Source organism: Amphiura filiformis, chromosome 16 (genome assembly GCF_039555335.1).
Source record: "Amphiura filiformis chromosome 16, Afil_fr2py, whole genome shotgun sequence".
NCBI classification, from domain to species: Eukaryota; Metazoa; Echinodermata; class Ophiuroidea; order Amphilepidida; family Amphiuridae; genus Amphiura; species Amphiura filiformis.
Genome location: NC_092643.1, coordinates 6488476 through 6595240, shown reverse-complemented (window position 1 = coordinate 6595240; position 106765 = coordinate 6488476). Strand labels below are relative to the sequence as shown.

At 36.5% G+C, this 106765-nt stretch overlaps 4 protein-coding genes, 1 non-coding gene and 1 pseudogene across 5 annotated transcripts; 2 read left to right on the top strand and 4 right to left on the bottom strand.

Annotated features, from left to right (window-relative positions):
- Positions 1 to 8048: 8048 nt before the first annotated feature.
- Positions 8049 to 16665, bottom strand: LOC140135466 (tubulin beta chain-like; annotated as a pseudogene).
- Positions 16666 to 31884: 15219 nt separating this feature from the next.
- LOC140135465 (tubulin beta chain-like) lies at positions 31885 to 34736 on the bottom strand. The gene is made up of 2 exons (XM_072156973.1): positions 34401 to 34736; positions 31885 to 32841 (listed from the first exon to the last, which is right to left on the bottom strand). The coding sequence occupies exons 1-2, from the start codon at positions 34575 to 34577 to the stop codon at positions 31900 to 31902; spliced, it is 1119 nt and encodes a 372-aa protein (XP_072013074.1). The 5' UTR covers positions 34578 to 34736; the 3' UTR covers positions 31885 to 31899.
- Positions 34737 to 46611: 11875 nt separating this feature from the next.
- Positions 46612 to 46685, top strand: Trnat-ugu (transfer RNA threonine (anticodon UGU)). The gene has a single exon. It is a non-coding gene; the product is annotated as a tRNA-Thr (tRNA).
- Positions 46686 to 50581: 3896 nt separating this feature from the next.
- On the bottom strand, positions 50582 to 53524 carry LOC140135464 (tubulin beta chain-like). Its single transcript, XM_072156972.1, has 3 exons — positions 53410 to 53524; positions 52291 to 52626; positions 50582 to 51541 (listed from the first exon to the last, which is right to left on the bottom strand). Exons 1-3 carry the CDS (start codon positions 53464 to 53466, stop codon positions 50597 to 50599), a joined length of 1338 nt encoding a protein of 445 aa, XP_072013073.1. The 5' UTR covers positions 53467 to 53524; the 3' UTR covers positions 50582 to 50596.
- Positions 53525 to 56072: 2548 nt separating this feature from the next.
- Positions 56073 to 60008, top strand: LOC140135468 (tubulin beta chain). Its single transcript, XM_072156975.1, has 3 exons — positions 56073 to 56238; positions 57140 to 57475; positions 58435 to 60008. Exons 1-3 carry the CDS (start codon positions 56182 to 56184, stop codon positions 59380 to 59382), a joined length of 1341 nt encoding a protein of 446 aa, XP_072013076.1. The 5' UTR covers positions 56073 to 56181; the 3' UTR covers positions 59383 to 60008.
- Positions 60009 to 61935: 1927 nt separating this feature from the next.
- Positions 61936 to 85342, bottom strand: LOC140135469 (uncharacterized). Its single transcript, XM_072156976.1, has 5 exons — positions 84959 to 85342; positions 81931 to 82086; positions 78110 to 78427; positions 67251 to 67432; positions 61936 to 63990 (listed from the first exon to the last, which is right to left on the bottom strand). Exons 1-5 carry the CDS (start codon positions 85032 to 85034, stop codon positions 63763 to 63765), a joined length of 960 nt encoding a protein of 319 aa, XP_072013077.1. The 5' UTR covers positions 85035 to 85342; the 3' UTR covers positions 61936 to 63762.
- Positions 85343 to 106765: the final 21423 nt, after the last annotated feature.

Sequence of the window (106765 nt, the reverse complement as noted above, 5' to 3'; positions counted from 1 at the left end):
TGCGCGATTTGAAAAAAAAAAAAGAAATGCGGAAATTTTTTTATTAAAAAAAAAAAAAAAAAAAAATCGCATTTCGCATTTGTTTTCAAACCACTCGTGAGCTTGAGACAAACCTTTTTTGGCCTAATGTTTGAGGTCATCTGAGGTTAAAACTCAATTTCGAACTAAAAAATATCAGTTGTGCCCTTTCGTCGTGGTATACTAGAGCATAATACCTATATCTCCTCTCTCGAGTAAAAACACAGAATATGCCTAACATAGTTCCCAAATAAAAACATCGCATCTGCTATTATGGGTGGTTTTTTTTCAGTTAGAGGCTGTAGGAGCAGAATATTGGGTAAAAACCCGTTGGGTAAAACATTTTACCCAATATTGGGTTATTTTCAGTACAGCACCTAATATTTGGTAAAATGTTACCCAACATTGAGTAAAATGTTTTACCCAACCGGTTTTTACCCCGTCTCCTAACCATGCTAACAGCGAGACTGAATTAAAAACACTTGTCTCCCGAGTAAAAAGGCAGTATCATTGTTAACACTTTGCAGGCACTGCGTTTGTTACTTAGGAGGTGAGTAGACTTGATCCACCAGTCCTTCAACTGCTTACGCACGGTCATCGGGTTGTGCTTGCAGGTGAGGACTGGTAACGATTGCGTTCGAAAAGTGTCGAGCGCACGCACTCATGAATAATTAATTAGTTGTGATCACGTGGGTGTAATAACTTTTTATGAATGAATTTACTACGAAATACGATGAATGGCAAACAAATAAACAAGATATTTTAAAAAATAACAAATAAATAAAGTGTTTACTATTTTAACCGTATTTTAAATAATATTATTTCTATTTTATTGATTAAAAAATAATGTTACTTTTAAATAACAAACCAAGCAAATCATGCATTTTTGAGTTGTTACTCATCTCAGTCTCATTTTTGAGTTGTCACTCATCTCAGTCCCCATGCTCTTCGACTTGTAAAATAATAAAAATATGCATTAAACTTTTGACTCGAGATATAAGGGCTGTGCAATAATTATGAGCCATGGGAGGAGGGTAAAATTGGGGAGCAAGAAATTTTGCCACGCCAAAATGGGGGGGAAGCAATAGGGATCCCCAAAATTTGGCATGTTCAAGGGGGGGCAAAGATTTTTGGCGGGCCGAGAGGGGTGGGCAAGCGATTTTGGCGAGCCATTTGGAAATTTTACCCCAGGGGACTCATAATTATTGCACAGCCCCTAAGGGGGGGGTCGTAAAAAATTTAGCCCGCGATAGGGGGTCATAAAAAAATTCACTCCGGTCACCGACATATATGTGACCCCCCTTCCGAAGAAAATGACATCCCCCTTAGATTATACCGTTTGTAAGTCATGTATAAATGTGCAGTTGGGAGTGGGCCTAGGACTACGGTACGGGATTGGTAGTCAGTATAGTGTTACGGTACTGTAGTCACAATGTTACGCAACTTACGTCACACAACTAACGTGACGTAACTAACGTTGCGTTGCATCGTTAATTTATGCAACGTAACTTTATATGTTGCTTTGTGCAACTTACGTTGCGTAACTTACGTTGCATTAATTGTGTTAAGTTACGCAACGTAACTTACGTTTAATGCAACGTAACTTACGTTGCGTTGTTAATGTATGCAACGTAACATACGTTATGCAACGTAACTTACGTTGCGTAATTTACGTTGCATTGCGTTGTTAAGTTACCCAACGTAACTGACGTTGCGTTGCGCAATTTATGTTGCGTCATGCAACTTATGTTGCGTCGCGCAACTTACGTTGCCTAATGTAAGTTACGTCACACAATGTTACGCAACTCACAGTGTTACGCAACTTACGTCACAATGTTACGCAACTTACGTCCTAATAACAGTAGGATAACAGTAGGCCCACGGCTGTCCCGGCTGTAGACTACAGCAAGTGTAACACACTTTGGTAACACCATGCATACATAACGATACGATGTGTGTATAATAGGCCCAGTCTTAGACTAATGTGTGTATGCGTAGACTACGGCAAGTATAATGCCTGCCCCTGACAGTACGGTACGATGCATGAGGGCCCAGCCATAGACTACGGTAAGTGTAATGCCTTAATGGTGAAATGCGTGCAAGGCCCAGCCGTCTTGGAAAAGGTTAGGTAAATAGAATTACATGTACCGAACAGAGTCATGGTACTACTACTACTGCTATGCCTAGCAGGACCAGTATTTTGTCCTACATTCATGCAAAACATATCATGACAGGCTAGCTTAGGCCTATCATTCTTCTAGGCCTACTCACATTTGAATACTTTGTGGCTAAGCCTAAGCCATGAAGCCCGAGCCTAGGCATTCTAGGCCTAGTCATAATTCCGTTTGTGGATCGAGTCTTTGTCTTGTAAAATTGAGACTTGGAGATCCAACCCATGATTTGGCATGAAGACATGAACTTACCTTTTGTAACATGAAGAATACCATCCATTCGATTTCAAGTGCAGTGCAGCGTCTGATGTAGGAGACGTGCAGTTGCACAGCACAGTTCTCGGTGAGGCAAGTTACAATGTATTGACAGGTTGGCACTAAACTTTCACAGCTGGATTGACAGTCATGCAGTGACAAGCATACTCCGATTCAGACATGACAAACACTGGGACATCGTATTCATGGTAATTTAAATTTGTAAACCAGCACCATCACGATCACACTGTTCATGCTTTTCCCCGGTGCTATTCATTGTAGGCCTATTCATGGTTTGATTTAATATGACATGAAGACCTGGGCGGGTTCAAGAACATGACAACATTCTGCTCGATGCTCTTCGTGCAGCATATTTGTCAATTATGCATGTCTGAATCTGATGTACATTGATGTATGCCATACTCAGGATACTATCATGCCATGGTATGCAATCATCATGATCATTCATGCATTCATGCATTCATGATCATCACGACAATGAATTTTTTTGTCTGTCTTGAGACCGTGCATGACTGAGCTTTCTGTAGTACTTACATGCTTAGGTGCCTAGCCTGCACTGACCAATGAATAACATACAAATCACTCGGTGTGTGTACAATCCGTATAGTTGAATTTATCAGGCTGCTTGTTGACAGTGCACATCCAATTCATGAATTGCAAACTAGAAAATCATGCCGATCGCCGTTTGTTTGGCACAAAAATGCCTCCTATTTTGCTCTAAAAGAACCCATGACTTCAGATAAACGGTCTAAAAGATAACAAGCAACGTCACCTTCAACTTCTCCAGCCAAAGTTTCACCATTGACAATCAGGTTTGAAATTAAACATATTTTGTTGTTTTTTCTATGCACTTTCACACAGACAAGCTGATGGCATTTCTCTGCTCTGATTTCACAAAAAAATTCAATTTCATGAATAATTATTCATGTAATCATCTCTTTTACCAGCCCTTACTGGCCGTACAACAAGTATTGCACAGGCGTCAACGATAATACTGCTGATGAGTTTGACTAGTTTCTATTGAGCTACTGCGCATGCACCCCGGAATTCCGTCGTGAAAACAATAAAATACAAAAGAAATTTCTCGACACTTTTTTGCATGTTTCGTTCTCAGGCCCCGAACGAGAAACGGCCATTTTATTCCGCCATTTTGAATTGTTTCGAGGTCGGGGCCAAGGGACTCAGGCTAGGAGGTGAGGGAAAGACCTTTTCTGTAAATATCGTGTCTTGGCATCATATTGAAGACATAATCTTTCAAAAGACTTGTCTTCAATATATAGAAAACATGAAGACACTATCAAAGAAACATGTGCTAAATTGAATGTCTTCCAGCAAGTCACGTCTAAGCAAAAGACGCAAAATCAAGATGTAGGCCTATACTTGAAAACCGGTTTCAATTGACAATTCTTACAATTAAATGTAGCAGGGTTTACTTTAACGCACAAAACACGCGTATAATACGCATTCACGCACTTTACAGACCCCTTCAAATCCAAATTTCAAAGTCCAACGCGTACAACATCTTGAAAACGTACGCGTTCAAATGTTAATAATCTAAGGTTACAAGATTTGAAAATAGGAACACCCATCTTACTATAAATAGGGAAATGTTGTATGTATCTATCTATGTATGCTATAAAGGCTCCGTCAGTTTCGATCCAAATGTCGCCAAATTCATACGGGAGATCGATGAATATACGGGAACGTGTTTAAACTTTATTTGGTTGAAAACGGTCACGAATTGGCCTCAAAATCAGTGAAAATGTGGTACGTTGCTATGCTGGGTAAACAAAAAAGGGAGTCAGTTGTCAAGCTAGCCCATGCGAGTCGTACGGGCGTATCTAATGCCAAGCCGCTCGCGTAGCTGCAGCGATAGCGCGCAGGTAACGCATCACTACGCCATGTCGCGCGTAAACGACGCAGAGTCGCGCAATGAATGATAATACGGGTGAACGACCGACCGTAGGCGTAATAAATACGGGGAAAAGATGTGTGTTAAAAAGTACAAACAACATGAAGAGGTAGGCCTACTGTAATTAAAAAAGAAAACAAAATGAGGACAAACAGGTAGGCCTACGAGTATGTGGGTTAGCCTATAGTTATAGTCACAGTAAGAAAATGAAAACGGGAATAAAATAGGCTAAAGAAGGAAAGAATAATAAAATCTAATAAAATTATATGATTTAAATAAAAAAAGCTATTAAACTGAGGACAGAACTAAATAAATAACATGAAAACGGGAAATCACAAGCTAAGCAGCAAATAAAAAATGAAGTCAACAGGGAAATGTAAGAAAGGACAGATTTAGAAAATAATGGGAACGGGATTGAGTAAATAAAAAACATGCTAACGGAAATTTGCAAGCTTAGCAGCAAAATGTTTTTAAAAAATGGAACAAAATTGGCCCACGTAGAAGAAACTAAAAAGAAAGAAAGAAGCTAAAATGGAAACTTAGGCTTAACGAGGGTCAGACTCAGATAAATGAAATTTACCTTTTCAATGATTCTACCTGTTCAGTAATTCCTCCCGTTTTAGTGAACGCTCCCATTTACTCACCTAGCGGGGACCCGCGCGTAGCGCGGGTGTCCCGCTAGTATTGTTAAAAACGTTTTCCAAAATAACAAAATACCCCTTGGGTAATGTTTTGGACCCCTTCAGTTGAAAAATTCACAATTGAAAGGGTCCAAAAAATGTGAAAATACCCCTTCAGCAAAATGCTTAAAGAAAACCCTGCAATGTTGATTTGTCTTAGTGTGACATGTCTTGCATAGAGACATGATTTCCTCGTGTCTTGTGTCTCGTGTCTTCACGCAAGCCACATGTTTCTATTTCTCAAGTTTTCTATTGTTAAAGACATGTCTGATTTCAAGACACTGGACATGTCTATATATCACAAGACACCATTTTACAGTATACTGTCTGTCTTCAGAAGTTTCCACAACAAAGATGACATTAAAGGTGGATGACCCGATTGATAGCTTCATCCCATACTTTACACCATCAAATTTTGGTATCGGATTTAATTAGGTGTAAATCGGTATATTTCCGAAGAAATCATCAAAAAACTGTCGAATTAGTCTTGACTGTGATATACCACGTTCCAGACCAATTCGATAGTTTTTTGATGATATCTTCGGAAATACACATCATCATCATCATCATGACGATTATCATTAACAAAAACACTGTAGATCACCAGTATCACACTGTATAAATGCCAGTAATTTCATAAGGAATCAGTCACATTTGCAAGAAACATTTACGTGTTCTTTTCCTTAAATGCTTGAAAGGGATGACATTTATGTCATACATAAGTTTTAAAGAATTTTCAAAACCGGGTCACCTTCCTTTAAGTTGTTGTTAAATTATACGTTTCAAACTTTTTATTCAAATACATTCAAACATGTAAAATATCTATTGAATAGATCTATTCATCAAAAACACAATTTTATTATAATATAATGTTATGAAATGCAATAATACTGTTAATTATATAAACAATAAAGGTGGACAGATTATTGAAAATTTGTTCCTAGCTATTTTGTGTACGTAAAATTAGTCTCATCCCCAGAACCCCAGAAGTGGTATAAATTTTGGTATCAAAAGAAAGATACTATTTTTCTCATTCACCCTGTGAAATTTCAGGGCTCAAAGACATTTAGTTTGAATGTTATGAATGAAAAGTAGCGCCTTTTTGGTCGACCAATTAATTATGGGGCTAGAAAATTACATTTTTAGCTCTCATATCAAAATGAATTGAAACATCGGCGTGAAACTTCACAGATGCGAATTGGTGTTAGAGGTCATTCAATCAAGAAGAAAACTTTATATACTGTAAAATCCGGCCATGCCCCTTAAATGGGCTCATACCAAACATAAAGGTTCGTAAACAAATAACATATTACATTTCATTATAATTCTTTAGCCAATCAGTGATCGCTATTTCGAGGGCGTTGCTAGACAGGAAGAGCAAAAAACAGCTGGGACCAGCTGAAATCCTATGGAAGACACCAATTTATAATCTTCCACAGTCAGTGGTGGCGCTATGGGGGGGGGCATCCCCAAATATTTTTCTTGCCCCCCCCACTTCTGAGGCGAAACACCCAAAATTACGTAAATGTCCACGTTTTGCGGCAATTTTGCGTAAATTTGCCCCCTGGAATTCACTTATCCCCATGCCCCCCCGAAAAAAAAATTCCTGGTGCCGCCACTGTCCAAAGTGTGTGAAATTGTACTGTTTTGTACCCTCATCAGAACCATTGTAGGTTCTGCAAGGAATCATAAAAGGAGCTTAGGACACTCGGGAACATTATGGTTCTCTGAAAGTCATTTAGAACCTTTCTGGTTCTCTAAAGGGTTCAAAAATTTGAACCTTATTCAGGGTTGAATAGAGAGGCTCTGCTTAGAAATTTAAGAACCTTTTGTAGAACAAATTCTTTTTAAGAACCACCGAGGTTTCTTCTAAGGGAATCTAAGAGGACAAAAAGTTTTTCTTGGAAATTTTTTAGAGAGTAGAGAGTAGACCGATTCAAATTTACACCGGCTTCTTGATTATTTTATTCACATGTATAAGTATAAAAAGCGGCAATTAGTCATGTCTAAAAATAAACAGATTCTGTGCAAAATTTTGGAAAATAAAATCACCAAAAAGACACATCCCCCCAAATTATTGTAAACACTACCGAATGTATGAAATAAAGCAACCGGAACGGTATACCAATTGAAATGCCAGCCATGTTGGGGTTCATTTTTAAGGTGACATAGGGACAGGTCTCCAGTTCGGATCCATAACCGTCCATACCAATCACCGGTGTCATTGTATTATCATGCAAATTGCCCTGTGCTACCTTACGGAGGCCAGAATTTCATTTAACCGAGGATGACACTGTCATGATTGACTTCGAAATGCATGATACCCTCTATAGAACTAGAAAATCCAAAACGTGGCTTTAAAGGGTTTTTAAAAATCTATAAAACTACATTCCAGGAAGTTTTTCTTTTTTCTTTCATTTTTTAAGGCTATTGGCCTTTTTTTTTTTTTTTTTTAATTATTGACCAAAGGCCAATTTTGAACTAAAAACTACCTTTTAGTCAAAAATGGTAAAGTCATAATTGGTCAATTATTCAACAAATAAAGCCAGTATCCACAAAAAAAAAATTAAAAAGAAAAAGTTCCTGGAATGTCGTGATTACAAAAACATTAGCCAAATTTTGGAATTTTTTTTCTCGTGTGTTTACCAAAATTTGAGACAAAAAATGTTTTTTTGTGCGTGTGATTTTCTCCAAAAATGGGTATTTTGCACCAAATTCGTGTTTATTTACATTGCACGACTAATTTCCTATCCTATGTATAGGCATACTGTTATATAACTTACAAATCTGTAAAAATCATCCTTTAAAAAAAATGCCGACCCTGATTTTCCAGGATTTAGAGTCGGTCGGTTGAGGGCATCGCAACACAACAATTTTTTTTGCTCTATTAAGATCTGCAGCTCTTTTAATTAATGCATTTCTGAGAGTGCAAAGACATTTATATTGGGAGGGGGATGTATCTATAACACAAAATCACATTGACGAGAATAATTCATTTCAAAACGGTCTAGCTTTTAATTAATTAACATAATTACAAGACAACAGATCGAAATAAATATCTCAGCTATATATTTTCACTATACACTCTTTAGGTAAAAAACGGGTTAAAATAGAACCTAAAATGGTTCTGTCCTGCATGTGAAAATTATTTTTGGGTTCTTTTAAATTTTCAAGAATCCTTTTCCCTGAGAGTTCTACATTGAGCAGCCAAGAACCCTTTTTTCTAAGAGTGCATACTCATTTTAGCATAAAGTAAAATATTATGCATTTTTTTCATGCATACAATTAGTATTTGAAAGTTAAGCTCGAGGTTTTAAATTACTTGAATCTCTTAAATAAATCGAGTAGTCAAAACATGATCAGTATCATATCAACATGTTCATTTGGGTTTTACAGTCGCACTATCGCACCAAACAAATTATTGTAAAAAATATGGTCAATTTCTAATTGATCGATTGTGAGTAGCTGCCTGAATCAGAGAATTACTGTAACGCATTTAGCACGTGGCGGAACACAGTTTGTACAGTACTAAGAGAGTAATACTGTAATATGGTAACGGTATATGATTTTAACAGATGATATAAAGTAAAACACAATTATTGCCATTTTCAAGTGAAATGTAGAAAAGTCTTTGGGTGATTAGCACAGAAATAGTTCTTAAGCTTCTTCTTGGTCTTCTTCCTCTTCATCAAATTCTCCCTCCTCTTCTGCTGTTGCATCCTGGTATTGTTGGTACTCAGATACCAAGTCATTCATGTTGCTCTCAGCCTCGGTGAACTCCATCTCATCCATACCTTCACCAGTGTACCAATGCAAGAAAGCCTTACGACGGAACATAGCGGTGAACTGCTCAGAGATACGCTTGAACAGCTCCTGGATGGCGGTGCTGTTACCGATGAAGGTGGAAGACATCTTCAGACCACGTGGTGGGATATCACACACAGCGGTCTTCACGTTGTTGGGGATCCATTCGACGAAGTAGCTGCTGTTCTTGTTCTGTACGTTGAGCATCTGTTCGTCGACTTCCTTCATGGACATACGGCCACGGAACATAGCAGCAACGGTGAGGTAACGACCATGACGAGGATCGCATGCAGCCATCATGTTCTTGGCATCAAACATCTGCTGGGTAAGCTCTGGGACAGTCAGGGCACGGTATTGCTGGCTACCACGGCTGGTCAGAGGAGCGAAACCAGGCATGAAGAAATGAAGACGTGGGAAGGGTACCATGTTGACAGCAAGTTTGCGAAGATCAGCGTTCAGCTGACCTGGGAATCTTAAGCAGGTGGTTACACCGCTCATGGTGGCTGAAACGAGATGGTTAAGATCACCATATGTTGGTGTTGTAAGTTTGAGGGTACGGAAGCAAATGTCATACAGGGCTTCATTGTCAATACAGTAGGTTTCGTCTGTGTTTTCTACAAGCTGGTGAACAGAAAGGGTTGCGTTGTATGGTTCGACGACAGTGTCTGATACTTTGGGTGATGGGACGACGCTGAATGTGTTCATGATACGGTCTGGGTACTCTTCACGGATCTTACTGATGAGCAGTGTGCCCATACCGGAGCCGGTTCCGCCACCGAGGGAGTGTGTGAGTTGAAAGCCCTGAAAAATGAATCAATGAAGAAAACAAATGTAAATGAGTGTTCAATATTAAGAATCAGAAAAAATGTTCTGATAATTTAAAACTGGACAATTTATGTACTTTGTACACTGCAAAAAAATATTAACTCAACACTGAGTAAACAGGTCACGGTTCAACAGTTGAGTAAAAAATTATTCAACATTGAGCTCATTTAGGTCACAACTCAACAAATGAGTAAAAAATTACTCAACCTAATGAGCTCAATGACGAGTAATTTTTTACTCAACTGTTGAGGTGTGACCTTTTTACTCACTATAAAAAAAAGTGATAGTGTAAAACCTAAAATATCTCTGGCTTGTCAAAAATAGTCAAGCAAGGAGAATCACGTGAGCCTTTTGTGATTAAGGTCCAGAATCGGCTTTAATATCATATTAAACTGACCTCAACGAATAGAGCAATTTTTGGTAACAAAAATGGAACTGGCATAAAGAGTAAAGGTCATGCAGGGGTCAAATTTGAAACTTGCTCAGATCTTGTCATAAACCACACTAGTATTGCTCTGATCATCACTGATCATAACGATTCAGAAAATGTGACCTTTCATCTTTTTGCTCATAACTCGAGAACCATACGTCGCAGATGGTTTAAACTATACTTCTTATGAATCAGAGGAATAATTTGGTTTCGAACCAAATATGATCAAGTTTGACATTTGACCCGTGCATGACCTTCCAGGGACATATGTCTTTTCGAAGGAAGGTGCACTTTTGCCTGACACTTTGCAACTGGACTAAAACTACTATTTCGTTATTGTCAAACGATCTTTATAGAGCTCATTATCTCTCTTCTCCTTATACTCTCGTGTGTCTCCCTTTATGTATCATAATTTTTTACAACATACTGCAGCCATCAGCATAGCCAGCCTTTGGGAGTAAGGGGGTAAAGCCAAATTTTCGTCCCCATTTGTCAATTTTTCGACCCATATTTAGTCATTTTAATGACTACTTTACTCTTTGCCGTCCCCATTTTCATCACTGACTACTCCACTGCCTGCATCAATATCATTCAGCAGACCATCAACATGCTGAAACACAAGATTTTTCTGCACGTGCAAAAATGAAAAACAAGCTTCAGAACCTACCTGTAAGCAATCACAGCCTTCTGCCTCCTTGCGGACAACATCAAGGACAGAGTCGATGAGTTCAGCACCTTCTGTGTAGTGACCCTTGGCCCAGTTGTTACCAGCACCACTCTGTCCGAACACAAAGTTGTCTGGTCTGAAGATTTGTCCGAATGGTCCGGAACGGACGGAGTCCATGGTACCGGGCTCCAGATCAACCAGGACAGCACGGGGACGTACTTGCCACCAGTAGCTTCATTGTAGTAGACGTTGATTCTTTCTAACTGAAGATCAGAATCACCATGGTAGGTACCAGTTGGGTCGATGCCGTGCTCATCAGAGATGACTTCCCAGAACTGAAAATTTAATGTTAAAGGTGGGTGGTGAGATTTTTTCATTTTCTATTTTCTATATAATTATCGAGACCTACCATTAAAGCACTGTTTCCCAATTTGAGTTGTATTGCTTCAGTTGAATATTAGAATCAGGAATGTATAACAATGGCATATTGGATAGTACATACTTTTTACCACGTTTTTGTTTTAAGGGGTACTACACGCCTGGCCAAATTTTTGCCTATTTTTGCATTTTCTCAAAAATTATAGCACATTGGTGACAAGTAAGATATGTATATTATAGGGGCAAGGACTACAACTACTGTACTGAAAATTCAGCAACTCAAAGCAAGTAGTTATTGATTTATTGATCAAATATTGGTTTTCCCTCATTTTTGACTGTAACTCCGTATCTGTTGTCTGTGCTGAAATAAAATTTCCAGTGCAGCAGTTGTAGTCCTTGCCCCTATAATATACATATCTTACTTGTCCCCAATGCGCTATAATTTGAAAGAAAAATGCAAAAATAAGCACAAATCTGCGCAGGGGTGTAGTACCCCCTTAAACGATACATATCTGGAGCGTTAACGCTTACTGGGTTAATGAGAAAATAAATATGAGCTTTCTTCTAATGCCAACCAATATATCAAATTTTATGAGAAAAAGGAGGACAAGGTTGTATTAATTCAATACATTTAATTTATGGGTAAAAAGCCATTTTTGGTGATTTTTTGTTCAGTTTTGACCAAAAGGTATAATTATTACATTTGAAATGTTTTGAAAAATGACATTATGCATCTTGGAAAGAGTATCAATTTACTAAGATGGATGTCTATATCAAAAAAGTCAACCACAACATTTTTCTGTAGCCTATGGTACTTGACCCATGAACTCTTGGAATTCATAGTTAAGCCTTAAAATGCACGTTGATTTTGGTCATTTGGGCCAAAAATTGACCCTTTCGCCATTTATAGCAATTTCTTGCGTTACAAAAGTTAATTACACTTAAGGTTTTACCGTCGTTACTAAACCTATCGACCAAATTTTTTTAAATTGACATATTTTGTACATTAATATGTGTAGATAATAAATCACGAAAAAAAACAGGGGGTGCCGGACCTCACTTTTGAGCTACAGCCGTTTTAAAAGAGGTGTACATTTCCAAAAATCTCTGTACACTTCAATGGCAAAATCAGCAATTTGCCCAAAATATACCACCTTTTGCGTTGTATAAAAAAATTGTCGAGACAAAATTTTTTAATTTTATATATGTTATGAAAAAGAAAAAGCTCTGTAAAATCGCGCAAAAAAATTGGGGGTACCGGACCTTGTTTTCGCGTAAATTGACCAAAATAGGTCAAAAAAGCATTTTTTCTGCGACACCATGCGTAGTTAATTGCGTACATGGATATTTTGGTGCGTACCAACGCGTTGGTATATAAGCGCGATCTGATGCCGGATTAGCGTTCGTTTACGCATATGGCCACAAAAAAGGAATCGTCTGTTTACGCAGGAAAGTTTTCACTGTAAAAAAAAGTTACCTAAGATACTTCTTAGGCTAAGAAGTGTCTATATTAAATAGGAACCATTATGATGATGTCGACTAGAAAAGACTTATAAATCAAGCCTTAAAATTCTTAGCCTAATTCTAATTTGGTGTATTTTGGTCACAAACAGGTGTAAGAAAGACTGCCATTTTGCAAAGATATTGGGCCAAAGAGTTATTAAGTTACACAAAGTGAGGAATTTTCAGTTTTATGTTCACCTGACTCGAATGACCAAAAAGAGGATTATTTTATTAAACATGTTAAAGCGAAGCGTTTGACACCATGGGCGGAAGTGTTTGACTATAATAGGCCTACAATTATTATAGGCATAGGCCTACTTAGCATGCTTAGTGCATGCCGTTTACCGAGAGGAAAACTTTTTTTGGTGTAGAAAAACGTTTGGCCAATTATGATATCATAATTTAATGTATGACCCTTTTTTTAAACGGAAGTTTTGATGGTGTTGTCTGTAACGGGATCCGATACCCCTGGGTACGTTATAATAAATCACGCCCTCTTTGGGTCCTTTGAGTCTCCATCATGGCAGAATAGCAACTAAACCACGTCGTCTTTGCCTCCTGATTTATTGTAGTTTTATGAAGCGTTACACAACGCAACATGGTGTCAGAGTGGGGTTCTGACATTGTGGAGGACTCCCGCCCGTACTGAAACGAGTCCAGTCGCTGTGGACGTCGTTAAGACTGTGAAAATGCAAGATTTTATCTAGTCATCGGGGCGTAAAATATAAGCTTTCTGAACAAACTTCGTCAGTTTCCGTGAGAAGCCGATTGGCCGAAAGTTGAGGTGACGAGCTGTCGTACCTAATTGCCTACGGCTGTGTTTTGGAGAATTGATGGAAGTGCGTATCGGCGAATGCATGAATGTGAATCTGGTCCAAATTTTAAGAATGTCTACTGTATAATCGTCCTTGAGTGTGGACACCAGCTTGGAAGAACTGACGTTTGTAAATCGTCGTGTATCATAGACTGTTTGCTGAGCTAAATGTAAGCAAGATTGCAAGCATAATAAAATAAATTAAAGCAAGTGACAGTGAGCTGTACAGACTTGAACTTTTGTTGATGATGAGTCAATCTTCAACCGCCTTGAGTTGAACTGTAACCTGTATGTATATAGTTATCCAAGACCCTTAAAACCGTGAGGAAGCTATACTATTGTGGTTAAATTTTGCAATCCAAGACCCTTAAAACCGTGAGGATGCAAATGGACTTAGTTGGTCATCAAGATGCTCCAAGAGATGAGATGCACCTGGACTCGAAGAAATATCAACAGAAGCCCAGCAACACAGTGGATGTTGTTTAGCGGTGAAAGGATCTGCTTTTAATGGGACTTGACTTGCTGGTCATTGCTGCCTTCATCAAGCATGGAAAATACATCATTACATGGACAGATTACATTTATATTGTGAACATTTCAAAAATCAAAATTGAAGATCAAAGGTTTGTTGCTAAAAAAATGACAGATAGAGCAACTTTAAGTTTAAAATAACATGTGTGACATAATCTAATAACAAATCATTCAATGATTGAACTTCATCAACGCTTTTAATGGACAATTTGAACAATGAGACTTCAGCAACGATGAACAAACTTTCTGGGAATTACACAGCATACCAAACTTTGTCGCCAATCATCTGTTTAAAAAAAGAGACAATTTTTCAAGTATGAACTGGTACCATCAGAACAGAGCTTTTGGCATATTGTTTATTTGTCAAAGTCATTGTTTTCATTGAAGGAAAATATCCAAAAATCCTTGTTCTGGAGATACCGTACTTGTGTTACTTATAAAATGACTTTTAACAGTTAACAACCACATGGACAGTCAAATTGACAATATGGACACTTGAAGAGATTTAGTGAAAAAATTCTTTGAGCATAGAATTTTATTTCTCATTTTTTCTAAAGGAAAAGAGATGTAACGGGATCCGATACCCCTGGGTACGTTATAATAAATCACGCCCTCTTTGGGTCCTTTGAGTCTCCATCATGGCAGAATAGCAACTAAACCACGTCGTCTTTGCCTCCTGATTTATTGTAGTTTTATGAAGCGTTACATCACGCAACATTGTCTATATCGCATGCATTATGAATTCAGTGCACGTATAGTAGGTCTTTACCCAATAACACAAAATGCTTTTAACATTTAAACTTTTAAAACATTTTTAAAATAACAATCAAAAACATTGAACACTTGCTGCAAAACATATTCTAATTCTGGACAATGTTGCCAAAATAACATATGTCTACAATAACATTTTCACAACATGTTTTTAATTTTGTTGTGGTGTGTTTCATTACGAAACGTTCTACAAACGTAACCTTTAATAGGCCTATAATATAGTGCTTACCCAACATTTAGGCCAAAATATTATTAAAACGAATTAACCAATTTAACCAACACTTGTTTAGGCCTAATGTTAAAAAAATACCCTGATTCTGTGTGGGTAGTCTATAACTTCATACCATCTATCGGACCCTACTGTCGTAGGCCTACTTTGGGGTGAATTGGGGATGGGGTCCAGGTCCGTTATCAGTGGAAGCACGCTGGCATTTGGTTTGTACATGTTGTATTTAATATATTAGAAGCGGCCACCTTTTTTTTGCGCTCAGCAAACATTGTTTTGTTTATTTTGTGGCCATAGTTATCGCCGGTGCGTAAAAATAGCATTGACACGCACAACACGCATCGTTCTCTGCGATGTCTGCAACGCAACGCCGAGCACGACGCGGAGTACGCACGCGTTGAAAACAGGCGCAATAGTCAACTCAAATCGGGTGACGACGGTAAAACCTTAACCGTTATTGATAAACAACAATGCTTCTTTAATATAAGCTATTGAGAGCATTCAAAGAGAATGCAGTTTCCATGGCAACGGCCATTAATGCTCATATTTAAGCAAATATCCCCTGTGAAAGATAGAGCTAATTTCCCAGTAAAATTCACAATAAATTGTTGTAAATGGCCGTTTCCTTGGCAACTGGTTATTCTTTGAATTCTCCTAAGCTTAAAATTAAAGAAGACCTGTATATCAATAATATAAAGTGTAATTCAAACTTTTATAATGCACGAAATTGTAGTGAAAAGGGTCCAATTTTGGCCAAAATCACTAAAAGCATGCATTTTAGGCCTACTTATAAATTCCATGAGGTCATCGGTCAAACACCATAGACCACAGAACAATGTTATGATTGTCTTTTTTGTATTTAAACATCCATCTTAGTAAATTGATACACTTTCCAAGATGCATATATGTCATTTTTCAAACAAATTCCCATGTAAAATTACATTTTTTGGTCAAAACAAACATCACCAAAACAATTTTTACCCAAAATTAAATGTATTGAATTAAGCGATGATTTTGTTCGCATATCTTAAATATCCTGGTAACATGTGTTCTGCACACCAAATATGAAGTTTCTACTCCCATTTAGTTGTCAAAAAATAGCTAGTTAAAATATGCCATTTTAGGTAAAAAATAACAAAAATCCTTAAATAGCGTGACCGTTGCCATGGAAACGGAATAGAACACGCGGGTTACAAATTTGACAACATGGCAGAAAATATACTCCGGACTCTTCTGAACATTTTGAAACCGGCCCAATGAGCCGCGCCCCCATCCATATTTTTTTTGGGGGGGGGGGGGTCACCCAGGAGTAGTCACTGGGTTTTAAAAGGCCCTGTAGTAGGGCTAGTCGGTGACTTACTTGCCCTTTAAAAATGAAACTCATGCATACCACACACTGAATTAACATGCGAAAAATGCAACGTTCAAGAAATTACTCATCTTTTAAAATTACGACAAAATCATTTATCTTAAACAATTCTTACCTTTGCACCGATCTGGTTACCACACTGTCCGGCTTGGAGGTGAACAATTTCACGCATATTGAATGATTGCTTTTAAAATTTGAGTCGAACAAATAGAAAATATCGAGGAGAGAACCACGTTGGTCGTCTTGACTGTTCTATCGTTGCTAAGGCTAATGAACTTAAAAGACTTTCGATTCCACTTTATATAATAGTTATAGACCGGTTGTGATGAAGTAAAATTCATCCGCTGAAGTAGCACCAGGGATAAATGGTGGCAGCAACTATTATATTAAATTAGTGCTTTGAAAATAAAAATGTTAATATTTTTATATTGAAACAATTTAACCTTGCCGATACTTTTTTGTGTGAAATTTCCCGTCAATTGGTCATGCAAAGTGAAATATTTATGAACAATACCTGTTTGTTAATTAAAGTTTTATATTGCAGTCCCGCGGATGATTATTTCTACTGTAAGTCTTATCACATACCTCATCGGTTTGTGTACACTGCTACCATGGCTACCATGGTGAGAACCAGAGAGCATGGCCATAGTGGTAGAACCATAAACAAGGAATGTATTGATTTCAAAATTTCTCAAGAAGCACCATAGGCCTACCTAATTTTGACCATGTAAATGTTTTGGTGTTGATAAAGTCTTTCGACAAGAAGGAAACTATTTTACTAAGCGTAAGGCCCTAGAGCTTTTATCATGACTCTCTCTAAATACATCTCCAAATAATTTGGAAGTTGGTACTTCCATCTAATCATCAGTGGCGGCGGAAGCAATACAATTTAGGGGAGAGTGAGGGGGGGCGAGCATTATTTTTAGGGGGGGTGGGACGTCCAACCTTCCAAAAATTTAAGGGGGTAGATTGTCCCCGCATCCCCCCGCTTAACGCTTCCGGCCGCCTATGCTAAGCATAACAGAAAAAGACCAGAGAAGATAAGAAATCATCTTAATGATCTTCTCTGAAAAGACCAGATCAGCTCAGAAACACAGCTTTCAGAATTAAAACTTCAATATAGGCCTACGGGGGGAGCAGTCTCAAGGATTTTCTGGGAACCCATGCTAGATCCGGAGTTCAGTAGATAACCTCTATACCGAGACCAGACTATATGGGTTATACCTCTAGCGGGACCAGATTTCTATAAAAACGTAACCCTACTAGTGTTCCCCGGGAGATTCGGTGAAAGTACCCCATGCATATATGAGACGAAGTGCACAAAATAATACTACAATTGTTGTACCAGAAATGACTTTTGAAAGTCAAAAAGCCACACTTTTTTTTGTTCGATTTGGAATCAGAAAATTTTATACTAGAGATGAATTGAGATTAGAAGAGACTTTACTTTTGGAATTCGAATCGCTAAAGAGTCATTATTTGGATTTGATGCCACAGTGGGAGTCTCTCTCTTTAACATGCTAAAACGGATCGAGCGGGGTACCGTACCCAGCCAGAATCCAAAGCCCCCCCCCCCCCCATTATAAAATGCGGTATCAAAATGATACGTCTTTCTCAACTTTCCTGACCTAATTAACCGCATGGGCAGAGAAGATTTTTTCTGATATTACATAATTCTTTGATATTTATTGTTGTTGAATATTTTGGGATGAATCCAATCTTTCACTTTGTCAAATTATCTAAAAATAGGTGGGGAAAATAGGCTAAACAAAACCAAGGGAATAAAAGAAACATAAACAATAACATAAGCCAACAAATAACTTTAAAAAACTCTAAAGTTGGTTGTCAACACAAGAAGATGGTAAACAGAGCTTGACCAGAGAGTAAACACGTCACGCTAGGAATTTTACAATAGTTCTTTGCCCTACCAAAATCGATTTCATCGATATCTCTGATGAGCACAGCATCGAACCAACAGAACCTCACTGCATTGATCAAAAATCGAATATACATTATTCTATGAATGGACCCATGTACAAGTACAAGTACTAGACCGTAGATAATAAATAAATTAGAATTGGCAAACTTGTGCTAATCAATGTTAAGAACTTGCCCGAGAATTTGAGCATTTTGTAAAAAAAAAATATATTTAAAGGTTAATGTGTCTCCCTTTTTGCAATTAAAATTGGGGGGAGCAATCAATTTTTGGCCAGCCAAGAGTGGGGGGCAAGCGCCTACAGTCTTCAAAATACGGTCCTTGGAACGCTTGGTACACTCTGTCGAAATTCCGTGCAGAATTTCATATGATCATGGAAATGACGTATATATATTGTGCCTATAGGAACAAGCATGACATCTACAACAATGATTTACCCTTCTCCTCTCTCCCCATCAATCAATGTTGGAACACATTGGGAAACCACTGAAGACATTGGCATTTCTCAACATTGAACGAGGGAGAGGGGTGTAAGTTTTCCGTTATTTACACGCAAGCGTCCCAAGACTTATTTCGATGATTGTAGTTGATGCGATCTGATTGTGATGATTCAAATGGCTGCGAAATTACAGCACTTTGAATCCTATGAAAAATGCGCTATACTAGCTTATAAATCCTAAATTTATTTTAAAAATAAGTAAATAAATAAATAAATAAATAAATAGATAAATAAATAGATAAATAAATAAATAAATAAATAAATAATTAAATAAATGAATAATTAATCAGCAAATTCGAATGAAGTCATTCATGATATCTTTAATAGACAGTGCTAAAGAAGTTGTGATGATGAGTAGTGCTATCTTCAGTAGACAGCAAGAAGTTTTGATGAATAATCATTTGTGCTATGAGTAGACAGCAAAAAGTTTTAATGAATAATCTTTTGTGATATCTTCAGCAGACAAAAATTACATTAATTATAATAAATTAATTAATTATAATTAATTATAATTAATTAATTAATTATAATTTAATTAATTAATTAATTAATATATAGCTTATTCAAAGAATACTTTGGTTTATTGTTTTGGGTATTAGAATGTGCGGCAAAAATTGGGTTTAGACATGGTTAAGGGGTGAGGTATGAACGTTTGGACAGTATTTATTATGGGACATTAGAGCACATCAGACATATCGAATTGCATTCTGAATACGAAGAATGTCCTTCTGATATCAAATAATTTTGAATTTTTGAAATTCGCAATGTAATAGGCCTACACATTTTATGGCAAATGATTAAAAATTGATATTTTTGATATTTAACAGTACTCGAAGTAAACTTTAAATATCTGATGATTTATACTTAAAGTGTATGTAGGTGGGATGAAAAGCCGACGATCAATTGAAAATGTTGACCTTTCGTATTGTAGATATGAATTTTTTTCCCAAAACACCAAAACAATTAGGTCTTTTTTAGGAAAAAAATCCATATCTTCAATATGAAAGGTCCAAATTTTCAATTAATCGTCGGCTTTTCCTCCCAGCTACACACACTTTAAGAATATGTCATTAGATTTATAAAATTTACTTCGAGGACTGTTATATATCAAAAATGTGAAAAATATCAAATTTTAATAATTTGTCATAAAATTTGTATTATATCGTGAATTTCAAAAATGAAAATTATTTGATATCAGAAAGCCATTCTTCGTATTCAGAATGCAATTCGATATGTCTGTCCCACAAAAAATACTGTCAAAACGCTCATTCCAGATCCCTTAATGTTTCCAAAATTCAACAGGATCATAAGTTGTAACCGTACAAAACTTGACAAACCCTTCCAGAAAAAAACAAAATACCGGGTATGTATAATCAATCTTTTAAAAAGATTGATTATTTTATCAAGAAGTAGATTTAATAACCATATCATGTCAATTATTATCAATAAAGTAAACCTATATCAAAGAAAGTAAAAAGTCATATCAAATTAATTTTGGATGAAATTAAACAAAAACAGAAGGCCCGGCTAAGTAGGGCCTAATTGGTATAATAATGTTAACAAAATCGTGTCCACGGTTGGTTATAACAAAATAACAAAATGAAAAAAGGGGTCATTGGGTATAAGACTTTGAAAAAAGAAGTCTTCGGTATAAAAGTTTAAAAAAGGGTCATCGAGTCAGTAGAAACTTTTGAGAAAAAAATGGGGACAAAAATTTGTTTTTTGTTCCAAATTTACCAAATTTTCAATACAACTTGCTGAAATAAGAAAATTTGACAATTTTTGCATTATTTTATGGCATTTTCAAAGGGCTTCAAGAGGCCTAATTGACAGGCACATACCCATCACTTCTTAAGATGAGTGCCACAGAAGAACTCAGGCACATGGGACACTATGGAGTATTTGATTGTGGATTCTAATTCTTATGGCGACATTTTTGAGTGAATGTCGGCATTATCTCTGCGTGCTGACCTCTTGATTTTCTCATCAAATTTAATTTGATCATTTTGTTTACAATCATAAAGCTATTTCATGAGAGAGATGAGAGATGGGAATCCCCTTTTCAAGTAATCGTGCAAGATTTTGCGTATAAAGACATTTTTGGGGACCTCCGTTTCAGTGGCGTAGATTTCTTTTTGACATGGGGGGGGGATGAGGTTGGAAATTTTTTCCTGAAGTAATGTGAATCCATCACCTTTTGGTGACAAAGTAAGTTTATGGTAAAAATGCGCGCTTAACGTGCGAAAATATTTGTCACATTGAAGCAGAATCGGCGAAATATGGTTCAAAAGTGGAATAAATTCGCGCGATTCAGAAACCCACATACAGGTGTCAACATTGGGTGGGATGAGTGTATGGACTACCCCCGGGATCAACGCCTATGCTCCGTTTTGATCAGAACAAATTCAATCTTATCTATTTTTAGATCTTTGAAATCCCCATATGTCTCAATGTGAACATTGTGGGAAAGTCCCAGTTTCTATAATAAAGAATTAATTATAGCTGGGAACTTTCCAGTATTACCACTTTGGTATAAAAGAGAGAAGGGAAAGTTTCTCTTGGCAGATTTTATGAAGAGGGTTATTGTAGACTCTATAATGTGTTGGTCGTCTATATGTGCTTCAAAGAGAAACACCTGTGATCCAGTTATTTTGCATAGCCAATAATGTACTATTAATGCAGCAATACCGAATGAGATTTTGAGTACACGAAAGTACTCCTCCTCCCAGAGGGTTTAATATTCTTCTTTTGACTTGCTGAAGTCTGGTTTATAAAACAACATATATGTCGATAAAGTGCAAGAAAAAGCATGTTTCTTGGGGAAAGTGAGTGATTGGTGAAAGCAGCACCATGTTGGAAAGTGTCAATTGTGCGAGGATGTGTATGATTGGTGAAAACAGCACCATTTTGGGTATTGTCATCTGCGCGAGGATTTTATACGCAAAGTATATCGAGAGCTTGAAACCAGAACCATCTCGTGCGCTAGTTTGTAATGTTTAAATGTTTCTATGTCCCAGTGTATGATGCGTATACATGCCTCTTCCCTTGTTCATGTTGTTTGTATGATTATATCAGGCTGGCGGGTAAGCATCATTATTTGATCTAGTACACTGTACAGGTGTTATGTGTTGTTTGTACTGTTTACCCCGACTACTCATATCCATAAGTATCAGACTTCAGTCCTGCTTATCAGGGACAGTCGATCTGTGTAACTCAGTGATTAGGGCGCTCGCCCTGTAAGCGAGAGGTCTGGGGTAGAACTAGCCCCGTTCACGAACCGCGACACCTCTCGAACAGCGAGCACAAGTAAACAGGTCGTATATGTTTTCTAATTAGGATATTGTAGATAGCCCCCGAGAATATGTAATAATAGTACACCTTCTCTGATAGGCCTTACTGCGTTTTTGCTTGGGGTGGGCAGATACACTACCCAGCAAACACAGTTTTAAACATTTTAAACGCGTTTTGATTTTGGTCAAAATGTTTTGATGGCATTGAAATGGCTGGTTATATAAAAAAACAATTAAAACGTTTTATATGGAAAAACACCACAACGATTAACATTTAAAAAATGTTGTCAAAATGTTATTTGTAAAATATTTTAGCGAACATTTGTGCAAAACATTTTGTTAACACTAAACTAGCATAATGTTATTTAATAGAATGTTCTAAAGCAAGTTAAAAAAATGTTTTTATTAAAACGTTTGACGTGTTATATATTCTTCATAACCCGACATTAAAATGTTGTTTATAAACGTTTTGGGTTTGCTTAGTAACTGTCTTCAGGAGGTTCCACAACAAAGATGACTCATAGAAGTTTTTTGTTAAAGCCCGTTTCTAACTTTTTATTCAAATTCATCCAAACATATTTGGCTAGGTTATTCCAGTTGAAATCCCCGAGTGAAATCCATCCTTTATGTAAGACAAGACGTGACTTTAATATCCCACAGGGGGTGTAGATATCAAATGGAGTCACCCATTCAGGTAACCCCATTTGAAATTCGCTCTACCTGTGTGGAAAATTAAGGTCAGGTCTTCCGTAGGGAGAGGTGGATTTCAACTGGAATAGCATAATAATTTGACACGAATAAGTATGACCATGAGTTGGATAGTAATGCATGAAAAACATAATATAATAACATAATAATTCCACCATGTTTAAGGGCACGGATAGCAACGGTTGCACAGTATTTTTTGTGGGTCATGAGAGAACAAGGTCTTTTTAAATATGAAAAATAAAAAAGAATATAAATTTCTAATAATTTGCCATAAAATTTGTCTTATATCGCGAATTAAAAAAAATCAAAATTATTTGATATCAGAAGGACATTCCTCGTATTCAGAATGCAATTCGATATGTCTGATGTAGCTTGATGTGCTCTCATGTCCCACAAAATACTGTGCAAACGTTGCTATCCGATTCCTTAATGTACAAATACATAGCAAATAAGTTGAACTATTATATGATTTGACTGATTACTTGAAGCTATCCCAGCAAACACAAAAACGTTTTTAAAACGTTTTAAATAAGTTATATTTTGGTTTAGGTAAAAACGTTATAATAACATTAAAATGTCGGGTTATATAAAGGTCATGAAATCGTTTTAAAACGTTTTGTATGAAAACACACTACAACAATATTTTTAAAATGTTTTCGAAATGTCATTGTAAACTATTTTTGCAAACATTTTTGGCCAAATATTTTGTCAACACTTAAATAACATTATGTTAAAATATTTGCACCCAGCAAACAAAGAAATGTTCTTAAAACGTTTTTTACCAAACGTTTTAATAACATTTAAATATCGGGTTATATAAAGGTCGTGAAAACATTTTAAAAACGTTATTGTAAATATTTTGCGCAAACATTTTTTGCAAAATATTTTTTCAACCCAAAAATAACATTCTGTTTAGAATGATTTGTACCAAGTTTTCAAAAATGTTTTTTGGAATGTTATTAAAACGTTTTTATACCCTTTATATTAGCTGACATTTAAATGTTTTCTGTAACACATTTGTGTTTGCTGTGCAGTAAATTACCAACAAATGTTTTTTAATGTTATGAAAACGTTTTATACCATTAATGTACCCGACATTTAAACGTTTTCTGACAACCTTTTATAACCTTTTGCGAATCATGTCGAAAACGTTTTGTGTTTGCTGGGATATTACTTTAATATAATTAAAAATAAATACAAAATAACTTAAATAAATTTGGGGATTTATAGCTCACGATGCCAAACCACAGGACTCTCACACTTAACATATTATCGCTGCCCACTGTTTTTTAATTTTTAATTTAAATTATGATTATGTTATTTGAACTCATTTAGTAACATTTTTTGATGTTTAGGAAACATATTCTGTATACAAATTAAACTTGGTTTTATTTGCCGAAATTGGGAATAATGTTTGATTATCATCATCGAGTGCTAATAATAGTCAAGGTCATGTCTAGACTATGCCATAGTCGATTTTTGATAAATACAAATATGTTATTATTCATGATGAACGCATTCAGTTGAACTCGAAATTATACTGATATTTATTACACCAAAATACTAGTATAAAATGGTTGTGAAAAAGTTTATATAATTATATTTGTGACAGTAAAAGTAAAGTATATGTAGGCTTATATTATTGAATGCAACATATCATAATGGCATATGGTACTTCAATACTGAACAATTCTAATTTTAGAATTTGCCAGTTTATTATTCGCGAATGCCCGAGTTAAAATCACTTGGGAAGCTAACAAACAGGGGGTACGGTGACTGAAAAGATCAGCCGTGAAAATCTAGCAATTGAGCACACATTAATTAAATCAGAGTTTTAACCTTAAATACAATATCCAGCGTATGCACAATGGGCAATTGGACTATGAAGTACCGTAGTCTAGGTCATGTCAAGGTCATCTGAGTATAGATTGTTGGATCGTCATCAAACCTAATTATCCATTTCAAATAGTTCATTTCTATTTCCATAGTTTAGGCAGTGTTCAGAAATACTTTTTTTTCATGTCAAAATTTTTTTTAACCCCCTCTTCGCGAACCCAAAACTTTTTGACCCCCCTCTTAATGGACCTAAAACTTTTTGTCCCCCCCTCATATAGGTTCAAAACTATTTTGACCCCCCCCATTATAATGTACCATTCTACATCAAATAGTCAGAGGAAACATATTAATGATACTAAAATTTGTATTCATGTGCAATGAAATTGTACCTATGTCATTCAGCCCTCGAATGAAGTATCTGAAGGGGCATGGCAACTTTTTAGGGCAAGTTGCAATTATTAATTTGCCTTGGATTTTCACTGAAAAGTACGGAAGTAACTAAGGGCCATGTGGGTTCGCTTTGTAACGCAAGAAGTCAGGATCTTGTGATCACAAATCCCGACTTCTTGTGTTCCTGACTTAGCCAGTTTGAAATAAAGAGATAGTAAAGATATAAAAATAAAGAAATAGTTAAGACAACTCAGGATCTCAAGAACTCATGAAATTTGTTCAATTTTCACGGCGTTAGTATTTTAATTGTAAGCCCATCCACTTTAGTTATCTCGAGATCCTATTTTCATGACTTAAAGTCAGGAACTCGTGAACTCAAGCCACGCTTGAGTTCCTGACTTCCTGACTTCAAGTCAGGAACACAGGATCACGAGATCCTGACTTCATGACTTTAAAGTCAGGAACTCGTGAACACAAGCCGCGCTTGAGATCCTGACTTCACGACTTTAAAGTCAGGAACTTGTGAACACAAGCCGCGCTTGAGTTCACGACTTCCTGACTTTCAAGTCAGGAACACAAGAACTCAAGCGCCGCTTGAGTTCACGACTTCCTGACTTTGAACTCAGGAAGTCAAGAACACAAGAACTCAAGCACGGCTTGAGTTCGTGAGTTTGTGACTTTAGCACGTGTGCTGCTAGCGCCATCATTTGATGTTATATGTATGCATTTAGGCTCTCTCAGCTGGTAGGTGACACCGAACTAAACTCGTCATATACTCGGATATCACTTATTAATTATTTATTTAATCTATTTTTTTCATTTTAGCTTAATCTTACTATAATTCACCAGAATCTGTCCATCTGTCCATCTGTCTGTTTGTTTGTCTGTCCGCCTCTTTTCTCGGAGACTGGGGGTCGCGCGTTCCTCAAACTTGGTGGGTGGATGCAGCTTGGTATGAGGAAGAACGAGTTTATATTGGTTAGCGGGTCAAGGTCACCCAAGGTCATCCAGGGGTCAAATTAGTAAAAACTGTTTTTCTCGGAGACTGGGGGCCGCACGTTCCTCAAACTTGACGGGTGGGTGCGTCTTGACCCGGGACAGAACAAGTTTGTATTGGTTAGTGGGTCAAGGTCACCAGAGGTCATCTAGGGGTCAAATTAGTAAAACTTGTCATATGGGCATGAAACTTGGTGGGTAGGTGCATCTTGACCTAGGACAGAACAAGTTTGTATTGATTAGTGGGTCAAGGTCACCCAGGGGTCATCTGAGGTCAAATTAGTAAAAACTGTTTTCCGCCTATTTTCTCAGAGACTAGGGGTCGCACGTTCCTCAAACTTGGTGGGTGGGTGCATCTGGACCTCAGACAGAACAAGTTTGTTTCAGTTAGTGGGCCAAGATCACCGGAGGTCATCCAGGGGTCATCCGAGGTCAAATCAGTAAAAACTATCGTATGGGCATGAAACTTGGTGGGTACAGTCAACTTTTAGAGTCAAATTTCTGGAAGGTCATTTTGGGGTCATCCAAGGTCAAATTACTAAAAACTGTCATATGGGCATGAAACGTGGTGGGTACAGTCAACATTCAGAGCCAAATTTTGGAAGGTCATTTCGAGGTCACAAGGGATCATCTGAGGTCAAATTAGTAAAAACGGTCCTATGGGCATAAAACTTGGTGAGTACAGTCCCCATCAGCCAGGTAATCGCGACAGCCGAGAACCGCCAAATACGGGTAACCGCCTAGTCATTGTTAATTTAGCAGTTGTGTTTGTAATTGCAATTAGAAACGTTGTAATAAAACATGATTTTAAATATTTATAAATTAATTTTCTCTGAGGACTGGTGGTGTGTCTAATAATGGCAGGTAATGATGGTCGACGACGACGACGACGACGATAATGATGATGATGATGATGATAATCAATACACAAATGATAAAGAGAAATAAACAAGCCTGGCATATATACTACATGTTTATTTATATTCTATTTTTAAGATGGACAAATTTGACCTCTTGGCTCCTTGCTTTTAATATGCATTGTAAAAGTCGGGTTGGCCTTGGAGAAAATATGTTACATGCTGTTCGAATTATAAAGCCATAGTCGGGTTGACCTTACAATGTTTGTGCACTCATAAATTGACCTGTGAACGCATTGGATATAACACATCATACTCCACAACGTTAGGTTAACTTTCTTGTTGAATGGAGGCCTCGAGGTCACTGAACTGTGTCTTTGGAAATTATGTCTTTTTTGGCTCGTAGCAAATGATAGTATAATGTGTATGCAAAATCATAGGTGAGCATGCAGGGTAGATGACACGTGCTCTTTGTTCAAATATTACAAGTATTAAACATGATTGGCAAACATTAGCGTTTCATATTGCTTGCAACCCCCGGTCAACCCCCTCCCCCCAATTATTGTTAGAGCCAACACTATTATTGTCCGTCCCTGTCTCAGTATCAAAACAACATTGACTGGACTGTGCAGGAGGGGGAGTGAAGATTGCATAGTTAAAATTACTGAAATCCCTCATCACTGCCATCATCATCTTTTTTGATCACCACCATCATCAGTATTATCCATTATCATCATCATCATCATCATCATCATCATCATCATCATCAACATCATCATCATCATCATCATCATCATCATCATCATCATCACTGTGATCATTAACATCATCATCATCATCATCATTACCTGATAATACTAGACACACCATCACAGCAACGAATTTGGGCGATATTCGATACTGCAAACGATCATTTCTGGATCACTTTCGTTCATTTTTCGTTCATTCTTTAAATCAAAATACCGGGCAAGTATGTCGGTAAATGTGTCTATTTTATGTATTTTTTGTGCTAATTTTATTACAAAATATTTGATATCAATCCTAGTTGCACTCCCATTCGAGTATATGACAAGTTTAGTTCGGTGTCACCTACCAGCTGAGAGAGCCTAAATGCATCCATATAATATCAAATGATGGCGCCAGCAACACACGTGCTAAAGTCACAAACTCACGAACTCAAGCCGTGCTTGAGTTCTTGTGTTCGTGACTTCCTGAGTTCAAAGTCAGGAAGTCGTGAACTCAAGCGGCGCTTGAGTTCTTGTGTTCCTGACTTCAAAGTCAGGAAGTCGTGAACTCAAGCGCGGCTTGTGTTCACAAGTTCCTGACTTTAAAGTCGTGAAGTCAGGATCTCAAGCGCGGCTTGTGTTCACGAGTTCCTGACTTTAAAGTCATGAAGTCAGGATCTCGTGATCCTGTGTTCCTGACTTGAAGTCAGGAAGTCAGGAACTCAAGCGTGGCTTGAGTTCACGAGTTCCTGACTTGAAGTCAGGAAGTCAGGAACTCAAGCGTGGCTTGAGTTTACGAGTTCCTGACTTTAAGTCATGAAAATAGGATCTCGAGATAACTAAAGTGGATGGCTTACAATTAAACTACTAACGCCGTGAAAATTGAACAGATTTCATGAGTTCTTGAGATCCTGAGTTGTCTTAACTATTTCTTTATTTTTATATCTTTACTGTCTCTTTATTTCAAACTGGCTAAGTCAGGAACACAAGAAGTCGGGATTTGTGATCACAAGATCCTGACTTCTTGCGTTACAAAGCGAACCCATATGGCCCTTAGTTACTTCCGTAGAAAAGGCAAGGCAGCACAGTATTTTGTAATATATCAAGAGGGCACCATGGCGCTGTTGAAAATTTGAGAAGGGCACCAAGGCAATTTCTCAAAAGTGAAGAAAACACACACAAACATAGATAGCAACTTCATTTGAGGGGACGACGGCAAGTGACTGCTTGGGTAAAGGACATATTTTGAGGGCATTATGGCAGTGGGGTTGGGCACCCACGGCAAAATGCCATGGGTGCTGTGGGCTAATTCGAGGGCTGCCGAAATGGTGTGTTTTGCTAATTGATGGGCCAGTTCGCATGATCTCGAAGCGCAAAATTGTGCGATTTTACCCTATTTGTGCCCAATATATGGTGCTTTTCGATGTACTAAAACAAGTTGAATGTGGCAATTATTGCTTTATTTTTTCTTCTATTAGGATTTTCAGTGGTTTCAGTGGATGTCCTCCATGGAAAAATTAGGGGGGGGGGGACGTGTACCCCGGTTCTCCAAGCTTCCTCCGCCTATAATTGTAATGCAACATGATTTAGTTACTATGTATATCAGTGATAATAAATTAATAATCTGTACTAAACATTATTGTAAAAATTGTCAACAGTCATCACTAAACATGCTAAAGAAGAATTGCAGCTTTTTAGTGATTTAAAGAGCTGACCAGAAAGAACTGACACAAATCTCAAAATTAAGTTATAGACAAGACAATTTTTAACACTGGATCAAATGTACTTTTGTTATGGTTTAATACCGGAACATTTGCGCGCGCAGCGCGCGAACATTTTTACACCCCCCTCTACGTGCCGAAAAACTTTTTAACCCCCTGTTCATACACTCAAAAATTTTTAACCCCCTATTCAGAACTCCTAAAATTTTATGACCCACCTACATATTTTCCAGCCCCCCACCAGAGTATTTCTAAACACTCCCTTATTATAAAAATACAAACAAATATATACAATAGTCATGATAGTCACGCATGATTACGACACGAGCCCTCTTTGAAAGCAACTTTTCAACGACTCGATTATTACACCAATCATTTTCGCTGAAAATTTAATACAAGCTGAAGTTAGTTAATGTCTATCATTACAGAAAAGCATTTAGCCCGCGTTTGCTCACAGTCGTAGACATGCATTTTTCCACTCATTTTTAAAGCTACTTCGCGCATCATAAACATTAATTTTTTCCGCAATAATTCAACTTTTATACGTTATTGTTTGCTTTGACTCATGTTTCAATAAAAATTCCCTTTAAAAGGAAAGCCAGCCTCAATGTAGAAGAGGTCTTGTAATTAGTTTTGGTCAATGTGAAAGGCATTTTTAGGATCACGCTTACATCTACATGACAGTCCACCAAACCATCAACGATGAGAACATGCACACTGAAACAGCAGAAAACATTAATTCCTAATCTCATGTCAACTCTTTTAATTCATTACATGTACTCCAAATTGTTCTGGTCTGTTTGTTTTGTTGTTGTTGTTGTTGTCGTTGTTTTTTTTTGTCTTTTCAGATTTTTACCCACGATATCTCAATTTCCAATTTTGTAATACCAGAACTTACGAACTCAATATCTTCGCTTAGGAATGTCCGATTTCACTGCTTTCGATATATACACTGCCGGTTTGAGTTAACTTACATGTACATTTTATTTTAAAATAACTTAATTAATTCGCAATGTATAGTTTAAGCCTACTATATTATAATAGATAGTGGCCAGCACATTTATAAAGGACTGGTTACTCACTACAATCTTCACTCTTAAACTGTGTTTTTCTGAATGTGCTGATCATGTTGATTGCTAGTCGGAAACTCCTGCGAAGCTATGGACATGGCATCTTACATACTCCATTCTATAACAGTCTGCCTAGTGCCTTGTGTGTTTTCTCTTCAATCATTTTGTTGAATGTAATTTTATGAATCAAATAGTTATGTGTCATTTTATTTATAATAAAGAAGTTATTAAATTAATAAAGTAAGACAATTTATTTATCTATAAGTGCATGTAAAATGGGGTACATTGTTCAATACTATATGCATAAATTATGCCCATATTATAGCTAGGCCCTAAAAACTTTATTTTGCATCGGATTTTTCCCGTTGAAAAGACAAAACTGATGTTTATGATAGCAACCATTTCATCAATAACATTTTGAGTCATTTTTATCCATAAAACGACACAGGATATGATAGATAACTACTTTCACATCAATATGGTCCATATGATCACAGATTGTTGAGAATCTGTGATATGATCCCGGGATATGATGAAGATTTTGATTCTATAGATCTGTTATCAACATGATATCACGCTGTTCAGTGGTCAAGGAGTAAGGACCCCGGTCAAGGACACTGATATGACATCATAGGTGATGTCAGATTTTCTTCTGCTGACCATATGATGCTATATATATTAACTATTATTGTTACATTTAGGCCTTTAAACTTTTAAAGTCATAATTAATTAGTTCAAACATAACTTTGGTAATACTCACTCGTTTTCGTTCGTTGAAACGGCAAAACATACTTACTTTTCCTAACAAATCGAATTAAAATATTTAAAAAAAAATCTCACCACAAAAAATAAAAAAAAAAATCATTCCAATACCACTAAAATATAATCTCTTGAGTAAACTGACCCCAAACCTGAAACAGATCCAGCCCCGAATGGCTGGCGAAAAGTCGTATTTGCCGACTTATTTTCACCATTTTGTTACGTAACAGCAGAGGTCACGCCGGTAACAATTACCAAGTGAGCTAAGTTGCCGTCGTACTGAATAATCATTATCATATTTCTGGAATTTCGAATTATAACTGAAGACAGAATTAAAAATACTAGTTTGCATATGACGTCCTGTCAACCAGACCAAAAATGCCGTACTGCGCAGGTCAGCAACCAATCACACCGCGCCAAACTAGTCTTAATTAATTCTGTCTTTTATGAAAAACGTAATTAAGAGCGAAACAAAATCAAATTTTGTTACAATGACGAATAAGCCCAAATTATTTGGTTGCAGTCTAACTCATTGTGTCATTGATTCAGTTTATGTTTACGGCTTGATCATTTGCTTCATCTTCTTCATTTTGGCTCAAAGTTTTTTTTTTTTTATAAAGGCTTAGTGAAAAGATTGCCAAAGACACGATTTTAATGGAAATACTGAGTTAACAAGCCACGGGATAGAAAGTGAAATGTAGAAATCTTTGGTTGTAGACTAGCACAGAAAAAGGTTCTTAAGCTTCATCTCCTTCCTCTTCAGCAAATTCTCCCTCCTCTTCTGCTGTCGCATCCTGGTATTGTTGGTACTCAGATACCAAGTCATTCATGTTGCTCTCAGCCTCGGTGAACTCCATCTCATCCATACCTTCACCAGTGTACCAATGCAAGAAAGCCTTACGACGGAACATAGCGGTGAACTGCTCGGAGACACGCTTGAACAGCTCCTGAATGGCGGTGCTGTTGCCGATGAAAGTCCCCGACATCTTCAGACCACGAGGTGGGATGTCGCAGACGGCGGTCTTCACGTTGTTAGGGATCCATTCGACGAAGTAGCTGCTGTTCTTGTTCTGTACGTTGAGCATCTGTTCATCGACCTCCTTCATGGACATACGACCACGGAACATAGCGGCAACGGTGAGGTAACGACCATGGCGAGGATCGCATGCAGCCATCATGTTCTTGGCATCAAACATCTGCTGGGTAAGCTCTGGGACAGTCAGAGCACGGTATTGCTGGCTACCACGGCTGGTCAGAGGAGCAAAACCAGGTATGAAGAAATGCAGACGTGGGAAGGGTACCATGTTGACGGCAAGTTTGCGAAGATCAGCGTTCAGCTGACCTGGGAATCTTAAGCAGGTGGTTACACCGCTCATGGTGGCTGAGACAAGATGGTTAAGATCACCATAGGTTGGGGTTGTCAGTTTGAGGGTACGGAAGCAAATGTCGTACAGGGCTTCATTGTCAATACAATAGGTTTCGTCTGTGTTTTCTACAAGTTGGTGAACAGAAAGAGTTGCGTTGTATGGTTCGACGACAGTGTCTGATACTTTGGGTGATGGGACAACGCTGAATGTGTTCATGATACGGTCTGGGTACTCTTCACGGATCTTGCTGATGAGCAGTGTGCCCATACCGGAGCCGGTGCCGCCACCGAGGGAGTGTGTAAGTTGAAAGCCCTGAAAAATGAACAAATAAAAGAAGAATATAATTCAACATTTAGAACAGTACGACTGCTCAGTGCCAGAAGTGGGTAAGTGCAATAGCTGCCCTGTGAACATTTGGCAATGTACACACAGTATATTGTGTTCATCAACGCATGGCAACTACATATGGCAGCTATTGCACTTACCCACTTCTGGCACTGAGCAGTTGAGTAACAATTGTCTGATAATCAGATAATTAAATCTGGAACCAATTATACAAAGCCATAAATGTACGGTCTTATATAATATAAAATTGCTTGATTTTTTTCAAACCTGATTTTTTGGCATATTCCTCTTGTTTTCCCAAAGTACACTTAAATAAAATCGGCAAAATTCGTTGTGTTTATCAGGTAAACAGATAACATGAAGTTCTATATGGCATGGAGACTTGTAAAAATTGCTCTAGAGCAATTTTGATAAGTCTCCCATATAGAACTTCATCGGGCAAAATAAAATAGCCAGTGGGGTTTCTTTCACTTTACGTTGTTCGGCTGAAAATGGACAGAAACCTTTCCTGCCCGTTATCGCAAATATAATTTCAACATTTTGAGTAAAGAATTTCAAAATTAAAATTATGGTTTTTTAAGTACATTGTGAAGTTGAACTCGAACAACATTAATATTGAACTATAATCTAGTCAACTGGACTTACTATTTTTGAGTGGAAATTTTCACGTCCAATCCTGAACGCATCATCAGCCCTACTGATCATCTGGCGGTAAAAGTTCATTGACCTGTGAAACAGATGTTGTAGTATCACAGGTCACCACCTTTGATCTCAACCTGAGAGGTATCTTCCTGATCGTTGAACTGTTAGACTTCTCCGTAGTCCACTTGCCCATGGCGAAATACTCATAAAACTCTTATTTAATTAATTTGTGTACAATTAATAGATTTTCACATCTGATCTTTTTAGTCACCGTACTCCCTCTGTTTGTTGGCTTCCCGATTTTTAACTAAGGCTTTCGCGATTGTTAAACAGGTAGATTCTGAAATTAGAACTTTGCAGTATTGAAATGTTATTATAATATGTAGCATTCAATAACCCTACGTATTATATACTTTACTGTTAATATAATTATATAAACTTTTTCATAACCATTTACTAGTATTTTGATGTAATGAGATAATATCAGTATAATATCGAGGTCAACTGAATGCGTTCATAATGATTATATAACATATTTTTATTTATCAAAAATCGACTATGGCATAGTCTACTGAACTGTAGGCCCCGGCCAAGTTGTGACGTAGGCCGCCTCCCCCATTGAGTGAACTTTTACCGCCAGATGATTAGTAGGGCTGATGATGCGTTCAGGATTGGACGTGAAAATTTCCACTCAAAAATAGTAAGTCTAGTTGACTAGATTATAGTTCAATATTAATATTGTTTACTACCTGGATGAATGATAATCTTCACAAATGAACTTGAACAACAAAAAATCTCTCATTATCTCTTTTCTTCTTCTTCTTCTTTAAATATATTAAAATACAATTTACTTCACTTGCTGAAGTGTCACAGTACAAACTTACCTGTAAGCAATCACAGCCTTCTGCCTCCTTGCGGACAACATCGAGGACAGAGTCGACGAGTTCAGCACCTTCTGTGTAGTGACCCTTGGCCCAGTTGTTACCAGCACCACTCTGTCCGAACACAAAGTTGTCTGGTCTGAAGATTTGTCCGAATGGTCCGGAACGGACAGAGTCCATGGTACCGGGCTCCAGATCAACGAGGACAGCACGAGGGACGTACTTGCCACCAGTAGCTTCATTGTAGTAGACGTTGATTCTTTCTAACTGAAGATCAGAATCACCATGGTAGGTACCAGTTGGGTCGATGCCGTGCTCATCGGAGATAACCTCCCAGAACTGGAGATAAAATAGTAAGCATCATTAAGGGATCTAAAATGAGCGTTTATTGTGTTTCGACAGTATTTTTGTGGGACATGAGAGCACCTCAGACCTATCGAATTGCATTCTGAATACGAAGCATGTCTTTCTGATATCAAATAATTTTCATTTTTGAAAATCACAATATAATACAAATTTTATGACAAATTATAAAAATTTGATATTTTTCAAATTTTGATATAACAGTCCTCGAAGTAAATTATATAAATCTAATGATATATTCTTAAAGTGTATGTAGCAGGGAGGAAAAGCCGACGGTCAATTGAAAATTTTGACCTTTCATATTGAAGATATGGATTTTTTTCCCAAAAAGACCTAATTTGTTTTGGTGTTTTGGGAAAAAAATCCATATCTTCAATACGAAAGGTCAAAATTTTCAATTGATCGTCGGCTTTTCATCCCACCTACATACACTTTAAGTATAAATCATCAGATTTATAAAGTTTACTTCAAGTACTGTTAAATATCAAAAATATCAATTTTTAATGATTTGCCATAAAATGTGTATTAAATTGCGAATTTCAAAAATCAAAATTATTTGATATCAGAATGACATTCTTCGTATTCAGAATGCAATTCGATATGTCTGATGTGCTCTAATGTCCCACAATAAATACTGTCCAAACGTTCATACCCCAGCCCTTAAACACTGACAATCATGCTTGATACTTTGCAATATAGTCACAATACCATTCAACATTTAATGCAATTTCGGGGGTATTTTTACAGTTTATATACCGGTACCATTGCATTCAAAATACGCCGATTCAATTATTACAAAATCTGCGTCAAACATACCAGGAAAAATAGTACATGCTTGATACATTTAAACAGTCACAATGTTTTAAAACCCATTTTAGAAATGTGATTATTAAAATATTTAACATTTAATGCATTTTCGTGTTCGGGCAACCGGACACGGGGTGTACAGCCTCACCGGTATCCCCTTCACCTTTTAATACTGTAGAAATAAACATCTCAAAAAAAGGAACTAACCCCCCTTAAATAATGACCATTATTCAAAAACGGGTGATTGTATTACAAATCTGTAAAATGCGTTGGAAGCAGAATTTATTTCTGCACATTTTGACACCTCATTTGCAGCAATTGACTAAATATTGACGTCACAGCGTACATTTAAATCAATGTAACCCAATATTTGAAAGTTGCAGTAAATTATATTGATTTGTATTCAGTGTAATGCTGGTTTCATACTACCCTGCCGCTTGCAAGCGGCAGGAAAGTATGCTGGAGGCTTAATGGAAGGAAATCTGTGTAACGATATCTGAGTGTTTTTGTGTTGTAAAAATTTGCATGTAAGTGCAACTTTCAAATCTGGACCTCACTACATTCAATTGACCGGTGTTTTATTGTTTTCTGGGCTATCGTATCAAATGAGGTGCCAAAATGCGCAGAAATAAATTCTGCTTCCAACACATTTTACAGATTTGTAATATAATTGCCTCTTTTTGAATAATGGCCATTAATATTTTAGGGGGATCAGTTACTTTTTTTGAGATGTTTATTTAGTTTTTTAATACTATCAGAAACACTACATATTAAATGTTTATGTTTGACAAACACATCGTCCAATTATGATTACAACACATTGGTTTGTAAAGACTATAACAATACATGCAATTATGCTCAACTCGCGAATTCAATGTCCGAATCGACTGAACGTTTGGAAATAAGTTTGTTTGTGGATATCTATAATATTGAACCAAAAGAGGATTCTAAAATCACGAAATGCCTCCTTAAAATTCAAACCAGTAAAATTGCTTTATCGGGCTACCTGTTCAGCAAAATATCACAAAACATTCGAAAAAGTATACGCTAAACTTTGGGTTTTAGGCAAAAACATGCATTTTATATATTTAAAGTACTCGTGAAAATTGGAAAGCAGATACAATGCAATAATAACCAATAGACTTACGTTGTTTTACAATTTTTAAATTAAAATTGTTGATCAACAGTTATACATATTATACTGCGCTAAAAAAGTATCCTTACACTTGGAAAAATAATCACAATTTCAAAACTGAACCATATTGGGGTAAATTTGTTTTCTTAATAGATCTAATCCGGTACATTTGACACCTCATTAAGTCCAATGTGACTTCAAGAAGCATTTGATTAGACGAATGTCCAGTTTTAAAAGTGACAAACTGGCCTATTTAAAACTCCACGGACTAGACATCTGGTTTGAGGAGTGGTGAATGGCTAATTTGTGCGTGCCTTTAATTTAAAACAAAAGGAACAAAAGAAAACTGAAACAAAAGAGCTGACAAATAAAATGAAAGTTATGAAAAGCACAGAGAAGTGAAAACTGAAATAAAAACTGCTTTAAATAAAGCTTCATTGAAGAAACTGTGTTGTCTCTTTGTTGCGCTTGTTGGAATCTTTTTGCGCCTTATATAGGCCAGTTTGTCACTTTTAAAACGGGACCTTCGTCAATTCAATTGCTTGTAACTTTACTTCTTGAGGTCACATTGGATTCGATGTGGTTTCATAATGTGCAGGATTAAATGTATTATTTATTTATTTATTAAAACTTCTTTTGCCTGGGTAACAAAACTCAGTGTAAACACTGTTTTTCAGTTTGGCCCAGGGGTCAATCTTAAAACATCAAAAAATAACCAATGCATATTAAAATTAAAGTATATATCAGATTGCACAATTAACAAAATTAGGAATACAATAAAAACTAGACCAGCCAGGCATAAATTTGCATACAAACAACAATGATATATAAAAACAGTGATATTGCACTATGTTTATTTTATTTATTTATTTCAACTTTCTTTATACAGGGTAGCTCCTTCAGTGTAAAAGCACTGCTATTCTTAGAGGCCCTGTGACATACAGGGTGTAATTTACTTTGATATTACATTAATACTACAAGAAAAATATACAACATACTATTATAATGAAATTACAAGAATCAAGAAAAATTATACCAAAATGAAACTCAATGAACAGTGGGGTTTGTTAGAGCTCTTGATTTAAATTCACTTAGGCTCAAGGAAATATAATTACTGCGAGTGTCAACATCAACAGAACTATTCCACAGATTTGCTGCTCTCGTCTGAAACAATCTCTTACCAGAGTTATTGTTAAATTGAGGAACAACAAGTGAATTGGAGGAAGTACCTCTTGTGTCATGATCATGAGTGGATTTGGTAAATGAAAATTTTGAACAAAGATAATCAGGAGCTCTACCAGTAAGGCATTTATATAACATAATAAGAATATAGTTATCCCCTATTATCTAGTTTGAACCACTTGAGAGAAGGCATTATCGAATCAATATTAGTTCTGATATCAGCAGAAAGAATAATTCTGGCAAGGTTGTTCAAGAGAATTTGTAACTTGCTTGAAAGAGTGAGTGAACAGTTGGACCAAGCATGACTGCAATAATCAAATAGGACATCATAAGGTGAGATTTACTTGCAAGCATATTTAAAATAACCGACTGTAGCTGGCAGCGGATTTTTGGCTCTGGTAGGAAAAAGGTTAAAGGACAGTGCACCTCTGGTAGAAAATTTTTTTTTTGCGGGATCTCTTCGGTTAGTTGGGGGCACAAGATTACCTTGGGATGCGGATCTAGTGGAGTGGCCATGACTGTTACTGACTGTGGAAAAGATGTTACATAAAGGCAGTGGAAGGATGTTGCTAAGGCTCTTATCATGCTTATAGACCATGATGTTAAGGTGGATATTGCGACGATCAAGTTTGTCCCACTTCAAGGTATTTAAAAGAACATCAGTGGGGTATCTGCGTGGGAGACCAAGAATTATTTTGCCAGTAGTATTTTGTAACCTGTCAAGCGTTTTCAGTAGGGTCTTACCAGCATTTCCCCACACTGAGTCGCAGTAGTCCATGTGAGGTAAAATAAGAGCTTTATACAGGGGATTGAGGGTTTTTTGAGGTAAAACCTTTCTGAGTCTGCACAGCACACCATTACGTTTAGAAAAAGTTTTACAGGTTTTGTTAATTTACTCATTCCAGTTTAGGGCTGGATCCAGCCAAACACCCAGATACTTGAATTTATACACATTTTCAATTAAAGCATTATTTATATACACCTTCAAATCATCATTTTTACGAAACTTTTTTTGTTGAGTACATAAAAGCATAGCCTTGGTCTTTTTTACATTGAGGGTGAGATAATTTTTGTTAAGCCACTTAGCAACCTTACTGATTTCTGTATTCATTCTGTCATTGATGTCACCGACATACTTACCCGTAACAAAAATAGCTGTGTCATCAGCATATAAGGTGACTTTAGAGTTAGTGTCAGTGACAACATTGGCAATGTTATTTATGTACAGGGTAAAAAGAAGGGGCCCAAGGATTGATCCTTGGGGGATACCAAACTTGACTGCTGCTAGACTAGACACATTATCACCTATTTTAGTAACCAGTTGACGATCAGAAAGGTAAGATTCAAACCATCTGAGTCATGACCATGCACACAAAACTCTGGAGTTTATGAAGAAGGACTTTGTGGTGCACGGTATCGAAAGCCTTCTTCAGATCTAAAAAGATGACGCCCGTATAAAGCCCAGAGTTGAAGTTGTCGAGCAAATTATCTGTGACCTCCAGAAGGCAAGTTTGGGTAGAGTGCATGGCCCTGAACCCTGATTAGTTTGAAGACAATAGATTGTTATCAGAGACATATTTATAAACTTGCGCATCTATTTAAAAAACAAATTTATCCCAATATGGTTCAATTTTGAAATTATGATTATTTTTCAAAGTGTAAGGATACTTATTTGGCGCAGTATATATTATGTACATACTAGTGATGATATGGTTTGATGCCCTAGGTTTACTTTAATTAAGGATAAAATCAAATAAATTCAACTTACCTTAGCACCGATCTGATTACCGCACTGGCCTGCTTGCACATGTACGATTTCACGCATTTTGAATGATTGGTTTTAGAATAAGTATTATGACTTTGTGTCGGGAGAACCGCTTTGGTCTTCTACTGTCTTATGTGCTTGTTTTGTCACTAAGGCAAACATTTAATTACGTTCACTTTTTATACTCAAAATATAGTTCAATTGACCGGGTGTAGTGCTGAAACATATTCATCCGCTATAAGGGAGTGTTCAATACTTTGGTGGGGACTGATATTTCTAAAATTTTGTGCTCAAAACTTTTTTTGACCCCACACTATCCAGCGACTCCCTTTTGAACCCAGGGGTGGCGCCATGGTATTTTGATAGGCGTGGGGCGATGCAATTTAAAAATTTGGAAAAATTGTTATGTGGTGCGACAGCACGGCCCGTCGCGCTTGCGCGATGCAGGGGGGGGGGGTGTCTGAGAATTTGGAAAATGTTCAAAATGAAAGCACAAATTAAGCCATTTGATGCACCATTTTCACCCTTTTATTGGTTATTTATTTATATATTTTCCGACCGCATATTTTTGTGGAATTCATTCACGGGCCCGACTTCCGGACCACAGGTTTTAGGCATGGACCTACTCTATTACGTTCAATTGTACTTTTCTTACTTTTTTCCCATGCTTTCCTAGTCCAATTTCACCTTTTCTTGAATTAAATTTCTTTCTTTTGACCATTATGTTTACCCCAATTCCTTCCATATTCTTTGTTAATTAATACGCAAAGTTTAAGTCGCAACCGGTGGCGTAGATTTCTTTTTGACATTAGGGGATGGGATTGGAAAAAAAATATTCTTGAAGTATAGTGAGTCCAGCACTTTTTGGCTACAGAATAAGTTAACGGTACAAATGCGCGCGAAAATTTTGCCATATTGAAGCTGAACTGGTGAAATATGGTGCAAAAGTGGAATAAATTCGCGCGAAAATTGGCACTTTTTAGGCTAAAAGGGCCAAATAATGAAGTTAATTTAGTCAGAAACCCACATACTGGCGTCAACATTAGGGGGACGATTGTATGTCCGAAGGGATATAGGGGAGCTTTCCCCTTCGTCTATTGGTCAGGGAGGGAGGGAGGGGGATGGCTCCTTTTCTTCTTCTTCTTCCCCCTCTTCTCTTTCTCTTCTCCTCCCTTTTTCTCTCTCCTCCCTCTTCTCTCTCTCTCCTCCCTCTTCTCTTTCTCTTTTTCCTTCCTTTTACCTCTTATTTTACAAATCATGGGGGGGGGGGGCTACCCCCTGTTGCGCCGCCCCTGTTTGAACCCCCCTCTATTAAGATACAAAAAGAATTCTACCCTCTATTGCAACAGGCACTATACTTTAAGTATATTTTCATTGAATTAAACAAATACCATCATGCATTCTGGTCATATCATAATTATCAGTTCTTTCAAGACTAGTCATATTATGTGTTATCATTTAACGCGTGGACATTTTGGGTATATCCTTTCAAAAAAAAAGTTTAAAATTTTTATGTCCCACCTTCGATACATATAAAACATTTTTGTATCCCCTCTTTTAAGGTCCAAAACTTGTTTTTATTCACTCCTTATGTATATATCAGCCCCCAATATCAGAGTATTTCTGAACGCACCCTAAGCCACTTTCAAATAAACACGTAGAACGCTAGCCAGTCGATGGCTATTGTTAAGCAAGACCACTCAGTCACTTAATTAGGCGCTTGAAACGATCGAATTCGGTGTTGAAATTAGCAACATTTTCAGTTACACCTTTTCACTTCATAATTAATTTTCTCGGTCAAATGAAAAGCAATACTTTTCATTTCTTCGGTAAATGTCAGAAGAAAGCTATAATGCTTGATACTGTATGTTTTTTTCAAACCCTTATGTTAAACTTAGGTGTGAAATTTAGGCTTCTAGTGTAAGATTTTCGATTTTCACAGGCTTCAACTTGCCCCGCGAGCTTTTTTTTGGTCAACGTTTTTGCTTTTCAAAGTAACATAATTCGCTAACGAAAGCACATTATAATTATAAAGCTATATGTCAAAGTTTTGTCAGAATTTCGGTTTTGATTCCACCATTTTTCAATTCCGACTACCAATTTTGTCAAAATCAACTCGCGAATGTACCCATGGATGGATGATTTTGCAAGCCACAATAGAAATATCGAATATTTCTGCTGGTTATATTAGAAATGAAGTACTGGTTGGACATTTTGGAAGTCGCAAGTGAAAAAAGGTGAAATCAAAAAGGATATTCTGAGAAAACTTTAATTATAGACCCACACGATGTGCATTACAGAGGTGGGAAATATCTTTCTTTAGGAAACTATATTAGTTTGAAACGCAAAAAATTAATTCCGAAAAAAGCTCGCGGACGAAGTTGACGCCTGTAAAAATAAAAAATCTCACACTGAAAGACACAATTTCATGCCTAATCTTAAACACCAAGATGTTTAAAAAAAAGGTATATCCAAGCACTATGTAGTATGTTTTTAACTGAAATTTCTGAAGAAAAAAATGTTGCTTTATATTTGACCAAGAAATTAAATTTCATAGCAAAAAGGTATATCTCTGAATTGTGCTGATTTCAACATGTGAAGAGTGATGCTACAGGTATTATAATTTCAGTTGGATGAACCATTACAAAGCAAGCAGTGGATGGACGCACAGTAACAATACTGTGTGAGGCCTTTGATTCCCAAATGAGAACAATAGTCTGCATATTGTTAACCAGCATTGTTGTGGTAAATAATGGCTTGTTGATGGTACAACTCATTGTTGCTAATGTTAAACTTGTCAAAGTAATTGTGATTGTATCACACAAGTAAATGAGTCACATGTGGTTGTGGACTTAACACGGTTTGGAAATTCGCTGTCGTAGTGCACGTTAGTAACCATTGGTTACTGCTCCAAGCCTTGCCCATACACCTGTTCCGAATTTTGATATGCCATAGGCTTTGTGTTGTGATCATTTAGATCAGTGGTTCGTAACAAAGAAAGCGTGATCCAGTTGGTCTAGCAACGGTCATATTATAACGTGCACTACGACAGCGAATAAGCTCTTCAGGTATCGATCGACTTTTAGCGCGACTTTGCATAACAAAAGAATCTGGTCAGTACCGTACTGAGTGTAAAATGTTGTTAAAACAATTTGGCCTCGTCTATATTTTCTTGTGAAATTTGCCGTACAATTTTTTTCTTGCATATTGATATATTTAGGAACATCATATTATATGAGGTAATCTATTTTTTTCTGTGGATGTTGTAAATTACGAAGATTAAATTTCATATCTCGCGGATTATTTTCTAGCCTTATCACTCACATAACCAATGTTTTACAATAACCAGAGTAAACACAGACCATAATTTTAGTTTCCAGGTTACGCTAGGTTTATGCATGTTATGTTTCCATTGTAATTTCATGTCTAATTGTTCTAGTGTGCGATGCGGGATTCTTCTTTCCCCTGTATATCGATATATTAAGAATAACAATGAAGCGATTAATTTGATCCCATGCGCTAGTTTGTAATGTTTGAATGTTTCTATGGCTCAGTGTATGATACTTAAGGGCTGGGGTATGAACGTTTGGACAGTATTTATTTTGGGACATTAGAGCACATCAGACATATCGAATTGCATTCTGAATACGAAGAATGTCATCCTGATATCAAATAATTTTGAATTTTTGAAATTCGCAATTTAATACACATTTTATGGCAAATCATTAAAAATTGATATTTTTGATATTTAACAGTATTTGAAGCAAACTTTATAAATCTGATGATTTATACTTAAAGTGTATGTAGGTGGGTTGAAAAGCCGACGATCAATTGAAAATTTTGACCTTTCGTATTGAAGATATGGATTTTTTTCCCAAAACACCAAAAAAATTAGGTCTTTTTGGGAAAAAAATCCATATCTTCAATATGAAAGGTCAAAATTTTCAATTGACCGTCGGCTTTTCCTCCTGCTACATACACTTTAAGAATATATCATTAGATTTATATAATTTACTTCGAGGACTGTTATATATCAAATATTCGAAAAATATCAAATTTTTATAATTTGTCATAAAATTTGTATTATATTGTGATTTTCAAAAAATGAAAATTATTTGATATCAGAAAGACATGCTTCGTATTCAGAATACAATTCGATAGGTCTGAGGTGCTCTCATGTGCCACAAAAAATACTATCGAAACGCAATAAACGCTCATTTTAGATCCCTTAAGCCACTTCCCTTGTTTGTATGACTATATTAGGCTGGTGGGTAAGCATCATTATTATTGATCTCCTACACTAGTGTGTTATGTGTTGTTTGTACTGTTTACCCTGACTGCTCATATCCGTAAGTACCAGACTTGAGTCCTGTTTATCAGCGAGAGTATGTGTAGCTCAATGGTTAGAGCGAACGCCCCGTAAGCGAGAGGTCTGGGTTTTCTTCCCCACACTGTGGTCTATCTGCCTATGCATGTTATGTTTACGTTGTTATTTCATGCTAATGTGCTAGTGTGCGATGCGTATTTGTTCTTTCCCCTGTATATCGATATAAACATCTCAAAAAAAGTAATTACCCCCTCTAAATAATGGCCATTATTCAAAAACGGACTATTGTATTACAAATCTGTAAAATGCGTTGGAAGCAGGAGTTATTTCTGCGCATTTTGACACCTCATTTGATACGATAGCTCATAAAAGAATAAAACACCGGCAATTTAATGTAGTGAGGTCCAGATTTGAAAGTTGCACTTAAAAACACTCAGATATCATTACACAGATTTCCTTCCATTATACTGAATACAAATCAATAGAATTTACTGCAACTTACTAATCTTGGGTTACATTGATTTAAATGTACGCTGTGACGTCAATATTTAGTCTATTGCTACAAATGACGTGTAAATAAGAAATAAGTTCTGCTTCCAACGCATTTTTCAGATTTGTAATACAATAGCCCGTTTTTGAAAAATGGTCATTATTTAAAGGGGTAATTACTTTTTGAGATGTTTATTAAGAATAACGAATAAATACCATTAATTTGATCTCATGCGCTAGTTTGTAATGTTTTAATGTTTCTATGTCCCAGTGTATGATGCATAAGCCTCTTCTCTTTTTTATATGATATTATTAGGCTGGTGGGTAAGCATCATTGATTGATCTCGTCCACCTTAATAATGTCATTGCCAAAGCAAATAAGGTTCTCTGGTTTGTTCGTAGGAACCTTTGGCGATGCCCACAGAAAGTTAGGGAGCAACTCTACTTCGTCGCCCTAGTACATGGTACATGGAGATAAGACCTCGGAGTTTGCCTGTGCTATGTGGGACCCACATACATCAACAGACATCCAAAGATTGGAAATGATACAAGGTATCCCAGAATGATTTAACAAAATATCAAAAATATATAGTCAACAGTGTATATAATCTTCATAAGTGCAATACAATGCCACACATGTCTCCTACTTATTCTGTGACTTTCATGGAAATATCTTGATTCATTTTCGCGTGACATTGCTATTACTGAAAATGGACGAAAACGGCATGTGTGTAATTTACAGTGCAAAGGCATCATAACACATGGATCCTTATCACCATCGTCCAGCCGCACTGTGCAATATATTGGAGAAATCCTATATTCTTTTGTAGGAAATACACCAAATTTGGCACAGATGTAGAGCTTACAATGCTAAATAATTCTTGATATGGGATTAAGTGAAACATTTCAATATGACATCAGATATTTAGGTTGAAAAACATGCTTTTTATGTGATTTTTACCCCAATTTTTACCCAAAAATGTCATTATTATAGAGGATATAACTTCCTAAAGCATCCTCCGCAGTACATTTTAATCTTCTTCGTCACGTTGCTGTGTGTTTGCCCATATAATGTGGACATAAATGCATGCTGTGACACTAAGGACGAACCTTCTCTATACTTTTATGAAAAATCCATCTCTGCCTGCATTTCAAATGATGAAACTCACACACCGCGATAATTGGCTTCAAAACTGCCGCCAAAGAAAGAATAGTTTAAGGTCACTCAAGCGTAGCAAATCCTTTATTCCATACAGGGATTGCTTCGTAACATCATAAATAAACGATAGATATCGACTATTTAGTAGAAGTAAGAACAGGACACAACAAATATACTGCATAACCTAACAGTTAGTAATTGTACAGATTTTCAAAATAAGTTGCTTTGTTAAAACTTGGAATTCACAATTTTTACGCAATCCTCTCTAACTTCTTTTAGAAACGTCCAATTTTTAAAATCTAAAAAATCTGAGAAAGCTAAATATATGTAGAACTTAAAATGCAAAACAATATGACCAATAGAAATGCTGTTCATTCCTAAAAAAATCCATCTTTCCCGGTATAAATCATTCTGGGACACCCTGTACAGCACAGGGCTGCTCGGTTTGTCACCAAAAACTACAGCAGAGCCAAGGGTTCCATAACAGAAATTCTCAATAATTACAATGGCCAACACTGGAACAACGTAGAAAGCAATCACCATGTTTAAGATACAAAATGAAACCATTGCCATACCCATACCGGACTACATTAATCGTCAAGCAATGAAAATTACAAGGCAATACCATCCTGCCAAATTCAGAGTTACCAACAGCAACATATATAAATACAGTTTTTATCCTCACACAATACAGGACTGGAACCCGGGACTGGAACGACCTCCCTTCAAATATTCTCAACATAACTAGCACTGAAAGCTTCAAAACAGGTATTTCAGATTACATCATAAAGTAACTCGTTCCTTTTTTTATGTGTTTTGTTCATCTAAATCCATCATTCCTATCTCAATTAGATATTGCTTTTGGCAAAGTTATTGAGTAACGAGTATTTGTAGATGTAGACATTGTACTGGTGATATGTGTTGTACTATTAACCCTAACTGCTCATGTCCATAAGTACCAGACTTGAGTCCTGTTTATTAGGGACAGTCTGTGTAGCTCAGTGGTTAGAGCGCTCGCCCTGTAAGCGAGAGGTCTGGGGTTTTATTCCCCACACAGAGCTGTATATCGATATATTAAGAATAACGATTAAGCATCATTATATTAGGCTGACGGGTAAGCATCATTAATCTCGTACACTGGTGTGTTATGTGTTGTTTGTACTGTCTACCCTGACTGCTCATATTCGTAAGTACCAGACTCGAGTCCTGTTTATCAGGGACAGTCTGTGTAGCTCAGTGGTTAGAGCGCACGCTCCGTAAGCAAGAGGTCTGGGGTTGTATTCCCCGTACAGTCATGTATGTCCCGAGTTTTTTCTCTCTTGTCTATCTGCCTATGCATGTTATGTTTACAATGTAATTTCATGTTTAATTGTGCTAGTGTGGGATGCCTGATTCTTCTTTCCCCTGTATATCGATATACACTGTACTGGTGTTATGTGTTGTTTGTACTGTTTACCCTAACTGCTCATATCCATAAGTACCAGACCTGAGGCACAGTCTGTGTACAAAAATGATGTACTGAGATCAGTGGTTAGAGCGCTCGCCCCGTAAGCGAGAGGTCTGTGTTCTATTCCCCGCACAGGCAGGTATGTCCGGAGTTTTTTTCTCTGGCTTATCTGCCTATATGCATGTTATGATTCCCTTTAGCTTTTAGCTTTGTGCTTAAGGAGCAGTAAGCTCACAGATGTAATCCGGTGCAAGGGGAATGTTCAGGTCTGTAATATAGGGTGCACGCGAGAATAAACTAACTAGTAAACTTAATAGCAGTGTGAGTATAAACTAGATGTTAGAATAATTATACTAAATGTAAATAGAACTGGTTATTTTCGTCTGTTCAATTGTTTTTCACAAAATTATCAAGAGCATGTAACTATTAAAGTGACATTTAAATATTGGCCAAAATTGCTGTTATAATCAGAGTTTTCGCGCGCATTCGTGGCAGTTATCATGGTTACAATTAAAATTTCTCTCGCTACGTACGAATTTGTTTCCCAAAAGGCGAACAAAATACATTTCCTGACCTTTTGGGAATAATTTGTTTTGGGGCTCTGTGCGTGAAATAGTGGTGCCGGTGGCGGAGGGGGGGGGAGTGGAGGGGGAGTCAAGTTCAACCCGAGGTAGGGGGTCATAAACTCAATTCGAGATATGGGGAGTCATGACCCCCCTCCCCCAGGAAAATGACACCACCTTATATAGATACTTTCAAAATATTTTTGGCGAACATTTTTGCAAAACATTTCGTTAACACTAATATAACATGATCATATTAAGTTTACAACAATAATTATTATTTATTGAAACGTTTGACATGTTACATACTCTTTATAACCATAGGCGTAGATCCCGGGGGATGGGGGGATTTATCCCCCCCCAATATTTTGCCAGGGGGGGATGCTCCATACAATCATCCCCCCAATGTTGACGCCTGAATATAGGTTTCTGACCAAATTAACCTCATATTTGCCCATTTTAGCCCCAAAAGTGCAAATTTTCGCACGCTTCGCGCACATTTATTCCACTTTAGCATCATATTTCATCAGTTTAGCTTCAAAATAGTAAAATTTTTCACGCGCTTCGCGCGCATTTGTAATATCAACTTATTCTGTCGCCAAAAGGTGCTGGATTCACTATTCTTCAAGAATTTTTTTCAACACCATCCCCCCCAATGTCAAAAAGAAATCTACGCCACTGTTTATAACATTTAAATGTTGCTTGTGAAACGTTTTGTGTTTGCTGAGTAACTGTCTTCAGGATGACCCACAACAAAGACGACGCATAGAACATATGTTTTAAAGCACGGTTTCTAATTTTTATTCAAATTCATCTAAACATATTTGGCTAGGTTATTCCAGTTGAAATTCCCGAGTGAAATCCATCCCTTATGCCAGACAACCCAGCAAACACAAAACGTTTTCGACATCATTCGCAAAAGGTTATAAAAGGTTGTCAGAAAACGTTTTAATGTCGGGTTATATAAAGGGTATATTAAGAGTATAAAACGTTTTCATAACCTTAAAAAACATTTTTTGATAATCTACTGCTCAGCAAACAAAAATGATTTACAGAAAACGTTTAAATGTCGGGTTATATAAAGGGTATAAAAACGTTTTAATAACATTCCAAAGACATTCTTGAAAACATGATACAAAACATTCTAAACAGAATGTTATTTTGGGGTTGAAAAAATATTTTGCGAAAAATGTTTGCCCAAAATATTTTCAATAACGTTTTAAAAACATTTTCATGACCTTTATATAACCCGACATTTAAATGTTATTAAAAGGTTTTGAAAAAACATTTTAAGAACATTTCTGTGTTTGCTGGGTTCAAATATTTTAACATAATGTTATTTAAGTATTGACACAATATTTGGCAAAAATGTTTGCAAATATAGTTTACAATAACATTTTTTGAAAACATTTAAAAATATTGTTTTAGTGTGTTTTCAAACAAAACGTTTTAAAACATGATCATGACCTTTATATAACCCGACATTTTAATGTTATTAAAACGTTTTTACCTAAACCAAAACCCAAAATATAACTTATTTAAAACGTTTTTAAAACGTTTTTGTGTTTGCTGGGAAGACATAACATTAATCCACCACAATGGAGTCACCGATTCTGGTAATCCCATTTGAAATTCACACTCCCTCTGTGAAAGATTAATGTCACGTTTTCCATAGGGGTGTATGGATTTCAACTGGAATAGCACATTTGTCACGTATAAGTAAGACATGTAGTGGATATAGTATTGCATGAAAAACATAATATAATAACATAATAATAATAATAATTCCAACATATAAAATGTTTAATGTGGAAATACATAGCAAATGACTTGAAGATACAACAATTTAATATAATCAAAAATAAATATAATATAAATTGAATAAATTTGGGGATATTTAGCACACGTTGCCAAACCACAGGCCTCTCACACTTGACAGATTTTCGCTGCCCACTGTGACCAAAAATGTATTGAATTTTAATTATGATTATGTTATTTTAACTCATTATAAATAATTAATAACAATTTTTGTATACTTAAGAAACATATTCTGTATACAAATTAAACTTGGTTTTATTTGCCGTAATTGGGAATGATTAATTATCATCCATTTCAAATAGTTCATTTCTATTTCCATAATTTATCATAAAAATACAAACAAATATATACACTCAGCAAAAACAAATGTAGGATGTGCAGCGTACGCAGAATTACTTGACTATTGTTGCACCCTGTATAAACATTAACAAAGGTTACTAAACAAAAAACACAACCATCACACACACATTCACATCTCACACACATCAATTCGTTCCAGAATGGCAAAATAAAAATTATAAAATTCCATTTTTTTCAAATATAATTGTATGGAAAATTAATGTCTTTCAAAATTCATCCAAGAATGTCTAAATAATCGACAATAACGTATAATGTAGAAACCCGGAATTTATATTTCGTAAAATACTGTTATATTTCATGTTAGAATAATCATTATCATATTTCAGGAATTTCGAATTATAACTGAAGACAGAATTAAAAAGACTAGTTTGCATAATGACGTCCTGTCAATCAGACCAAAAATGCCGTACTGCGCAGGTCAGCAACCAATCACACCGCGCCTTTGACCTGACGTCGCGTCATAACTAGCCTAGTCTTAATTCGGTCTTCCATGATAAACGAAATTAAGAGCGAAAAAACATTTTGTTACAATAAATGATGAATTAAGCTCAAATTATTTGGTTACAGTTCAACTCATTGTGTCATTGATTTAGTTTATGGTTAGTTCTTACGGCTTGATCATTTGCTTCATTTTCGCTCACAGTTTTTTTCGACATAAAATGATTTAGTGAAAAGATTGCCAAAGATACGATCTTAAAAGAAATACTGAGTTAACAAACCGCGGGAAGACAAGTGAAATGTAGAAAAGTCTTTGGTTGTACATGTAGACTAACACAGAACGTTCTTAAGCTTCTTCCTGGTCTTCTTCTTCATCAAATTCTCCCTCCTCTTCTGCTGTTGCATCCTGGTATTGTTGGTACTCTGATACCAAGTCATTCATGTTGCTCTCAGCCTCAGTGAACTCCATCTCATCCATACCTTCACCAGTGTACCAATGCAAGAAAGCCTTACGACGGAACATAGCGGTGAACTGCTCGGAGATACGCTTGAACAGCTCCTGGATGGCGGTGCTGTTACCGATGAAGGTAGAAGACATCTTCAGACCACGTGGTGGGATATCACACACAGCGGTCTTCACGTTGTTGGGGATCCATTCAACGAAGTAGCTGCTGTTCTTGTTCTGTACGTTGAGCATCTGTTCATCGACCTCCTTCATGGACATACGACCACGGAACATAGCAGCAACGGTGAGGTAACGACCATGACGAGGATCGCATGCAGCCATCATGTTCTTGGCATCAAACATCTGCTGGGTAAGCTCTGGGACGGTTAGGGCACGGTATTGCTGGCTACCACGGCTAGTAAGAGGAGCGAAACCAGGCATGAAGAAATGAAGACGTGGGAAGGGTACCATGTTGACGGCAAGTTTGCGAAGATCAGCGTTCAGCTGACCTGGGAATCTTAAGCAGGTGGTTACACCGCTCATGGTGGCTGAGACGAGATGGTTAAGATCACCGTATGTTGGTGTTGTGAGTTTGAGGGTACGGAAGCAAATGTCATACAGGGCTTCATTGTCAATACAGTAGGTTTCGTCTGTGTTTTCTACAAGTTGATGAACAGAAAGAGTTGCGTTATATGGTTCGACGACAGTGTCTGATACTTTGGGTGATGGGACGACGCTGAATGTGTTCATGATACGGTCAGGGTACTCTTCACGGACCTTGCTGATGAGCAGTGTGCCCATACCGGAGCCGGTGCCGCCACCGAGGGAGTGTGTGAGTTGAAAGCCCTGAAAAATGAAAGAAGATAATGTAAATAATTATTCAACATTAAGAATAGTACTACTGCTCAGTACCAAAAGTGGGTAAGTGCAATTATAGCTCCAATGTGAACATATGGCAATATAAACACAGTATATTGTACTCATCTACGCATGGCAGCTACGTAATGGCAGCTATTGCACTTACCCACTTCTGGCACTGAGCAGTCGAGTAACAATTTTCTGCCAATTATATAAAGCCATAAATGTACAATCTTGTAATATGACATGAAATTGCTTGATTTCTTTCAAACCTGATTTTTTGGCATATTTGTTATGTTTACACATGTCCCAAAGTACGCTTAAATGGAATCGGCAAAATTCGTTGTGTTTATCATGTCAGGTCAACAGATAACACGAAGTATTATCTTGATTATGGGAGCTTGTAAAACTACAGCAATTTTTATGAAGTCTCCCATATAGAACTTCATCGGGCAAAATAAAATAGCCAGTGTTTTTTTTTTTTCACTTTACGTTGTTATTTCGGCTGAAAATGGACAGAAACCGTTCCTGACAGCTATTTATGCTAATATTATTTCAGCATTTTGAGTAAAGAATAACAAAATTAAAATTTGGCTTTAAATACTTCGTGAAGTTAAACTTGAACAACAAAAATATCTCATTTTCTCTTTTCTTCTTCTTTGTTTGCTACTTTCCCTTTTCTTCATCTTTCATGCAGCACCAGTTTCATTCAGCTGAGGATCCGACATGAAACCTACCTGTAAGCAATCACAGCCTTCTGCCTCCTTGCGGACAACATCGAGGACAGAGTCGATGAGTTCAGCACCTTCTGTGTAGTGACCCTTGGCCCAGTTGTTACCAGCACCACTCTGTCCGAACACAAAGTTGTCTGGTCTGAAGATTTGTCCGAATGGTCCGGAACGGACAGAGTCCATGGTACCGGGCTCCAGATCAACCAGGACAGCACGGGGGACGTACTTGCCACCAGTAGCTTCATTGTAGTAGACGTTGATTCTTTCTAACTGAAGATCAGAATCACCATGGTAGGTACCAGTTGGGTCGATGCCATGCTCGTCAGAGATGACTTCCCAGAACTGGAGATAAAATAGTAAGCATCATTAAACACTGGCAATCATTGGACATTTTGACAAGTTTAAAAAGGGGGAAAATACATATTTGTACAGTTAATATACCGGTACCATTGCATTCAAAATACGCCGGTGCAAATTACAAAATCTGCGTCAAACATTCCAGGAAAAATATTACATGCTTGATACTATGCAATAGTCACAATGTTCTAATTTTTTTTAAAGAAATGTGATTATTAAATCATTTAACATTTAATGCATTTTCGTGATCGGGAAACCGGGCACGTGGTATACAGCCTCACCGGTATCCCTCCTCACTTTTAAAAATTATTTAAGATTTTTTTTAAATACTATCAATTTGTGTGCATAACATTCTTTGACTGACCGTTTAACAAACACATCGTCTAATTTTAATTAATTAAAACACAGTGGTTTGTTAAGACTATAACAATACATGCAATTATGCGCAATTCAATGTTCGAATGACCAAAAATGGGACAAAAGTTGATAAATGGGAACGAAAATCTGGCTTTGCCTCCTAAATGGGGTCGAAAATTTAGTTTTGTCCCCTCACCAAAATCCTGGCTACGCCACTGAATAGTTACCATGGTTACCAACGAATAGTTACTGAATAGTTACCTAGACTTTAGATTTTTTACAATTTGATTGTTGATCAACACGCAGTAATACATATTACATGTATTATATTATGTACATACTAGTGATGATATGGTTTGTGATGCCCTAAGTTTAAGTAAGGATAAAAATAATAAAATCAATTCAGTTTACCTTAGCACCAATCTGGTTACCGCACTGGCCTGCTTGCACATGTACGATTTCACGCATATTGAATGATTGGTTTTAGAATTTGTGACGAAAAAATGACAGAAAATAATGACTTTATGTCGGGAGAACCGCTTTGGTCTTCTACTGTGTTTTGTTTCTAAGGCAAACATTTAATCACGTTCACTTTTTATGCTCAAAATATAGTTCAATTGACCGGGTATTATAGTGCTGAAATATATTCATCCGCTATAAGGGAGTGTTCAATATATTGATGGGCACTGGTATTTTTCAAAATTTCATCGGCTCAAAACTTTTTTGACTCAATGGATCACTCTTTTTTGAGCTCACCCTGCAAGATACAAAATAATTATACCCCCTATATTTGTAACAAGCACTATATATTCTAAAGTGTATAATTATATTGACACTATACTACCCCGGCAAATACCATCATGATTCTGGTCATCAGTTCTTTCAAGACTCGTCATATTTAATATTATGTCATTTTACGCGCGGACATTTTGGGTTTATTAACCTTTCAAACAAAAGTTTTTTTATGTCCCACCTTCAATACACACTGTATCCCCTCTTTTAAAGACCAAAACTTGTTTTTATTCCCCCTTATGTATATACCAGCCCCCCCAATTATCATAGTATTTCTGAACACACCCTATTAAAGTGACATAGGTCCGGCCCTGCTACTTTCAAATAAAATGTTGTCAAAACAATTTGGCCTCGGCCTCGTCTATATTTTCTTGTGAAATGTGTCGTTCAATTTTTTCTTGCAATGAGGTAATCTAATTCTGTGAATGTTGTAAATTACAAAGTCTACATTTCATATCTCGCGGATTATTTTCTAGCCTTATCACTCACATAACCAATGTTTTACGAGAGTAAACACACACCATAAAAGTTGCCAGGTTACGTCAGGCCTGAATTTTTTAAAGGTATTTGCCCTAAATCGATTTCTACGATCTATAGAACCTCGCTCAATATAAATCGAATATTTAAATACACTGAACATGTGCTGAGTCTATAAGGATGTCATTTAAAAAAAAAACCAATTTAATGATTCAATAAATTAGAATTGGCCAAATGAACCAGCGGGCATCCGTAGATTTTCAAAAAAGAAAAAGAAAAACAAAAGGGTGGCGGGCACTGGTCTCTGTCCCCGACTGTTATTAAAAAAATAACTAATTCCCCAATTTTCCCCGATTGGGTGCATATTTCCCCAACGCCACTGAATGCAACGCTTGAGCTATTTTCAAAGTTAAACTTAAAGCCTTAATGTACGATTTCCTTCAAATTTTAACTCAAAATGCTGAAATAATATAATAGTTAATACAAGTAATTATTGTAACTGTAAGGGTTTCTGTCCATATCAAAATATCAAGATGTAAGGTGAAGAAACCCTACTAGTTAATTTGGCTGTTTAACATGCAGTTCTATGGAAAGACATGACATCAAGTCATAATGTTTAAGAATTATGACTTATGTCGAACTTTGCTCTGTTGAAGTACAAACACAACAAATTTGGCTGATTCTATTTAGGTGGAAATTGGGACATGTGTAAACATTATAAATATGCCAAAAAATCAACCAGTTTTATATTGTAAGATCGTACATTATGGATTTAATTTCCAACAAAGTAAAGAATAGTCGCGCTTCAGCAATTTTGATAGGATGGTCGCCGGCCGCAGAACACGACAGGCGGTGTCAAAGCCTTAAGGGGACTGTACACTTTCAGAAATGCATGAATTAAAAGGGCCGTAACTTCTTTATTATTTATGCAAGATTATAAAAGTATGACATTTTTGACTGAAAATTGGTCAAGGATTCTTAACATGCTTAATGTAACCACAGATTTGGTGTAAGAACAACAATTTTGGATAAAATTACACACACTAAACACAAATGTGTTGTCTCAAAATTTTGTAAACACAATATTATTATTGTTTGTTTGTTTTTTGTTGTTTTTTTTTGGTAATCTGCTTGTATGCCTATATACTTTATTCCAGGAAACATGTTTACCAGTAACATTTATCTACGCTTTTGGGGCATTGATGACGTCTGACTCATTATTCGCTTATTATCAAAAATAATTTTAGCGTTGTAAAATTCATAATAACACTATTAACAGCTCACGTCACCATCGAAAAACAAAATGCGTTTGTTTGGAAATATTCAAACCCCGGGATCCAATAGGCCTAGAGTTCAATAGCCAGATTCTTTTGGAAATTGAATTCGCCGGGCTGGTCGACTGGTATCCAATAGCAACGTAAATAACAACGAAATTTATCTTTATGACCTCTCTGTAGCAACAACTACACGATCGATCCACGAATAGCAACCATGCAAATTAATAGTAGTGATACGGTTTGACCTCTGTGTTCATTCGCGAGTGTAAGTGGATTGTTGTCCTTGGATACCAACAAAATCTCGCAAAAATATGATACATGTAATGATAATAATAATAACAAAAATAGATGGATGTTGTTATATCCTAACATGAATTGTGTCAAATTTAATCTTATAAATTAAACCAAGTTTCAATGACTATTTGTGAGGATTATTTTCTTGACCAGTGACATCGTGAGTGCGGATGAATTTTATATGCAAAGCGGTTTCAAATTCACCGTGGTATATGTATCACCTGTAGTCCTAGGTAACCGTCATTAGCAGACACCATCTCAGCAGACACGTTTGAAAGTGAGAGTGATACTCTTAAAAAAATATTTAATTTTTAACCTAATTCTAACCTAAAACCATACCAATATGCGTGAAATCGTGCATCTCCAAGCCGGACAGTGTGGTAACCAGATCGGTGCCAAGGTAAGAATAAATCAGTTTCTCGTAATTTAGAAGAAGTTTAGAACATCATCAGTGCATTTATTATTTTCACATGTCTGACGCGTGACGCCCGGGGGTCCGACGTTATCACATCCCCGATTCATATCACTTGAATTCATCATTATCATCATCGATGATCACTGTATTCTGTAAACTAATCATGTTATAATCTGAAGTATTATCTATGTATTATAATTAAATACCTTAAATGAATTGGAGTGAATCTTGGAGCTATCTTGCAATGGACCAAAAAGGGACATGATGCGAATGGTCATGTGATAAATTGAAGATGCCGCGCCGGCGCGAAAAAGTCACGAAAGGTTAACATGGTTAATAATAAAAAAAATAGTTTTGACATTTCTCTTTAATGTGTAGAGTTAATTAACATTTTATAATATCACGATACTGATTAAAATTTAAAAAGCAGGCCCGTAACCAGGATTTATTGGGGGGGTACTGATTTTGAAAAAGTGGACCTTTTTGGCAAAATTTGGACCTTTTTGGAACTAGGAGGGGGCGGATTTTGAAAAAGTGGACCTTTCTCCCAAAAATTGTGGACTTTTTTTGACCAAAAAAGCATTAAAACCCTCAGTTTTTTCGTCCGCTACGCTCGCGAATGGGACTTTTTGGATTGGATAAAAAAGGGCACTTTTGGGGCATTTTGGGATGTGGGGGGGGGGGGGGCCTGGTTACGGACCTGTTAAAAAGAAATTACCAAACCAGAAAATGCATTTTGATTACAATTGTCAAAATAAATAATAGGCCCGCAGGTTTTATTGCTATTTCTCATAGTAGTAGAATTAATTATCCGTAAAAGTCATGTATGAAATAGGCCTATAAGTATAGAGTACAAATTAATAATATTTTTTATATTAAATTTCAGTTCTGGGAAGTCATCTCTGATGAGCACGGTATCGACCCAACTGGTACCTACCATGGTGATTCTGATCTTCAGTTAGAAAGAATCAACGTCTACTACAATGAAGCTACTGGTGGCAAGTACGTCCCCCGTGCTGTCCTGGTTGATCTGGAGCCCGGTACCATGGACTCCGTCCGTTCCGGACCATTCGGACAAATCTTCAGACCAGACAACTTTGTGTTCGGACAGAGTGGTGCTGGTAACAACTGGGCCAAGGGTCACTACACAGAAGGTGCTGAACTCATCGACTCTGTCCTCGATGTTGTCCGCAAGGAAGCAGAAGGCTGTGATTGCTTACAGGTAGGTTTTTTGAAGGACTCTTCACGTTTGTTAATGGATACATTTTTAGCACACGCAGTAAAATTGATTATGGGGTTGCATTGGCTTAGGATCCGGGGGGGGGGGGGCTTGCGAGGGCTCAGCCCCTCAATAATTTTGGTCTGGGGGCTCAGTGACCAGATACCAGGAAGAATGGGTGTTTTTGACTTCATTTTCGCAAATTTTTTGTTTTTGTTTTGTCACCCTCCCCCCCCCAATCTTCCTAAGCCAATGGGTTGTGCAATAATTATACCCGGGAGTAAAATCTCAAAATCGTTTGCCCAAAATAGCTTGACCCCCTCCCCATTTTGACATGCCAAATAAACTCCCTTATACCCCTTCCAAAGTGCTAACAAATCTTTGTCCATACATAAACCAGACACTGGTTATTAAAAATGTGGAACACATGTGCAGCAAGCAGGATATTTCAGCGTATTCATTGTACTGTTTCATACGCCTTTTTAGGGTGCCCCAAAAATCTGCCAATATCGTTTGGCCCCCTTTGTGCCAAATGATCTTTAGCCTGTCTTTCATCTAACCAAACATCATAGGTCACCCCATATCCCCGGCCCCATCCATGTTACACATAATTGCCCAACAATAAGTTACCTATTTCCATTACCTGGTGGTGTTTCAAGATCCATATCTGAAGTAATAATTATCAAACAAGTCATAAAATGTGTAATTGTTATTACACCTGAATTCAGTGACATCACATGTTGGGGTGGGGGTCTAAGACTATCTGTATACCTGATTGTGAAATTCAGGTTAAATCGAGAATATGCCATCGATTGGTATTCTAAAAGAAATCCAGTTCTTTCATGAAATATCTAAATTGATCCAAGCCTTGAATCCTTATAGAGAAAGGCTGCTAAATGTATTTGTTGAATGTTCATTGTAACTTACGTTCTTTTTCATTTTGATTTTTTTTTTTTGTTCAGGGCTTTCAACTCACACACTCCCTCGGTGGCGGCACCGGCTCCGGTATGGGCACACTGCTCATTAGCAAGATCCGTGAAGAGTACCCAGACAGAATCATGAACACCTTCAGCGTCGTCCCATCACCCAAAGTATCAGACACTGTCGTCGAACCATACAACGCAACTCTTTCTGTTCACCAACTTGTAGAAAACACAGACGAAACCTACTGTATTGACAATGAAGCCCTGTATGACATTTGCTTCCGTACCCTCAAACTCACAACACCAACATATGGTGATCTTAACCATCTCGTCTCAGCCACCATGAGCGGTGTAACCACCTGCTTAAGATTCCCAGGTCAGCTGAACGCTGATCTTCGCAAACTTGCCGTCAACATGGTACCCTTCCCACGTCTTCATTTCTTCATGCCTGGTTTCGCTCCTCTGACCAGCCGTGGTAGCCAGCAATACCGTGCCCTGACCGTCCCAGAGCTTACCCAGCAGATGTTTGATGCCAAGAACATGATGGCTGCATGCGATCCTCGTCACGGCCGTTACCTCACCGTTGCTGCTATGTTCCGTGGTCGTATGTCCATGAAGGAAGTCGATGAACAGATGCTCAACGTACAGAACAAGAACAGCAGCTACTTCGTTGAATGGATCCCCAACAACGTGAAGACCGCTGTATGTGATATCCCACCACGTGGTCTGAAGATGTCTTCCACCTTCATCGGTAACAGCACCGCCATCCAGGAGCTGTTCAAGCGTATCTCTGAGCAGTTCACCGCTATGTTCCGTCGTAAGGCTTTCTTGCATTGGTACACTGGTGAAGGTATGGATGAGATGGAGTTCACCGAGGCTGAGAGCAACATGAATGACTTGGTGTCTGAGTACCAACAATACCAGGATGCAACAGCAGAAGAGGAGGGAGAATTTGATGAAGAGGAAGAAGACCAAGAAGAAGCTTAAGAACTTTTTCTGTGCTAGTCACCCAAAGACTTTTCTACATTTCACTTGCCTTTCCGTCCGTATTCAGTATTTCCATTGATGAAATGGCAATCCTTTTGTCAGCTCTCTTCAGCCACATGCCAAATACATTTCAGTAATTAACGGCTTCAGCTACTCAAAACCGATAAATAAATAAATAAATACATAAATAAGCATTAAAATATTTTTATAACTTTTGAAAAGCTTAAATCATGTTAAAATAATGTTTTACTATATAATTTATTAAAGTGATTCAAGTAGTTTTAAAAAGGAGGTTACGAACATTCAATTATAGTTGCATGAAAATAATGTTTTACGGAATTTTTTGCAGGATGCAGCTTCAAATAATATGCAAGAAAAATATGCATAACGGGATGAAAATGTTAACGTTTTTAACTTTGAACATAAATAAAGACTAATCATGTTTTGCTATACTGTCTTAATTTATCAAATAAAACCAACTTGATTTATAGCGGCCTTTTACATATTTTTTGCTAAACTCGGGTAAAATTATATAATTTATATTATTATTATAGTAACAAGATATATAAATAAGATCATTATTTATTTCAAGTTATCTTTAATTAAAAGATAGATTTTAAACTGAATGTATCTTGTCATTGTGATTTTGTGTTTCTCTTTCGTTATTCATTTAAGGTGGTAAATTTGTTACTATTTTTCATTTTCTCAAAAAATAATAACACACTGGTAACAAAAGTTATGTATATTTATAGGGGCAAGGAATCCAGTTACTACACTGTAATTTCAGGGACTCAAGACAAGTGGTACGTTATTTATGATAAGAAAAGAGGTACCGCTAGAATGTACCTATAATTTCTTAACATACATGTATAATGAACCACTTGTGCTGAATCACTGAAATTTCAGTGAAGTAATAATAGATTCGTTGCCCCTGATAACTTTTGTTACTAGTGTGTTATTATTTTTTGAGAAAATGAAAAAAATAATCACAATTTTATCAAGGGTGTAGTACCACCTTAAAGATAACCTGATTGACAGCCTCGTCCCCCATTTTACCATATCAAAATACAGATTTTGGTATCACATGCAGCCATCATGTTTTTGGTATCAGGTGAAAGCCCATATTTTGCTTATTAAGGGATCTGGAATGAGCGTTTCGACAGTATTTTTTCTGATATCAAATAATTTTCATTTTTTTTGAAATTCACGATATAATACAAATTTTATGACAAATTAGTAAAATTTGATATTTTTCACATTTTGATATAACAGTCCTCGAAGTAAATTTTATAAATCTAATGATATATTCTTAAAGTGTATGTAGCTGGGAGGAAAAGCCGATGATCAATTAAAAATTTTGACCTTTCATATTGAAGATATGGATTTTTTTCCCCAAAAGACCTAATTGTTTTTGGTGTTTTGGGAAAAAAATCCATATCTTCAATACGAAAGGTCAAACTTTTCAATTGATCGTCGGCTTTTCATCCCACCTACATACACTTTAAGTATAAATCATCAGATTTATAAAGTTTACTTCGAGTACTGTTAAGGGGTACTACACCCTCGATAAATTTGTGTCTATTTTTGCATTTTTCTCAAAAACTAATAACACAGTGATAACAAAAGTTATGTATATTATAGGGGCAAGGAATCCAATTACTACACTAGCTTATTAAACCTTGGGATCTTCTTTACATAACACATACCATTCCTCTTGTGTGTCAGCTTTATTTGTTTCAATATTTGAGTGCAAACACCACTAAGTCATGCTCCCCTCCTACTCGCCTTAAGAGCAGTGCTCAATTCCGGGTTCGTATACATTGTTAGGGGGAGGTCAATTTTATAATGAAATAAGTTACATTTAAAAAGGGGCTTCGTCGATTTTTTTTGGTTTGTTCCCTACACTGCAAAAAATATTTTACATTGAGGAAAAAGGTCACAACTCAACAATTGAGTAAAAATTGCTCAACATTGAGCTCATATAGGTCACAACTCAACAAATGAGTAAAGAATTACTCAACATGAGTAATTTTTTACTCATTTGTTGAGTTGTGACCTAATTGAGCTTAATGTTGAGTAAAATGTTGACTAATCTTTTACTCAACTGTTGAGTTGTGACCTATATGAGCTCAATGATGAGTAATTTTTTACTCAACTGTTGAGTTGTGACCTTTTTACTCAATGTTGAGTAAAATATTTTTGCAGTGTAAAAATAGTCATACGATATGGTCAGTTAATGAGTACAGCCGGATTAAAGAAAACTTGAAAATAATCCAATTTTATAATAAAAGCGTATCACGTACTTGTTGGGATGAAATTGTACAAAGTAATGCACGCGAACTGAGATATTAATGCATCTAACGCACGAGCGGAGGGAAGAGTGCATTAGACGCATCAACATCTTAGTTCAAGTGCATTATTTTGTACAATTTCTCGAGCAACAAGTGACATACATTTATTAACCTACTTCATACACGATGAAAAAAAAACCCGTTAAGTAAATGTAATGAATAAATCACTTGCAATAAAGTATTGGAAAACAACTGGGAAGTGTCAGTGTAGTGATACATTTTATTTATTCGTTTACTCATACAGGGTTTTGTATAACCCGGTTACATATTGTATGAAATTGTTACACATAAAATTGCTGATAAATTCATTTACAAGTTATAAAGGATTGTGTTATTCCAGTTGAAATCCATACACCCCCTGAATGGGTGACTCCATTTGTAATCCACCCCACCCCACTGTCCCTGTGTTGGAGATTAAGGTCAAGTCTTCCACAGAGGGTGGATGGATTTTAACGGGAATAACCCATCATTATAAAGACATATCTTAATTTGATTCAATTACAAATTATCAAATAGTTTTAATGATTTTAACAGTATTGTATTTATATGACCACAAAGAGCATTTAACATCAATGAGTATAATTAATATTTATTCAGTATTTTTTACCTTTTATGATCTTTACACTGTGAGATCAAACATAAATACCTATTATTTTGATGTTGTGGTTTAATATTGTATCTAAAACATGTTTGTATTGAACTACACATTTTATTTAATCATTTGGCAGCAGCACTGCAGCAGCGGTATAAAGCATGGTATTAAGCATGGTAAGTAAGTAGTGGGGAAGGTGTCGGGGTGTGTGTGTGTGCCGGGGTGGATCCAGGTTTTTGAAGGGAGAGTCATGAGGTGGTCGCTCAGGGCTGAAATTGGTCGGCCGATATTTGTTGTGGTGGCCTTTCTTGGGGAACCGAGGGGGGGTCCATCTGGGAGTCAGAAAAGTGAGGGATCGTAATCTATGTTCTCACTTTACACTTTTCTTCATTTTCCCGTTTCCTAGGAGGGGGGTACGTGCCCTTCTGGATCCGCCCATAGGTGTGGGTGGGGGGGGGGGGGGGGGGGGGATGGGTGCGCACGCGTGTATATATCTTCGCTATTATCATTAAAAGTACCCTTAACACCATAATGGACATATTACCAGAGTTATATATCAAACGTTTTATATCCTACTAATATTAGGCTTAATGTTTAAAAAGCAGAGCAGAAGCGCTTATCCCTAGCAGCGGTATAAAGGTGATGCTTAATGGAATTGGCATTGTAAGAAGGTTATTATTTTCTTCGGAGGGGGTCATAAATTTCTGGAAAGAAAAATAGGGGGGTCATAAAGGTTTTGATGAACAAAATGTAGGGAGTCACAGATGACCACAGATAGTGTGTTTATTTTATTCAAAAAGACTGATTTCAATACAATTTTAGCCTATTTAGGGGGTAAGGTGTATCGGTGGTGGGGGGGGGTCATAAAATTTTTGTTGTCGAAATAGGGGGTCACAATTTTATTGACGCCGACTTTTTGTAAATTTGCGACCCGCACTTCCGAAGAAAATGATAGTCCCCTAAAGACGCATTCATCAACATTCAGATTTTTGCATCTGATAAAATACAAAATCCGACATTCAAAATGAAGGTATGACAAACGTACGGACTATTATTATCGCTGAGTTTTCGCAGGTAAGGCTGTCGAATTCGGAACCATGGTTAACATATTATACCTGAGCAGTCGACGACAGCAAATTAGCCTACACTTCGGAATTATATGCAATGTTTTATGGAATAGACATGAGATATTATGATCAAAATTAATTTTGCGTATCTATGATTGTTGATCGATTTGGAGCAGTTTGGCAAAATATTGTTTACATAAAAGTTCAGATTATATCACTTTACAGGGCATGAGGATACAGTTTTGGTAAATTAATTTTTATCAGGTCTATTTCAGTACCAAAGAAAAATTACCATCTTGATCATTGTTGGTGAAATTCACAGTGTAAAAAAAGATAGCTTGAACATTATGCCAATCCCATTAGAATTAGTTTACTTCTTGCAAACAAATGACTTAGTATTACTACATTGGTGATCATTCCAAAGGTTAAGTGTGGGATCACTAAAATAAGTAGAGCCCAACTCGACACAATCTTCATCCCCGGCATAGTTGTCTGGTTGACTGATCGGATCAGTGCCCCAGTTGGTATAATCTACGGCAGTTCCATCACTCCATACAAATGTACCCTCTGTTGCAGTGTCGGTCAGTCCAATCCAGACCTACAGATTTCATGGAATCAAGAATTAGACAAACAAGATGGTTAATTTGGTGAGATGTTTGGGACCATGGAGCTATTAAGAATGGAGAGGCAATAGATTATGTAACGCATTGAAAACTTGTGCCGATTTGAAATCTGACAAGCTATTCATCGAAAGGTACCTTTTGTTTGGGACAAAGAGCGTCCACCATTAAATCGGTAAGCTGACCCGACAGTGTATTAACGCTTTACCTAGCAGACTACTGTCAATAAGTGATCAAACGAAAGTCGCGTGTAAGCGCTTACTATAACGAAAAGTACCTTTTGTTGTCATACCACTCAAGGGTGTAATTGAGTAGCCGTAAGCTCAAAAGGCACACATTAGCCGCTGATGCAGTTCGTTGGAACCCCACTGACTGTAGGTGCTTCATTTAAATAAATTGAATGCACTTGCTGAATGATTCAGATCAAGGCTGCCATGTCTATTACTGTATAATGGTAATAGCTATACGTATACATGTAACATATAATAAGTATACCGGTATAGGCCTATATAAAAGTTGTTTCACAAATTGACATTTTATTTTATTTTAAGAAGGAGAATGTCATAAACAGTGGCGTACTGAAGGGGGGGGCAGCTCTTTTGTGAGAGGTCTTGGGAGGGATGAGGGAGGAAGAGATGAGAGGGGGCTGGAGGAAGAGAGAAAGAGGGACAAAAAGTATGAGGGGATGGAGAAGGGAAGGGAGATAAGAAGAGGGAGTGATACTTTAGCAAGGAAAGAATAAGTACAGAGAAAGGAAAAGAAAGGAATAACAAATAAATGTAGGCCTTATAATAATTATTATAGCAACTAAACATTAATGCGTTACGTATTTAAAACACCCATTCAGATGTATTTTACACCTGCTAAGCACAAGTCACCCAATTTCGAAAATTGGACGTTGAATGTACACTCTCATGAATATTGATTGGCAACATTTTCCAATATGTCAGCGCTCAAATCGGACACAATAGAACAATAGACCATTCAGTGCGCTGTTTGGGACGGGGTTTGGGACTTGCAAAGGATATATCTTAGGAATTACCTCGAGTATACTTGTTTAGATGGAGAAGTGTTTAGAAACGGCTAGGACCAAGTCCTGCAGACAGACAGAGAAAAGAAAGAAAAGCAACAGAAGGGAAAATAAGACGAAAGCAGAAAATTTTAGTAGTCTTTGGTTGAAAACATGATTGTAAACCTGACAAAAAGAGTAACTAGACAAAGCTGTGGTCTTGGACCACGAACACAGCCGTGGTGTGATCCCTTAATGACCTTTGACCTCAAAATCTCTGAACATCCCATAGACATTGGATATGTCAATGCACGTGTGGACGTGAGGCAGAAGAGGCATTTCGAAGGTATTTCATCTCGGAATGGTAGTGACCCCTTAATGACCTTGACCCCAAATAAAAAAATTATCACATATATACGGTACTGAGTAACAACAATTCATGTGTGAACTTACCGTCATTCTGCTATGATTTTCCTGGCTAATAACAATTGTTGACGGTATTTGAATTTAGACCAGAAGTGACCCCTTAATGACCTTTGACCCAAAAACTGTGTATGACTCATAGACACTGGGTAATAGCAATGCATTTGTGCAAGTGGCGTTACTGTCCTACGTAATTTGTGGAAGAAGTAGCATTTTGAAGGTATTTCGTTTTATACCGGAAGTGACCCTTTAATGACCTTTAACCCCAAATAAAAAATACCACATGAGAACGCACCACCATTAAACGCGCCAAATAAAATACACAGGAAAAACGCACTTTTGGATCGCGTTTTGGCAACTGAAAAATGTATTTCAGCTATAAAGCTTAGTATCAAATTTATCATGTATAGAATATTATTCTTTCAACGGAATAAATTGCTAACCACCGCCTTTTTTGGCTATTTGCCGCAAAGAAAAAAATCACTCAATTTTCGAAACCGGACATTGTTCAAATTCACGCCAAAACTTCATCTGTGAAATAAAACATTTGGACTTTTTTCTCTGATTTCTTTATGTAGACACTTGTCAGAAGCAAATGAGCTGAAACGTGCACATTTTGACTATACGTTTATAACATAAAGTCGCAACAAGCTCAAATAAGCGGTGGACTACCGTATTTTAACCGCATTTCACTGATTTCATTGATTTGGTGGTGCGCCCTCATATACACTGGGCAGCCGCAATACATGTGTGAACATACTGTCACTGTGCAATGCTTTTCTCAGCTAATACATTTTTTAAGGTATTTTGTTTTACACAGGAAGTGATCCCTTAATGACCTTTGGCCCCAAATCTATGTATGATTTATAGACGTTGGGTTATAACAATGCATGTGTGCAAGTGGCGTCACTGTTTTACGTAATTTGTGGGAGAGGTACGGTAGCATTTTTTTTCGTTGTAATGACGGTTTTGATCCCTATGACCCCTGCGTGACCTTAGACCCCACGAGTTTCATGTGACATATATGGTCATGGTCAGTGATGGTTGTGACCAAGTTCAAAATCGATGTAAGCATGTGATTGCTACAGCAAATGTAAAGTTTGAAAGAAAGAAGATCCTGTACGATAAAAGACACAACCGGTTACCGTGACTATGTCATGGCTGTGTAATGAAATACCGGTAGACTGGAAGCGAAAAAAAGAGACAAAGCAAAAAAGAGTATTATAACCAATGACGTAGAAAAACATAGATCGCTGAGCTCGAGCTGGTACGTTGCCGTTTCATTGACAATCACGCACTGAATAAGCCATTATGAAATGAAGGGACCTAACAAAATCAGCATCAAATACAACTAAAATGGAAACTGAATTTACTCTAGCATGTATGGATTAATAAAATTAAATAAATTACTTGTTTCAGCATATTCAACTTTACTGTGTACCATTTTTTTATCAAAAAATTGCTGAATAATAAAGGCAAGCACGCTCCTAAATCTAGTTCATTCGCCCGTTGCCATGCAGCGCTACAGGAACGGCGACTGAAGGCGAAATTTCGTAAAGTGGTAGAGTTGTTTAGCGTGGCAACACTGATGAAATACCAGATTCAGGCGCCTTTATAATTCAGCAATTTTTTGATAAAGACAATGGTATACTGGGAAATTTAATGCGTTTTAATACATGACTTGTTCAACTTTGTGATCTATACAGCACCCAAACCGGGACCCAAACCTGCTTCACAGATTCGGCGAGCAGGGCACTCTATCCTTTCTACCTCATTGATTATAACTCAACATGGCCATAAACATACATTGCCTCCATTTATCATGTAACTGACGAAGCCATTTTCGGCGGCAGAGTGAATGCTAACAAGTTCAGCTCCACGTGCTTGGCAGTAAGTGTTAGCATTAGCCCAGGTCTTTTGGTATTGGTAATATCGGTAGCAACTCCCCATAAAAGATGACCAGAGAGAGGGGCAGCAAACGTCATCAGCTGCAAAAAAGAAAGAAAGATGGGTATATACAGTTATATTATACACATGCACTATTTGATGAGAAGCAAATAGGTGTTTCATGTCTAGCCAATGTGGTCTTTGCGCGGCGGGGTGGGGGGGGGGGGGGGGGAGGTAAATCCTCTAATAATGTGGTTTGCTAACTCAACCCCACAAAGAAAATGTCAACCCCCTTAAACCAACTCCCAGAAAAGAAGATATCAGTCCCATAACCCCCACCCAATAGTGTAAAATTGAAAATTGGTCCGATTAACACAAAATTTCCCCTTTATTTTGGGCTAAAATAGTGTATAATTGAACATTTTGTGCAATTGTCACGGTAACACAGGTCAGGGTAAAAATGATCTTTGGCCCTCCAACGACCAGGGATGGGGGTAGTGCGAGCCGTAACTCTCTCCTATTATGGGTAGCTGTCGAGGTTTAAAAACCTTTGTATCTTAAGGAAAAAAATGGTATACAGAAAATTGGAAAACATATTTGGAAAGAAGACACTTGGGCAATTTTTGGGTACCAAACTTGTCCCTTTTGTGCCTCCTACTTAAAAATAATGTTATGAATGCCCGGATGAATGTACAGGCACATAACACGTAGTACCATACAACAGTCATTCGTTTTTCTGAACATTTACAGATCTTCTTGGGCTTGCTGATACAGCACGTCTTACTTTTAACTTTATCAATGTTTCGTGTAGATCGTCCTGTCTTTCTACGTCCATAGCCCACTGATCCTGTCATCAAAATTTGTTGACAATGTTATTTATGCAGCATTTTGATGGGGCTCGAGCATGTCCAGTAGTTGATAATGTTCTTTGAACTTCTTTTAAGTAAGTTTAACCGATTTCGTTTCGGCATAAAACCAAAGAATATGAGTTCGTTGTTGAATATTATAAATCATGTTGAAACAACGCCATTTATCACTAATTCGTGCATACAAAATGTCATGTGCAAAAACAAACCGCTTGAATGCGCTTGAATGGAATGGGGGGGTCAACTAACTAGACGGTTCGACTCCACGAAAGTGACTCTCCAAAGGCTTTAAAAACGTTTCCATGAGAAGATCATATCCCTCAAAACTGATCAACCTTATGGGCACCTCATTCTCCAGATTTAAGTCCACCTGATTTTTTTTCTGTGGGGTTATCTCAAAGACTGAGTGTATAGCACAGAACCTCGCAGCATACCCGACTTGAAGGAAACAAAGAGTCAGATAAGATAAAAATTCCCTTTAAAAGGGAAGGCCAGCCTCAATGCAGAAGAGGTCTTGTAAATAGTTTGGGTCACCGTGAAAGGCATTTTTTAGGATCACGCTTACATCCATGTTACATACATGACAGTTCACCAAACCATGAATGGTGAGAACATGCGCACTGAAACAGCAAAAAGCATTAACTCCTATAACTGCTGTCAACTCTTTAATTCATAAATTGTTCTGTATTTTTGTCTTTACTGCTTTTTACCCATGCTTATTATTAAAATCAAGAAATACACTGCAGTTGTTAGTTAATTCGCTATGTAAACTCAACTTACATGCACATTTATTTTAAAATGATTTTATATTATTTCGCAATGTATAGTTTACTATAAAGTAGATAGTGGCAAGCACATGATAAAGGACTGATCATTCACTACAATCTTCACTTTTAAACTGTATTTTTTGAATGTGTTGATTGTTAGTCCGAAACTCCTGCAAAGCTATGGACATGGCATCTTACCTACTCCATTCTGTAATAGTCTGCATTGTGTGTTTTCTCAGTCTTCAATCATTTTGTTGAATGTAATTTTATGAATCAAATAAAAAAGATAGAAAGTGGCCTCACTTTAGTTATGTGTCATTTTACAGTATTTATAATTTATAAAGTAAGACAATAATTTATTTATTTTCTATAAGTGCATGTCTAAATATGGGATATATTGTTCAATATTATAGCTAGCCCCTAAAAACTTTATTTTCCATCAGATTTTTCCCGTTGAAAAGACAAAACTGATGTTAAAGATAGCAATAATATCATCAATAACATTTTGAGTCAATTTTATCCATAAAACGATACAGGATAGGATAGATAATTACTTTGACTTCAATGTGGTCCATATAATGAAGATTTTGATTCTACAACATTATTAGATCTGTTATCAACATATCAATTATGCACTCACAGGCAACCAAACATCATGCTATGCTCAGTAATCCACTGATAGTGATATGACCTCGTTCCAGTGATCATTCCCGGCTAATTACTAATTGTTGACCATGTCATTTTTTTGATATGCTGATTGCTGAACAAGTTTGTGTTTAAATGTGTAGGCCTAACCTATGGTAATTTTTTAAGTCATAATTAATTCAAACATAACTTGGGCAATACTCAATCGTTTTCGTTCGTTGAAACGGCAAAACATACTTTCTTTTCCTTGCAAATCGAATTAGCAGACATCAAAAACATTTCAACCACAAGAAGTAAAAAAAATTATTCATACCGATAGAAGAAGGCTATAATCTTAGCTAATCTTTAGTGTACACAAATCCCATCTCAGAATTAGGTACTGGCGAAAAACTGAGAGACACTTGCAGAAGCGTCATTCAGAACTTCACCGTCAGAGTACGCAAGTGTGATGATGGACATCTTGAGCATATTCTGAAAGGCTAGACTACTGAGGCAAAACAAAAAAGAAGAAATAAAAATAATGTGAAATTGTTGGGAATAGTGTTTCAATTTGACAGTGTTCCTGGTTATTTGTTGCTTTGTTCCCATTAACCATTTTTGCATAATTATGCGCTACACTGGTTCGTGCATAATGTCTTCTGACTGAGCATGAATAAAAATTCCCTTTAAAAGGAAAGCCAGCCTCAATGTAGAAGAGGTCTTGTAATTAGTTTTGGTCAATGTGAAAGGCATTTTTAGGATCACGCTTACATCTACATGACAGTCCACCAAACCATCAACGATGAGAACATGCACACTGAAACAGCAGAAAACATTAATTCCTAATCTCATGTCAACTCTTTTAATTCATTACATGTACTCCAAATTGTTCTGGTCTGTTTGTTTTGTTGTTGTTGTTGTTGTCGTTGGTTTTTTTTTTTTTTCAGCTTTTTACCCACGATATCTCAATTTCCAATTTTGTAATACCAGAACTTACGAACTCAATATCTTCGCTTAGGAATGTCCGATTTCACTGCTTTCGATATATACACTGCCGGTTTGAGTTAACTTACATGTACATTTTATTTTAAAATAACTTAATTAATTCGCAATGTATAGTTTAAGCCTACTATATTATAATAGATAGTGGCCAGCACATTTATAAAGGACTGGTTACTCACTACAATCTTCACTCTTAAACTGTGTTTTTCTGAATGTGCTGATCATGTTGATTGCTAGTCGGAAACTCCTGCGAAGCTATGGACATGGCATCTTACATACTCCATTCTATAACAGTCTGCCTAGTGCCTTGTGTGTTTTCTCTTCAATCATTTTGTTGAATGTAATTTTATGAATCAAATAGTTATGTGTCATTTTATTTATAATAAAGAAGTTATTAAATTAATAAAGTAAGACAATTTATTTATCTATAAGTGCATGTCAAATGGGGTACATTGTTCAATACTATATGCATAAATTATGCCCATATTATAGCTAGGCCCTAAAAACTTTATTTTGCATCGGATTTTTCCCGTTGAAAAGACAAAACTGATGTTTATGATAGCAACCATTTCATCAATAACATTTTGAGTCATTTTTATCCATAAAACGACACAGGATATGATAGATAACTACTTTCACATCAATATGGTCCATATGATCACAGATTGTTGAGAATCTGTGATATGATCCGGGATATGATGAAGATTTTGATTCTATAGATCTGTTATCAACATGATATCACGCTGTTCAGTGGTCAAGGAGTAAGGACCCCCGGTCAAGGACACTGATATGACATCATAGGTGATGTCAGATTTTCTTCTGCTGACCATATGATGCTATATATATTAACTATTATTGTTACATTTAGGCCTTTAAACTTTTAAAGTCATAATTAATTAGTTCAAACATAACTTTGGTAATACTCACTCGTTTTCGTTCGTTGAAACGGCAAAACATACTTACTTTTCCTAACAAATCGAATTAAAATATTTAAAAAAAATTTAACCACAAAAAGTAAAAAAAAAAAAATCATTCCAATACCACTAAAATATAATCTCTTGAGTAAACTGACCCCAAACCTGAAACAGGTACCAGCCCCGAATGGGCTGGCGAAAAGGGAGTTTCAATGTGACAATTCAGTATCGGGGTATCAAATTCAATCAAAACATAAAATCCTTGAGATGAGAAAAATTACTTTACCAAGTTACTTTGTTAGGACTGTGAGCAATTACAGAAGAGGGTGTTAATTTGACAATTCGTTTGCATTTAATTAAGTGTTTTTGTTTCTCCGCTTGAAAGAATGGTATTCCAATATGATAAACATTCGCTCGTATCTTCGTATTAGAACATGCACCAAGAAAATTGCCCAAGTGTCCTCTTTTTAAATATATTTTCAAATTGTCTGTATAACAGTTCTTCTTAAAGATGAAACGATTTAAAAAGGTATCGAGATTTTTGGGACACCCTGTATATAGTATAGGTATGCCAGGTGAATCCAATTTGCCATCAAACTGCATCATTTTATATATCAAATTAAAGCCCTTGAGTAAAGAAAGACAAAACTGGAAACCTTTTTGTCATAGCACTTTCCGTAACAAAGTTACATCTTGTCAAAGATTGACTTTCATCAAAAAGATTCTGCTGGCATGGCAAAATTGCCCCAAAAGGCATTTCGGGTGTGTTTCTAGATCTTAGTCTCATTATGATAGCAGCTTTTTTTTTTTTAATGGAACTGTTATCAAAATCCCTCTAAAATTCCATGTGCGATTCCATGTGTCTCATCACCATAAAAAAAATCATATATTTGGGTCAAGTGAAGTATATTATACAAATATATACTGCCATGAGAGGTTCTGGTTAAAACTATGGGCCCGAGGTGAGATCAATTAGTACTATTTTCCTGAGGGGCGCAGCCCCGAAGGAAAATAGTATTAATTGATCTCAACGAGGGACCATAGTTTTAACCAGAACTTCGAATAAAGGCAGTATATATTTGTTTTATATACTTCATTAATATATTCTTTGTTCATTGATTGGTTAAAAGAATTTTATTTGACGTTTTGACTCTCCAGCTTCTATCCTGAGTGAACAGCACGACCAATTTAAGCAAACCCTATATTTTGACCTTCAAAAATCACGAAATCACGCTATGGCAGTTTCGCGTGCGTGAACTGTTCCGTCGCATCGAATGCGCGCACGCGGAAGGCATGGTCAAAAGTACTATTTACGGCTTGGAGGTACTATTTACGGCTCATCCGGGACATTGAAAATACTATTTACGGCTTAGAGGTACTATTTACGGATAGGAGTACTGATGGTAGAACTATTTTTGGTCATGTGATCCACTTTTAACCAATCAATGAACAAGAATATATTAATGAAGTATATAAAGACAACATATTTATGTAGGTTTCCTGGACTTACCTGCTCTTTTAAATTTCTATGTAAAATATGTATTGAGTTCGCGTTTTCACAAATGACTAAGTATAATTGGATCGCACGCATCGCGTTTATTAATGAGGTTATGAATGATTAACAAATGTGTATTAAGGTTTGCCTGGCATACCTATATTTAGGATTCAATCATGTTTCACCGTTGTTCATCACCGTTTAACAACGATGCGACCGCGTCGTCTGCGTGGTTTACTTCGCGAGGGCAGCTTTAGCTGCCCGAGCGAAGTAAACCACGCAGACGCGCGGGACGCGAGTCTTAAATGGTGATGAACAACGGTGAAACATGATTGAATCCCTTTCAACAACGAAAATAAGCTAAAGATCGTATAATTCGTGATTATTTCACGAGGAAATGTCAGTTAATCATTGTCACTAAGCCTTACAAAAACTTCGATGATTTCTCTGTTAATATCATCAATAAAACTACAGAATAAAACGGCAAAGTTTAGCCGCTATCTGAAAATACTGAATTCAACTTGTAAGCTTGCATACGCACAAAGGTTCCAGGCATGACGAATTTTACGCGCTCTCGCGTAACGCGTAGTCTCGCTCGCGTATACGCTACAGTAAAAGTGTGGATTCATCACGGATTAACAACGGTTGGCTCCTGTACAAAGGTATAGGAGGAGTTGTTGAATTAGGGATTCAATCATGTTTCACCGTTGTTCATCGCGTTTATTAATGAGGTTATGAATGATTAGGCCTAACAAATGTGTATTAAGGTTTGCCTGGCATACCTATATTTAGGGATTCAATCATGTTTCACCGTTGTTCATCACCGTTTAACAACGATGCGACCGCGTCGTCTGCGTGGTTTACTTCGCGAGGGCAGCTTTAGCTGCCCGAGCGAAGTAAACCACGCAGACGCGCGGGACGCGAGTTGTTAAACGGTGATGAACAACGGTGAAACATGATTGAATCCTTTCAACAACGAAAAGAAGCTAAATATCGTATAATTCACGATTATTTTACGAGGAATGTCAGTTAATCATTGCCACTCAGCCTTACAAAAACTTCGATGATTTCTCTTTTGATATCAGCAATAAAACTACAGAATAAAACGGCAATGTTTAGCCGCTACCTGAAAAATACTGAATTCAACTTGTAAGCTGGCATACGCACAAAGGCCGAGAAAAAGAGATAGAGAAGCGACACTCTGTACAAACTGCCTATATCATGCTATACAGCAGTTGAAGACATGCAATTCGCAAGCGTCGTCGCCGGCCAAGTCTTACTACGAACGTGTAATGAGAAGATACCATAGAGTCCTACATAGAGATCTGAGGAAGAGACGGTCCGAATTGACCTAGTGACCTATAATTTATTAGAGAATCACATTTTTAGAGTATAAGTCCGCCCACCGCTGTCAATCATTCTAATGAACAAATGAAACAAGCTCTGGCATTCTGGCAATGACGTAATCCTAATTATAAATGAGAAAATCACATTGTACATGTAACTGTCTGCTGTACTCACAGAATTAGAGAAGGAGAACCGGGACTCCCTATACTGCCACGTACAATCGCGCCGTCAGCTATGGGGAGAAAATTGGGGGTATTCGGGTCCTTGACGACGGTGCGCGGAGACGAACGAAAACAATTCTGCGTCTCATCTGAAGCGTATTGGTACTTGCGTGCAGGGCGCATCAAGTGCGTCTCTCAAATGCGCCCATCATCCATGTCGCGCTTGCATGACAACGAATGCCTCGAGCGCATTCCGAGGGAAACCGAATACCCCCAATTTTTGCTCCATGCCTGTATCAAGATGGCGGTCGAGTCCTGGTTCTCTGGTTTTAATTCTGTGGCTGTACTTCATGTCTTCCAACAAGTGCCGGAGTGTCGCGGCCCTGACAAAGGTTCCAGGCATGACGAATTTTACGCGCTCTCGCGTATCGCGTAGTCTCGCTCGCGTTCGCGTATAGGCCTACGCTATAGTAAAAGTGTGGGTTCATCACGGTTTAACAACGGTTGGCTCCTGTACAAAGGTATAGGAAGAGTTGTTGAATATAGTATCACGTCTTCGTATTGTAACCGTAGAGATAAATGAGGTACTGACGAATGTTGACGCACTACGAACTTACACACTATACTGCTGTATCTAAATACTCGACAGCTTTGTAAGGTCAAACTTTTCACTGTGAGGTTACCACGCTTGCGCGTAAGCTGTTTTGTGTGACCTTTATGCTAATTCAGTGACCCGTGTTCACTCATGCTGCCCTGCACTTCCGCCGTGAATCAAATCATCTTCAGACACGCTCCATAAGATATGCTAATGCATGGAGTACAAAGAATTACTTTGATCAATACCAGTTAAACAGGTGATTGGTATTGTACTCCATGCATTTGCATATTATCTGGAGCGTGTCTGAGGATGATTTGGCCAGTAAAAATAAAAACATGTTTCTCGTCCGGGTTTAAAAAAGGAGGAAGAGGGGCTTGAGGCCCTTTTTATTTTATTGTTCTGGTAGGTCCGCCCCGCTAGTGATCACAGAACCATCCAGAATTGTTTCTTGCATATTAGCAAGGCTATAGAAAACATCTCAACTTCCAAGACATCTTTCTTCCAAAGTTTTGACTGAATTTTAAAAACTGAAAATAAATTTGAAGCGGCCTCAAAAAGGAAGCGGAAGGGACGAGAAACATGTTTTATTTTTATTCGGCCTTATGATCTTCCGTGCAGTAGAAACGGGAAAATCCGAAATATTACTCAAATTTGGTCCAACTTTGGCCTAAATGTAACACAAAAATCGAAAATGTAACACGTTGAAACTAGCACAGTGTTATACTATGTAGTTTTCCGATGATGCAAAAATCAAAGTATTCATCGAAAAATCCAAGAAATTGTGAATCTTGCGATGAAATTTATACATCAAAATGTTTCAGAATTGTCAACTTGCCTAAAAATTCCGTTGATCAAAAACATGTGCCCTGAAAAATGTCATTATTTTCCTTATCTCTTCACCGATTTTCAAGGTTTAAAAACTTCGTGTAGATTGCCATTTTGTCTAAATGGGAGTAGAAAGTTGTCAGATTCAAAACATTATTCAACCCTCAAAGACCTTTCTAAAATCCCCGTGCCGAACACACGAAGATTAAAAGTTCGGCTGGTCATTCGGCAAACATCGGCAGAAACTCGCTGAGTCGACTGTGATTGGTCAAGCGGCTGGAGCATGCGCGAGTAATTTAACAACAAGGGGGTGACACTAGATTCACGGTTGTTCTATTATCAACGCAAACCTATGACATATCCCGCTGGCTTGCTACTTAGAAAATGAGGCCAGTTATCGATCGGTTATGAATAATTAATTTCGATCTCTTGATCATGTTAATTAGGGTTGGCAAATAACGACGCCGTTAGTTTTGCGAACTCTGCCTGTTGAATGCGAGTAGCAAGCTTAAAGAGCGCCAGCTAGCAGAGCTGAGAGCAATCCGGTGATGGCGTACTAGTATTTCCCATCAGGCACCAATGATTTGTTTTTACAGAAAGTCTACTAATTTGATAATGGAATAACCTTTCGCAATAGTAATGTCGAAATTAGAAATTGGTGTCAATAATACGACGGTAGTGTATCACTTGAATTTGATACGATATCCAGCCAGCGATTTAGCGATAAAAAACCTTTGACCACTGACCTGACCTACCGTCACGTGAAGCGCCATATTCGTTTGTTTTTATTTCCTCGTGTGATAATAAATATCATTCAAACTATCATGGTCAATAATGAGTAAAATATCGGTTTAGTTTTTTTTTTTAAGTTTTCTTATTGTAGGCCTACATCTACAAATCTGATGTATTTAATCATTATTTGGAATCCCAATAATTTGAATGCCCAACAGGGGGTGGTCACAATATTTTGGCAGGCTGAGAGGGGAAGCTATTTATTTATTTATTTATTTATTTATTTATTTATTTATTTATTTATTTATTTATTTATTTATTTATTTATTTATTTATTTATTTATTATAATTATTAAGGCTTGTTCAAGTAACTCGCCTCTACGCACTCACTTGCATAGACAAATCAATCAATCAGTTAATCAATCAATCAATCAATCAATCAATCAATTCACAAACAATGAATATGAATAAATTATATGATATTCAATTTCGATCAACAGACGTATCACAACCATCAAACAATGAATAAATTAACTGATCGACCAAGAGCCCTCTTTGAGTGTGAGTGAGTGATTAAACAAAATAAATACATAATTATTTACATTAAAAAAAAGAAACAAATAAACAAATAAATAAATAAATAAATAAATAAATAAATAAAAAATTTGAACAAATGGTATCGTAGCATTGCATTCACAAAAATAAACATTGCTGACAGGAGGACTCGAACCAACAATCTTGGCATCATCAGTCTGATGCTCTACCACTGACCTACGACGGCGGGTAGCGGTGAGGATCTCGTTTTTAGCCTATACAGTGTTCGTCTGTGATAATACCGCCTCGTGAAATAAATATAAAATAGACAAGTTATTTTGATATCAATCTTTTTTTTTCAATAGAGCCGTAACATTTTGTTTAAAGATCTCAATTTTTATTTTCTAATAGAGCAGGGAAAAACATTTCCCCTTTTCTACAATTTGAGCACAAAATAAGAATCTACTTCTTTTATTACTGATTTAATGTTACACGTCTCACAACAGATATTTAGCTGGCTTAGTGGTGTTGCACTGTGCTTTTTAACCGGGAGGTACCGAGATCGATTCCCACCTCTGCCTACAATTTTTTTTTTTCAAGCCTGGGAAATAATAAGTTTATTTGGCTTCACAACGCTAAATTATTCATGACTTGCCCGATCTGGTGGTGTAAAGTGCTCTCCATAACATATGAATATTAAGCAATAACACAGTGGCTAATTTAAATAAGAATGCGGCACATGCAAATGAGGGATTGCCCTCTCCAGGAATTGCTTCATGTTTAACAAGCATTTGGATACAGTAATATTTGTAGTGTGACGATACGAATAGTTTTCCGTAAAGGCTTATCATTTTTCGGTGTTAGTGGGAAAATGCATGTACATCTTGGACACGACAGATCCATTTTTCCTTACCTGGTTCAAATCCCCAGTTCCCATTGGGGTTCTCTGCATCACCGGGGTTCAATCCACAAAACGTCCAGATGCCTTGGCTTCCAAAGCCGGTTGATATTCCGATCGTACGTACGTCAAAGCGATTTGTGTTTTGAAAGCTCATGAAAGGCGAAGCTTGACCAACTCGGCTGACCGTCACCAAGTCGCCGTTTTCAAATGAGATATTGTAGTCGCGGCATTCTGTGCTGCTCAACTCCCCAGGTGTTTCTTCACGGACTTCGTTTGTACATCCTCCGCACAGGCGAATAGCTGAATACGTGTTTACACCGGCACCAATAACTGAATCAAAGGGGAAAAAATATCTAAATGTTATTGTTGTAGACTTGTAGGCCTAAGCAAAAAGATATTCTGAAAAACAGCATAATTGATTAATCCCTTCCCCCCCCCCCAAAAAAAAGAATAAAAAATATTTCATGATTTTTAACCAGTTCTCCTAAGTTGCAAAAATTAAACTAGACTGTAACGATTTTTGCACTATACAGGGTGTCCCATAAAAAATTACATGGCGAATGAATTTGGACGTAAGTCGAGAAATAGACATCGGAATCTAAAAATCTAAAAATCAACGTATAGCCCATCTTATTCCGCATCATACGCTAATTTTATTGGAATCGGTTGACTGATTGCGAAGATGAGTGATTACATAAAGCCTGTGTCAATTCATTTCATTCCAAGTTTGTAAGAAAGAACATTCAACACGATGCGCACTAGTGGTTGTCAATGGGCTTCATATTTTGTTCGGTCAAATCCTTTTTGTTATTTTTAAACAATATGTTTCTTACAAAACATTTAATTAGGTTTTATTCAAATTTGAAAACCTGCACGATTTTGAAAATGAAAGCTTGCATGTAAGATGATGCTCGGTACTTTTAAATATCTTTTTTCGTTAATGTTGATACAAATGTTGCATAAAGAGAATTCCCGTTGGCTTAAGAAATGTCTCACACACATTAATGTTTTTGGAACATTTCTAAGAAATTGTAATACAAAATTTATAGCAACATCAATGTTGATTGGTATCAAAAATGACACCTAAACTCAAAACTGAAGCCCTTGAACATTGTCATTCTGGGCTCAAATGTTCTTTGGAAAGTTAAAATATAACATATTTGCACAACCTAAAGAATTAACGTTGGAAAGCTTCAAATTGCAGAAATCAAAGTTTCTCAGATAAACTATTATTCGTCTTAAGTGAAAGTATGAATAACATAACACCGTCAGATTATAAAATAGATAATGTGGACTAAATTTAATGAGATACACAAACTTAAGGAAGTATGATCAAACTTGGAATGAACTGCATTAATGCGCGCAATAAGCAATCGCCAATTTCTTCGCAACCATTCAATTGAATCAAAACAAAAGTTCGCATATAATGCACAATAAAATAGGCTATGTGCTACATTTTAAATGTTTTGATTCTGATGTCTATTTCTCGACTTACGTTCAATTTTATTCACTCGGTATTTTTTTCTGGGACACCCTGTATAGCTGCGCCATAGCCCGAGACTGTGACACTTTGGCAGTATTCCAGTGTACGAAGGAACTCAAATAAAAAGGACCTATAATGTGAATATTGACCAGCGTCTTGTGAAGAGTGCAATCCCGGATGGGCAAATATTTCAATTATATTCTTTACTTTTTTCTCTTTCATTTGACACCTGACATACTTTTATTTCGAGATATGTCAATTAAAGACCAAAAGGCGAGTAACCCAAATGGGCATTGATTGGATGGGAAAAATATTTTTCCATTCGACACCACTCGGGGTCATACATTTTTGTCTTTTCGAGATATGTCCATTTAATACCAAAAGGCGAGTGACAGAGTGAATTAACATTGGCCCGGGTCTTATTGGAGTGTCATCACCCCCGGGTGCGGAAAATATTTTCATTATATATTTCAATTTTTTTCTGGGCATTGGCTTAGCGGAGTTACACACAGTAAACAAAGTGCCGACAAAGTGCTCCTAAATAGTTATATACATATACAGGGTGTCCCAGAAAAAATTACCGAGTGAATACAATTGAATGTAAGTCGAGAAATATACATCAGAATCAAATTGTTCATACTCGCTCACCGCATCTTAAAGTTTATGTATCTCATTAAATTTAGTCCACATTATCTATTTTATAATCCGACAGTATTATGTTATTCAAGCTTTCACTGAAGATGAATAACAGTTTGTCCAAGAAAACTTTGATTTCTGCAATTGGAAGTTTTCTAACTTTAATTTTTTAGGTTATGCAAATATGTTATATTTTAACCTTCCAAAGAAATTTGAGCCAAGAATGACAATGATCAAGTGCTTATGTTTGATTTTTGATACCATGCAACTACAAACATTAATGTTGAAATTTTGAAGGATTTAAACTTTGCATTACAATTTCTTGGAAATATTCCAAAAACAATAATGTGTGTAAGAATTTTTTAAAGCCAACTGGGATTATTTATGTAATAATTCTTTATACAACATTTATATCAACATTAAAGAAAAAAATATATTTAAGTACCGAGCATCATCTTACATGCAAGCTTTCATTTTCAATATCGTGCAGATTTTCAAATTTGAACACAACCTAATTAAATGCTTTGCAAGAAACAGATTGTTTAAAACGAACGGAAAGGATTTCACCGAACAAAATATGAAGCCCGTTGATAGTTAACCACTAGTGCGCATTGTGTTGAATGATCAAACTTGGAATGAAGTGAATTAACGCTCGTGTTATTGCTCATTTCTTCGCAATCAGTCAATCTATTCCAGTAAAATTAGCAAATAAGATGCAGAATAAGATGGCATACTGCAGTTACTGTCCGTTTTCCTATACACAATACACAGTGCTCTCACCATTGACGCGTGACCTCTACAAATGATGTATGTTGGAAGAATGGGCACTTGACTAGTTAACATCACTGTGTGAAAAATAACCAGCCAATATTTTAACTATTCTTCAAACTTCTAGCAAATATATTTCTCTAACATGACCTAAAATTACAGCTAGGTTAGATGTTCAGAAGGGGTCGCACTTTCGTAGAATATGAGTGAGGGCAAAGCATAGCTAGCTCATAGCTAGCCAACTCCCCGTGTTAATTGAATGGAGATTTGACCGAAAATATTGAGCTATATTGGTAACGGACCGCTCCGTTCTGAAGGATGCCACAAAAAAAACGGTACAAGCTACATTTAAACTATTCTATGAAATTCTAGAAAATATAGTTTTGTAACATGTCCTAAATTTTTAGCTAATTTAGATGTTTGGAGAGGGTCGCACTTTTGTGTTTTAGGAAGGATATGTAAACGACAGATAACACCAAAAATATGAAGAAATTATTTCCAAACCGTGTTAAGTCAACAATCATTATGTTGCTCATTTTGAAGAATGCTGGTTAACAAAAAGCAGGCAATTGTCTCATTTCGTGAACAAAGGTCCACATACCATTGTTTCCTTTCGTTTCCTTCATAATCGGTTACCCAACTGAAGCTATAATACCAGCTTTATTGCGATATCGCACATGTAAAACAGACACATGTGCACAACCAGAGAAGATCCGATTTAATCAGTTGAGCTGTTTCAATGAGTGTTATCTTGGTTTAATAGCTTTTAATGGGGTTTAAGTCCTGCAAAGGTCGAGATGAATTCTACTGTAGACATGACTGCATCATGGGCTACACGGTGATTTTTAGATGATTGGATTCTGATGTCTATTTCTTGACTTACATTCAAATTTATTCGGCCGGTAATTTTTTCTGGGATAGCAAAAACAGTCCAAGTTCAACCTACCAATTTCATACTTCAGTTGATTGTATTCGTCCGACAAGGCAACGTGCACATCGCTGCTAGCAGTAACACTGAATGTAAAGCTCGTCGCTCCTACTGGTATTTCAGGCCACACGTATTGGTAACTTTTTGCATTCGGTGTGTCAGTAGTTGTGCAGTCTATACAATAATATGACAATCAGAGAAAATGAAAAGAAAAAATTCAGCATCTTAAAACACGGTAACGTAAATCACGGTCCAAATTACTTTTATAGAAACCTTGTGATGTCACAAATTTATATCCTTCGTAGTTCTTACAAAACGACAAATAGTCCCTTTCACTTAACACTATCTAAGGATAAAATCTGAGTCTCTGATTGGCTAATTAGTCGTATTTTCTGGTTGTTTGACTGACTCAAACTTTCGGTAACGTAAATTTGGCTTCATGGCTAAAATTGAAAATATAAGCAACCCTTTCCAGAGCAAACTTAAGCCATTTATATTTGCAAAGTAGGGCCTACCTAAATATTTTATTGATGTTTGAGGTGATATTTACTGAACCTAAATGCCGACAAGTGTTCGTCAGAACTGAAATGCACTTGTAATGTACCAGTTTTGAAAGTGGGAGGCCCCTTCCATGACAGATATGCATCATGTGCCTCGGGATAGACCCCCTTTTTCAAACCGGCTTGTACCCAATGACCCCCTTTATGGTCCTACCTATTACCCAATGACCCCCTTTAAAAAAATTCATGTACTCAATGACCCCCTTTTTCTATTTCCTGCTATACCGAATGACCCCCTTTTAATTCCCAAATTTAGGTGGTATTTGTGTTCTCCTCCAGAAATAATGAGATTTTTCACATTTCCAAGGTGGCCAAGTTGTTTGTACGCAGTTTGGCACTTATTTATGTGTACTTAATGATACTCTTTTGGCAATCCTGTACTCAATGACTCCCATTTTACTTTTTGTTACCCCAATGACCATCCTTTTTTCAAAGTTTCATACCGAATGACCCCATTTTTATTCAGGTTGTGTACTGAATGACCCCATATTTTTGTAATTGTACATTTGACCTGAATGCCCCCTACTTTTAACATGGCTTAGGCACATCCCTGCCATTTCAGATAGGGAGTGCCTCCCCCGGGGTGGGAGGAACTTTACAAAATATGGCTCTTAAAAGTGCTACGTACTCAGAAAGTTTGAATGGACCCCTGGGGCCAAATGTTATAAACTTAATAAGAAACAACGTGAGTTCATTGGACAACCAGGAATCCGTAGTTGTTTTTGTACCGTAAATTTATTATATTATAATATTTCAAGAGGTCCACCCAAGAAGGATTATATCAAGATGTTGGCAGATGATACGGGATTAACAGGCCCAGACATCAAAAATTGTATGCTAGACAGAGCAGTTTGGAGAGCCATTATGGGAGTCCGACTACAAGAGTCGACATAAGCAAAAGTAAGCAAAAATAATATTTGACCACAGGGGGCCATTCAAACTTTCTGTGAGTACGTACCACTATTAGGGGCCATACTTTTAAGCTTCTCCCATTAAAATGATTGGTACATTGCAAGTACATTTCAGCTCTGACGAATTCCAATTGCTAACAAAGTTTAGGAAATATCACCCCAAACCCCAATAAATTTGAAAATAACAGAACAATGTTGCATAAAGTCCGAAATTGTGTCCCCATAAAGCTTAAATTCAGTCCCTAAATCCGCCATTTCAGGCAAATTATTGTGAGCAGAGCACCATAAAGAACCACTAACAGCGAAATATTGATATCCAACTAGCACAACAAGCTTAAACTATAAATTAGCCCCCGAAAGAGGGCAGGGCTTGAGGAATAAGAAAATTATGGGGTAAAATGTAATAAAAAAAAGTATCCTCTGCCTAAAATCTACAATTTACATATTAAAAAGCATTAATATTACATTTGGGTTAGGGATATGGTTTAGGGTTAGGGTTTAGGGTTTAGGGTTGGGGTTAGAACTATTATTATTATTTAAAATGCATGATGATGATAGCAAAGTATCATCTGCGTAAAAAATTTACAATTTACATATTAAAATGCATTAATATTACATTTGGGTTAGGTTTAGGGTTAGGGTGTAAATTTATTATATTATAATATTTCAAGAGGTCCACCCAAGAAGGATTATATCAAGATGTTGGCAGATGATACGGGATTAACAGGCCCAGACATCAAAAATTGTATGCTAGACAGAGCAGTTTGGAGAGCCATTATGGGGAGTCCGACTACAAGAGTCGACATAAGCAAAAGTAAGCAAAAATAATATTTGACCACAGGGGGCCATTCAAACTTTCTGTGAGTACGTACCACTATTAGGGGCCATACTTTTAAGCTTCTCCCATTAAAATGATTGGTACATTGCAAGTACATTTCAGCTCTGACGAATTCCAATTGCTAACAAAGTTTAGGAAATATCACCCCAAACCCCAATAAATTTGAAAATAACAGAACAATGTTGCATAAAGTCCGAAATTGTGTCCCCATAAAGCTTAAATTCAGTCCCTAAATCCGCCATTTCAGGCAAATTATTGTGAGCAGAGCACCATAAAGAACCACTAACAGCGAAATATTGATATCCAACTAGCACAACAAGCTTAAACTATAAATTAGCCCCCGAAAGAGGGCAGGGCTTGAGGAATAAGAAAATTATGGGGTAAAATGTAATAAAAAAAAAGTATCCTCTGCCTAAAAATCTACAATTTACATATTAAAAAGCATTAATATTACATTTGGGTTAGGGATATGGTTTAGGGTTAGGGTTTAGGGTTTAGGGTTGGGGTTAGAACTATTATTATTATTTAAAATGCATGATGATGATAGCAAAGTATCATCTGCGTAAAAAATTTACAATTTACATATTAAAATGCATTAATATTACATTTGGGTTAGGTTTAGGGTTAGGGTGTAGGATTAGGTTTTAGGGTTAGGGTTAGAACTATTATTTAAAATGCATGATGATGATGATAGCAAATTATAATGCGCAATATGCAGAAGCCTCAGTGTTACTTACGTGTGCAAAGAACCGGTGCAAACTCGATGGCTAAAAAGATGCAGCCTAAAAGAGTCCAACCAAAGTTAATCTTCATTTTGAATTGGAGAACAGAGAATGTGCAACTCAGTATGTGGAGATGGTTTCCACTTAGGTACCAGAGGATGTAGCTTGACAGATAGCTTAGATGGTCGCTTAGCTGGTCGCTTAGCTTGGCTTGGTATGCTGTATGAGTAGTTGAACTTGATCTTCCTTCGCAGTCGTAAGGTTTAATATTAATGATCTAGCAAAACCAGAATGAACAGATCTACCAAATCAACCAATATTTATACACATTATGTCTATTGTTCTTCAACATCACGCCATGCTGAGACAATAGGCAGCAAGTCCTCACTCTTGGAAAAAGGTGTTTTTGTTATTCATATTCATGTTATTCTTTCTCTTTCCTTTTAAATCACACCCACGGTTTAGTTTGAATACGTTCTAACAATACTACAAGGAATTTGTATAGCTCATTCATTTTACATGCCTCAATGAGCTTTACTAAGATACCGATAATATACAGACACTAAAAGCAAAAAAAAAAAAATGAAAAAAATGAAAAAAATAAATAAAAGATGAAACTTTTTTTCTTCGTATTTTGATTAATGGTTTTGTTTTTTCTCAGTCAAAACCAGCTAGATGCAGCTTGATGTCAAGTTGTAGTGACACCGAGTGACACGATACCAGTATCTGCTCATGAACATGAAGAACATAACCTTGGCTTAGATCATTGTCCCCGGAGTCACCGCACAAGTTTTGAGGAAAAGCACGTTTTGATTCGTTTCAAAAGATTCTATTGTCGCTCCATTCTTGATGTGCTTAAAACCATGACAAATAGTATAAATATAATGACTTTAGTCTGGCCAGCATCCCGTATGGCGATTTTACCAGAATGGTATGATAAAAGTTGAGCTAACTTCTTACTGTCTCTCTCTCTACCCCGGGAACCCTACTAACCCCATACACGTCCCAGCAAACACAAAACAGGTTATATATGGGTTTTGGATTTGGTAAAAACGTTTTATAAAGGCCATGAAAACGTTCTATAACATTTTGTACTGAAACACTCTAAAACATTTTTAAAATGTTGTCGAAATGTTAATGTAAAATATTTCTTGCAAACATTTTTTATCAAATATTTTGTCAATACTGAAATATATAACATTATGTTAGAATATTTGCAGGAAGTTATCAAAAAATGTTTTTGAATGTTATGAAAACGTTTTATATCATTATGGCATAATCCAACATTTAAATGTTTTCTGGCATCCTTTTCTAACCTTTTGCGAATAATGGGGGTTGGGTGGGGGTGGGGTGGGGTGTACATGTGGGGTGTAAGTGTATGTTAAAAGGAGTGAGATTCGATAATGAGCAGTGTCCATGCCATCATCAATCAATCAATCAATCAATCAATCTTTATTTTCATCAATCTCATACAAACATTATAGCATTATTATATAGGGCCTACAATTATTGTGAATTAACAAGATTTGATGATGGTAGGTACATCACAAAGCCGAGGCCTGATAACGATGTACCACCTTTTAACTAACAAATAATTATAATTTAATCAAAACAACGAATATACACATAAACATTTAAAAAAAACATTTACAAAGAACCCATCTTAGTTTACCATAATACAATTTTATGCAAACAAATATTTTAGCAGTAGTATAGTATCAAGTAGTATAGTGAATAACATAAGAGTCAGCACAATATGAATTATAAGAACCCATCTTAATTTACCATAATAAAATTTTAAGCAAAACATTTTAGCAGTAGTATAGTATCAAGTAGTATAGTGAATAACATAAGAGTCAGCACAATATGAATTATAAGAACCCATCTTAATTTACCATAATAAAATTTTAAGCAAAACATTTTAGCAGTAGTATAGTATCAAGTAGTATAGTGAATAACATAGAGTCAGCACAATATGAATTATGAGAGGCAGTGTTTGTTATCTTTTAAATACCTTAACATACTATTTTTGAATTCATTTACCAGTTTAGCTTCTTTAATTTCACTTGGCAAACTATTCCATAGCCTAGGACCAAGTGTTAAAACATCAGTGACTTTATGGATGTCAGGGCGATAATTCTCTTTCTTTCTGGTATTATAATTGTGAATAGACTTCATGTTTATGAACAAGTTGTCAAATGATCTTGGTAATAGGCCCTGTCTTTCCATTATTTTTTTGCAAGCCAGACCGTCGCAAGGAAAGTCGACGTTAGCATTAAAATTGTATGTCCGTTGCCACAGCTGTGTACAATACATGAACCCGGTCCTGTTGACTGTGCGGCATTGGGCTATTCTACTTGAAATCCATACACCCCTACGGGAGACATGACCTTAATCTTCCACACAGGGAATGTATATATTCCAAATAAAGTCACCCAAATAGGGGGTGTATGGATTTCATCTGGAATAGCCCGATTGTTAAATGTTGGGTTATTAAGGACAAAATTTGTGTGCAAAAAGTATTTGCAAAAAATATTTTGCAACATTTTAAGAACATTTTCAAAAACGTTGTAGTGTTTTTCACATATCAAGCGTTCTTAAACCATAGGCGTAGATCGGGGGATGGGGATATACCCCCCAATATTTTGCCAGCTAGGGGGATGGTACATACAATCATCGCTCCCCCAATGTTGACGCCTGTATGTGGGTTTCTGACCAAATTAACCTCATATTTGGCCATTTTGGCCCCAAAATTGCAAATTTTGCGCAAATTGATTCAACTTGTTGACCATATTTCAACAGTTTAGCTTCAAAATGGCAAAATTTTTCACCCACTTCGCGCGCATTTGTACCATGAACGTATTATGTCGCCAAAAGGTCCTACTTCAAGAAAGTTTTCCAACCCCATCATAAAGAAATCTACGCCACTGTCTAAAACTATTTTCATGATCTTTGTATAAGCCAACATTTAAATGCTATTAAAACGTTTTGACCCACATTAAATGTCAAGTTAGGCGATTAGGCCTATCCAGCAAACACATAAAATGTTTTTGAAACCTTATAAATGTGCTATAAAATCATCTTATAAAATTTATAAGATGATTTTATAGCACATTTGTAAGGTTTCAAAACATTTTATGTGTTTGCTGATAGGCTAATCGCCTAACTTGACACATGGCAGGATTATTAAACCGTGTAACAACTTGCCCAAAGTGTATCAACTGCGTTTCGTTCAATTAAACGGGCTGTTCCAGTTGAAATCCAAACACGTTATATGATTAGGTGACTTGATTTGAAATATATAATGGATTGACATGATGATGGTATGGTCACTCTACCCCCCACCCCACACACGCGCGCAAATGCACCCTATTTATAATTCAGTGTATTTAGCCAGGGTTACCTGCACAGGACAAAAAAATTATTAAAAGGGGCATTTTGTGATTTTTTTACGGTGATGGCGTATCCTCTGCAACTCCATGGAGTTGGGCCTTTCTTCCATGAAAACCATGATTAAGAGGCCCCATCATGTTGGCACTTCGGAAAACGCGGTAAAATGAGCGAAATCGCTCAAAAAGCTAAAATCGCCAAAGATCACTACAGAATCTGGCAGATAAGCTTAAAATCTTGAAAATGGTGGAAAAAGAGGATAGATTCTGCAAATAATAATGTTGCGATTTACCGCGTTTTCCTGAAGTGACAGGGGCTCTTACTTGCCGATGATTTTACATGCAGAAACTCACACAGGTGATTAAACCATTGGGCTATTCCAGTTGAAATCCATACACCCCCTATGGAAGAAATACCCTTAATCTTCCACACAGTGTGAATTTCAAATGAAGTTACCTGAACAGCTCTTGCTTGAGATGCGCGAGTGAATTTCCACGTCAAATCTCCTGGCAGGCAGGGTGGAAGTTATATGCTGTGTACCTGATACATACACATATTGACGGACCGACCACACGCATTTGAGGAACTCGCGTCGATTTGAATTTTTTTCTTTTTTTCTTTTTATCTCCAAGCCCAAAAGTAATATGCTATTTACGAACCTAAAAATCAAAACGAGAAAGATTTAAATTTTTTTTCGCAAAGGAAAATTTTCCGGAAAACGCATGTGAATTTTTCATTCTCCATTGAAATGTGTACAAACGTGAAAAGTTGAAGCCCAAAATTGGCACTTTCCTTAATTTTCAGTGCTTTGAAATTGATGGGAGTAAAAATATGGACGCGCCCCATCATTTGGGCAATTTTGGGCATCATGAGGTCATGATTCAGATTCAACTTTATTTAGCCACGGTGGGCCCACTTCAACCCTAGGTTGTTCTCCTCCATCTAGGGGCGTATGCATGTCAAATGGAATAGCCCAAACGTGTGGCAGTCAAATTTCACTGTATCAGGTATCAGCTACACATGAGTATGTACAGTACACAGGCTGTGGAAGCAAAAGAAGAAAAAAGCGCTTGAAATTCCGGAAAAAATCATTTAAAGTTTGAATCTCCCATTGAAACCTGTGGTAAACCCTTATGTTGGAACTCAAATTGGGCAATATTCTTCATATTGACTGCCTTGAAATTGCAAGGGTTGAAAGTATGGGAAATTTCAAACATTTAATTTTTTATGACCCCCCCCCACACACACCCAACCTGCATTTTTTCCCCTTCAAAAAAATTGGTGTAAGGTGAGTGATGGAGGCCCCATGGCACTTCGGAAAACACAGTAAAATGAGCGAAATCGCTCAAAAAAGCTAAAATCGCCAAAGATCACTACAAAATCTGGCAGATAAGCTTAAAATCTTGAAAATGGTGGAAAAAGAGGATGGATTCTGCAAATAATGTTGCGATTTACCGCGTTTTCCGAAGTGACATGGGGCTATTAAGTGTACGTGGAAGACTATTTAGAGAGTGGATTTTGGCTCAACTTTCACACACAAGGAAGAACAGTTATTTTTCTTGGGTCTCTGGTGACAGCGGATATTGGCGGTCACGGTAAAAGAGCCTCATTTAGCAGGGTTATTTGTTACAACATGGTGAATACCACCCAAAATTCGACCGGCGGTTCCGTCCGGTTGCTATTGTTCTAGACAATGGCAACTGGACGGAACCGCCCGTTGACCGCTGGTCGAGTTTCGATTTTCTCCCTAACTCATTTCCATGACCTAATCCAAAATGGTAGGCCATTTGGTCTTAACTGGTTCTCCGAGAAATGGTTATTTGACATTGACAACCTGGTAGCAAATGAAATTTCGGTTCTTTCAAAAAAGAATTTTGGAGCATAAAATAAAAAGGTGCATTTCATATACATAAAAAGAATAAATGCCTTGATGTATTTATTAAGTAAACAAAAATACATTTTAGCGTGACAAAACCAAGTGAATTTTTACTCACTACAATATTTCGTCCTTCACATCGGAGGACTTCATCACACTCATAGAAATTGTTCGTTGGCATTACTCAGTAAGTTGATGTAAGTCGTTGCGTCAACTTTCCGAGTAATGCCAACGCGTACAATTTTGAGTAACGCTGACTCGATATCAATATGTTGGTCGCACTCATTTGCACTTACTTTATTGAGTTGTTACAACTCAGAAAATGAAACTAGGTTAGCATAATTTTCTAGAGGTGTGCTATAGTATACAAAATTTTGCACTGATTACAAAAATAAATATTTGAATACTGCTAATTGTGCAGAAAATGATCAAATTACGTGAATTAAGTAACAAAGTACCAAATCGGAATAACTCAAAACAATAAGTACCAGTAACTTAATATGAACGAGTTACATCAACTTACATGTCAATCAATCAATCAATCAATCAATCAATCTTTATTTCATTCAAAATACAACAATACAATAACAGCAAAACAACACATTTGAATGAGGAGATGCTCAGAAGGCCAAAAAGGCCTGAACAAGCACCCCCTTAACCTTAGCCTAAGTTTCTTAAATTGTCTAATAAAATACAATTACATACATACAAACACCCCCACCCTCTTCCATACATTCATGTAGAACGAACTAAGCAGGAAAAAATGATGAATAAAGAACATGCAGAATATAAGTTTAAGACAAATTAGGATTTCATAACATATGCTCACGTATATCGCAAAAGAAAGCTGACATTTTGTGAATATAGTATAAATGCTAAGAGATCAGTTAATTTTAATCGATTTGTTTTAAAAGGAGAAAAATAAAAATAAGTAAATCAAAACTAAGAGGTATTAAGTGTACATTTCCATAAGGTTTGTTTTAATTTGGGATCTAAAGAGTTTGACTGATGTAGCCGTTTTGGCGCATCTGTCGATCGAATGCCATTTTCTTGGCCCGGCGGTTCTTATTGTTTTGTTAGCAAACTCTGTTTTGTAAGACAGATCTTGTAATCTTCAGCGTTTCTTGTGTGATACCTGAGGTGATTCCTCTGCTCAACGAAATAACTATTGAAGGCCTTTGGTAACAGATTGGTATTATACTTGTACATGAAAGTGCTTAGTTCGAGATCATAACTATCATAAACATTAAGCAAATTGTAATTTTTGAAAATAGGGGCTGAGTGACTTAAAAGTGACTATTCGATATCATTCTAAGGGCTTTTTTTGAAGTTTGAAAATCTTTTCCAAATATTTTTGACAAGTATTTCCCCATGCCAAGATACCGTAGTTTATGTAGGGAAGTATTAAAGTACAATATAGTGAATACATTATTCGCTCGGGAACAAAATGTTTCAGTTGGTTTATTACACCAACACCTCTAGATATATTCTTTGCGATGTTGGTAATATGAAATTTCCAAGTTAGATTCTCATCAATTGTCACTCCAAGAAATTTGGTCTTATTCAACCTTTCCAGGATTACATTATCTAATATAATATTATTAGTAACATTGTACAATACGCGTGATGTTTTGTGATTTGTACCAAGCACCATATAATTAGTCTTGCTTGCATTCACTGATAGCTTATTAGCCTTAAACCAATTATTAACTTCTTTTAATTCATTGTTGATAAGATCGTATTTGGACACAATGTCCTTATGTGAATAAGTTATAGTAGTATCATCGGCAAACAAGACAAATTTTAGAATGGTGGAAGTATTTATGATATCATTAACATACAAAATGAACAATAATGGGCCTAGGATGGAGCCTTGAGGTACTCCACATATTATATCTTTATATTCAGATTTACAAGAATTATAATACACATACTGTTTTCTATTATGTAAGTAATCTTTAAACCATTTTAAAACGTTTCCTCTAAAACCATAATGTTCCAGTTTATGTAATAAAATACTATGGTCGATAGTGTCAAAGGCTTTTGACAAATCTAAGAAAATCCCAACAGTTGTCTCATTGTTTTCGACAGCATTACTAATTTTGTCAATAAATTCCAAGATAGCCATATAGGTAGAATGTTTAGATCTAAAGCCAAATTGCTTATCATTTAGAATTTCATATTTATCAATGTAATGTATGCATCTGTTGAATACAAGCCTTTCAAGTATTTTTGAAAAGCATGGCAGGACAGAAACTGGACGATAGTTGGAGAAAACGTCTGGATTTTCTTTCTTATAAATGGGAATTACCTTTGCGATCTTTAACTCATTTGGTACTACACCAGCAGTAATAGACAGGTTGAATATGATAGTTAACGGAATCGATATTTCCTTTGCAATCCTTTTTACCACGTAATTACCAATAGTATCGTGACCAGCACTCTTGTTTTGATTAAATTTATGTATTATTTTTATAACGTCTTCATTAACAATTGGTTTCATGTACATGCTACTGCTTAATGGGCTCTTTAAATAATCATAGTACTTCTTGCCATTTGTTGTAATCTTGGAAGCTAATTTAGGTCCGATGTTAACAAAATATTCATTAAATTCATTTGAAATTTTCTGGGGATCTGACACCGTTTCGCCTTCATCATTTTTGAATTTAGCTTGCATATTTCTTTTGTTGTTACGTCCAATAATACTATTTATTGTTTTCCAAGTTTTTTGTAGATTGTGTTTAACAGATTCAAATTTCTTCATGTTGAGTTACAATAACTCAACTAATTGGTTCTTTGAACCATGTTTATTTTTCTAAGTTCCCTGAACGAAGTTGATTAGTTGACGGAACTTTTTGAGCTTTTTCAGCATTTTTTAAGTTCGGATAACTAAAATGAATTTTGTTTTGGCAACTTTTACACTATTTTTAAGTTGTCCAAACTTACTCCTTTTGAATTGCGCCAACAAGGCGAACAAGTCATTTCTATGAGTGCAGGTATGACTGATGGTCATCTGATCCATGGTTTTGTCGCGCTAAAATGTCTGCTTGTTTATTTAATCAACAAACCTGATGAACTTATTCAACGAACAACGTATTTATTAATGCTTTGCGTGCTAGTCATAAGCTTCAACATAAAAAGACCAAGTTTTGCGAAATTTTCTCAAAATATCAAAAGCTATCTTAAGAACCACTGAACCAATACTAAGCTTGTTTGTACTCATTTTAATGCATTTTTCATGCTGATTTCAAATATGGTCATGAAAATTTACAATTCTGAAATTTTTAAAAATTCAAATAAAATTGGAAACTTGTCGTCTGCAGTCGACACCCGCGTGGAGAGAGTTAAGTATACAGAATACAGTTGAGTAATAAAAGACACACAAAACCATTTGTTATTGTTTTTGGAATATGTATTTATTTTGCAATAATTCATCATTGAAACAAACAAAAAAGTAAATCTTGAGCTTTCTACTGAAGCCAAATAAACCTGCAAATTACTATTACCCACAAACAATGAGCGTTAAAACATCTTGTGTATTTTGATAGTCTAAATTCTGTTGCAGTAGATTTGTCAAATAATGCAAAGTTTTAAGTTCAGAGCCAAAAAGGCTAAAAATGGTGAAATGTTGCCAAGTATAAAGAGTTACTTTTTTTCAATGGTTCGTAGAAGTCTTGAAATTGACCCCAAATCGTTTGACAATTAGTTTTCTTGCCATTTACATATTACATTGTATATCAAAATTGAAAGTTGACTAGTTGTTTCTGCCCCTGGCAACAAAATTCTATTCAATGGCTAATCAACCAAAATATGCAAGATGGATTACACGTTGTCAGTTATCCAGACTTTAATTACTTGATTTTGACAAATAAATTGGCAATATTTTTTACACTTGGAGTGATTTCAAAAAAGTTGAACACAAACCTGCAGAATCTGGTGTTTACGCATGTCAAAAAATTTTTCTGTGATCTAGCCAGCATACTTAGGCCTACTCATAACAAATTGCCATTATTTTATGCTATTTGTAACCGTATTTGGTCTTTCACGGCAGGTCTTTTACTGTATTTACAGCAGACATCTTCTATGAATTTTCTGGAAGGGCGGATTTAGACCCTATTGCAGTTGAAATCCATACACCCCTATGGAAGACCAGGAAAGTTCAACTTTTCTGGGAAGACATGGCATTAATTTCCCACTGTCTCCCACACTTCAAATGGAGTCGCCCATTCAGGTAACCCCATTTGACATTTACACTCCTTGTGTGAGATATTGAAGTCATGTCTTCCATAGGGGGTGTAAGGATTTCAACTGGAATAGCCCATTGCATTATGTTATGTATACACAAACTTGTATTAAGGGTATACGATGTATTGTTGGTCGAAGCAGCAGAAAAAAAGTAGTTCACAGCATCTTGCGAATGGTAGTGAGCTTTAGCAAAAATTGCATTGCTCAATTCATAGCGAGCGTGTAGAAGAATTCAAATATCACAGATGTACTTTTGTAGGTCCTGTGATTCTTGAGTTATGTTGTAAAGAGGGCTGAAACAACAACACTTTTGTAAAATGTACAACTCATTAACAACAATAAATTAAGCAAGTAGAATGAACTTTTGCAGAACACCAAAGTGTTATTTTTCAATAATATATCGATTCAGATAATGAAAATCGATTTATTTTTTGCTGCTTCGACCAACAATACTTCGTATACCCTTATATTGATGCTATTTTTCAAGGGACCATAAAATAAATTTGAAATTTTCTGGCATAGGAATTCTAACTAACTTTAAATACAAAGCATCAACAAGTTCTTTCAAAATAAGTTTAATACTAATTCGGCACTAATTCATTTTTTCATTGTATACATAAATCACTGAACCGTGCATTCCAATGTGGTGAAACTTGAACAGGCAAAGTTGAATAGAAATCACTCAAAGAATTTTGCTGTTTACTGTAAAAAATTGGTAAACATGTTTTGTCTGTGATGTCCAATATTTCTTTTTGCGATATTCTATAATGAAGTCAACTCAGTCAGTTTGTTTTGATAAAGCAATTACAATTTAGCCTGTACATTAATTGAACATGTATTGAGGCAACAACTTTGGACAAGCAGGTAGAGACCGTATGTCCCTGGGACAACACACATTATGACATGCCAAGAGTAAGGTACAGTATTCCAGTTGAAATCCATACACCCCTATGGAAGACATAACCTTAATCTTTCACACAGGGGGTGTGAATTTCAAATGGAGTCATCCATTCAGGTAACCCCATTCAGTGGCGTAGATTTCTTTTTGACATGGGGGGGGGGATGGGGTTGGAAAAAAGTCTTGAAGTATAGTGAATCCAGCATCTTTTGGCGACAGATTAAGTTTATGGTACAAATGCACGCGAAGCGGGCAAAAAAATTTGCTATTTTGTAGCTAAATTGATGGAATATGGTGCCAAAGTGGAATAAATGCGCGAGAAGTGCGCGCAAAAATTTGCACTTTTGGGGCTAAAATGGGCAAATGAGGTTAATTTGGTCAGAAACCCATATTTAGGTGTCAACATTGGGGGGGTGATTGTATGGACCATCCCCTGGCAAAATATTGGGGGATAAATCCCCATCCCCCGGATCTACGCCTATGACCCCATTTGAAATTCACACTCCCTGTGTGGAAGTTAAGGCCATGTCTTCAATAGGAATATTGGAATAGCCCAATATTAATTGTTGAGAAAATGAAACTATTTTAAGTTTGTGATTTCCAATAATTTCAATTATCAGAAATTCATGCACGAATTAATTTAACTTAAAAACAAGATAATCAATTTTATACATGTTTAACAAAAGTTGAAAAACGAAACAAGTTTGTGATTGTGTTTTCCAATAACTTGAGTTAGCAGAAATTCATGCACTAGTTAATTCAACTTAAAAACAAGATAATCACTTTTATACATGTTTAACAAAAGTTGAAAAACGAAACAAGTTTATGATTGTGTTTTCCAATAACTCAAGTTAGAAGAAATTCATGCACTGGTTAATTCAACTTAAAAACAAGATAATCATATTCATACAAATTGTGGGATTGGCTTTTTTTTGCAAGATATTCATACATGTTTAACAAAAGTGGAAAAACGAAACAAGTCTGTGATTTTGATTTTCAATAATTATCAGAAATTCATGCACTAGTTAATTTTACTTCAAAACAAGTGCAATGGTCACATAATATGAATAGGCCATGTGGTTGTCCCGATTTGTAGCATCATCAGCCCATCCCCACTTTTACCAATCAAAATTGAGAGAGATTTGGTATGTGATGAAAGCTCATAATTATTTTTCTTATAACCCCCAGTACAAAACATTTATGGCCGGTTTCTCGAAGTATGGCTAGTGGTCAGGCATCCTAAGCTATCAGGCTTAAGCCCAATTAGTCCATATACCAGTGTTTACAATTTCACATCGTACATCACCTACAAAGATAAATCAATAAAATGAATCCACATTGGTAGGGCTACCCTACTGGCTTAAGAAACCTGAGCACTAGCCAAGTTTCGAGAAATCAGACCTTAACGTCTTCCTTTAGATGGTATTAAGCTACTTGCGGTTCCGCCATTATATGCACTATATGTGGGAGCCTCGAACTGGCAGCATACATGAAAGGAAGAATTATGTAACCTTACACAGAACGTTATGACTAGTTCAATTCCCATTCATGTATGCTGCCAGTTCGAGGCTCTCCCGCACATAGTGCATAATGGCGGAACCGTGCAAGTAGCGTAATGGTGCTAGCTTCATCCCCCATGGTGGTATATCCATATGTTACTCTTCTATGTGCATATCCATGGACCTGCTATATCCAAACCGTCATTGAATTGGAATCAAGAATTGGAATAAAATTATTTTGTTGATCGACCGCAATCAGGCATGTCCGCAGGATTTATTGGGGGGGGGGGGCACGGGACCTCCTTTAGAATGAAAAGTGCACTAGCCCAGATTTTGGGTAAATATATGGACCTAGCGCCTAAGGTCATGTCCTCCTCCATAGGGGTGTATGGATTTCAACTGGAATAGCCTAATATTAACTCCAATTAGTGCTCTTCCCATAATAAACAAGCACCGCCTACAGAATTTGATGAGTAACAACTAAGTACCTTTTTCAGGGACAACCTGCAGTTATACAGGTGCATTGAATATGCATCAAAGGAAACTTGTTTGGGTATTTTAACGCCACAACTAAACATAACTAAATAACTGGAGTGGTTGCGGAAAAAAATCAGCAATCATATACTTTTTGAATTTTAACAACTGACCACACCATTCCTAAAATATAAGAATTTTACAAAACTCATTTTCAAACCCTTCCAATGATCTATTCAGAGTGCTAATCACTGCACATCATCAGCGCATGAGGCGTATATTGTCATTGATAGATATTTGACTCCGTGGATCGGATTGAAAAAGAGGTAGTTTTGTAAACTTCTTATTTTCAAAAATAGAGTGGTCAATTGTCAAAATTCAAAACGTGTGATAGCTGATATATTCCTCAACCACATCGCTTATTTAGTTACGTTAGGTTTTATGCCTTAAAATACCAACAAATCAGTTCCCGACGATACAGTTCTTTCAGGGTCACCCTGTGAATTCCAACAAATGGCTGAATAAAATTACTTTCTAAACCTGTTCCAGATTATGATTGAATACCAATACAATGTACATTTTGAATCTTTATTCATAAAAATTCCAATGATTTTTAACTTTCATTTCGTAAATTTAATAAACACCCCCTGAAAATGACTGATAAATTGCATTTGGCACAAATCAGATTGAATACAGCAACATATAGGAATCTAGAGTTTTGAATTATTTCTGTCTGTCTGCCAAACACAATGGACCAGACCAATATGGAGACTATAAAACTCAGGCGGCGAGTGGCATGGTAGAGCTGGCAACTTGTGAAACTGCCCATTCGTATGGAATTTTCCATATACTCGGTTAGTTTTGCGTGGTTCATTATCGAACCCCAACGGTTTTAGCTTGTATTTATATTATTTATTAACATAGGCCTATTTGTTTGTGATATTTCAAGCATTTTAAAATTTCAAAATAATCCCATTCAATTACATGGTTGACAATGAAAATTTACTGAATTTAGAGAATACACGGTGACCACCACCTGATAAAACTGACATATTCCATAAACTAAACCTCAGATTCTGCAGTTTGTCAAACCTTGATGCATTATGGCTATTGCTACATAAACTAAAAAAGTTATTATTTTGAAATAGTTCTTTCATAAAAAGAAAATGGGTGCAAAAATAATCTTTAAACTCTTCATGCTTCCTTGTAACTACTTAATTTAATAGCAAAAAGTGATAAAATAAAAATAAATGATAACAAAACACAATTTAGGTAATTCTGCCCTTCCGAGTAAAACATCAGCATCTGCCATGTTATTAACAAGATACTGATTTCTTACTTAGAAGAGTAGACTGACTGAAACAAACAATTCCCAGGTAAAAAGCAGTATCTGTATTCTGATATACTGGGCTATTCCATTTAAAATCCACACCCACACATATTTCTGATATCTTCCACAGGGGGAGTATGACATTCAAATGGAATGAACACATTAGGTAGTTCTATTTAAATTCCATACACCCTCTGAGAAAGATTCAACCTGAATCTTCCATAGAGAGAAGGTGAGTTTTAAACAGAGTTGGTTAATGTGCTAATTCCATTTGAAATTCATACTCCCTCTGTGGAAGATATTTCCAAAATCTTCCACAGGGGTAGTGTGGATTTTAAATGGATTAGCCAATTTGCAGATACTGCATTTCAGCTTGGGGGGCAAAATGGATGATAATGACCCATCCTGATCTTGAACTTAACCCAGACAAAAAATAATAATAATAATTCACATTGTATTACATAACCAAGGGTAAAAAATAATAAATTACAAAATTGTACTATTGTCACATGCAACATGCTCATATACGGAAATAAAAAAAAGAGGAATACTAGCGAGTTTACGTCAGCTTTCTGCTTTGGCATTGTATTATGCACCTCACCAGGTGCTTTCTAGAAAGCCAATGTTGCCTTAATTTATATATTCAAAGAAGAATTAATCTGGTGTTGCATAAACTGCTCTATAGTTGAGTTGAAATGCTATGCATAATCAATTTTTTATACCATTTCCTGCGGTATTACTTGAGTATGTGTAGCAATTATTGTGGTTTTGGATAGAAATTTCAATTTTCTAATGCAAGCTACAATAGTCTCACTCTAAGATCACAAATTTCAGTTCTGGAGCAATTTTGTTGCAACAAAAGTTATCAGCATAAATTATACACTGCCTATAACATTCAACAATTGAAATTTTAGACTCTTTGCATTTGATTAGTTTATGTATTCATATTCCTACCTCTGGGTTTTCACAGCATGGTAATTTTGCTCATTTTGACCATAATTTATTAAAAATACAAACATTCTGATTGGTCGTTGTTTACAAAAAAATTGTGGGACAATAGAGAATTAGGCAGTTAATAAGCTTATGAAGACACATGTACATACATCAACATTAAATTGATTTTCATTTAGACTGATATGTGTGTGGTGTCACTGATGTCAAATATCTTTACATTCCGAGTAACCAATCTGCACTCAATACAAAACATTAGGATCAAAACGAGCAAAAATTAAGCCTCTTTTGCTGCGATACCCTAATAACTACAGGATTGCACTGGAGCCTTCATCCTCCAACTACACAACAGCATTTTTACAAAGTGCCCTCATCAAAATTTTCTGCTTATTATCTCATATAAACAATACAGAAAAACTACATGTATTGTATCCAACTTAAATTCTTTGTGAACCGAGGAAAATATTACAGCCAAGCCTTGGTTCTCGGTACCATGATTTCAATGCACATTAGGCAAAAAAAAAAAAGGTTTGTCTCAAAGCTCACGGGAAATTTAAAAACAAATGGAAAATGCGATTTTTTTTTTTTAAAATTCCCGACTTTTTTAATGGTATTTTGAGGAAAAAGTCTGATTTTCGCTGATTTTTTCTGGAAAAAACTATTAAAAAAATTTTGAAATAAAAAAAATTTCCGCATTTCTTTTTTTGTCAAATCGTATGCGATTTTTACAAGCTTGTGCATAAGCTTTGAGACAAACCTTTTCTTTTTTTGGCCTTATCAAAATACATTTCTGTAACCCTTCTATAAAAACTATGGATCTGCATTAATTAGCATCTGTATTCTCATTAACATTGTATGAAAAGGTGTGTTTCATCACAATATGCTCAAGAATGTAGCACTTATGTTGATATGTAAATACAAATATAAGCCATTACCAATGAATTGAATCAGGGAATTATCTACCATGTTTGCAAGTCACTTGTTTGGATATTAAAATCTGCATAAACTTGTCCATTTAGCATCTGTCTAGTAGTCTGTAACTGTAGCCAAATCTGTAACAATTCCACCATGCTGGATTGTCATGCATGGGACTAAAATAGTGACTACTGGCATTTTCAGTAGAAGGCCCAATCAAAAGGTAATTGGCGTCCCTTAGCATGAGCATTGCAAAGTGTTGCAGATGTAGGGCTAATACATGTAGCACACGTTATCAGCACAAGATGGTAAATGCAGTTTGACCAGTATGTGGCCAGACAATCTGCATGTACACAGTATTCCTCTTCAACAACAAGCAAACATTGCTGAGTCCATACTCTTTTCTTATACCCTCTTTGGTCTCATATGCACAATTCTTTTGCAACATACTTTCTATGCTCTTTACGTAGCAGCATATCAATGGATATCAGTCACTGAATAGATTTTTGTCTTTGCTCAAAACCATCTCACACAATTACAATCCAATATGGTGGACTTTCCATTACACTTTCTACAAAAGGGCTAAATAAATTCTTCATTTTCCTTTTTTAAACACTTTGGTCACTACACTAATCTATTTTCTCTGAAACATCACATTTTAGAAGTAAGAAAGGGACGGGATGAGGCGCACTTTGTAAAAATGAATGGTCCTGCAACGCAACTATAAAATACTCTTTTTTTTATATACATTTACAAAGGTTTCAATTGTTTCAACTTTGAAAAGACAAAAAAAATAATAATAATAATAAATAATTACACATGCATAAGAAGGGTTCTTATCACAGTGATCCTACCAATCCTTAGTCCATGAGTAATTTGACTCAATATGAGCTCAACTTTGACTCAATTATGAGCATAGTATACTCATGATGAGAACACCTTTTTCAAAGTTTGTTACGTATCATCAGTCAAAGCCACACAGGAATGTATCCTTGACAATTTTGCATCTAACAGTATGACATGACTTTGACACAAGTCTTGTCTCACATTGCATTGACTCAATGACATTATCTAGCAGTATGACATGATTTCGTCACAAGTCTTGTTGACTCAATGACATTATCTAGTAGTATGACGTGACTTCCGTATGAGTCATGTCTCACATTTTGACTCAATGACATTATCTAACAGTACGATGTGACTTCCACATGAGTCACGTCTCGCATTACTTTGACTCACTACCATAATCTATTAGTATGACATGACCTCCACATGAGTAACATCTTACATTGCTTTGACTCAATGACATTATCTAGCAGTACGACATGACCTCCACATGAGTAATGTCTCACATTGATTTGACTCAATTACATGATCCACAAGCAAGACATGACTCACTTTATGTCTATGAAATATCAGTAGCACTAACGAGTCAATGTGTTTAGTTACAATACTCACTTGCAATATGAGAAATATGAATGACTTCAAACTCCAAACAAATTTAATATCTAGGGTTGCACAAAAATTAATCTTGAATTGAGTATACTTTTCACCATCAACAACTCACCAATGAAAGTCAGAGTAATTGAGTTTAACATTTGTTTCATGACTCACAATTCTCAACATTATGACATGCAGGGTTTTCTTTAAGAAGCGCATATAAGCATTTAAACATTTTGAGTACCCCTTCAAATTCAAAGCGTACAAAATCTTGCAAACATACGTGTCAATATTTGATATAAAAATACCCGATATTTTCATCTAGGGTGATGGGTGTACTTTTCCCTTCATGTAAGCATTGAATCATTTGAATGTGGCAAAAAGACCAAGAAATGATAACGAAATCATGGGATATCAGGGCCACTGCTAGAGGCGGTATGGGGTGAGACAAAATTTACTTAATAGCAGTTACTAATGAAAAATATTGTAGGAAATTTTTGGTCTCTAAACCACCCCCCCACACTTTCTTGAGTGCCCTGGTGAAAAAAATGGAGCAACAATTCAGTGAAATTGCAACACATTGTCTTCCAAAATAAAATTTACCCCCTAGGCAATGTGTTATACCCCTTCAGAGGAAAATTCACAAATGAAAGGGTACAAAAAATGGAATATACCCCTTCAGCAAAATGCTTAAAGAAAACCCTGATAACATGACTTAACTTACTTTGAGATATTTGATATTGATAGTTTCCAAATTCTTTTGAAAATCACTTGGCAGTTGACTGAATTTGAACAGAATTACGGGGAACATTTGTAAATTGTTACAAATTTGGTTTTGCATTTTTTTCAGGTTTCACACCATCTGGACAGCACCATAAATGTTTCAGGAATACTGCCCTCATTTTAAATTGGAAGGAGATTAAAATTGGTGGTCAAGCGAGGGCGACAAAATTTAGTTTGGAGTTGGCAATTAATTTCATGGATGTTATTCATTGAGGCATGCATTGTAAGGTAAACTGTAATATCAAAATCTGTCATACATAAGAGTCATCATGTACTCCTATTCCATCATTCAATATGATACTAGATTAATAGACGACTTAGATCCAGAGTTATTGTACCGAGTCACAAATCATTCCTCAAAATATTCAAATGAATTTCCCGAATCGCTTACAACTTTTCATGAATTTCATCAGACATCATATACACCCAGCAGAGGACTCCCAGGTCACTGTTAGAGAACTTACAGTGGGCTATCGTTCCAAAGGCCTATAGTAAAACAGTATTTATATGAAAACAAAAACATGATATGCAACACAAGTTTATACAAGTTCTTCAATATCATTTTTATACTATATTTGACATCAACTTATAATGGAACTTCCCATCAACTGGTAACCATGGTCCATAGTTACCATAGCAACCACAGATACCAGTTATTACACATGAAGACCAGAAAGTTCTTTGAACTCTTGTTATACTAAATAGTATGTTCTACTAATCAGTGATGCCAACGCCGCGCTTTAGGCGCACAATTGGGCTACTTGGCGATCACTTGCCGCTACTCAAAAAAGCATGCCGCTACTTGTCTAAAATTGGGCTACTTTTGCCAGTCTCAGGCCACGGCACTAATTTGATGTATTTTCCTTTCAATTTAGCCGATTTATAAAGGTTTTGAGTCTTTGAAGCTCCAAATTGAAATTACAATGGGTTTTGTGACCATTTATTGATCGGTCAGTAACTTCCCAGTAAGTACCGGAAGTTTCAAAGTCAAGTGCTTTTCCGCCCAATTGGGTGTTTTGCGTTCTAAATTAAGGGTAAATCCGCCCAAATATCCGTATTAGGCGCTTTTTGAAAGCTTAAAAATTGGGCTACTTGAGAATCCTTTACCGCGGCCTGGCGAGTCAATGCGCCGCGCCTTGACACTGAAAAGTTTTGGCAACACTGCTACTAATTAGTCTATTATAGTAGCTAGCATCTATGTATATTTCTCCCAGCTACTTGTATTTAGCAAAACTGCTTCCTACGGTATAACAACAAATGTTCAAAGAATTTTCACAAATTTGCATGTTAGCTACAACTCTTTACTTGTTTTCAGCAAAGATTTATCTGTTATATAGAATAATAATATTTATAATTATTAGGACATCTAAAACACACATGAAACATTGATTGGGATGCCTTTTCAAGCAATTGTTTTAATAATATATATACAAATTACACAGGGGGTGTTTTTGTTTCCATTTTTAAACACAGAAGAATACAATACAAATCAAAAATTAAATGTCCAAAAACATAATGAGATAAATAACAAATACAAACATGCAGTAAATCAGACAATAGTTATAGAATTTTACCAAAAAATAAAAGAGCAAACAAGTCTATCAACCAGTTGGATGATGGAAATTTATACTTGTTTGTTTTACTTTACTCAAGCAACTAATGTCCTTGCCTGGAATGAGATATGCCATACTTTTTTTGGCTTATAATTGACATGTGTATTGATAACAAATGACATAGATGCAGTTGTGCATAGCACAACGCTAAAGTCTTATTCAGATTTCATTTGACAGCTTAACCATCGCGTATACGCGCGCGACGTCAAGCGTGTGCATTGGACCTTGTGCAAATAATATGCGCTGGATGGCTAGCAGTACGCTTAATTTGTAAAAGGGAATCTGAATAAGACTTTAGCTGTGTGTTGTGCAATGTGCCACACATGACTGGCTCATGCTTATTACACCAATTTAAGTTGGGACTTTATTGGTACACACAGTAAGTATCTTTTTGCAAATTATAAGCCAAGCAAAGTAAAACAGCATCAGAAGGCAGCAGTAATTGGTCAGTTGTTGCAATTTAGGCTATTCCAGTTGAAATCCACATATCCCTATGGAAGAGGGTGAGATGGCTGAGGGTGAGATGGCCGAGGGTGAGATGGCTGAGTAGTCTAAGGCGATAAGACGTTGGCCTGGATAATACGATCTGTGTGGGTTCGAGCCATTTTATTGCCTATCCCAGTTCAGTTATTGTTAGTTTATCAGAGATAATTTCTTTGATTGTGGAGCAGACTCTGTTTCAAGCAGTATATAAAATATAAATGTAGAATTCCTTCTCACCCCAATACACTGCTTAGCACATGCAGATATTGTAGTGTATGAACAGTGTCTCGTGGTAAGGAAAGTCACATGAAGCTGGTGTCCTGTGTACAGGAAGAGTCAAACCAACTGCTCCATAAGTGTCAGATCTATTCGAAAAGAGAAGGGGGACCATCCCCGGTTCTGATATCTGCAATCAATCCTATGTTCCAGGATTGTGCATAAGTAAACTGTGCATGTAAGGGAGCGTCGTTATTTATGGTAGGGGGGAATGGGTAAATTTAGGGGGAACACGAAATTTTTTGTGGTATTGAGGGGGAACCTGAAATTTTAGTTGAACCAGGAGGGGGATTGTTAAATTTTAAATGGAGAAAATTGGGAAAACAAGGGGAACGCGAAAATTTTAAGCGGACGCGAGGGGGGAACGCGAAATTTTTTGTCGATATTTTTGCCAAAACACCCATTCCCCCCTGCCGTAAATAACGATCGGTCCCTAAAGCCCATGCGACAATATTCAAATTGAGGTACAGCACATACAGGAAAAAGAAGACATGACCGTAATCTCCCACAGAGGGGGTGTAGATTTCAAATGGAGTCATCCATTCAAGGAACCCAATTTGAAATTCACACTGTGTGGAAGATTAAAATCATGTCTTCCATAGGGGGCGTATGGATTTCAACTGGAATAGCCCAATTCAATTCATGTAGTGACTGACTTGAGAACTAAAACAAAATGGTTTTTTTGCACTGACTTCACTGGCTGGGGTCCATGTCTATATCAAAAATTTGAGTGCTGACCCCTGCCATTACCCCTAACCCGGGACTGTATTATGAAACTACAAAATACTGACTACATACAAGAATTCCTTTAAAAAAATAATGGAATAACTTAAAACCTTTGGTTTACTCTACATACACACAACACTACAAAATTGATAAAACAAAACAAAAATATACTTGTATTCAATTCATCTGTGTTTTAAAGAGAGATAAACAACATTTGTTTGAACCCATTCCAAAACCCAATAAAATCAATATTATTCATAACCAAACATCATTATCATAATCAATAAGTTATCTGATATTTATATAACACTATAAAACAAATTCATAGAATATTTTTGTGCGTGAGATGCTGGAGAGTGGAGGTTGGTAACTGGAAGATGCACTTCCATAATTTAGATGCAAGATTTTCTTGAAATCCAGACTTTTGAGACACTTCCAAGTTATTTCACATCAATAGTCAGCCTAACCATTTCAATATAGCAGGGTCAGAATTTCACCACCGTGCACGAGAATCAAGCTGATTTGCGCATATTAAGAATTGCCTCAATGTACGTATCTGTCTTCCGCTGCCCAAAATAATACTGCCCTCTACAATAACCAAAACATAGGTCAGCCATCTTGGTTTCACATTTCAACGTATCGATAGGCTGTTTTTGCTGTTACATCAGCTTATATTAATGATTGGGAGTAAATTAGACAATAATTTGCTCTTTTTGGGGTTCGGTTGCTTCGAAAATGAAGTGTATTATGCATAAATTTGCTAAACCATGTTCAAACTCAGCACTTCACACAAGCTAATCTTTTTCTCACTTTGGCCTCTTTAAACTATCGCCAGTGTTGAAATGCTTCCGCTAATCAAAGTTGTATCTTATATTTGAATTTTTGTGTGAATCCGATTTGTGCCGAAATTCTAACCCTGTAAT

Bases quoted from the DNA above. Each gene is read 5' to 3' on its own strand.
- LOC140135468 (XM_072156975.1), top strand. From the start codon at position 56,182: ATGCGTGAAATCGTGCATCTCCAAGCCGGACAGTGTGGTAACCAGATC. The intron at 56,239-57,139 runs GTAAGAATAAAT...ATTAAATTTCAG, and splicing joins GTAACCAGATCGGTGCCAAG to TTCTGGGAAGTCATCTCTGA. The intron at 57,476-58,434 runs GTAGGTTTTTTG...TTTTTTGTTCAG, and splicing joins AAGGCTGTGATTGCTTACAG to GGCTTTCAACTCACACACTC.
- LOC140135469 (XM_072156976.1), bottom strand. From the start codon at position 85,034: ATGAAGATTAACTTTGGTTGGACTCTTTTAGGCTGCATCTTTTTAGCC. The intron at 82,087-84,958 runs GTAAGTAACACT...ATTATTGTATAG, and splicing joins TGCACCGGTTCTTTGCACAC to ACTGCACAACTACTGACACA. The intron at 63,991-67,250 runs GTATGTTTATGG...TGAAATCTGTAG, and splicing joins ACATGATAAATGGAGGCAAT to GTCTGGATTGGACTGACCGA.
- LOC140135464 (XM_072156972.1), bottom strand. From the start codon at position 53,466: ATGCGTGAAATCGTACATGTGCAAGCAGGCCAGTGCGGTAACCAGATT. The intron at 52,627-53,409 runs GTAAACTGAATT...TTTTATCTCCAG, and splicing joins GTAACCAGATTGGTGCTAAG to TTCTGGGAAGTCATCTCTGA. The intron at 51,542-52,290 runs GTAGGTTTCATG...TTCATTTTTCAG, and splicing joins AAGGCTGTGATTGCTTACAG to GGCTTTCAACTCACACACTC.
- LOC140135465 (XM_072156973.1), bottom strand. From the start codon at position 34,577: ATGGACTCTGTCCGTTCCGGACCATTCGGACAAATCTTCAGACCAGAC. The intron at 32,842-34,400 runs GTAAGTTTGTAC...TTCATTTTTCAG, and splicing joins AAGGCTGTGATTGCTTACAG to GGCTTTCAACTTACACACTC.